We start from the raw sequence: 143,856 nt of genomic DNA on the forward strand, positions 1-143,856 counted from the left end.
GTTAATGGTATGAATGTAATCGTATTTATATTTTTAATATTTGTTCTCTCCGCCATCAGACTTAATGAAGACAGGGACATATTTGCTTCTTTCATTGCCAAATCCCCAGGCTGGCACATATTAATAGGTATCAACAGTTAGTTGCCACTTTTTTGAAGATTAAAAAAAAACCTCCTGTTTTTCTTTTTTCTATTTCATCAGATACCTCAAATATATTTATGTGCAATACAGAATATTAAACCAGGAAGGGACTATCAGAGATTATCTAGTCTAATTCTCTACTCTTTCCTTTCAGTTTAAATATGAGAGAACTAAGGTCCAGATAGGTGGAGTGAATTATACATGATTACATGGAACACAAGTGACAGCTAGGACCATGAGCCTAGTTCTCCTTACCCTATATTAAAATAATCTTTCTTCCTTACTTTTCTTTTTGTCAATCCAAATATCTAATAAGTAAGGAAGAAATCAGTCCAAGACGAAGAGAATATTGCTCTTCTATTTAGTTCAGTACAATTTATCTTAAGTCTTCATAGTCTTATTTGGGGATAATTTAAAAAAATATATTTTAAATTAATTAATTATAAAATTATATTTGAAGTATAGGAAACAGTTAAGGAATAAAAATGTTCATAATTCAGTTTTAGTCAGCCAGGTACACAGAAAGACATCAACCTTGAAGGTGCATCTTTCCTTAGAGTCACACTGTTATCATGGAAAGGAGGGAAAGAAACACAAGGACAATGCCTGGGATGCTAGAATAATCTGATATAAAAGTCATAATCGCACAGATCTCCAAGGTTGATCTCGCCAACAGGAAAGTAGTCTTTTTCCTTAACAACACAAGAGCCTTCCTAAGACAATACAACTTTGTCAGATAGAGAAAAGTGCTTGACCCAGAGGAAGAACTAGGGATTTGAAAAAGCTATCCTGAGCAGGAAGAATTATGAGAAGTAGTGGTATCATAAGTATTCCAGAGAGGTTATTAGCCTAGTGGCCAAGGGCACTACTATTAAATAGTTCTTATTCTTATATGAAAATGAGGAGTTACATAACAGTACTTATATGAGATTGTAATGTCTTTATAGTACATCATTTGTAAGAACCAGGGGGGAATCATTTTATTTAGCCCTAGTTTTTGCTTTACTAGACTGCTACATTGTATTTTCTTTTTTTTAAAATGAGGTTTAGAAATGATAAAACAGTAAGTAGAGAAGAGCAATGCAATAATGAAATACAGTATTAAAATATTTGATTATTCAGATGGAAAAGTTAAAGGCTAAAGAGTGAATCAAGAAACATTTAAACAGAACTTTGATCAGTTGTTCTCTCTATATACACATAATACAAATTAGATAATAAACTTGTTAAATAAACGGAGAGCTAATTATATGGTATATAAATATATTTTCTTGATATGTTTTTAAAGACACTGTGACTAATTACTTGAATTCAATGTTTAAGGGACTGAATTTTTTGAAAGGGAAAGGTTGATTATATGACCAACAGGCAACCCTTGAAGCTTGGGAGATTTTTATTTTTTGTTTTGTTCGTAACCGTAACTGAAATATGTTTTGAGGGAGAACAAAGTAGGACACAACTCTAAGAAAAAAAATAAAAAATCTGTTTATTATTTTAGCTGATAGAGAGCTTCTGAGAATTTCAGGAAATAGAATTAATCATTTATTTAATAAAAGTAGTGAACAAAAAATCTCTTCTTCTCCAAGCAATCTAAGAACACCCCAAAAGTTATTTTAGTTTTCTACATTTCTTGCAAAATAATAGTGCTAGGTTGGACTGAATCAATCAAGGAAGATTTGATTTATTTTCCTTCTTCCTTGATTATTCTGTGCAATCATTCTTTAGAGCCTATCTCACCAAATCTTATAAAGATGTTTAAGAAGCAGAGTGGAAAATTATATGGATCTATATTTTAGGACAAAATCCAACACTATTTAAAGAAATAACAACAAAATGCAATAATCGGAAATGTAAGAGTCACAATGACTAGCATCCAAGCAAAAATTCTCAAGCATGCAAAATGGCAGAAAAATATGACTCTCAGAAGATAAATAAATCAATAGAAACAGATTTAGAAATGACAGAAATGGTGGAACTATCAGAAAAGAATATGAAAACCTCACCAAGTCACATAATTAAATTGCTGAATACCAGTAATGAAGAGAAAAATGTAAAGGAAGCCAGATAAAAAGAATTTATTGCATATATAATGAAAGCAAATGACTTCTCATCAGAAACTAGACAATCCAGAAGACAATGTAGAAAGATTGTTAAAGTTTCAAACAACTAAGCAAGCAAGCAAGCAAAAAACCAAACTGGCAACCCACAATCTACTATCATCTAGAACTCTTTATTAAGTGAAAATGTATGTCATAATTGAAGGTGAAATAAATACTTTTTTTAGAAAAACAAAAACTTAGAGATTTTCTCTAATGCAGACCTACACTACAGGCATATTAAAGTACTTTAGGCAAAATGAAAATGGTATGAGATAGAAATTTGGATGTACATAAAGGAATAAAGAGCCATAGGTATCATAAACATGTATGTGAAAATATGACTTACATCCAAATTTTGAATCTTTTAAAAAGACTGTTTAAAGAGAAAATAAATGTGTTATGGAGGTAATAACAAAAGTAGAATAAATTATATGACAATAGCAGAAGGAACAGGATAGAGGAAATGCAAGTTTCTTATACTATATGTGAAATAGTATAAAATTATTTGAAGGTATACTGTAAATAGATAAAAATGTATATTGTAAAAACTTATGGTTACGACTAAAACAAAAACAAAAATATTGGTTCTGCTTCTCTGGTTGAATCCTGACTAATATATTAGTACATACCCAGCATGCCAATATAAGAGAAAAGTGGATTTCTAATGTGTTTCTAAGGCATAGTGGAGTGTGAATTGTTTTGTTATTAAACAATATAACAAAGCATTGTGCTTATTAGGCAAGGACAATAGCTGTACTGAGGAGATACAATATATTGCATCATTATTATCAGGCTAAGCACTCATAAAAAACAGTAGTCAGAAAAATTAGAACCTTTAAAATGGAATATCTCACTACAGCAGAATTTTTCTTCCTAATAATAAAAAAGAAAATAAGGCTACAACCGAAGTAACTTTCAAGTGGTTTGTTTGTTAACCAAGCAAGGAAATCCATTTACCAATGTTGAGTTAAGACATGTTTGATTATAGCAGCCAAAGAATTGTGTCCAGATTAAATAAACTCATTTAAGACTATTAGCCTTTTAGTGAGAACAGTTGCTTACAAGGTTGGGGACATTTGAGCAACATCAATAGTCAATTAAAAAACAAGGCAAATTATTTTAGTGGCTTCCATTGGCTGTTGATAATCTGACAAATGTTACTGATACTTCTCAGTTGTCATTTATTTTAGGAGTCAATGCCAAGTTTGAAGTGGCTAAAAAAATTAGACTTTATGAATACTTTGTGTAGAATGACTACAGGTGAGAATGTTTTCAAAGAAATTGAGAAAACAAATTCAGTACAAGCAGAAGTAGAATCTGTTAAGATTCTGTGTTACATCTGATGGTGATAAATATATGTAAGCAGTAAAGGCCTTCATTGGACAAATTTATAAAGTTTGTGAAAATGTGAGATGTTTAAAATCTATGGTTATTTATTGTATATTCATGAAAAGGTACTTTGTAGAAAACATTTGAATCTATCATGTCTTTATTGAACCAGTAGTATCAAAGGTAAACTATTCACTCTTGTGAACTTAACCATTATTGATTCATGAATTTTTGTCAAATAAAGCCGAATAGCCTAATATTATCTATCACATGTCAATTTGATAGCCTAGGAGGAGTAAAGTTTCACTGCAATTCTTTTTTATTGAAATTATTGGAGTGACATTTGTTAATAAAATCAAATAAGTTTCAAGTGTACAATTCAACAATATGTCATGTATATACATTGCATTGTGTGTTCACTACCCAAAGTTAAATTTCCTTCCATCACCAAATACTTGACCCCCTTTATCCACTTCCCCCAACCCGCTTTCCCCCGATAACCACTAATCCACTGTCTGTGTCCATAAGTCTCTCTGTTTGTCATATTTGTTTGTTGCTTTCAATTTTATATCTTACATATGAGTGAAATCATGGTTTTCAACTTTTTCTGTCTGACTTTTCTCTTAGCATGATCTTCTCAAGTTTCATCCATGTTGTTACAAATGGCAGTATTTCATCTCTTCTTATGGCTGAATAATAATATTCCATTGTATATATGTACCACAGCTTCTTTAACCAATCATCTATCACAGGACACTTCGGTTGCTTCTATGTCCTGGCCACTGGGAATAATGCTACTGTGAACATTGGTATGCAAATGTCTTTTTGGATATGAGTTTTCAAGTCTTTGGGGTAAATACCCAGTAGAGGGATTGCTAGATCACATGGTAGATCAATTCTTCATTTTTTGAGGAACCTTCATACTGTTTTCCATAGTGGCTGCACCAATTTGCAGTCCCACCAGCAGTGTATGAGGGTTCCTTTTTCTCCGCATCCTCTCCAACAGTTATGACTTCTCCTGTTGATTATAGCTATTCTAAGAGGTGTGAGATGGTATCTCATTGTGGTTTTGATTTGCATTTCCCTAATAGCTATGATGTTGAGCATCTTTTCAAATATTTGTTGGCCATTTGTATGTCCTCTAGGGAGAAGTGTCTGTTCAGGTCCTCTGTCCATTTTTTGATTGGGTTGTTCGATTTTCCATTGTTATTGAATTGTATGAGTTCTTTGTATATTTTGGATATTAGGCCCTTATTAGTGGCGTTGCTTGCAAATATATTTTCCCATTTGGATGGTTGTCTCTTTACCTTGTTGATGGTTTCTTTTGCTGAGCAGAAGCTTTTTAGTTTGATGTAGTCCCATTCATTTGTTTTTGCTTTTACTTACCTTGCCTTTGAGGTCAAATTCATAAAATCCTCCTTAAGTCCAAGATCCGTAAGTTTAGTACTTATGTTTTCTTCTATGCACTTTATTGTTTCAGGTTTTATATTCAAGTCCTTAACCCATTCTGAGTTAATTTTGGTGTGTGGTGATAGACAACAGTCTAGTTTCATTCTTTTGCAGGTGGCTTTCCAGTTTTCCAGCACCCCAAATAGCCAAAGCAATCCTGAGAAAAAAGAACAAGGCCAGAGGTATCGCTCTGCCTGACTTTAAATTATACTACAGAGCGATAATAATCACTGTAATTTTTTGAACTCAGGGTCAAGATTGAATTATTTTTGAGCCAATATGGATTAATCAGTTCTATATAGGAGAGGAAAAGATGCAATATATCTAGATTTTAGTAAAGTGTCTCAGGCTATCATAATAAAAAATTTAAAACAGTGAATTCTGTGGAAACACAATTAGATGAATTTGAAACTTCAAGGACACATTATTCATACATACCAACTTCAGGAGTATTGCATGGAGTGAAGAATACACTTACGTTCCTATTGTTTTCCAATAGTTTTTTTCAATGGTTTAGATTTAGACAGAAAAGGTAAAAGTGAGTTATTTATTTAGAGTCAAATAAATAATGAAAAAGAAATATATTGTGTATAAATGTTTTCAAATAAATATGAACTGAATAACTTTTGGGCGGGGGGAGGAAGGCAATTCTAAGGTCATTTCTATTAAGATCATAAATAAGAACATTGTTATCATCATTGTTATTTGACATTGTCCTGGATGTGATTAACAAGAAAATAAAATAATGCAAACTCATTTTAAGTCAAGGATATTGGAGTTTCCCACTCCCAAACCTCAAAGCTAACTAAAATTTAGGATTTTCTAATAACAACAAAAGGTGGTCATATCTTCTCTCATGAACCCAAAGTGCCCGCAGTTATTTCCAAGAATCTTCAGCTCTTCACAAACCCCAGCCTTCCGTGCAGAAACTGTTAACAAGTTTCTGAATGTACTATGCTACTTCAGATTTTTATGTTGCTCCTCCCCTCTTTTGCTGGTCAAAGCCAAGCTGTCACTCAGTTATCACCCTTTTGTTGAAGCCCTTTCATACTTTTCAGTCATATTTTATTCCTTATCTTCTGTGTGGACCTTTTAATACTAAATTTATCACTCTATTTAAAATAATTGTTTCTTTCTCTCAACACTACAAAGGCCACAAATGAAACAGAAAATATACCCCAACTCATAAAACTCTTAAATATTTATTTGGCAGAGCAATAGGCTTTTAGAGGTAAGAATATTGATGAAAATACTTACAGATCAAAAGGTAAATACAGGAAAGCTTCACTAACAAAGAGGCCTTTATATTTTGAGTGGCTCTTTTTCTTGGATTGTCATATTTGCTAAACCACAGAATATACTTGTTTTTATTTTTTCAACCTGCTCGAATGCATGTATCTAGGAAATAAATATCCAGTTGTTGGGTGTTTGTGTCAGTCTTATATGTATGTATATAGAACCACAACAAAATGAAATTAAAGAAATTTTATGACTCTTAAGTCTTCATCTATGTCTTCAAGCCCTGAGGTAGGAAAATAACCATATAATATTTATTCATGAGGGATCTCTTCCCATAGGTGACTCATTAATTGCCTCCTCCTATGTTGCTCTGAGAAAGCCAGTCTTATTCTATGAGATTATTCCTGGCATAGATCGAAGTCATATTGGTATTCCCTGTTCTATTCGGTACCATTTATTACTACCTCTGTATTGCTAATTAGTTATTTCTTTTCTATGCTGGGGGTATTTCAAATAGCTCCATATGTCAATGTGATTTTTCTGAAGATGCTGCAATATCAGATCTGCTAGAGAACAGGTGAGTTAGAAGGATGGGCAGAACAGATTCAATAATATTGTTGTGTTTTTTGACTAGGATATTTTCTGGCAACTAAATCACAGCTTGAAATCACCACTAGATGTCAAAGAAGAGGGCACCCAGAGTAGAAAGAGTTGAGAACAGCGGTTGAGTCAAATGGTTGGAAGAATCAATATAGTTAAAATTATCATATTACCTAAAGCATTATACAGATTTAATGCCATCCCCATCAAAATCCCATTGGCATTTTTTAAAGAAATATAACAAAAAATCTTCAGATGTGTATGGAAGCACAAAAGACTCTGAAGTGCCAAAGTCATTCTGAGAAAAAAGAACGAGGCTGGAGGATCACTCTGCCTGACTTCACATTATACTACAAAGTGACAGTAATCAAAACGCTATGGTATTGGCAGCAAAACAGACATGTAGATCAGTGGAACAGAATTGAGAGTCCAGAAATAAACCCATATTTATATGGGCAAATAATTTTCGACAGAAAAGCCAAAAACATACAATGGAGAAAAGAAATCCTCTTCAATAAATGGTGCTGGGAAAACTGGAAAGCCACCTGCAAAAGAATGAAACTAGACTGTTGTCTATCACCACACAGCAAAATTAACTCAAAATGGATTAAGGACCTGAATATAAGACCGAATCAATAAAGTGCATAGAAGAAGACATAGGTTCTAAACTCAAAGACCTTGGACTTAAAGAGGATTTTATGAATTTGACTTCAAAGGCAAGGGAAGTAAAAGCAAAAATAAATGAATGAGATTACAACAACCTAAAAAGCTTCTGCTCAGCTGACTGATATTTTGTTCAGTATTGTTCGCTTAAAGAAGTGTTTCGCTCTCCCACAATTTCCACAAATATACAGGTATTGTCTATTCCTATAGTTCTGCTATTTTTTCTTTGTTTTTAGGCTATGCTATTAGGTGCATACAAATTAATACTACTTATGTCTTTTCGTGGAATTGAGTATTTTTACAGTTTGAGGTGATCATTATATTAAGAAATGCTTTTTGCCTTAAAGTTGATTTAAATGACATATGACTAACATCAGCTTTCTTTGGTTAGTATTTGCTTGATATACCTTTCCAACACTTTTATTCCCAACCTTTTCATCTTTCTCTTTTCTTGTGCAAATATGTCTCTTGTAAATAGCATATTGTTGAATTAAAAAAGAAACCAATCTGACAATTCCTCTTTTTTTTTTTTTTTTTTTTACTAGAGAATTTAATCCACTTACATTTACGGTAAATTCTGATATATTTGGAATTATTTTTATTGTCTTATTTTGTTCTATTTGTTCTATTAATTCTATGTTTCCTTCTCATATATTGATTTTTTTGGGGGGGACTTAATATTCATTCTCATTTTAGTTTTATCCTCTACTAGTTTGTAAATTATACACACTATTTTTATTCTTTAGTGATTACATTAGAAAATTAGTGTTCATATTTAACTTATTAAAATCTAATACAGACCTTTCATAGAAAACAATGTAAATAGTGTTTCCTGGAGTGCAACATAGTGACTCTGAGGATCTTACATATTTTAACTCCTTTTGCCATCCTCCAAATTTAATTCTATTGCTGCCATGTGCTTCTTTTTCTTTTTTTAAAGCAACAACAATAACAAATGAAATTTATGGTTAAGACTTTGGGGGTGATACCATGTTTCATGAATGACTGGATCCATGTACCGCCATGTGCTTTAATTCTGTCTCTGTCTCTTCTCTCAAAATCTCACAGCATAGTATTAACTTTTTTCATACAATCTTTATTTATATTTGGCCACATATTTGCTCATCATTTCTTCTTGCACTTTAGAACTTGCATCTGATATTACTTTCTTTCTGCCTGTTGTATTTTCTTTAAAATTTTCTTTGGTTAAGTTCTCTAAAGTTTTTTGTTTGAAAACATTTTTCTTTTGTTCTTATTTTTGAAAGACAGCTTTGTTGAAAGTAAAATTTTAGGATGACTTAATTTTTTTCTCAGTACATTGAAAATTTTCACTGTTCTCTAGATTTCATTGTTGATAATGAAATGTTACTTGGTGTAATTGTTGCTTCTTTGAAAATATTCTGTCCATTGTGACTGCTTTTAAAAGTTTCTCCTTTACTATAAGGTTCTATTAGGTAGGATGACCAGATAAAATACAGGCTGTCCAGTTACATTTGAATTTCAGATAAACAATGAATAATTTTTTAAATATAAGTATGTCCCATAGAATTTAGATGTACTAAAAATTATTCATAATTTATTTGAACTTTATTATTCAAATTTAACTGAGATCTTACATTTTATTTGCTAAATTTAGTAACCTTAGTAATGCAATATGATTTGTCTAGATATGTTTTCTTTTTGTTAATCTTATTAGGTATTGTTGGAAATTTCAAATTTGTGGAATTTGAATTTTGGAAGGTTCTCAGTCATTGTTTCTTAAAATATTACTTTACCCCATTTTTCCTCTTTTCTTTTAGAGCTTCAGTTAGATTTATGGTAGTTTTTTTTTTTTACTCTGTTTTCCATATCTCTTAATCTATCTTTTATATTTTCCAGTTCTGCTCTCTGTTACATCTTTAAATGTAATTTCCCACTTGCAAATTCTATCTTTGACTGTATCATCTATGTTGTTAGTTCTCTTGAATTCTAAACTTTAATTATCTTATTTTCAATTTGTGGAAGTTTTATTTGGTTCCTTTTTAAATCCGTTTCTTCAATCCTTATATTTTCCTGTTCTCTGTTCATCTTTTCACCTCTGTTTATTAAACACATTAAACATAATTATTTTATTCTGCATCTGATCCCTCTAAATTTTGATACTTTGTAGGTTTGTTTCTGTTCTCTCTCTCTCTTTCTCTCTCTCTTTCTCTCTATGGTTCCTAGATTTTTTTTTTGTATGTATGTGTTTATATTTAGTAATGTGTTTATGAGTTGTTGTTTTTTTCCCTTGGAATTTTAATTGTGGAAATTGTTTGAGGCTTTGGATGAAGATCAAGATTCAAAATACATACAATCTTCTTGGCAAACTCTCTGAGGCATAAAGTTTATTCCCAGTTCTCCTTTCAAAGAAGTAAACATTTTGGAGTTCCAAATTTATTGGAGAAATTCCTGTGTTAGATTTCTACATTAATTTGACCTTGGGCTTTTGTCCTTGATCCCTGCATCCTTCTAGGCCTTGAAAATATAAGCATAGAAACACTCGATTTGGTCTAAGGCCTTAGGAGCAAAAGTCAGCTTCAGAGCTCTGCTTAATTCTCTAAGCTCCCACCTTTACTGAATTTTTAGCTTGAGTGTTTTTTTATTTTCTTGTCATTTATTAATTTGTTTAATAAAATGGTAACTTTTGTCCAGCATTTTTATTTTTCAGTGGAAGATTAGTTTAGAGAGTTGTGCTATATTGTCAAAAATGAAAGTCTCCCTCTTCTCCTGAATAAACATTTGTTTAAGGCTCAAATCCTATTGCCTAAAATTATGTTAAGGCCCCCAAATTGCTGTTAGAATGAAAAATGAAGGGGACCAATATGATATTTTTGCATTCTAAGAATCACTCCAATATACTAGATTTTTGAACATATCTGTTGTGAACAAACAGTGGCAAATATGAACATGTTTTGTTCATGTTTATGCTAATATCTATATTTCTAACCCTTCGCATGTGTCAAACTTGTATTTCTTGTGTCTGTGACCATTAGTTTTATGATTGTACTCCAAAGCTAATGTAAAGTTACTATTAAAACTATCATGTGTCTATAATTATTAAAATGAGAAATGGGTCTATAATATTCTACTTTGTTTTACTAATTTAAAAACTTACTCTTCCAAAGGAAGGTGTCCAGGATTATAAGTGAATTGTATGCAATATCATTTGATGCATTTAAAAATGTTTTGAATATAGTTGTTGATGTTTGTTCTTAAATATATTGCAATAAAAATAGAAATATTTTGCTCATAAAAGATTGACTTTGGATAGATATGAAGGCTGTCTTTAAATATTTGAAAATTTGGCATGTAGAGATGAATTCAATTAATTCTGCATGACTTCAAAGGATTGGACTGGAACCAGTTAGAAGTTATAGAAAGCAGATTTCTTCTCATTAAATAGAAGAGCTTCATAGTAGTTACTGATGTCCAACAATAGAATAAATTGCTTCAGGAGCTAGATTATTTTCTGTCAATGAAATTGTTCATAGAGAGTGTGGATGATGACTAATAGAATTTTATAGAGGGAGTTTCTACTCCCTAAGAATCAATAATTCAGTGCAATTCTTGCTTCTACACGTTTCTGAACCACAAATTTTACCCTTAATATGTTCCATTTGTATCATTGTCTATTTTGACTTATTTCCTCAGATTTTAAGGACCTTGTAATTAGGAATCTTACTTTATGTTTTTCTGTTTCTTCACCAACCACAACACCCTACCTAGAGCAGATACTGTTTTGAATATAGTTGTTGATGTTTATTCTTAAATCTATTGCAATTATGTTTTAGTTGAAATTATGTAACTCTAAAACTTTTTTAGAAGGTGTATTAGACATGCTCAAGTAAATGATTACCACACAAGAAATATAAAATTTCAAAGAATGAGAGTAGGTTCCTTTAGAAAGAGAAATGAAATTGGGGAGTCAATTTGATGAAAGAAAATGATGTTGGGTTAACTTTGAAATCTCAATTGGCCAAATAAAATTTATTTATTCATTCATCCATTTATGTATTCATCAAACAATTTGACCATCCAACTATCCACCAAATAATACTTACTGAGTTTCTTCTACCACGGCGCACCTTGGTAAACACAAATATATTCTGTTATTAAAATATTTTTTGTGGGGTCCCTGGAAACTTCTGGATGTCCAATGGCTAACAAACAAGCTACATTTTTCTTTTATTTTTTAAAAAATTCAGTAATTATATAAATTTCTGAGTACTCTAGCCTGTTAATTTAAAACTTAGATCAGCTTTCACAAATTTTAGAATTAGTTTTGGATTAAGAATTAAAAATCAGATTAGCTTTGTGATTTGTTTCATATGTGGAAGTCTATTTGGAATATTTATAAGGTGGCCTAAAATGAATTTCACTTCTGATATTGTGTTTTAAATCATCATAGAGATGCCCAAATTGTCTATAGACTAGTTCTTGATCACAGAGAGATCTCAAAATACCTGGTACAGGGAGAAAGGTCAGCCTTCAAACTCTCTAATATTTTGAAGTCCCTGTGGGCTAATAGAATCAACAATTTGTTGCCATATAATACTCGGTGCCATATATATAGCACCTTTGTTTTCTTTTCATCCCTAAACTGTGTTGCAATTCTTACATTTCTTATTTGAGGTGGCTTCCTGATGTCAGAGGAGAACCCATGGTGAAATTTTTAAAGAGAGTCAGTAATAACAAAGGAAGTTCATGGGAGATAGAGCGAGAATAGGACCAGTTAGTTTAGAGCCTTTGTCAAATCGAGTTAAGCGCCACTGTGATCATGTGTGATCAAATGAAAAGAGGTAATAGTTAAATTTCAAAATTTGTACATTCTTTTAATTAGCCAGTGTGGTGGCTTTGTATTGTATCACCTTCACTATATTGATCTGCATCCCCCAGAATTCCTTTTTCTATATGCTTCAGCTAGGATGTGTTATACGAGAGATTCTTTTGCAATATTTCAAGGGCAGAAGTAAAGCAGCATCCATATTTGTAGCTTATACACACTGCCATTTCTCTGCTGGCTTATCTCTTTGGTGTGAGGCAGTGGCTGAGACTGCAACTGCCACAGCTTTTTCTGGGATCCTTCTTTAGCTTCTCTGACTTGAGGGACAGGTGTGTGTTTAGGTCTGTGGTGAAAGGCCCTGGTTTCTGCAGTACATCCATACCATCAAGGTCAGAGGCAGTGAGCACTGACACTGGTTTTAGTCTGTCGTTGCAGCTTTAGCTCTTGCTTGTGAGTTCCAGTTCATTTTTACTTGCCCCCATTTTACACTGATCTTTCCTTCTTGACTGCTTGTCTTATGGTCTTCAAACTACAGCATCAGATGTAAAGGCAACAGCCTTACAGAGACTACTGAATCAGCTTCCATGATTATGTAAGGTTAAGTCACTGTCACAAATCCCTTAGTATATTATCTCCTACTGGTTCTGCTTCTCTAATACAACATTGTCTGATATGGCCAGTAATTACAATTTCTTATTTTTCCTATTCTTTCAGGCAAATTTGGAGCCCAAACTGACTGAGACGATGGGGGTAGGAAATCAGTCGGTGATGTCTGAGATTGTGTTGGTGGGACTCACCAGTTCTTTGGAGATGCAATTAGTCCTCTTTCTAGTTTTCTCTGTGTTCTATGTAATAGGTATTTTAGGAAACCTCCTCATTGTGATCACAGTGATCTCTGATGCCCATTTACATTCCCCCATGTGCTTTCTGCTGCCCAACTTCTCCTTTATTGACATGTAGATTTCCTCCATTGCAGCTCCGAAGATGATTTCTGATCTTTTCAAGGAGAGGAAAGTAATTTCTTTCCAAGGCTGCATTGCTCAGATATGATTCATTCACGTTATTGGAGGAACTGAGATGGTTCTGCTCATTGCCATGGCCTTTAATCATTATGTTGCTATATGTAGATCTCTGCACTATCTGATTATAGTGAACTTCAGAACTTGTATTTTACTCTTGGTGGCTGCCTGGATCATTGGAATCATCCACTCATTGATTCAATTTGTATTCATTGTAAACTTACCATTGTGTGGCCCCAATAAAGTGGGCAGCTTTTATTGTGACCTTCCTTAATTTATTAGGCTTCCCTGCACAGACATTTACAGATTGGAGCTCATGGTCACTTCCAATAGTGGTTTCATCTCCCTGTGAATTTTTTTCATTTCGATTATCTACTATATCTTCATTTTGTTCACTGTTTGGCATCATTCTTCAGGTGGCTTGTCTAAGGCCCTCTCTACACTGTCAGCTCACATTACAATGGTGATCTTATTTTTTGGTTCATGTATTTTTGTGTACTCATGGCCATTTCCCACAGTGCCAGTGGATAAATTCCTTGCTATTTTTTATGTACTTATCATTCCATTTCTGAACTCTGTCATTTACATTTTTAGGAATAAAGAGATGAAGGTGGCAATGAGAATATTCAATCAGGTGCTGAGTTTCAGAAAGTTATTTTAAGTGATTTAGATATCAAGAAAGACAAACATCTCTAACATTTCCTGACCATGCTACAGACATGAATCCAAGGAAACAGCCCCATGAATGCTTTAGTTGCTAGTTTAATTACTAATGTCCAGGATTTTATTAATATGTTTTCTGCCATAACCACGGAGGATATGGTATTCTTTTTTCTTATGCAATGTGATAGTATAGAAAATATTAATATAGGATCATTTCTATCTTTTTACTCCTCCTTGATAAAGAGGATTCTGGACTGGCCTTTTATATTTCTTTTCCTACTCTGTTCTGAGGAGGATCCTCCATTGTCCGATTGATTTTGGGGGTTTGTGACTCAGAATCTGAAGAAAAGTGCTTTGGAAACATGATAAAATTTGCGATTATTAGGGATAGTTTTTCTTTCAGGTGTGTAGTGAGTATGTGAAGAAAACAGGTAAGAGATAAAAGGGGATTTTAAAGAGATGTAGTTGTCTGTCTCTTATCCTTCGATATAAATTGTCCTTCAGTAAATGAAAGCAAGGAGCTAAAGTTCTTCTGAATTATTTTTGAGTTTAAAAAAAATCACATCATCATCCTGAAATTAGATCACTAGGTTGTGGCTTCTTAAGTCTCTCAGCTGTGCATGTGGTAACTATGAATTAAGCCTCCAGTTATTTCAAAAGCCGTGTTGCTGTACTATCAGGGAATTTGAACAATTCGGGGCCAGGTAATGAGCAAAGACCATGACCTATTTAATAATTCTTTCCCAGATCGTGCCAATCCTTGCCTTAATTATATGGAAACCAGCAATCATTCCTCAGTTAGGTAAACTCTTTTTTTTTTTTCAGTGACATGGTTATAAGTACAGACTCTTGAGCCAGACTGCCTGACTTCACATTGTACCTTTGCTTTTTACTAACACACAAATTGCTTAACCTCTTTGTGCCTAAATTCTGCCATCTGTAAGATGGAGATAAGTTGAATCATCTGAAATTTGTGATATCTGACTGTTTTTGACTTACAAAAATGGCAGTTCCTTATGGCTAAATGTATCTTCCTCATAAGGTGTAAGGATTGACTGAATTGATATTTATAAAGTGCTTTAAACAATTCTTGGTCTATAGTGCTATATAAGTACCTGTTCAATAAAATTAAATAAAACCTTAAAACTACTTCTTGGTTTGGTGGTCTTCTTCTACACTGTCTACAAATGGTCATTTTCCTTTCTAACTCTATTAATCAGAATTTGATCAATAACTTGCTCTTTTTTCTAACAGGACTAAAATATTTTAAGTGGTAAAATTCCTCAGATATAGAGACTTTGAAATGCTACAATTCAATTGATTTTTCTACGTGTTCTTTCTCTTCTCTTATATTCAAATCATTTTTTTGAATGCTATGCAATAGTTCTATGAGGCTTGTTTTTGTTATCTTTGGTGCTTTTTAATGTGCTGGAAGAAGTTACCAAGCTGACTAGTTATAACACTTTATATAAATAGAAATTTAATTAATTTAAAAAGATATTGAATACTCATTATGTTCTCAAGCCTATGCCAGGAACTGTAGAAAATTGTGTTAGAATTATACAACTCAATTGTAAGAAAGGACAGTGAGTTGCTGAGGCAAAAAATTTCTGCAAGTAAGTAAAAAGTGTGTAGTAGGGTGGGCAGACTCAACAAAAGGGTTTGAATAGAGGAGATTCATGAATTTGTGAATGCTGTGGAATGGAGCTAATGCCCACACTGACCTGTCTTCTGAGGTAAGTACATGCCCTGGAGAGGAGAGGAGCTCATGGAAAGCTCTGAAAGCTAAAGGCAGGTTGATGCCACATCATGAGAGGGGATGGATGCCTATCCTACCTCATTGCATAACCAGGGTCCCTAAAGCCTGAAAAGATTTGGTTCTGCCAGCTTCATTGATCACTTTTCACTATTAGACATTTTGGACTTTCTGTTACTTGACTACATCAAGCTCTTGGCCTGAGACCTGTACACTGGCCCTTTTCTTCACCTGCAGAGTGATTTGTCTGGGTAAATGCAGGGCTGTCTCCTTCTCATCATTCAGGTTTCACCTTTAGGTTTTTCGACTTCAGGAAAAAAACTTTCTACTTAAAGAAGCTCCCTCTTGCTTTTCTACTCCAGTCATTCTTTGTCATATGCTTTGCTTAATGTCTGCATAACTTTATCTCTATTTGAAAGATTGTTTTGGTAATTATTTTTTGTTTCCCTCACCAAGAAGAGAAAGGTCTATAGAGCAGAAAACATGATTTTTTGTTCTTTGTACCTAGAGGGGTGGCTGACCTATAGTGGGAAGTCAATATTAGTTTTTGTCCAAAGAGCAATATAAATAAAAGCTGAGAGAAAGAAATGACTCTTCTTTCAAATCAAAAAGAATGGAAAGGAATGGGAAAATCTAGTATATTTAATACAAATGTTAAAATAGACTTATTCAGAATAACAAAATAGTGGAGTCTAAAGTACATTTGTAGGTTAAATATATTAACCACAATGAAAAAAAGAAAAAAATCACTGAAAATAATTTCTCTCAAATATAACTGTCAAGATTTTGTTATTTCTTTTAGGATTTTCCTTTATGTATTTAAAAAAATTATACAAAATAGGATCACAATATTCTACAATTCATTTAATAATGAAATGTAAATTATTTATTTACCATATTGTTCGTTTAACCATATGATACATAAGTTTTTTCATGCTGATAAATCTACCGCTAGCATGTAGTTCTTGGTGGCTATCTGGTAATTTATTGTATGGATATAGCCATATAACTTTAGTCAGTACTTCATTGCTGACATTTAAATTATTTTCATTTTTCAATTAAGTTAGTTATCAATAGCTCTGCTATGAAAGATCTTGACATACCTCCTTCTATGTACATGGCTTTGATTACTTTTTCATGACAACTTAATATAAATGAAATTGCCAAAATGTATTGATAAGGCTTAATTACTGTTGCAAAAGTGCCCTCTACAATGGTTGGGTCTATTTAAAATTCCATCACTGGCAGTGAATTAGAGCTCCACCTTTGCAAACAATGGATATATAATTAATTTGAAAAAGATAAAAAGGAAAAGAAAAAAAGATAAAAAATTTATCTACTGATGTGGAGAGCAGTTTGTAAGTTGACAAGGTCTTAGCAGACTAGGAAGGCAACCAAGGGTTACTTAGCTTCCACAAATTCCTGCTGAGAACAAGATAGTACAAATATAGCCACTGGCAGATAGATAGGCTGAAGGCCATAAGAAAATGTAGTCTTGGAGAAAGTAGAAGAAACAATGTTGCTATGAAACTGCATAAGCCAGCAATCGTATGTTCCTGTATAAAAGCAGCTTGCAAAAAACTGGACGGTTGTCCATCATCAATGGGCAGTGGACTTTCTGATCCCTGCTTTCTGTCTTCTTTCTTTTCTTATCTCTCACCATTCACACTCAGGTTTATTTTCTAAGGCCACGCTGGATGTGGCAGGATTTACCACTTGCTGAACGCAGCATACTGATATATTTTAAAATTTTCTACTTTTTTATATAAAATATTACATATTTATAAAATGTGTAACACATATTTGAGTTAAAAAGTATAATAAGATAAATACCTATGAGCCCATTTATCATTACATTTACTTTCCCATCCCCTATCCCTTTATCCTGCCTTTCATCCAGAAGTAATCACTATTCTCGATTTTTTTGTTTATGCTTATTTTGCTTTTTTGAAAAATAATTTTATTAAAGAAGTATATATCCATAAATAATATGTTGTTTAATTTTGATCATTTATAAAGTTTATATATATACTTCTTTAATACGTATATATAATTAATCAGAACTCATTAAAAATGAATATATATTTTTAAAGAATTTGTCCATTTCATCATTTCCGTTTTAAAATTTATTGGCACAATGATTTTTTATAGTTGTTATTATTTTAAAAATGATATATCTATGTCATGTAGATATATTCCCTTCTTGGTTCTCTCTGTCTCTGTCCTTTTCTCTCTCTGTATATTTCATGGAGCTCTGTCTATCATTTATCTATATCTATATCTATCTATCTATCTATCTATCTATCTATCTATCTATCTATCATCTATCTATCATCTACCTACATATCATCTATCATTTATTATCTATCTAAACAGTTTTATTGAAGTATAATTGATATACAAAGAACTGAGCATATTTAATTTGTACAATTTTATGTGTTTGGATACGTGCAAATACCCATGATACCGTTACCACAATCAAAGTAATAGGCATATGCAACACCTCTCAAAGTTTTCTTGTGTCCCTTAGTTTTACTATTTTTTCTAATGGTAAGAACACTTAACATGAGATCTATCCTTTTAACAAAACTTGAAGCGTACAAACCATATAGTTAACTATGTTGTACAATAGAGCTCTAGAACTTATTAATCTAGCATGACTAAAATTTTATATCCATTGGAGAACAACTCCCTATTTCCCAGCCCCTGGAAACCATTATTGTATTCTCTGCTTTAATAAGTTCAACCATTTCAATTTATTATTTTGTATTTATTTATTTACTTATAAATTTATTTTCAATTACAGTTGACATTAATTAAATATTATTTTATATTAGTTTTAGGTGTACATCATAATGGTTAAACATTTATGTAATTTACAAAGAGATCCCCTCTGATTAGTCTAGTACTCACCTGGCATTATACATAGTTATTTCGATATTATCAACTATATCCCCTATGCTGTACTTTACATTCCCTTGATGATTTTGTAACTACCAATTTGTACTTAATCCCTTTGCCTTTTCTACCCATTTCCCCAACTCCCCTCTCATCTGGCAATTATCAGTTTGTTCTCTGTGTTTATGAGTCTGTTTGTTGGTTTTGTTTGTTTTTATTTTGTTCTTTAGATTCCACACATAAGTGAGATCATATGGTATTTGTCTTTCTCTGTTTGAAATATTTCATTTAGCATAATATCTTCCAGGTTCATTCATGTTGCTGCAAATGGTAAGATTTCATTCTTTTTTATGGCAAAGTAATATTCTACTGTATATATACACCACTTCTTTTTTAGCCAATCATCTATTGATAGACACTTAGGTTGCTTCCATATCTTGCTATTGTAAATAGCCCTGCAGTGAACATAGAGGTGCATATATCTTTTCAAATTAGTATTTTAAATTTCTTCAGATACATACCCAGAGGTAGAATTACTGGGTCATAAGGTAATTCTATTTTTAATTTTTTAAGGAACCTCCATACTGTTTTCCATAGTAGCTGTACCAATATATGGTCTCACCTATAGTGTACAAGGGCTCCAATTTCTCCATATCCTCACCAACATTTTTCATCTTAAAAAAAAAAAGCCATCCTAACAGGTGTGAGATTGTATCTCATTATAGTTTTGATTTGCATTTCCCTGATAATTGAACATATTTTCATATACCTCTTGGCCATTTGTGTGATCTTGAGAAAGAAGGAAGAACAAAGTTGGAGGAATCACGCTTCTAGATTTCAAATTACATTACGAAACTACAGTAATTAAAACGATATGGTATTGGCATGCAGACAGACATATAGACCGATGGTACAGAATTGAGAGCCCAGAAATAAACCCATGCATATATGGTCAACTGATCTTTCACAAAGATGTCAAGAATATACAATGAGGAAAGGATAGTCTCTTTAACAAGTGGTGTTGGGAAAACTAAATACCAACATGCTATCAATACCGATAAAAATTGAAGTTGGATCCCTAACTCACACCATACACAAACAAATTTAAAATGGATAAAGATTTAAATATAAATCTGAAATTGTTAAACTCCTAAGAGAAAACATAGGGGAAAATCTTAACATTGGTCTTGGTAATGATTTCTTGGATATAATACCAAAAGCACAGATAACAAAAGCAAAAATAAATGAGTGGGACTACATCAGACTAAAAAGTTTTGCACAGCAAAGGAAACAATCAACGGAGTGAAAAGGCAACTTATGGAATGAAAGAAAATAGTTACAAACCACATACATATCTGACAAGAGGTTCATTTCCAAAATATATAAGGAACTCAAATAATTCAATAGCACAAAACCAAATAACCCAATTAAAAAAAAAATGGACAAAGGACTTGAACAGACTTGTTTTCTAAGAAGACATACCAATATATGCTTTTGTTTTGCTTGATCAAGTTAGCAAGAAGATTGTTTTGTTATTAGTCTTTTTAGAGAACCAGCTTCTGGCTTTGTAGTTCTTATTTACTTTATGTTTATTTTCAGAATCTTTGATTTTTGCTCTTCTTCATTCTACTATCTCTTATTCATTTTTAACTTCTTATGTTGGAAAGTTAAATATTTAATTTTTTCACTTTCTTCTTTTCTCATATATGCATTTCCACTGAAATACATGTTGGCTTTCATACCCCACAAATTCCATTCTAAGTATTTTTAAATTTCCACAAATTTTCACTGAAACAAATATTATTTAGAAGCTTTAAAATTTAAAAGTGTATAAGACTTAGAGAAAAATCTTTTATAAACTTAAAACTTGTTAGTATTATGGTCAGAGTCAGGTCTACCTGATATTGATTCTCTTACTTGGTCAGTTTTTGTAATTGCTCCATGTGTGTTTGAAAAAAAAATGTGTATTCTTTAATTGTTGGGGGTGGAGTTCCATATATTTCAATTAGATCATGATTGTTTCTTTAATTGTTAATATTGTTCATAATTGTTCCAATCAATAGTATTGCTATTTTATTGTCTACTTGACCTATAGATGGTATAAGAAATGTACTGGTTTTCCATTATGTTGGAAAATGCTGTATTTAATCCATTTTTGCTTTATATAGTTTAAAACTATTATATTAATTCATACAAGTTTTAAATGTTTCTGGTGAACTGAATTTTATTTTTAAATGCAGTCATACTCTTCTCCTAGTAAAGCCTTAATATATATTTTATGATATAAATATAGCCATGTTAGTATGATTTTTGGTATATAAATTTCTTATTATTTTACTTTCACCTTTTCTGTATCCTTATGTTTTTAGGTATGTGTCTTGTAAGTACCACAAAGATGAATTTTAAAGTTTATTTTGACATTCTCTAAAAATATGCAGAGCCCAGACAATAGCTTTACTTCATTGAATTCTTATAACAGCTGTTGAGGCTGTGTCTGTGAGGGATGAACCATTTGGATACACTGATTGATTGTAAAAATTATTCTAAATGATATCGGAAATAATTATTCAAACATTTAAAAACAAATATTTATTAAATATTGACTACATGTTCTGCATTGTGCACCATTGTTTGCTTGCCTTTATAGATTAGGTTATGGCAAGGTGTGGTGGTGGTGTTGGAGCTGATCCATTGTAATTCTTTTAAAGAGTTAATACAAGGTAATAATACTTGAAGAATAATAGTAATAATAGAAGCAGAGAAAAAGATCATAGGATTATGGAAGAAAAGTATAAGAACTTCTTTTATTACATGTGGTCAAGGAAGTCTTTTTCTGAAAAATGTATATTTGTTTTAAAACTTTCTGACATAACAATTCCTCTTATACTCTAGTAATTAATACCTTATAACTTGACAATACTCTAATAAAAAATTTCTCTTGTCTAGTCCTGTGTTTTGGGTCTTGTGAGACTGTGAAGCATCTAGAAAGCCAAAATTGCTGAAGTAAGAGATAGCTTTATGTTTTGTGGTTTCTCATTTTCTGTTACCTCCTTATTTTCTTTGAAGAGAGTGTTTTTTGCCATGAAATCTCTAGTTAGTACTAGGGTAGAGCAATACTTTTTCTCTTTCCAGCTGCATCTCAAGCATTCTAAAGTATAGATTTTCAGGTACTTCTATTAACTCATTTTAAAGCAAAAATATTTCTGTGCATCCATCTAAGGCACTATTAAATCTGGTACCCAGAGATACTTTTCTTTCTTCTGTTCTTTTGTCCTTTTTATTCCCTGGGTGAAAATCAGTATGGACTCTGTGGTATAATTCTCAGGAAAATCCAATCAAGGGAAGGCTGGCTGTTCCCAAGACTCAGCCCCATCATTTGGTCACTAATATTCAAGTTGCTAATTAGAATCATTTTTACTTTAGAAAAACAATATTAAGCTCTTTGTTTTGGAAAAGTTTACAATCTCAGTCAAAATATGAAGCTGTCTTCCCCTGAACATAGAAAAATGTTTCTACTTCAAGTACTACCATGTAAAACATGTAAAACAAATGTTTTACTATTTAGCAGACTGAAGATTAATCCACCCTGTTCATCAGTTTCTCTCCTATGATTGCTCAGTAATTATTTCTATTTTTAACCTAATCTACAGTTTAATTGTTATTCAACATAATTGTTACATATGTATTCTGAACAAGGCATGAAGAGGAGTAAGCTCTGGCTTTTGTTCAGGGTATTGGGGAAGACATTTTTTGGAGGAGACAACACTAAGCTGGATTGTGAATGAAGTGTGGGATTTGGCCCAAAATAGGGGTGCTCCAGGAGGAGGAAACAGCATGATACTTTCATCTTTTCTATTTCGTATTCCCTTATATTCCCTTATTCCGTATTTCCTTTTAGTTTTTCATGGTAGATAAATTCCTAAGTAATGTTTTCAGTTTCTGTGTTTTATAATTCCCAATATCTGTCATTTGGTTCTCAGCATCCATCAAACTAATTCTTATTTTTCTCTTTTGGAAATTATATCTCTCATATGATGGCAGCTTTCTATCTTCTCACAGAATTTGGAGGGAATTGATCTACTGTCTGAGGAGAGTAGATTCATTTTGGTCTAACTCAGGTAAGAAAGAGTTCTGGTTCCTACTGCCTTTCTTTGCAAATAGTATTGATGACACTTTCATCTTTGAGTGTGTGCCATTTCCAGGTCTCAGAGAAGATTCATCTGTGTTGTTTTTTGACCCAACACAGATGAAGCAGACAGTGGGATATAGTAAGCTATAATTCTCATGTGAAAACTTCACCATAGGGAACTAAGATCAGGTATAGGCAACATTTCAGAGGTTGAGTGCCAATTTTTTGATGTTTCTTCCTGGTGTGCAAGGAAGGCAGGTTGAGGGTGAGGGAGTTGTAGTGGTCTGGAATAGTCCAGAAACATGGAATAGTTAGGGACATCTATAACTAAAATAAAAATATGAGAGTTTAATTGATATAAACTCAGGTAACTGCATTGATTTCTTCCTAACATCTCATGTAGAAGTGGCTCAACATGAAATGATTTAATTGAAAAGGATCTGGAAAGGCTAATTCTGGAGGCTAGGAATTTAGAAGAGACTACATCTGGGGAAAGATGACATAGTGGTCATCTTTGGATAACCCCAGAACAGTATGAGGGTTACTTTGGTAGTAAAAGCTAATTCATCATGGCCTTGAAGTTATTTTTGACTTTAAGTTGTCAGTGACTTACAGAGTAGTGTAGTGAAGAAAGCCTGTACTCTGAGGTCAACTTGTATTTTAATCTAATATGTAAATTAATATTTTTCTTTAAAGTGAAATACATGTGTAAAATAAAAAGTTTATAAAAGTATAAAGAAGAGAAAAAAAATCACCCATAGCCTCTTCATAGAAAGATAGCAACTGTTAAAATTTCAACATTTTCTTCAGGTACTTTTTACATTTGCTTGCATGTCTACAATTACCGCAAGAATTGGGTATGAACTGACACATAGCTGCGCAAAATTAGGCAGTTCATTTAGTTTCTTTGAGTCCTTATTTTCTAATCTGTAAACTATAAATATCTTTCCTGTACTCTTCCCTGGCTATTGTGCAACAAAAGATATGAAAGTATTTTAGAGGCTGTCAATGTTAAGAAAAAAGCAAATTAATGTTTTAAATTTTGGTATTTATATTTTGTGAGAAATGATTACTAAAACAAGATAGAAAACATAGCAGCATTATGGCAAGACAGAAATTAAAGTAATTGTCTTAGTTGCAATTATGTGAGAGAAAAGGAATATTCTCAATTCAGATGAGTTTGTAACTCATATGGCTAATCATAAAGACTAATGATATTCTAACATACAGTATCTTTATTTCCAAGGAATATACTACAGCAATAATATATAAAATTAATATTGTTATGATATTAATATAATATTGTTTTCTAAAGCCAACATGAGAAGAGAATTTACAGATGCAAGACTTATAAGATTCAAGAAATAATTGCATATTTATAATTTGATAGACTTCTTAAGTTTTATAACTAAAATTCATTAACACATTAAGGAACTAGAAATAATGTGTAGATAGTGAAGAGGATCAGAGAACTACTAATATGTTAAAAAGAGTTGAGAAAACAGATGCCATTAATAATAAAAAGTGTTTGTTTACTCTGGATATCGTAAGATTAAGGAGAGGTATAATAGAAAAAATTATATGGGTGAGTCACTGATCAGTGGATTTAGTTTATGGCTCCTTTTCACTTGTGTATAAAAGATCAATGTCTGGTGAGTAGTAATTTCCATCTATACTGAGGATTTAGCAGAGGTAAATGATCCTAAATAATCATCCTAAGTAAATTAAGCCTGAGGATTTTGAAAGAAGTGAAGAAAACCACTTATGAAATCCTCAACAGGATGCCCAAAGGAGGTTTTAGAATTCACACTTATTTAATTAACATTAAATACACATTGCGTGTATTTAATGTTAATTTTGCCCTGTGTATTTAGTCATGAACTGATCACCCCGATAAGTCTAGTACCCATCTGACACCATATATAGTTTTTACAATATTATTGACTCTTTTCTCTATTCTGTACTTTACACCCTCATGACTGTTTTCATATTTAGCAATTTGTACATCTTAATTGGGTTTTTATTTTTAAATTCTAGTTCTTGTTTTGTAGAGAAAATTTTACTTGTCTTCAAGATCAGCCTTTACTGTGATAGGAAGTATTTGGGATGAAATTAATTCTAAGCTTGGAGCCTTAAAAAAAAAATCAAACTTTTAAGTCAATTTTTCTTTAATCACTTAATCATAAAGCAATAAAAAATATATTGTTATTGCGAGTTATAGTTTACTTCAAACCCCAATGGCATGATATTTATTTGACAGATTTTTTAGGCACTTTTCTATGGTCAGGTTATTATTCCAACAACATTTAACAAGGAGTTTAACTCTATGTACTAGGTGGTATTTACAGCCCTGGAGAGATTTGAGAATGAAAAATATCATACTAGACTGGATCTATTGAATGAATCTTGGAATGAGATGGTTGATATAAATGTCTCTGAAGTTTCATCTCAAATATAATTTATGTGTGTAAAGCATATATTAGGTAAACATGATATTAGGTGGATGTTGGCTATAGGACTGCTGAAAGAAGTAGATGTTAATTTCAATAAAAAATAGGCTGTAAAGGAATTCATGAGTAATATAAACAAGATCCTTTGGAGCTGAACAATTCATATGAGCTTAAACAGAGGATGATTATTCTTCAAATCCAAATTTGAGGCTGGAAGGTTAGGTACAATGGATATCTTAAAGCACATAAGGTAAAAATAATGAGATGGAAATTATGAAGAAAAACAAAAAAAGGAAGATAAATTCAGGAGGCATAATATGACAAGTAGAAGTTTGTGAAAGATAAAAAGAAACTGATTTAATTTAAATGGAGAGAAGAGGTGAGAAAGAGAGAAAAGTATTTTGAAGATCTTATCTTACTTGGTGTAGGGGAAAGCAGGAAGGAAATAAAACATATTGGTAGGGGAAAAAAGTTGGCATCTTATTTTAAAATAAGAGAAGAAAAATGTGTCACTGGAAAAGGGATGATAAACATGAAAAATATAGAAAAGTATAGCAGCACTTCCATGTTAATAAGGGGAGTGGTGATGAAATGAATATTAACTTAATCAAACCAGCAAAAATTAAATATGAAAAAAGTTATCACTTTTTGTTGATAACATCATTGCAAACCTAGAAAATCCAAGACATTTCAATAAAAAAACTATTATATCCAAATAACAGAATGTAGTAAGGTGACTTTATATAACAGACAAAAAGAAATAACTTTTTTAGCAAGAATAATCTAGAAATGGAGATGAGAAAAGGTATTCCATTAATAATGCCTCCCCAAAAAACTATAAAACACATAGGAATAATTTAAACAAAGAGAATAGAATATATACGAAAAAAAGGGCAAAATCTTATTGAAGGACATGAAACAAGGTTTGAACAAATGGATGGATGTACTATGTCCTTGAATGGGAAGACACCATCATAACAATGCTACTTCATTCAAAGGTAATATATAAATTTAATGCAATTCAAATCAGAAATCCAGTGGAATTTTTTAGGGGGATTGGATAAAATTATCTTAAAGTTTATATGGAATGATATATGCTCTAGAATAGCCAAGAAAGTATGAAAAAGAACAGTGAAAGAGGGACTTGCTTTATCAAATATAGTGACATAGTATAAAGCTACTGTTGTGAAATACTCTGATATTTCTACAGAAACAGATAAATATATCAGTGGAAACAAAATGAATAATTCATAAATAGTTCCCAAAATATTTGAGAATTTATCATAATGCAAAAATGGTAGTTAAATTCAGTGGGGGGAAAGAACAGGCCATTTAACACATGGTTCCATTACAATTCTACTCTCCTGGAAGAAATTAAAGTGGACTTATATTTTAAAACATATACAAAAATAATACAGCACAGTTCAAAATAGAAAGCACAAAATAATAAAATATTGAAAGAAAATCTAAGGTGTGCATGTATGATTCAGGAGCAAGGGCGATCCTAACTAAGACTAAACTCAGCAGCTATAAAATAAGTAATAGCTGTATTTAATCATATAACAATTAAAAACTTGGGTATAGCAAAAGAAATCACAAACAAAAGTAATAGATAATTGACTTAGAGGAAATGTATAACAAATTACAAAAGCTGAATATCTAGAATATAAAAAGAACTCATAAATTGACAAGGAAAAGCACAGTAGAAGATAAGAAAAGACATGAATAGACAATTCACAGAAGAGCAAATCCAAATTGCAAAAAAATACATGTTCAAATTTATTGGTTGTCAGGGAGATGAAAATTAGAGCAACAATGAACTATCACTTTATACCTAAAATACTGGCAATGATTTTAAAAAGCATTAACATTTATTCTTGTGGAAATGCGTGTTGTTACAGCCTCTTTGGAAATCAATTAGACAGAACTAGTAAAATTAAAAATATATGTACTTTGACCTAGTGATCCTACTCCTGGGAATCCATGACATAGAAAGAAGGGCATTAATATATAAGGATGTATGTATAATGATATTTATTTGCAGCATTGTCTGGAAGGCCCCAAAAACTTGAAACAAGGTAAATGCTTATTAATAGGGAAATTAGTAAATAAATAATGGTCTACTGACACTGTGAATATTAGGCAGTCATGATAAAGAGTAAAATAAAGCACCTCTCCAGACAGTTCTCTGTGCTTTTTTGCACATATTTCCATTCCTTGGCATATCTGAGTATAGAAATTAGGAAGTAGAAGTCTATTTTCTGATGTACCTTTCCTTAAATTCTTAGGCGACTTTGCCTATATTTTCTCTTCTTCATTATTCACTAAAGTCCAAACTAAATTTGAGGCACATGATTAAATGATATCAAAGATTTAGGCATGAAAAAATTTCTAGTGCTGGTTCTCAAGTTACTACAGAAACTTGAAGTAACTGTGTGCAACGACAAAGTGATCTTTAGTTTATGACATTTGTGTAACTCTATAGCCAGGACTTTCAACTTAAAAATTGTGTTTCCTCTCTCTTCCTCTTTTCAGGTAACTTCAGGGTCAGCTTAGCACATGAAGTTGATGGATGGAAGAAATCATTCAGTAGTGTCTGAATTTTTGTTGTTGGGATTCACCAGTTCCTGGGAGATTCAGATTCTTCTTTTTCTGTTTTTCACAATATTTTATATAGCAACTATACTAGGAAATCTTCTCATTGTGCTCACAATCATCTCAGACCATCACTTACATTCCCCCATGTACTTTTTACTGGCAAATCTCTCTCTCATTGACGCAGGTGTTTCCAGCATTGCAACCCCAAAGATGGTTTATGACCTTTTCAGAAAACATAAAGTCATCTCCTTGAAAGGGTGCATAACTCAGATGTTCTTTATTCACACTGTTGGGGGTACAGAAATGGTATTGCTTATAGTCATGGCCTATGACCGATACATTGCTATCTGTAAGCCCCTCCACTACCTGACCATCATGAACCTAAGAATGTGCATTTCTCTTTTGGCTGTTGCTTGGACCATTGGATTCATACACTCTGTGGCTCAACTGGCTTTCGTTGTAAACTTACCCTTTTGTGGTCCAAACAAAATGGATAGCTTTTATTGTGATTTTCCTCGGTTCATCAAACTTGCATGTACAGACACTTATAGATTGGAGTTTCTGGTCACTGCCAACAGTGGTTTCATCTCCATGGGTACTTTCTTTATCTTGATTGTATCTTACATCTTCATCCTGGTCACAGTTCGCAAATACTCTTCAGGTGGTTCATCCAAAGCCCTTTCCACTCTCTCAGCTCACATCACTGTGGTAGTATTTTTCTTCGGTCCTTGTATTATTGTATATGTGTGGCCATTCCCTACCTTACCCATAGATAAGTTTTTAGCCATCTTCGATGCCCTTATCACACCGCTTATGAATCCTATTATCTATACATTTAGAAATAATGAGATGAAGGTGGCAATGAAGAGACTGTACAGTAAGGCTTCAAGTTTTAGGAAGCGTTCTTTTATGAATGATCCAAGAAATTCAGATTCATCTTGACTTTTTTTGGGTATTAGTCACTTTAATTAAAATTTTCACAAATCTTTCAGATTAGTAACTGATTTCAATATGCATTGTGAAATCTCTCATCAAGGATTCTGTTCTGATCTGGTTACTTTTTCCTAGTAATCCTTGCTCTAACGATCCTGAAAATATCGAGGAGGAGTAAATTCAGCCTTGGAATGTAATGTCCTTCTTATTTATTATTGAAGACTTCAGTGAAAGCTTCAATACTGAAGCTTTCACACATACTGAGCACATTTTCCATTAAAGCAAAATGTTGTATATTCTTCTCTTTGGTAGTGATTTTCAAAGACATATCTCCTCTAATATAACTTCTAATCTACATATATATCGATATTCATGCCTTCTAAGTTTCTCAGTGTCTATATACCTAGAAAAATAAACAAAACGAAGACAATTGCCTAGGTAGTTTTGAGAATTTGAGGCTTCTAACAACTGGATTTGCCCATTCACACTCAGATTTAGTTAGCGCTAAGATTTTTAGATTTAGAGAATTGAAAGGTGAAATTTAGGATAAATGATTGAATGACAACTCAGGAAACTAATATTATTAGTTAATCAAATGTTCTGAGACCAGAAGATGTAAATTCTTACACTACTCAGTGTGTATAGTAATTGTGTTTTACTCCCATTATTTCCTAAACAATAGTCATTATTTTTTTATATGTCAAAGAAAACTATGTGACTGTTAAAAATATTATAAATGGATTTAATATTTTGAAGCTGAAAAGAGGTGACATTTGTTTATATAAATGAATAAAAATGAAAAGATTTCTATATTATGTGAACCTGGTTTATAAGTAAATAAAAAGCAAATAAAAAGTGTAGACATTACAAAAGAAATTTTATTACAAAATTGTCTATAAATGAAGATATATAAAGCTATAATGAAGAAATGTGTTAAATTTTCCATGTGATAAAATATATTACACATACTTATTTTTAAAAATATGTTGTTCAGGAATAGTATAAATAACTATTCAAAGAGTATCTGTTCTTTCCGGGTTACCAAATGAACAGGGGTAAGGGTTGAGTAAACGCATTATAAGTCACATGTAGGTTAGGTAACTTGTTATGAAACTGGCCAGCCATCCGTGAGCATCCAAATGATCATCAACAACAATAGTTAGTAAAAGATGAGAAGAATAATGTTCAAGGCTGACAATGTTTTTGATAAATCTTTACCCTCTCCCCTGCACAGATTTGCCAGGAAACCTCAGGTAAAAAATCAGATCCTCTCAAGCTGGAGGAAAAATGTGTTGTCACTTCTCTATTGTAGTTCTTGCCTTCACGTATTAAAATTTTTCATCTTATTTTTTAAATTGAGATATAATTGACATATAATGATTAGCTTCAGGTATACAACATACTGATTCAATATTTGTATATATTGTGAAATTATGATTATAGTAGTCTAGTTAATATCCATCACCACACATAGTTATACATTTTTTTTCTTATGAGAACTTTTAAGATCTATTCTCTCTTTTTTTTAGAGTAGGTGGAGGGGCTGCTTTTAAAATAAAATTTATTAGGGTGACATTGCTTAATAAAATTGTATGGATTTCAAGTGTACAATTCAACAATACACCATATGTACATTGCATTGTGTGTTCACCACCCAAAGTCAAATCTCCTTCTGTCACTATATATTTGACTCCCTTTTAATAATGGATTAACCTCTTTATTAGTTTCCTATGGCTAATGTAACAAATTTGTATAAACTTAGTAGCTTGAAAAATAGGAATTTATTTTCTCAGAGTTCTAGGGGCCTGAAGTCCAAAATCAGTTTTATTGGGCTGAAATAAGGGTGTCAGCAGGGCCATGTTCCCTCCAGAAGTTGTAGAGGAGAATCCCTTTTTTTCCACTTATAGCTTGTGGTGGCTATAAGTATTCCTTAGCTTGTGATAGCATCATTCCAATCTCTGCTTCTGTGGCCACAATTGCCTCCTCCTCTTCTATCTCAAATTTCCTGTTGCTCGTCTCTTATAAAGACACTTCTGACTACATTTATAACACACTTGAATAATCCAGAGTAATCTCCCCATCTCGAGGTCCTTAATTTAATCACATCTGTAAAGATTGTTCCCCCCCCCCATTTTTTTTGACTGCATAAGGTAACATTTACAGGTTCCAGGGATTAAGATGTAGTTATCTTTTGGAGGGGGGCATTTTTAGCCTACTACACTACCTTCCCCATTCATAGGCAAATATCTTGAGAGAGTATTATACCCTTGCTATGACTTTGCTATTCTTGCTTGCTACTCTTTGTTGATGATTTTCTTGATACTAGCCCGGTGTTTTTCTTTCTTGATTTTTTTTGAATGAAATTAAACATTGTTGAGAACTTTGGCTTCTTAAAAATGCTCTTTCCGCAAGAAGTTGAAAATCTATTTGAAGAAATAATGATGGAAAACTTCCCTAACCTGGTGAAGGAAATAACTGTCGGGAACTCAGAGAGTCCCCCAAAAGATTAACCCAAAGAAACCATCACAAAGACACATTATATTAGAATGACAAAGAGAGAATCTTAAAAGTAGCAAGAGAAAAACAATTAGCTGCCTACAAGGGAGCTTCCATAAGACTGGTAGCTGATTTCTCAAAAGAAACTATGCAGGACAGAAAGGATTGGCACACAATATTCAAAGTAATGAAAACCCAGTATCTACAACCAAGACTAATTTATCCAGCAAAGCCATCATTTAGAGTTGAAGGACAGATAAAGAGCTTCCCAGACAATTAAAAGCTAAATGAGTTCATCACCACCAAGCCAGTATTACAGGAAATGTTGGAGGAACTTCTTTAAGAAGAAGAAAACAATGTATCAAAAATATGAATAAAGAATGGCAATAACTACATATCTATCAACAGGTACTTCAAATAAAAAAGAATTAGTGCTCTAATCAATAGACAGGGAAGCTGAATGGATAAGAAAACATATGCTGCCTAGAAAAGACTCACTTCACATTAAAAGACATACACAGACTAAAAGGAATGGGTTGGAAAAAGATTTCGTATGATGAACCTAGAGAGTATTGTGCTGAATAGAGTAAGTCAGATAGAGAAAGACAAATGCCATATGATTTCACATATGTGTGGAATCTAAAGAACAAAATAAACAACAAAAATGAAAACAAACTCATAGACACAGAATATTCTGAGGGTTACTAGATGGGAGAGAGCTGGCGGCGGGGAGTTGGTGAAAAAGGGCAAAGGGATTAAGAAGTACAAATGGGTAGTTACAAAATAGTCATGGAGATATAAAGTATAGCATAAGGAATATAGTGAATAATATTGTAATAAATATGTAAGGGGGCAGAAGGGTACTAGATTTATTGGGGTGAGCACTATGTGAATTATATAGATCTCTAATCACTATGCAGTACAACTGAAACTAATATATTGTTGTATACCAACTATAATTAAAAAAATTGAATTGTACACTGTAAATATGAGCAACTAATTGTCTATTACACTTCGATAAAGCTGTAAAAAAATGCTCTTTCCCTTGTCACTCTCATGGTTTTACTTATTCTGTCTCTGGCTCCTTCTCAATACTTTTTACCATTTCTTCTCAGTATTCTTTGTTGGTTTTTATTTCTCTGACTATCCCTTAAATCCTGACACTCCATAGGACTCTGCCTCAGGTCTGTTTTCATTTTAAACAATGTCCTTTGGTGATTTTATCTTCTTCGACATAAAATGTACCCATGTACTTATGATAGTAGAATATAAATATTGAGCCCAGATAACTCTGCTGAGCTACAGCCATATATTATATATCTAGCTGCCTTCTGGAATTGTTACTTGGATGTTGCCTAATAACTGAAATCCAACCTGTCACAAGTTGAATTTATCACTTTGCTTTTCAAAACCAGCTTCTAAACCACTGTCTTATTTTGTGGATGGTAACACAATTCATTAGGCAAAAAATTCTCTTTATTATCTCTTCTTCCAATCAGTTACTAAGGCCTAGACATTCTACCTCCAAAATTAATATCTTTTTAAAAATTAACTAATTATTTATTTATTTTTATGGTGACATGGTAAACAAATCCAATAAGTTTCAGCTGTATACTTTAACAGTAAGGCATATATATATTTACAATGTTTGTTTACCTCCCATAGTTAGATTTCTTTCTGTCACCATATATTTGACCCCCTTTACCTTATTTACCTCCCCCTCCCCAGCCCCACCCTACTCTGGTATCTACTAGTCCATTGTCCATGTCCATGAGTCTCTGTTTGTCCTGTTCATTTGTTGCTTTTAGGTTTATATCTCACATATAAGTGATACCATGTGATTTTCAACTTTTTATGTCTGGCTTATTTCGCTTAGTATAATTATCTCGAGGTCCATCCATGTTGTTGCAGATGGCAGTATTTCATCTCTTATGGCTGGGTAATATTCCACTGTATATATGTATCATAGCTTCTTTAGCCAATCATCTATCATAGGGCACTTTGGTTGCTTCTATGTCCTGCCCACTGGGAACAATGCTGCTATGAATATCGGTGTGCAAATATCTTTTTGGCTATGGATTTTCAAGTCTTTGGGGGTAAATATCCAGTAGAGGGATTGCTGGAACATATGGTAGATCAATTCTTAGTATTTTTAGGAACCTCAATACTGTTTTCCATAGTGGCTGTATCAATTTGCAATCCCACTAAGAGCGTATGAGGGTTCCTTTTTCTCCACATGCTCTCCAACATTGTCCTGTTGATTATAACCAACTTGTCCTGTTGATTATAGCTATTCTAACAGATGTGAGGCAGTATCTCAATGTGGTTTTGATTTGCATTTTTCTAATAGCTAGCGATGTTGAGCATCTTTTAATATATTTGTTGGCTATTTGTATGTCCTCTAGGGAAAAGTGTCTGTTCAGGTCCTCTGCCCATTTTTTGATTGGATCGTTTGATTTTTTTTTTTTGGTATTGAGTTGTATGAGTTCTTTGTATATTTTGGATATTAGGCCCTTATTGGAAGTGTTGCTTGCAAATATACTTTTCTATTCAGATGGTTCTCTTATTACCTTTTTGATGATTTCTTTTGCTGAGCAGAAGCTTTTTAGTTTGATGTAGTCACATTCATTTATTTTATCTTTAACTTCCCTTGCTTTTGAGGTCAAACTCATAAAATAAAATCCTATTTAAGTCCAAGTTCCTTCAGTTTCGTTCTTATGTTTTTTTTTCTATGCATTTTATTGTTTCAGGTCTTATATTCAGGTTTTTAATCCATTTTGAGTAAATTTTGGTGTGTTGATAGACAACAGTCTAGTTTCATTCTTTTGCAGGCGGCTTTCCAGTTTTCCCAGCACCATTTATTGAAGAGGATTTCTTTTATCCACTGTATGTTTTTGGCTTTTTTGTCGAAATTTATTTGACCATATAAATATGGGTTTAATTCTAGACTTTCGATTCTGTTCCACTGGTCTATGTGTCTGTTTTGCTGCCAATACTATGCCGTTTTGATTACTGTAACTTTGTAGTATAATTTGAAGTCGGGCAGAGTGATAACTACAGCCTCATTCTTTTGTCTCAGGATGGCTTTGGCAATTCTAGGTCTTTTGTGCTTTCATACAAATCTGATGATTTTTTGTTCTATTTCTTTAAAAAATGCTGATGGGATTTTGATGGGGATTGCATTAAATCTGTATAATGCTTTAGGTAATATGGTCATTTTAACTATGTTAATTCTTCCAATCCAAGAACACAGAATATCTTTCCATTTCTTTGTATCTTCTTCAATTTATTTTAATAGGGTATTGTAGTTTTCATTACATAGTTCCTTCACATGTTTTGTTAAATTTATTCCTAGGTATTTTATTCTTTTTGTTGCAATTGCAAAAGGAATTATTTTTTTCCACTTCTTTTTCTGACACTTCATTATTAGAGTATAGAAACACTATGAATTTTTGAATGTTGATTTTTGTATCCAGAGACTTTACTGTATTTGCTTATTGTTTCTAGTAGTGTTCTTTGGAGTCTTTAGGGTTTTCTATATAATGAATCATTATCCTCAAGTAGTGACTGTTTGACTTCTTCATTTCCTATTTGGATGACTTTTATATCTTTTTATTGTCTGATTCCACTTGCTAGGACCTCCAATGTTATATTGAATAACAGTGGCAATAGTGGACATCCTTGCCTTGTTCCTGATTTTAGAGGGAAGATTTTCACCATTAAGTATAATATTGGCTGAGGGTTTGTCATAGATGGCCTTTATTATGTTAAGTTACTTTCATCTATACTGATTTTGTTAAGTTATTTGATCATAAATGAATGCTATATCTTGTCTAAAGCTTTTTCTGCATCTATTGACATGATTTTATAATTCTTATTTTTTAATTTGTTTATGAGGTGTATCACATTAATCAATTTACATATGTTGAACCATCCCTGTGCCTCTGGGATGAAACACACTTGATCATGGTGTATAATCTTTTTAATATGTTGCTGTATTTGGTTCAGTAGTATCTATTTAGGATTTTTGCATCTGTGTTCATGAGAGATATCAGTCTGTGGTTTTCTTTTTTTATGTTATCCTTACCAGGTTTTGGTATCAGGGTAATATTGGTCTCATAAAGAGTCGAGAAGTGTTGCCTCCTCTTTGATTATTTGGAAGAGTTTGAGGAGAATAGGTAGTAAATCTTTGAATGTTTGGTAGATTCACTAGTGAAGCCATCTGGGCTTGGACTTTTACTTTTTGGTAGGTTTTTGATGATTGTTTCAATTTCCACACTGCTGAATGGTCTATTTAGATTTTCCAGTTCTTGATTCAGTCTAGGAAGATTGCGTTTTTCTAAGTACTGGTCCATTTCTTCTAAATTTGTTATTATATATTTTTTCATAGTGTTCTGTGTGATCCTTTGTATTTCTGCAATGTCAGTTATAATTTCCCTTCTTTCATCACTGATTATTTTTATTTGTGTCCTTTCTCTTTTTTTCTTTAGTGAGTCTAGCCAGGCATTTGTCAATTTTATTCACCTTCTCAAAGAACCGGCTCTTTGTTGCATTTATGTTTTCTATTGTTTTTTTTTCTTGTTTTCAATTTCATTTATTTCTGCTCTAATTTTGATTATTTCTTTCCTTCTGCTGACTTTAGGCCTCATTTGTTCTTCCTTTTCTATTTTTTTAAGATGAAACATTAGGTTGTTTATTTGGGCTCCTTCATGTTTTTAGAGATAGGCCTATAATGATATGAACTTTCCTCTTATGACTGCTTTTGCCATGTCTCAAAAGTTTTGATTGTTGTAGTATCATTATCATTCATTTCTATGTATCTCTTGATCTCTCTTTTTATTTGTTCCCTGACCTAGTTATTTTTCAGTAGCATGTTATTTAATCTCCCTGTATTTATGGTTCTCCTTATTTCTTTTTTGTAGTTGATCTCTAGTTTCAAAGCATTATGACCCTCGTATATTTGTTGAGGCTATCCCTGTGTCCCAGTATGTGGTCGATTCTTGAGAATGTTCCACGTGAACTAGAGAAGAATGTATAAGCAGCTGTTTTGGGATTGAAGCCTCTATAAATGTCAATTATGTTCAGTTGATCTTGTATCATTTGAGGATGTTATTTCCTTATTGATTTTCTGTTTGGATATCTATCCATATCTGACAGTGGGATATTTAGGTCCTCTACGACGATAATGTTTTGGTCTATTTCTCCCTTTAGTTTTGTTAGTAATTGCTTTACATATTTTGGGGCTCCCTGATTGGGAACAGAAATATTAATAAGTGTTATGTCTTCTTGGTGCATGATTCCTTTATCATTATGAAGTGTCCTTCAGTATCTTTCTTTACCATTTTTATTTTGAAGTCTATTTTGTCTGATATTAGTACCTCTACTCTCATTTTTCTCTGAATACCATTTGCTTGAAATATCTTTTTCGACCCTTTCATTTGGAGACTATATTTGTCTTTGGAGCTGAGATGAATCTCCTGGAGGCAGCATATGGTTGGATTTTGTTTTTTGATCCATTCTGCAACTCTGTGCCTTTTTATTGGTGAGTTCAGTCCATTTACATTTGGGTAATTATTGAAATATGAGGTTTTCTTATAGCCATTTTATCTTTTGCTTTCTGGCAGTTTGGTGTTTCCATTGCTTCCTTGTCCTTGTGTTTCTGTTTTCTTTATTTTGGTTGGCTTCTGTGGGTTTTGCCTCTAGTTCTTCTTGTTTTATGTTGTATACTTCATCTCTGCATATTTGGTGTATGGTTACCATTATGAATATGAAAAAGATAGTTATATGTATACTTTGTCCATTTTCTTCTGAACTTGCCTTATCTCCATTCCCCTTTTCAAATCTGGATCTTTGAATTCTCCCCTCTTCAGTCATTGTTGTCTCAGTTTATCCCTTTGTATCCTGAACATTCATTACTATCTTGCTATAGCAATTCTCTTATACTTTAAGCTTATAACGCCCTGTTCTTAATAAGGGATGCACTCTTCTGTTTCTATTTGCCTGATAGTCATCTTACTCTTAATTATGGTTTTTTTTGTCATTTTGTTTTAGGTGAACTGACTCTTTTCAGTATTTCCTGTAGTGCAAGCCTCATAGTGGAGAATTTTTGTATGTCTAGAAAGGTCTTAATTTCTCCTTCATATCTAAAGGAGAGCTTAGCTGGATACATTATTCTAGGCTGATAGTTCCTTTCACTTAATATTTTGAATATTTGATTCCACTCTTTTCTGGCTTGTAAGGTTTGTGCTGAGAAGTCCAATGATAATCCAATGGGTTTTCCTTTATAAGTAGATTACCATCTTTTCCCTGGTTGACCTGAGAATTTTGTCTTTGTCATTAATTTTTGATAATTTTAATACAATATGTCTTGGTGAAGGCCTTTTTGTGTTGAGATAATTGGGTGTTCTGTTGGCTTCTTGAATTCCAAGCTCCACCTTATTCCTTAATTTGGGATATTCTCTTCAACTATTTGTCTAAAAAGGCTTTTTAGTCCCTGCTCCTTTTCCTCACCTTTGATAATGCCTTTTATTCTTATGTTTCTTCCCCTGATGGTATCAACTAGATTTTGAATTTTCCTTTCATTATTTTTTATTCTTCGATTTCTCTCTTCTTCCTTCTGATTTCTTTCTGGATTTCTGTCTTCGATACCACTGATCATTTCCTCCATTTGGTTGACTCTATTTCCTAAGCTTGCTATTTCATTTTCAACTCTTGCAGTGTGTTCTTCATCTCCAGAAGTTCTATTTGGTTCTTTTTGAAGGTTTCAATTTCCTGGCTCTGCTCATCTAGGTGTTTTTTCAATATATAAAATGACTCATTTTGGAACTCCTTGATTTTTTTCAGAAGTACTATCCTGAATTCTCTGTCACTTAAGTCAGATATTTTTATGTCTGTATGCTTATTTTCTGGAGTTTTTTCTCTCTTTTTTTTTTGAGATGACTTGTCATTTTGGTTTGTTCATGGTGTTTAATGGACTTTTTCTCCTACTGGGCTTTAATGGAAGTGTATTCTGCGTTTTTTTTCCCCAGAAAGAAGATTTGTTATATAGAGGTCTCTCTTTATACTGTTTGCAAAGAGGGTACTTTCCTTTTGGTTTCCAGTAGGTGGTGTGTAAGCCTCTTGGATCCTTGCTTTATATAAATCCTTAGTAATGCCTTTTTATTTTCTTATAAATATTTAATCACGCTTGCTACCCTTAGTCTCAGTCCCTGTCAGTGTTAGCTACAGTTTTGGTAGAGTTCGCTCAGATTCACCTGGGCTCTGTAGTGATGGTTCTCGGAGGGTATGTGGGGAAGAGTCCTCTGTGTTGGGAGTTGGGGTCTGTGGCTCATGCTTGGTTTTGCAACTGCGGCTGGTAAAAATCAACTGTTGTTTCTCTGTTGTCCTGCTTCTCTGCTTTCTGTCCTGATGACTGGGCACTTCTGCCAGCTGCGTGGACCTCACAGCACTCTTAGGCATGGCTGTTCATGGAAATTGCTGCACCTTCTCCCCTCCTCCTACAGGGAGCTCTGGAAGCTGTGAGCAGCATCTTTTTATTTCTCCCAGTCCACCACCTGATACCCAGGGTTCTGACCTGTGGTAACTTTTATGCGCAGATTCCATGCTCAGAAGTGCTGGTGTGCAATTTAGGTGTTTTTTTTGTTGAGTTTTAGATGTTCATCTTATTGTTGTTTCAAGTGTAGAGATCTGGGGATATCTCTCACTTTGCCATGTTTTTCCAAACTCTCCTCCTAAATATTTTTTGAGCCTATTCAATTTTTTCATTATTGAGTGTCACTCTCCACTTTAGGCACTATTATCAAACTATTGTAATAATCTCCTAATGAACTTCTCTATACTTAATTTCTTCTATTCATTCTCCACCTAGGCAGCCACCATGTATCCTTTTAAAAGTGAAGATTTTATCACAACATGACCTGCTTAAAACTTCAATGCCTCCCTAGTGTTCTCAGGAAAAACATCATTAATATGGGTATGAGGCCTTTTATCATTTGGCCTTTGTTTTGTCTTCAGCCTTCTCTTTTTCTATTCCCCCCTTTCATTTTTATATTTTTTCTTACTGGAAATCAGTGGAGGGTTTTAAGCGGAGGAATGATAATATATTTAATTTCAACTAGAAATATCACTCTGACTTCTTCCTGGGGAACAGATTTAAGAGGGTAAGAGTAGAGAAAGGAAAATGAGTTAGGAGGCTCAGGTGCAGATCAACAGTGCCTTTGCCTATGATTAGAGCAATGCACATACTTAATGTTGTTGTATTCAGAATGCATTTTGGAGACAGAGACAAACTTACTGTGAATTTGCTTTGATTATAATAGAATGTTAACTTATTTCTTATGGCCACAATTAATAATCACAGCTGCTACATATAACAATAATTGTACATCTCGGTTATCTATATAAGGCCCTACTAGGTAAATTATATGGAATAAAATGGACAGGTATTAGTAGGCTTTCTTCACAGACATTTATATAATAGAAGATCACAAATGTTTTCAGCTGTAAATGAAGTTTTATTAAAAAACCTTCCCTACATATGTTGATTCATACATTTTGTAAACCTAGGCTTTGAATATCTTTTAGTTGGTGAAGAGTTAGAATAATATTTTGGGTAAGCAAAATATTTATCTAGCCATTCAACATTTAATAAATTTCATTACACACTAGTAAATAAGTAGGCATAGAATCAAGTTAAAAAATTAAAAGTATGACCGTTGAAACACCATGCTGCAGTACCTGTTGAGTATAAATGTGTCATATCTGCCACAGCATTCCAAATCTCATTTCTCTGGCCCTTCTGAGAAGTAGAAATGCAATCTTTTCCTGGCATTCCACTGCCTAAGAATTCTCTCTAGAGTACTCAAATGGGAAGGTTCTCATAAAATGAGTGCAGACTCTGTTCTGATGGCCATGCCATAGCCATTCTTCTGATTCAAGGATAGAAGTTATTCTGTGGCAAATGTATATCTCCTTGAGTCATTGTCCATTTCTACCAAATTGCTAATTTCCAAGTCACCTGCTTGCCACTGACGACACTCTGGGCAGTCATTCCTTTATCTGCTTTAAGCTTCTCCTCACAGCCTTTTTGGTAGAGGGGATTCCTACACAAGAGATTTGGGCTATAATTTCATAGGTCTTTTCTTTGTATGACAGCCCTTTCATTTCTAGAGGGTACAAGGACATGCGGGAATCTGGAGGTGGTATGGGAAGGAGTAAAAGAAGCTGCAGTGGAGGGTGGTCATGCACATCCTTGCTCTGTACATGGAATTACTGCCCCCTCTAAAACCAGGCCTACTCTGCCAGATGTCTTTTGCTTCCATAATGACTTTCTCTCAGATGCACCAGACTGCCCTCTTTTGGATACCTCACCAGACAGTTCTGTATATGTCCAATCTTATTTGTTGATGGTGAGAAGTTTCTTTCCCACAGGACCTCTAGTCTTCTCTCAAATCCAGTAATGTGTCTGTGTCTCTGCCTCAGTGTTCCTGAATATTCTTTGACAATTAGGAGGCTGATCGACTCTGGGCCACAGAAGACTCTGGAAGATAGTGTGGCTTAACTGAGTATCAGGATACAAACTTGTTTAAAAAATTAAAATTAAAATTACTATTACAAATCTGTTGAATCTAAGACAAAAGCAGAATGGAAGAGAGCTGATGCACCTTTGAGTTAGTAAAAATTGAAGCACTAGCACCTTAGGACACATATCAGGCCCCTATATTAAAGTTATTTCTAACTGACACTTAGTCAATCAACACAACTCAGAATGGGGAGTTATGCAGTCTCAAGTTGATTGAGAAACATACCTTCAATATTGCACACTTTCTCCTGCCCAGAGGTGGAGTCTATTTTCCCAGTCTTAAATATGGCCTGGGTTTGTCCATTGCTTTGACCAGTGGCATGAGGCAAGGATAATGTTGCATGAATTCTGAATTTAGGTATAGATTGATTTACAGCTTCTGCCTTTGCCTTGTTATGGTCTTCCCACTGTCCTGTAAGGAAGCTTTAGCAAAACTGCTGAATGATATAAGAGTCCTTGGAGAGAGAGGCTCAGCCAACAGCCAGTATTAAGGCCCCAGACATGTGAATGAGGCCATCTCATTCTCCAACTTGTCATGCTCCTAGAGAACTAATGCCTCATGGGAAAGCCCAGGTGAGCTTAGCCCTATTTGCTGAGTCATGAGCAAATAAAATGTTATTGATTTAATCTATTTTGTGATACAGCAATAGATAACTGATATAGAGTACTATATAATTCATTAATGGCCCTTTCACTGACTCTGTATTCTTTGATATAAAGATAAAACCAGAAGAAGTTTTCCATTCTGTTGTTTCTTTTTAAGAAGCTGACCTATGAGAGATTAACCATTAGTGATTTGCCTCAACCCAGCTCCACTAACATTTTGAGTTCATCCCCTTGTGCTGCTATTATAACACCCTCTTCAGCTCTCACATCACAAACATAATAAAGAACTAACTGTTGATGGACCATCTGTATGTATTATTATCTTTAATTTAGTTATCCTTTCTAATGGAACATGGATCACATTCTAGATGCCACATTGGAGGCCTCTTTTTCTCCTTTTCTCTCCCTCCCTTCCTTCCTATGAAGATGATAAACATTATTTTCATTTTTTAAAAAAGATATGTTTTCATTCTTATGGTGTTCCTTCCTTCACAAATATGAAAAACAAAACGGTAAAAAATTAAAAACAATCTGTAATTCACACACAAAAAATCCCTAGTTTCCTTTCCTTCTTTCCCTCAAGTGACCCATTACTAGCTTTTCCCTTTGGTTGCTGTGGCCAAACTTCTGTGGTCCTTGGAAACAACTCCCTTGGCTTACTGTACTCAGGATGGCAATCTCAAGTCTCTACAGCAACATTTAAGTAACTCTTCAGTGCTGCTAATTGGTTGCTTTTCCTGCTATGCAAGTATTACATATGGCTTTTTATGCCAGATGATGATAAAATTTCAAAGGCAAGAGCTTTGCATTCTGTGGTCCTCTACTGCTATGATAATTTCAACGTTGGTCCAGGTAGGTTAGATGGATGGAAACTATCTTTCACGGAGATCGGAAATTAAGTGGAAACACACAGAACAGTAAGAGGGGGAATCTTATCAACCAGAAGAAATAAAATCAGCTCTGTTATTCAACATGGTGATTTCAGCAGATAAACTCACAACCAAAATATAGAAGACAGCAGGATGTGTAGAGTCAAATCATGACTTTGTGTTATGTATTGGAAACGTTATTTTAGTGACATGTGAACAGATGTCGTGAGTGTTGTTCTCCAGGCAAAGAATAAAGTAGGAGTGGAAGATTTGAGTCCAATGGGAATAAAATTTGAAGAATTTTGGACAATGCTGAAGAAACTAACTTTGATATATTATGATTTCCTGGGGGTACAGACTGGATACAAAAGTTGAACCATCGTAGCAAAAGAAGCAGAGTATAGTGGAAGTAGCCTGAATTGACTGGAAGCCAAGGGTCAAACATATTAATTCTGGATTTGCCACCAACTTCTTTCTTAGCTTCAACAAAGCCATTTATCCTCTTTGTACTTTGGTTTTCTTAAATTAAAAAAAGAGGATTTTACAGTCGCTAGCAAAGTTTTACTCAAGTCTTAGCAACAACAGCCTTCTACAAGTCTTGCTGCATAGATAGCAGTAAAAACAAACATTTTGGGAGGATATGCTCTAGTGCCCATTCTTGTACATATTTCTACTCTTTTGATTGATAGCTTGAGCTCTTTCTACTCATCTTGAGAAGAACAAACTAGAGGAGAGACTTTGGAGAATGATCAGATTGAGTTATTTCCCTCAAATTATTTTCCAGTAATTCCAATTTAAGCCCAACCTTGTTAGTAATCTGAGACTAAGGTTAGGAAATACAGGATTATGAATCTTCTATCTGAGTGATCCTAAACATTGATCTACTTTAAAAATACTTTAGAATTGTCAGCCTTGCTTAAATTTGTGGTAAGTTTATATTATTTATAATTTCTTTCCTATTTGTGTTGGTCAACACAAGGATGAGCAGAGAAGTCAGTCAACTGTATACTAGATAATCTCTGAGGTATCTCTCATTTCTTAAATCCTATACTTAGTAGTGGGAGGGTTGGCAGAAGTCAGTGCTTATATGTTAAGTGAAATTGTGGGATTCAGAACATGACAAAGGCATACTGGAACTTAGTAGATGATGCCCATTGAAAACCTGTTTTCCTTTCATAGTAGTGAGTTAAGTTTTACTCTATCTTCATTGAAAAGATAAGATTTAAGCTACTAGTCTGCCTTTGTTTAAAAAGGAAGCTGTCTAGTGAAGACTGGTACAAAGTGTGACACCTCAAGTTCTCAGATAGATAGAACATGAAAGCCTGGCTAGGAAGCAGTGCCACCAACAATAAGTGTACAATCCTGTTTTCTAACTTTTTACCAACACTAGGAATTACCTAATTTTTCAATCTTTGCTAATCTGATACATTAAAAAAATCATCTTTTTTTGGAAGATAAAATAAGGTTTTGTATAAAAATTAAAAGGGATTTGAGATTGAGTGGGAATTGAAAACATGGTGGAATAACTTTCAGCTTCCAGGAGAGTAATTTAGAGTAAAACCATTTGCATCAGTAAGGAGTTTGCTATTGATAATCACTGTGAAGAGAACCTAATTGACTCCAAGCTGAGTTACTTTTTATTAATGTGATTATTATTTATATCATTGTCAAGAAAAGTCTAAAAAACCATTATAGAGACATATTTAAAAGACTGTATAGTGACAGAATTCAATAGTTGTCTTTTTAGACTATTAATTGAATTATTATTATTATTATTAATAATGTTTTGGTTTGGTTACCATAATATATGAAAAATTTATCTTTAGTGCATGTGAAAGTAAGAATATCAAAGAGGACTTCATGGAAGAAAGAGTTTTGCACGGTGGGCTATCGAATGGGAAAAATTAGAGAGAGCTAATAAAGGCAAGGGCAATGCAGGCTGAGTGAAGAATGTGGAGGAAAACCATAAGCCATAATATTTCGGTGTATGTATAAGGGAAAGGTAAGTACCATTTGAGTGCATGTTCAGGAAAGAGGAAGTAGTTTAGCTTAGAGTGAGAGATATAGGGAGGAGTAGGGCAACAAAATTCAGTGAATATTTTAGGGATAGCTCTGATTTTTGTTTTAATTTGGGAGATACATAATGATTATATCTTTGGAAGTTTTGATTCTCTAAGGATACAAATTGTGTAATTTTTAAGATCCACATACATTGTTCATTTTGTAAAAGTGAAATTGATATATGTTCACTGCAAAAATTCAAGATAGGTCAGAGCATAAAGTGAAAAGTAAAAGATCCCTTTTCCTGCATAATTTTCTCAACCCCACTTCTTAGTAATAATTATAGTTAATAGATTTTTTTGATGTATCATTCTTGGCATTTTCTATCAATCTATTCTTTTTATTTATGCAATTTTATGGATGTAATTTATTTCTATAATTAAAAAAAGCCAGATGGGATAAGTTGATTACATGATACTGTCCCCTTTCCTGCTATCTTGTCTGTGTACATCTAGGTCTACATTACTATTATACATGGCTGCATAGTATTCCAAGGAAGGATCTAATAGAAATTATTTAAATAGTCTCTACACATTTAAGTTATTTTCAGGCTTTTGCTTTTGTAAGCAACAATATTTCAGCAAACATCTATGTGTCTTTTCTTTGTCCACTTTGTTCATGTGCACATATATTCAGAGATTTTCCCCTAGAAGTAGAATATGAGTCAATATATGAACATATAAAGTTTAGAAAGTACTGTCCAATTGGTAAATGCTTTATCAGTTTACTTTCCCATTGTAGATTATTTTTTTTAAAATTAAATTTATTGAGGGTGACTGGAAATAGATTTTAAATGTACAATTCAATAATATATCATATGTATATTGCGTTGTATGTTTACCACTCAAAATCAAATCTCCTTCCCATCAGAGATTATGAGATTACCTGTTTCCTCATTTCTCTTTGAACCCTGAATTATATCAAATGTTTAAATCTCTGCCAAACTTATAATAGCTAGTGTTTTGCTATATTAGTATACATTTATTTAATTCAGAAGGAGGTTAAGTATTTTAAATATAAGTAAGAAGAGTCATGTGTAAAGCTCTGATATTTTCACTCTTTCTCTTCTACTTGGGATTTGTGACTCATCTTTGTCATTCTGGTCTCACATACTTTCCTTTCTCCACCTCTAGTCAGTATCTTTTTTACAGAACCCATAATTGTGTCACTTTCTCTAGCACTTATCCTCCTACTATGAGATGGTGGATGCCATGTTATGGCATCCTCTACTTCTATCTTTCCTTCATTCCTCTACATAACTCATCTTCTCTTCTTAATTTATAGATATGAGAAATTTACATCTCAGGTCTTAAAAAAAAGTTTATAAAGATTTTGAAAGAACTTGCCAATGTGATCATAGATATGGTATCAATACACTGAGAGATGTTCAAATTATGAAATCCACTGCCACTTAATTATTTCTTATAGTTAAATAATTTATAAAAAGCCTTTTAATTTATAGTCACATGTAGCTATGACTATGAAATAATGACACTTAAAAATACAACAGAAAAACCCATCCAAATAAGTAGAAGACTCTTTATTCTGTGCAATCTACTTTGGCAATGAAATATACAACAGAGGGATTAGAAATTGCTTTGTAACTAAAATGGTCTCCAAAGGCATACATCAGCCTTTGTCTAGTTTTCTATTAACTACTGAATTTCTAAAGATTAAGATCAGTGACATTTCTCCTAAATCAATTCTTACTCTCCTCTTCTAGGTAGTATGAGAGTTGTCACTGCTGACAGAGAGAGGCAATGGGTGAAACCAACCACTCTGTGGTGTCTGAGTTTGTGTTCCTGGGACTCTCCAGTTCATGGGAGATCCAGCTCCTCTTGTTCCTCTTTTCTTCTGTGTTCTATGTGGCAAGCCTGATGGGAAACCTCTTCATTGTGTTAACTGTGACATCCGACCCTCATTTACAGTCCCCCATGTACTTCCTGTTGGCCAACCTTTCCATCATCGACTTGATGTTTTGCTCTTCCACAGCTCCCAAGATGATTTATGATCTTTTAAGAAAGCGAAAAACAATCTCTTTTGGAGGATGTGTAGTTCAGATCTTCTTTATCCATGCAGTTGGGGGCACTGAGATGGTGCTACTTATCGCCATGGCTTTTGACAGATACGTTGCCATATGTAAGCCTCTTCATTACCTGACCATCATGAGCCCAAGAAGGTGCATTTTATTTCTAGTCACTTCCTGGATTATTGGCCTTATTCATTCAGTGACTCAGCTGGCTTTTGTTATAGACTTGCCTTTCTGTGGCCCTAATGAATTAGACAGCTTTTTTTGTGACCTTCCTCGATTTATCAAACTTGCTTGCATAGAGACTTACACGTTGGAATTCATGGTTACTGCTAATAGTGGCTTTATTTCTGTGGCTTCCTTTTTAGTTCTGATCATCTCTTACATCTTTATTTTGGTAACTGTTCAAAAAAAATCTTCAGGTAGTATATCCAAGGCCCTCTCCACTCTGTCAGCTCATGTCACTGTGGTTGTTTTGTTCTTTGGGCCATTAATCTTCTTCTACGTGTGGCCATTTCCCATATCACACCTGGATAAATTCCTTGCCATCTGTGATGCAGTTATCACTCCTTTTCTGAATCCAGTCATCTATACTTTTAGAAATAAAGAGATGAAGGTAGCAATGAGGAGACTATGCACTCAGTTTGTGAATTATAGTAAAATTTCTTAAATATACTGAGAATGTATAAAAAGGCAAAGTATACTACTAGAATTTCAGATGGATATGAACTAAATAAGTTATGTTAAATTTAACGAGAATGTCACTACCTACTTGTATGTGATGTGTCCTATCTTTTTTTTCCCCCTTCCCAAATTGAATTGTGATGTCAACCTTTGGGCTCTGCTTATGTAAGAGACCTAAAGAATATAGGTCAAGGCTCTCTTATCTCACCATTTTTCTTACCTTTATTTACTGCCACTAGAATAAATAGAAATTTTAACAATCCCTTTGAAAGTCAATATGTAGCTTATTGTCCATTTTCTATTTTTCCCATGTTAAGTAGAATATCTTGCTCTCAAGATAAATATTAATTTTTTACTTCATCTGATTTGTCTTACTACACAGATGATTTGTTTTCCATCTTTTCAGCTCACTACCTGTTAGCCTCTCTCATTGTTCTATTGCTAATCTGGCTTTTTCAGGGTCCAGTAAGGAGACAGACGAGTTTTTTTGAACAGAAAAAGTTTGATATAAAGAATTGTTAACTGGGGGAGGGGGGAGGGGGGAGGTAAATAGGGTAAAAGGGATCAAATATGTGGTGACAGAAAGAAATCTAACTATGGGAGGCGAGCACACAGTGTAAATATATATATACCTTACTGTTAAAATGTACAGCTGAAACTTATTGGATTTCATTAACCAATGTCATCATAAAATAAATTAATTAATTAAAAAAAGAATTGTTAACTAAGTATAAAGTTGTTAACTTGTTATTTGAAAAAGAATGAACTCTAGGATATTACAGATATAGCATTTGTAGGAAGCATCTTTCACCCCTAAGGAAGAGGTTAAAGTATTAAAACTTAAAAACTATTAAAAGCTTAGAGGAAGGATTTATGGTGTTAAAACTGAAATATCTGAGGTGGGGATGCTGCTTGGCTGGTGCTAACATCTCTGAGCTTAGAGGAGGGCCTATAGAGAAGGGACACAAGACCTGAGGAAGGGGTGCCACTGGCTAATCCAGATGTTCCTGAGGAGGGTGTGATGAAAAAAATTCCTCTAATGTTGGAAAATAGCTGCTGTCTTGGAAAGGAACTAAGTTTGCTGAGGTGAAACCTGTGGTTGGATGATGTTCAAAGGCACAGTGAACAGAGAGGAAGCCCAGAGGCAGAAAAGAGGAAAAAACAATGAGTCCTTTTCCCTCCTCTAAACTTGCACTCTCCCTCTAATGCCCTCTAATGGCAGAGCTGGCAAAAAATAAATTAGTTTGCAGAGTCCCAGTTCCTGCATCATACAGAGTGTAGATAGATACCTTAGAGCTGAAAGATGATAGCTTATATAGCACATGCAATTACTTAGACAATTATTAAAATACAATTAGAATCATACAGTTTTTGAATTTTAAAGTAAATTATAAATCATCTCATGGAATTTTCTTATTTTAGAAAGTGTTAGGTACTGGAAAAATTAACTAATTAGCTCAAGATCATAAAAGAAATATATGGAAGATCCAAATCTACCATATAGGTTGACAGACCTATATAGGTCCTTTGTTGTCTTCTGCCATTTTAGATCTTGTTTCCTCTGCTCTTAAGTCTCATGTCTCTATTGGACTGTTAATTTTTTACTGACATGCATCATTATATTATTCATCTTGTATCTTGAATGTCTATTTGTCAAATTGCATTTCGACAAATGTTCATGAATGATTTTCATTAATAAATTTGTTCAACACTATTTTACATTTCTTTTTCTGATCTTTTTATTTTTAAATAAAGCTTTTATTATAGAATAATTGTAGATTTACAGAGAAGTTGCAAAGATAGTCTAGAGAGTTACTATATAGCCCTCACCTAGTTTTGGTTTCCTCTAATGTTATTATCTTACATTTTCATGGTGCATTTGTCAAAACTGAGAAATCGACACTGGTACATTACTATTAACTAAACACTAGACTTTATTCAGATTTCACCAGTTCTCCATTAAAGTCTTTCTTCTGTTCCGGTATACAATCCAGGATATCATATTACATTTAGTTGTCATGTCTTATTAGTTTCCTCCTGGTTTCTGAGTCTCAGTTTTACCTTGTTTATCATGACCGTGACAGCTTTGAGGAGTATTGGCCAGGTATATTGTGGAATGTCCCTCAATTTGGGTTTGTCCGAAGTTTTCCTCATAATTCGATGGGGGTTCTGGGTTTTTGTAAAGAAGACTACAGAGTTAAAATGGCTTTCTTATTATATCATATCAGAGGGTACATAAAATTCACGTTATCATTAGCGATGTTAAACTTGCTCATGTAGTTTATTATCTGATCCTAATAAATGAGAAGTGACTTCTTAGATGTTACTTCTGCCATCTGTGTTCTTTCTTCCTACTTTAGGCAATCCCTTACCCCAAGTTATCTATGGACTTTATGATGGTTGATTATGATTTTTGCACAAGTAACATATACTTCTGGGGGTATAACCAAGAATTTATTTCAACTCTATCCTATCTTTGTTGGGCTATAAAAGCAGCTGTGTACATGATTGTTCATGATCCTTTTCTCTTGCTCCTTTTTTGATTCAGTTACCTTTTGCTTCTTCAATGTGGAACTCTCGGACCCTCTCTTTTTGAGTTTTCTGATCTTATGCCTTTAGAACTGATGTTTGTATCTTGAACTTCTACCAACTCTTATTTTCCTTCAGCAGTTCTCGTTGGAGTATCCTGGTAGTGTCATCACCTTAGCCAGGTTGTAGCCCAGGAGGGATTTTACCCAGGCTCTCTAGCTTAATTCTGCTTGAGTGGGAATTTGAATATTTTGTCATGAATCTTTGACATGCAGCTGTTGCCATAGCGACACGGATGAATTAATGATTACTTTCTGGGCCCTCAGTCTGGGGTTCAGGACCGTGGAGAGAAAAATTGTCTCCTCTCTCTCCCCCTGATATTATTTCTAGTGCTAGGATTTACTCACTCATTTAAATTAGCCATTTGCTTTAATTGTGCTATTTACTCTATGTCATAAAAGAGTGATTAATAAAATAATTATTACTAATTCAAAGTTAATGCTTCTTAGTGCATTGAAAGACATGATCATGGTCATTGCTTATTTTCAGGAAGTGTATTAGGATGTTCATTGCAATGTTACTCTTAGTTCAGGAAAGGATTCAAAATATGAAATAACTGCATAGTATAGGCACTCATCAGAATAGATGATTGCCACAGAGTTGGAGCAGGGTCATGGAGAACGCAGCTTTTCCAGGCATTGATTTTTGGTAGCTGATTCATAAGGAATTCTGGGGAAAGAATTTCAATGGCAGGTGGAACCTCAAGGGATTTGTGACAGTGTCTATATTTTAACCATCCCTCAAATATTTTAGAATTTTAACAACCATTTAAATTACACAGCTGTGTCTAGCTAAATATTAAGATTATTTGGGATGTGAAGATTTGAGGAGTTGGAAGCAGGGTCATCCAGTACTTTTATAATCATATGCAGTGGCCTTGAAAAGGCCACTGGAGATCGGACAGGCAAAAAGAGTGCATACCCACCATAGATTACGATGCATTACTATGTATTTGGAAATAATAGACTATATGTATACATAGCAATGTGCGCTAATTGAAAAAAAACAGAATATGTATAACACAACATATATACATATATTTCATATGTATATGCATACAAAATAATACACATGTTTTATGATAAAACATACAATACCAGGATACCTTTTATAAACACTAGAGTGGTTGCCTCTGAAGGAGAGGGATTGGAAATGGAGAATGAAGTTTAAAGGTAATAAACAAGTAAAACAAGAGAGGGGTCCTTCTAAGCCAATGCTGATAATATACTGTGGAAGAATGTTATCTCAGTCTTCTGCACCTGAGGTTAAAAAAGACAAAAAAGACAAGTCTTGTTACTCTTGATATTTTGAAGTGAATCTCTTTATTCACATTATTCCTGTCTCCAAATGACAGATATGGTAAAGGACAATGGAATTATTTCAATGACTAGATTCTTTTGTTAAGTTCAACAAATATGGATTAGGCCCCTTTGATTATAAATTGCTTTGGAAGAAACAAATGAGAATTAGATAAAGCCCATATCTTCAAAGTGACAACATGGTAATTTATTATTTATAAAAGTCACATAATTAGTAATTTTTAATAAAATTCTTTTAGTTTAGTCTTTCACTTCCTTAGTTTATATTTAAAAAAAATTGATATTTATAAAGCTGTTCCATAAAATTTTTATAAATTTCTTAGAAAGTGAATATTCTCAAATTACCCAAGCATGCTCCATTCATCATGAAAGGACTTAAAGTAGCAAAGCAAATGACAGAGATTGAGCTTCTTAAAGATTCCAGTATCATTTCTCCCTCCTGTTACTCATTATTAACATTTTTCTCCTTTGTGCTTCAATCACAATAAATATAATTTTAGGAGACAATTTCTTTGACTAATTGACTTTAGTTTTGTAATCCCAGGTCACTATAGCATTATTTGGTCAGTATCCTCCAATGCTGTTAATTAGCTAGTTTTTCCATTTATAGAAACATTTTATATACTGCTGTGTGCTTGAGGTAATAGTCTGTGAATAGCTGCAAGCAAAGGATGGGGTGAAGTTGACAACAGGAAGAAGATATTAAACTAGATAAATTTCAATGATGAGAACAACTCAGGTAATATTTTGCTTTCTGTATATATTAGTTAAGCTTTGGCCTGGAAACAAGAAGAAACAGGTAGTTTTGGGGAGATGAGGAGAACAAATATAAATGATTGTGGATATAAAGAGTAAGAATTAACCTTAATTTTTAATTAGGACTTGGAAATAACTTGGAGATCCAAAGGTGCAATAGTAGATACATTACTGAGTCTGGAGTTCACATGGTGGTCAGGACTAGGATGCAAGTTGATTTGTTAACTGTACCCAGAGAAATCTATTAGCAATGAAAATAAAGACAAATACATGTGTTGTCTTCAGAACAAACTTATTGTCTGCTAAGTGATAAGTGAAGTTTTTGAAAATAAAACCCCACTTTCATTTTTTTCCTAGATCACTACATTGAGATGTTTGGCAATGACATGGAGGTGGTTAGACAGAGTAATAAAGATAAAGAGACTGAAGATGGATTCTGTGAGGAAAGGTTAAAAAATTGAGGTGATTAAAACTAGAGGGTACAGATGAGTAATCTTTATTGGCTTTTACCAAGTTCAAGGAAATTAAACATTTATCTGAGAGTTGATGACAACTTCTTTATATTCATGAAGAAAGTATTAAGTGGACATTGGCTTAATTGAAAGGATGAGAGATTTTCTTTTTATAAGGAAGAACCTATTATGTTAATAAATTATGTTAATGGCAAGCAGGAAACAAAGGAATAAAATGAACTTTCAAACCTTATAAATGAGGAAAACCCAATATGTCTTGGTTAGAGAAATAAAGAAAGAAGGTGGGCTTTTTTTTTGGCTGAAACCACCATCTTTCAGTAATTTGCCAAAATGACCAACACAAAGGGAAAGAAGAGAAGCACCCACTATATGCTCTCTAAGCTTTTAAGAAAACACAGAGTTGTTCCTTTGGCCACATAACATTCAAATCTACAAGAAAGATGATGTTGTAGACATCAAGGGAATGGGCACTGTTTAAAAGGGAATGCCCCACAAATGTTACCATGGCAAGACTGGAAAAGTCTATAATGCTACCCAGTCTGCCATTGGCATTGTTGTAAATACATTAAGGGCAGGATTCTTGCCAAGAGAATTAATGTACGTTTTGAGCATATTAAATACTCTAATAGCCGAGGTAGCTTCTTGAAACACATGAAGGAAAATGATCAAAAAAAGAAGGAAGTCAGAGAGAAAGTTACCTGGATTCAACTGAAATGCCAGCCTGCTTCATCTAGAGAAGCACACTTTGTGAGAACCAATGGGAAGGAGCCTGAGTACTGGAATCTATTCCCCTTTCATAGCACGGTAGGTGTAAGAAAAATAAAAGAGCTTTAACAGAGAAAAAAAAAGAAACGAACCGGGTCAGAACACATTTTTAGATCTCTTGCAGAGAATGATTTTTTTTTTAAATTGGAGATAATAAGCATCTTTTTTTCCCCTAAAATTTTAAATGTAAAATGACCATGAATCAATTCTAAGACGATGCCTAATTCCAATTCCATATTGACCAAGACATTTAAATGATGATTCATTCTATCAAATGCTACAGGATCTGAATTTGTCACATATCATAATTGTTTAAGTAGTCTAAATAAGTGATGGCTATAATTCATGTCATTATAATTCTCAAGAGTAATAGACAAACTAGAATTGGGGAATCAAAGTGGAATATTTTCTAATAGTGATGGCCTTAGGAGAGCAGTACTGTTACCATGGAGGGCCTGGGATGCCTCAAAATGATCAAACACCCAGGACCTATGATCTCCCACTAGAAACCTTTCAGAGACTATAACTCAGAGCCATTGGATGGATAGCTTAGAAATTTGTAGACTTGAAGACAGGAGCTGGATAACTTTCCAGATCTCCGATATTTTCTATTTGTATTTCGTTGTCTTCTTTTCTCATTAAGAGATTGTAAAGTAGGTATATTTTTTCTTCGATTCCATTTTTTTCTTTTCTTAGTTTTGCTCTCATTCCTGGGGTCTGCCCCTCTCCTGCTGAGCTCATCTGCTCATTATGCATCTTCTTGCAGCAATCCATTTAAACTGATCCTTTTTGGGTAATGAATCAGGTTTAAAATGGATCACTTATTTTTTCATTATCAAAACTCTCATTTCCTGCATGCATAAGATCTGAGCTAAGGAAAGCTGTCTTGTAACTTATTTGTTTGTCTCTAATAGCTTAATGAAGCACCCTTCCCTTAGCAATGTAAGTAGAACTAGGGTATCCAGTATGTTAGCCTAAAAGAAAGCAACTCTAATGTTAGGTGCTATTAGGAAATAATTTTGGGTACTGGGGCTTTTAAGATTGCACATTTGAACAAGCTTCCATTCTGCCATTTCTTTCTCTTTATCATAATTTTCCATTTAACTGAACATCTTGGTCTTTGCTGCATTCAATAATCTAATTTTACTTTACTTTTCTTTTTCTCTTTACTTTTCTTTTTCATTTCTGATTTTTAAAATGTATTTAACATTTTTTTTTTAAAGTATCCTTGCCCACTGGTTGGACTCTGTATAAGCTTCACACAGAATCTCATATTTTTTTCTGAATGACAAAATAAATCTTCTTCTAATTTTGTAACTCTATTCCTTATAAATTCATTAACAGTAAAGTTTACCACTATTTCTTTTGCTATTCTCATTTGTTATCTTTTACTATTCAAATTTCAATTTGGAGGAAGCACCACTAATATTTTCACTTCATAGTATATTCTTGTTATTCCTTCTTAATGGAACCCTTAAAAAAACTTCTGGTTAGAAGCATTTTTTTCCTTTAGTAGTCTTTTTGCTTTATTTTTCTGCCTATTTCTAGAGAAATTTTGATAGTTAATGAGATGAAGTTTTGGTTATAAATCATAAAATGGTTTACACAACTTAAAATTGTTCCGATAACCTTACAGTCCCATTTTATACATGTTCAATTTCTTTATTTCTATTTTCCACATAATTTATATCTATTTTTTTCATCTTTATATTATTTCTAAGGCTTAGCAAGTACTAGACACTTCATAGATGCCATGAATGAATTTGTTCAATGAATGAGTGAATAAGCCAAGAAATCTTCCTCCCACCATCATTTTTTTTTGACATCACCACATCGATCAATGCACCACCATCATTTTTGATCTGCTTTTCAGTCAATGCAAAGAATTAAGATAGTGAAATAAGTCAAACAGAGAAAGAAATACTTCATGGTTTTACTTATATGTGGAATTTAAAACAAAACAAAACAAATGAACAAACAAAAGAAAAACAGATTCATAGAAACAGAAACCAAAGGGATGATTGTTGTAGCGGAGTGGGCTGGGGGGATGGGTGAAAAAGGTGAAGGGAATATAGTCAATATTATTCCAATAAGCTTGTATGGTGACAGATGATTACTAGATTTAGTGGAGTGCTCATATTGTAGGGTTATAAAAATGTCACATCACTATATTGTATACCTGAAATGAATATAACTGATATAATATTGTATACTACCTATATTTAAATAAAAAACGTTATGATACATGAAATCCACTCCAACTATCTTATAATATATTTGGGGAGATAAAATCCTTGTATATTTATTAGAAAACTACTGAAAAACTAAATAGTGTGATAAAATTATAGATGTTAAAATTCAGATAAAAAAAATAAGTCAAAATACTGACAGGAGACTTTCTAAAGGTCAAAATTGACCTAGAAGCAAGTAAAATGTTTGAGACTTTTCAGGTACTTGATGAATTACAGGATCCCTTCACGTGTTCTTATTCTTTCTTGAGAAGGAAGTTCTGTATGTAACAGACCAAAATTGCATTTCCAGTCATGAACATGGACTCCACAAAAGCAAGAAATTTTGTCCATGCTATGTCCTCAAAGCTTGGAATGGTACCTGGCATTCTGGGCACTCAAAACATTTATTGAATTAATGAACAAAAATCATTCAGAGAACCATTCAGGAGTAAACTATATTGATGGCAATTACTACCTGTCCAAGACCAAACTGGTTAGCTGATTCTCATAGGATGCTTTCATTGGTGGACATCAGTTGTTCAGGCTTAGTCCTAGATGTAGTTGGAGTCAGAAGTCACTTATGTGTAGTGTCAGGGAAAAAGTCAGGATGCACTATATCTGACCTTCTTCCAATGTCTCTTTCATCTTTATGATGGGCTAACTGAAATTCCCTCTTTCAGATTCATTGCTTTAAGATTTTCCCTTTTCTCCTAAATTATTTGTTTACATGTAAGAAAATTGTGGTATACAAAGTAATGGCCCCCAAAGATGTCCATGTCCTAATCCCTGAACCTGTGAATATGTTACCTTACAAAGAAAAAGGGACATTGTGTATGTGATTAAGAATTTTGAGTTGAGAAAATTATCTTGGACTATCTGGGTCAGAAGTGTCCTTAAAGAGGAAGGCAGGCGGGTCAGATAAGAGATATTGGAGGTTAGAAGTTAGAGTGCTGTGCTTTGAAGAGAGAAGAAATGTTTATGAGCCAAAGAATGCAGGCAGCCTTTGAAAGGGCAAGGAAATAGATTCTCTCCTAGACTCTCCATAGGAAAGTTTTTCTACTAACACCTTGATTTTAGCTTGGAAGACCCATTTTGGTTTTTTGGTTTCCAGAACTATGAAATAATACATTTGCATTTTTTAAAGCCATTGTTTCTGATAATTTGTTATAGTAGAAATAGGAAACTAAAACAAAGGCTATTTAGTAAAAATGACTTTCAATGAGAGTCAGGGTTTCTTGAGTCTAGTATAAACTCTCCACCAATTTACCTTTGTGATAATGAGTAGTTTACTTCCTGTATCTTTCTATATAAATTGTTTCACTGATAAAACGTGAATGTTGTACTAAATTAGAAACTCCAGACTGCACAATGGACCTCTGATGAATAATTTCTGACAGTTCTTTATTCCTAAAAAATTGTAATTTTGTCTCGACCTCCCCATATGGGGATCTGGCTATTGTCTTTTTTTTCTCCCTGGACTTTATATCTATAACTCAGTCATTGCCCTCTCTCAATTGCAGACACAAACACTGTGTAGTTCTTTTTACTCAGTTTTTAAGAAATTTCTATCACTCTTTTTATCTATTCCAAATGCATTTTTTAAAAGAAAAGAGATAACTTTTAGGTGGCATAGTCTTATCTTTGGGGATCCTTTGTGTGTGTGTGTGTGTGTGTGTGTCTGTGTGTGTGTGTGTATGTTTACACACACACTAGAGGAGATTTTTCTCAGCTCATCACATATTTTATGTTAGAAATTGAGATTTTTTTGAAAAAATTAAATTTATTGGGATTTTTTGGAAAGCATCATTTATAAAATGTTTTTTTCCCCACTTTGAAACACATCAACGGCCCTTTATTGACTATTTTAAATTAACAATTGAAACTCCATTTTTTTTGAGTGACAATTTTCTTGTGCAAATATTACTTTGTATAGTTGAATAACTATAGGAATGAGGTTTTGGATTCTGTGATAACTCCTGATTGGTAGCACAAAACATACTGTTAATATGAATCTTACTGAATTATGATATTCTCTCTTGACTCCAGGGACATTCTTCAGTCCCATTAATTTCTTCCTTCATTCAACAAATGTGGAGCACTCATAAAATGTCTGGTTATATTAGTCACTCTTGGTGATTATGATAGAGGTGGGGGCTACTCATGTGAACCAGACATATTTCCATACTCAAGAAGCTATATTTTAATTGGAGAGATGAAAATTTATATAATCATGAGAGGCAGAGTAAAATAAGTGTTAACGGTGCAGGGGGAGTATAGAAACTTAGGCAGATTTGGAAAATTCCACAAACGAGGGTGCATTTGAACTTGACATTAAGATCTGAATTCTGTGAGTTGAAGAATAGAATGAGAGAAATTTCAAAAATGGAAAGAAAGAAAACTTTTAAAGTCTGAGCAATATGAATAACAGAACAGAGACTGGAAATTGTATGCTGTGGATGAAAAATTGTTGTATCATTATGGGAATGGCTAAAATCATATTCATTCATAAAGGATCACAGTCAAAAGTATTTGAAGATGACTTTATATGTTATTGAAGTAGAACACACTGAAGCATAGGAAATAACCACATGATGCTAGAAGAAAACAGAAGGAAAGCAGATCCAGAGTTGGGATTAAATTAGTAGTAGTAGTTTTTTTTTTTTCTTTTTGAATTTATTTATTTTAATTAGTTTCAAGTATACTGGTTAGACATATATATATAGTTCTTAAAACGATCCCCCCAATTGCTCCCTCCCTCCCCTGACCCTCCACCTAGCCAGCATATTAATGCTAACTGCATTCTGTATGCCATGCTCCCCATCCCTGTGACCATCCATCAGCTACTAATTTGTACTTCTTTAACCCTTCACCTCATTCTCCCAGACCCCAAACCTCCCTCATCCTCTGTCTGTCACCAAATTGTCCACTATATTTGTTAATCTGTTTTTGATTAGTTTGTTCTTTTTGTTCCTTAGATTCCGCATATAAGTGAAATCATATAGTGTTTATCTTTCTCCGTCTGACTTAAATACCTTCTAGGTCCATCAAAGCAATATCTTTTTCTATCCCCTTCCTTTTCATATGTAGGGGTCTTGTTTTCTTATTCTTTCAGCTACTCTATCTTTCAGAGCACTTAATTCTTTTCCATTTAAGGTATTTGTTGATAGGAATGTAGTTGTTACTATTCTTTATTCCTGTTTTTGGTATATGTTTTTTCTTCTAAAAGAGGTACCTCCAACATTTCCTGTGATACTGGCTTGGTGGTGATAAATTCCTTTAGCTTATTTTTGTCTGGAAAGTTCTTTAACTGTCCTTCAACTAAATGATAGCTTTGCTGGATGAATTATTCTTGCTTGTAGATCCTGGGTCTTCAACTTGTCAAATATTTTTTGCCAAGCCCTTCTGTCCTGCATAGTTTCTTTTGAAAATTAGCTACAAATCTTATGGGTGTTCCCTTATAAGTAACTATCTGTTTTTCTCTTGCTGCTTTTAATATTCTTTCTTTATATTTAAACTTCGGCATTTTAATTATGATGTGTCTTGGTGTGGGCCTCTTTGGATCCCTGGTTTTTGGAATTCTCTGAGCTTCCTGGGGTTTTATGTCCATTTCCTTCACCAGATTAGGGAAATTTTCCATCATTATTTCTTAAAACAGCTGTTCAACATCTTGATTTTCTTCATTTACACCGATTAGATGGATATTTGGACCCTTAATAGTATCCCATATGCTCCTTAAATTATTGTTAGAGTCTTGGCATCTTATCTCTTGCTGTTCTGATTGAATGTCCTTGGCTTTCCTGTCCTCTAGATAAGGCATTTGATCCTCTTCTTTATTCACTTTGTTTATTCCTTTGTTTATTCCATTTAATATACTTCTCATCTCTGATAATGTGTTCTTCATTTCAGACCTGTTCCCTTTTATAATTTCCATTTCCATTTTTATGTTTTTTTTTTTTTTAATCTCTTTGTTGAAGTTCTCTACACTTCCTAAAAGTTCATTTGGCATCTTTATAACCAGTGTTTTGAACTCTGCATCTGTTAGATTACTTGACTCCATTATATCTGGATCTCTGTTCTGTCTCTCATATGGTTTCTGCTTCTTTGTCTTCCCATTTTGGCTGTCTTTCTGTGTCTGTTTCTATGTACTAAGCAAAGCTCCTACATCTCCCAGTCTTATTAGTATAAATTTGTGAAGTAGGTGTCCAGTGTCACAGTTCTGAGAGTGGTTTAGCTGCAGGCCAAATTTAGCCCAAGCCTCTACCCCTCTGGAGCCACTTGTTAAGATTCAGCAAGCAATCCACAGATGCTGTGTTTATAGTTGCCTCAAAAGGCCACACCAGAAACCAAGGCCAGCTGCCTCCAGTGTGAGGCTAGGTGCTGCTCAGCAAAGAGCACCTGACTTGCTGAGCATATACCTGGATGTGACTTGGGTGGGCTGCGAGTTGGGGGAGGTAGGGTTTCAGGGAATCTTCTGGGCAGAGCGACCTCTGTTATCCAGTTTGATAATGTCATGGCTTTGGCGATAATGTGTCCAGTGCACTGGTAAGGGGGAGAGCTCAAAAGGGAATAATAGATACTGCTGGCACTTCTGTAATGAGCAAGTCTCACCTTGGCCCTCACTCTGACAATGTCTCCTTATAAGTTTCTGGTGCCCCCTGTGCACAACCGAATTAGCACTGGTATTCAGAGCGAGCAGGTCCATCACCATGAAAATCTGCTCGCAGATGCGGCTCCTTTAAGAGGTGTCTGCTGCTGCTGCTGCTGCTGCTGCTGCTGCTGCTGCTGCTGCTGCAGCTTCCAGCTCACTTAGCTGCTAGAGACCGGGTAGGCCCATGTCCTCGCCCCATTCTACCTTCTGCTATTGCAGGGTGATTTCTTGAGTTTCTCCCTAGTTGTATGGCTTGTTCATCCTAGGCGATTTTTCCTCGCTGCTGCTCCTTGTTTCCGTCACAACTTTGATTTGATCACCAGAGGGATGAACAGAGCCTCTAATCATCTATGCCATTTTTTCTTCTGTATCAGTAGTAGTAGTTTTGAAAACCATAATGTCATTTGGGAAGCAGCTGATTCCTCTAAGTAGAAGTCTAATGTGTAGGTGATGAAGATTATTTGGCTGTGTGAGATGTTAATATTATGATTGTTTTTTATGGACTGGAGGCTTTCTTTCTTGAACACTAATATTTGCCTAGGCAATAATTTTTCATTTTCTTTTTTCCTTTTAGATAACATGAAAACTGATCCTGGTGTCTTAGGCCATGGATGGAGTGAATCACTCTACTGTATCAGAGTTCGTGTTCCTGGGACTCACCAATTCATGGGAGAATCAACTTCTCCTTTTTCTCTTCTCCTTTTCATTCTACTTGGCAAGCATGATGGGAAACCTAGTCATTGTGTTCACTGTAACCTTGGATATTCATCTGCACTCTCCCATGTATTTTCTCCTGGCTAACCTCTCAGTCATTGACATGTTTTTTTGCTCGATCACGGCCCCTAAAATGATTTGTGATATTTTCAAGAAGCACAAAGCCATATCCTTTTGTGGATGTATTACTCAGATCTTCTTTAGTCATGCTCTTGGGGGCACTGAGATGGTGCTACTCATAGCCATGGCCTTTGACAGATATGTGGCCATATGTAAGCCTCTCCACTACCTGACAATCATGAGTCCAAGAATGTGTTTATACTTTTTAGTCACTTCCTGGATCATTGGCTTTATCCATTCATTGGTTCAATTAATTTTTGTTGTAGATTTGCCTTTTTGTGGCCCTAACATATTGGACAGTTTTTATTGTGATCTTCCCCGGCTCCTCAGACTTGCCTGCACAAACACCCAAGAACTGGAGTTCATGGTTATTGTCAATAGTGGGCTCATTTCAGTGGGTTCCTTTGTCTTGCTGGTCATTTCCTATATCTTCATTCTGTTCACTGTTTGGAAACACTCTCCAGGTGGTTCATTCAAGGCCCTCTCCACTTTGTCAGCTCATATCACTGTGGTGGTTTTGTTCTTTGGGCCATTGATGTTTTTCTACACATGGCCTTCTCCCACGTCACACCTGGATAAATATCTTGCTATTTTTGATGCATTTATTACTCCTTTTCTGAATCCAGTCATCTATACATTCAGGAACAAAGAAATGAAAGTGGCAATGAAGAGACTGTGCAGTCATCTTCTGCATTACAGGAAGATTTCATAAATGAGTTATCTTCAAACACATGGAACTATAGATTCTTTTTCGTGCTGGTTGCAGAGAAAACATTATGCAATTTCAGAGATATGCTCAAGATTTATGCTATGTTATATGCCTAGAAATCTAGTATCTATTAAATTATGTTATCTATTTCATCATTAAATTAGAAAGGATGTTATACTTTGGCATTCTGTATGTCACAGTTTTAAAAACCAAATCATATATCTTTTGATTTGGTTTTTACGTGGTCTAAGAAAGCACCATAACTTACATGGTCTAAGAAAGCACCACGTAATTGAGCAAATAATATTTTATCTTTTTCCTATCTATATTGGACAGATTATTTTATTGATAGATGGGATATGCATTCATATTATTCTTTATCTATTTATTACCTAACTGGATTTTAATTTCTTTGTTCTTACTCTGTTTGCTTCTTATTTCCCCAGTTTCAACATATTTTGCCTCCTTATCAGGCTCCTCTATCTGTCAGTATGGGAAGTTGTTAATCCTATGTTCGAATTTTAAATTTAAAGCTAGAAGGGATGACCAATACTGTTTGTTCTAATCCCCTCAGTTGTATATGCTAAAACCCAGGAATTGAGGGGTGACTGCAATTTGCCCAAAGGCACACAGTCAGAAATCACCAGAGAGAGCCACGCACCAGAAACCATTCCTCTAGTTGCTAGGTCAGTTCCTTTTCACTTTCAGATCAATTTTGTATTTGAATTTCTCCTTGCATTCTACTCTATCAACTTTTTTCTGTAGGTCTATTTGAAGAGAGAGCTTTATTCCTTCTTTCTAGTAAATTATCATTAGCATTTAGCACTTCTTTTCTTAAAATTTTTATTTTTAAAGTTGACATTCAATATTATTTTACATTAGTTTCAGGTGTACAGTATAATGGTTAGACATTTATATAATTTACAAAGTGATCCCCTGATTAGTCTAGTATACACCTGGCACTGCATGTAGTTATTACACTATTATTGACTATGTTCCCTATGCTGTACTTCACATCTCTGATTTAGCACTTCTTTATCATTTCTAAATCTTTTCCTAATTTCTACCACTACCATACATTTCCTTGTTCAGGTTCTACCAAAGATGAATTTTAAACCTTTGTGTTAATTATGAAGAAACTGTTTAAAATTCATTATTACCAGTTTTTTTTTTTTTTTTGTCTACAGAGGTGTTCAGAGAGATATTTGATTAAATTTTATTTTGTAGGCCTGAATTTTCCCCCAAATACTTACAACTAATGTTGTTCCTTTTTTTGTGGGAAACCATGTGATTGATGAATTATGTACTCTGCTTAAGTAAGTCATACTGAAAATATTGTGCTTCTCCCAGAAAAACAAATTTAAAATATTTCAGCAAATAGAAAATAAAATATTTATAAAATATGTATACAGCTTTTCTTTTATCAGAAATTGCGCAGCCTAAGTCTAAGTATTGTTCTAAGTGTTTGACCTTGAATTTTATGAAGAAGATATCCTCATTATCCCCATTTCACAGATGAGGGATCTGAGGCACAAAGATATTAAATGTCTTCAAGACCTATAATTAATAAGCCTGGATTCAAAGTCTTACAGTTTGGAACCAGGATCTGTTATCTTAACTTCTGCACTGTAATGGGTGTCTGTTAAATAATATTAAAAGAACTCATTTACTTGAAAACAATTCTGATTTGTAGGCCTTCCCCACCAATGGGGATCCCATCACCCCCACACGGAGGAGAAAATACAGCCTGGTTTATGAATAGTTTATACATGTTGTGTTGGTATCAGCTGTAAGTAAATGGCCATTGCATTAAACTCTACCTAGAGATTACCTTGAAGGACAATAGTGAAGGAAAATCCTTCTAATGGGAAGAACCTCAGGGAATACCTTTAGTTGTGCACATCCTTTGGAAGGAAAGATGGCTTGTGACACAAATCTTACTCATGTAGCTAGACTTCTCAGAACAGCCCAGAGAATGACAGCATTCATAACCATATAAAAGCCTGTTAGAAGTTATTTACTGTACAGGAACAAAATGGCCTGCCCCTGTGGCTATCAGTCAACTTCTTTCTTCAGCTGTTCTAAAACTGCTTAATTGGTACTAAAGGTGGCTATAGTAGCATAATTGACATCTCTGTGTAAAATCAAGAACATTAATTTCCCCTCACTAAGGTTGTTCTGCCTACCATCACTTCCAAATGCCCAAGCTCAAAATGCAAAAGTAAGTGGACAGCCAACCTGGATAGTGCCATATCTCACACCACTCTGAGAGAACTAGTTGAATAGAGTTAAACCCTTCTTTTATGTAATGAAGAGATGCTTATCTTCATAGGGATATTTATCTCTATATCTATAGCTGTCATCTCTAATCTCACTTCATAGAGATAAACATTATATATATAAATATATCTTACAAATATATATGTTATATATATAAATATATGATAAATATTATAAATACTTATAAATATATTTATATTATAAATATATAATATATTTGTTACATGTAAATATATAAAAATATATTACTATAAATATATATCATATAAACACATGTTTATTATATATGTAAAATATAATATATTTATATAATATAAATTATCTGTCATTTATTTATTTTTATTTATTGAACTGTTTTGTCTTTCCTGCCCACAGTGCTGCTTGCCAACACTACCATTTATTGATTCATAGAATACCTTTATTGTCTTATCAATTGCTATGATGTTGCATACAATATTGCATCTGGCATATTTTTATAGAAGTGAAATGTGACCAGGGACTTATACCCATGGCATTCACTGGACTTACTTGTGTTCCAATAACTATAAACAACTGGCTTGATAGAGTAGTTCAATGACCTAGAGAATGCTCAGTTTTTGTACCAAGCGGGAGGTGAACACTTTGCAAGTTTAGGGTGCTGTCTATTTGATGCAGTATAGTACATGTCTTAAAATAGTCTAAATCTGTCTTAAAGCTGGACTATATGAACCCAAGGTGGAAAAAGTCACTCTAACAATAAGACCAAATAATTTACTGGAGAAATTTATGCTTCCTACTATTCTTGTGAACTTTGCTTTAGTAGGTTCAGAGGGCCTGGTGCCCCAGGGAAGAATGTTTCCAAAAGGAACACAGATGAGTCTGTTCTTTGATCACTTTGGCTCCTTGTGTCACTGAATCAGCTGAGAAAAGGACCTAACTCTCACATTTGTGGATACTGAGATAAGAGTCTGTAAGCAATATATATATACACACAAACATATATGTATATATACACACATATGTACATATACATACATATACATAATGTGTATATATATATCCATATATACATTTACATACATAATATTTTAAAGTTATTAATCAGGTAACTTCTATGTCGATAAATATATTTGATAATTATATATACATATCTATACCAAATCTGGGAAAGCCAGGTTTGTGGACTTGGGAAAGTTCCCAAAGAAATTTGAAAAAAATTCCTGGGTTTTGGGGACCAGAACATATTCTAGAAAGATGAACATAAACTCCATGTGGACATGTCTCCTTGGTTCCTTGAAATCTTTACACCATGGTAAAGAGCATGACTTCTGGGAAGGAATCAATTTAAAGCCAGTAGGATAGGGATCAGGACAGAGGATTCTCTTATTTGGGTCTAAGGACAGTAGTGCTTGTCAGGGACACAGATCTCAATTGCTAGAAAGAACTTTAGTTCCCATTCCACAATGGGGACAAGAAGTATTAAGCCCAGAACTCAGGGGCTTTTTGGGAATGCTTTTTAGTACTTGGTTGCCCAGTAGTTCTCATTAATGGAAAATAGTGACATTCCATTAAACAAAGGATCATCTCAAGACTGAAAACTTATAGGAATAGTTTTGTTCATCCTACTAGGTAGAGTACCCTGTCCAGCCTTAGTACTGATGGAAGATAAGATGAAATGAGGGAAATTCTGTTATCAAAATAGGCCTATGTTCATCTATACAAATGGGGATTATGATAGCTATGTTTTATGTTAATTATCTTTCCTTCTTTTTCTGTTATGTAATATAGATGAAGATCACTGGTGGATGCTAACATTTTGAGTTTAGATCACTATGCAAAGATATAATAGCTAATTATTCTTCTATGATGCTCAATTTCTTCTATATACTATTATCTTTTCTGCCCTGCTTATCCCCTGGATAAAAGACAAGAATGGATGCAGAGAGAAAGTAATAGCTTCCATTTTCCCCTCCAGTCCATTCAACCCTTTTCCAGCTGACTTTGTGCCTTCACTAAGCTCTTTTCCAGTTACCTAATTTGAGTGTGCCATATTTTTGTTCTGTCAGTATCCTGGCTACAAGTATAGGAAATTGAAAGGCAAAATCCTTGTTTTCTCACCTAACAATCCCACTGTCCTGAAGTAGTTATTGAAGAAAGTTTATTGTCTATTTATTCAGATATATGTGTGTGTATACACATTTACATGCACAGTAACATAATATACATGCTATTTTGCTACCAAGAATTTCATTCAACAGTGTGTTATGGTTGTCTTTAACTATAGAGAGTTTGAACCTTCTTTTCAATGGTTTCAGAGAATTTGTATGGATGTATCATAATTTCTTTAATTTATCAATTGATACATGTTTCAGTTGTTTCATTCATTTTAAAGTTGTGTTCACTAGAATAAACTTCTGTATAGCTAAATCTTCCATAATTACTCAAAATATGATGAATCAAAATGAAGTGTTGTGTACATTCTTCTGCTATTTAAACTATACTAAAAAATTAAGCACATTGGCTTCTGGGGAGATGATCAAGATGGTTACAGTGAATTTTTTGAATTAATATTTACCAATTTTCAGAAATTAATTCTAATAGATAACTATTAATATTTATAAAATTTTCAACAAAATAGTTTTTAAACAAAAATAATTCACTCTTTTTTTCCCTCTTTCTCTCTGGTGTGTTGTTATTAGTTTTTAGATCCTTTTGTTGCTCTGGTCAAATCAAATGGTTCTCTAGGGGCAAAGTCCCTTGATCCATAAGCTCTTTCTAAACTGTCAGGCTTTTGCAGTATCACTTGATCATTGTCCTCTCAAATTGTATATTTCTTCTTGCAGAAGGATTTTACATGGCTCTCTGTGTTGGAGAACACAGGAAAACCTCATATTTCTGGAAGATGCTGTTTTCTTTATATGGGTAAAAAGGAAAGAAGGAAATAAATTTAACAATGCAAAGAGTGGCTTTAGTTCAGACATAATTTTGTTTTTGGAATTGCCATATCCTGAAGTGTTTGAACGTTATCCTAAAGCAAAGTAGATATTGTCTAGGATAAAGAATTGAATAGTACAGAACAATAATAGTGAAAAAGTTTATTGACATATTAGAACAACTTAACTGACATTGACTTTTTAGTTAGAATCACATTGTGCCTAGGGTAATGTCGAAGACATTAGAAGAAGTCAAATAACTTTGTAATATTTTGGATTCAGTATACAATGTAATTAATCACTCTGTTTCTGATGTCGATTAAACGAATGATTCTAACCCTCTGCCACTTGATAAACTGGCAAGAAAAATTGATGACACATGAAAATATAAAAAATACGAGTTAATTATATTTTTCTCTCCATTAGTTTTTCAAAAGAAATGAGTATAACTGATTATCTTCTGTGAAAAGGGAAGCAAATTTATTAGGAGAGTGTCAAGTTTACAAGAGGGAAAAGGATTTCATAGACATCTTGATAGAAATAAAAGACATGGAGACCAAAAAATCCAAAGCTGAATAATTTCCAATGTGGTGTCACTTTAAAATATGATATGGACAATTAAAAAACACATGAACTACCAGCAGATTAAACTAGTTTTCCTGGTCTCTTATATGGTTTAGAATTAGAGTGTTTTGTATTAATTTTATCTCTAAACTGAAAGTAGAATGAAGAAAGGTAGACAAATAAGATTTTTTTTTTGTATGAAAAGGAATAAGTGAGAAGAATTTTACAAACAGAAAGCTAAGGGATGACTTAATTTGTTGCATTCATGTATATAAAGGTTTTTTTTTTTTGAAAAGAACACAATGATTTATGTTTCCCACAGTTATAAGCAGTAAAAGCAGAGGTGGTCTTAAGTTAGAAGAGGCAAGATTTTACTTGAATATAAGGAAGGGTTTGTGACAATTTTAAAGATAAAAATGCAAAGAGTTTGAGCTGAATGAGATGTTCAAGTGACAATATTTTTAAATTGAGGACATTTATATGAATAATGATTTAGATTCGTACCTTGTTCAAACTGAACAGCTTTCTATATATCCCTTTTAACTTGATGACTCTATTACTTGTGACCTGTTACCAATATCTTCTTCATTTATAAAGGATTAAATAGCTGGGAATCTGTCTGGAGAATTAATCAGTCCTATATGGATCAAGAAAAAAGATGAATCATAACAGAGGTAAAGAATTAGCCCTTGTTTTTTGCATCGTTGACTTTTAATTAGTTAAAAAATTATGAGTATAGTTAAATGTTTAAGAAAAGTTATTTCAAAGTATAGTCAATCTATAAGAGAAGATGATTTCAGAACACAATTATTCAGAAGTTTTTTCCTATGGATATTTGATGATTTTTAGGTGAATGAAATCATATCCTTGTGTCTCCACCTAGAAACCTCTCTAGACTTTTGCTCTGGATTGAGATTTGGATCCCTAGTCTGTCTCAAGTGACACTATAACTGCGATGAGCTAAACTTTTAGTTTCTGCATTCCCTGATATTTGAATAGATATATTCTCATGCTTTTAGTACATCAAGTTTCCATGTTTATATCTCATTCTGATTTAAATTCACTTTTCCAAAAATTCCCAGTTTTTACCTGGTTGGTAAGGTTTAGTGAAATGAAAGGCAAATCAATTCACAGCTATATGTTTATGCCTGATAAAGGTTTATTGAGATATTCTCAAGAGTCTTGACACTTAAAAGACACCTGGAGATATACTGTAATTTATTTATAATTGTAGAATTTTGGAAGAGTGTAATGGAAATCATACTTCACAAACTACTTTTTACTTAATTTAAAGTAAGCTTTATTCTTTCTTAGTCATTATACACATACTTTCTAATATCTTCATCTTTTTTAGATTTTCTTTTAATCTCATTTATTTTCTCATTTTCTCTAATTCTGTTTCACTTTTATAATGCCTTATTTTCTATTTTTCTCTGTTGCTTAGAAACTATGTGATTTTTTAACCTATCCTAATTATATAATGAGGTATAGTTTCATGTATTTTTTAATTATCCAAATCGATCCTCTTCTTTTACCAGTTATTTATTTCCTGAAATATTTACATGTCCTTATTAGGTAGTGTGAGTCAAAGTTTTAGGATACATTAGATAACAAGATAAATGTATTCCTTAACTTTATGGGTGTTGCAGTCACATCAGAAGGGAGAACAAACAAAAAAATTAATAAATGACATTTTCAGTAATTACTACAAAAAATACAGTCTTTTCTGAGCACAAATATATTTAATCTGCACAGGATGGTTTTAATTTTGATCACTAAAAGAGTATGAATGTTATAATATATTATTAATTAGGAGAAAATTATATTATTGAAATACCCTTTAGATATGGAATTTTGATGCTGTCTGCTGACCAGTACAATTTTATTTTCTTATTCATTTATTTAAGTGTTGAGCACTATTATGAACAAGTGAAAGGGAAGTAAACTGAACATTTACTCCATATTTTCATATTAAAACCTCCAAACTAGATACACTTTAATTTTTTCACCCCTAGAACTTTCTCTGTGAAATTAGTTTTATTAATTGCAGTTTCATAGATAAACTAAGGTTCAAGAATTCAAGTAACTTGCTCAATATCATCTTGTAAGTGGCTGAATTATAGTATAGATTTTAGTTTTCTGAATCCAAAGACCATATTCTTTCCATTGTACAATGTTGCTTCTTGAAATAAAACTAAAATTATATTAATGAGGTAAGTCCTGCCATAGAGATTTGAACAAAATGCGTTTTACTACAACTTGATGCCCTGCATAGTTTTAAGCTTCTCAGATCATGTGTTAAGAGCTCTATGGCTGTGCTTCTCAAACTTAGTGAAAAACCAGTTGTTTTCTCTCAATCATTCATGGATCGAAACTTTAGTAAATACAAAATTATATACTTGGATTTTGCTGTGATGTAAATTACTAGACAAGTTTATAAACACTCTAAATTTCTGCACCTAACGATGCAAACTGGTAACAGACAATTCATGGCCTTGTACTTCTGTGTGAGCCACTTTTTCATTGCTGCAGGGAATCCAGATAGGAATAAGTCATAATCTCTTGCTGCAAGATGCTTACAATCTAGTAGATGAGTTAGAACTGTATTCAGTTAACTAAAATACAAGAGATAGTAAAATACATGCTGATAATATAAAGCAAAGATTTAGTGAACCTTGAAGATAAATATGTTCCAGAGGTAGGGAGTCAGGAAGAAGCATCTGTTTGCCAGAATAAGGCTTGTGGTCTTGGAAGTGGATGGAATAGTTGAGAAGTGGTTAAAAGTTTTGTGAGACTAGAGCTGGGCTTTATTAGTCTTGAACCAAAAATTAAAAAAAAAATGAGAGTAGAATTTCTACTACCCATTTGACTAATCTTGTATCTCATGAACAACATGCAATTATCACAATTTACATTTTCAGGTAGCAATGCTGATAAAGCCAATAGATGGAGTGAATCACTCTGCAGTGTCAGAGTTTGTCTTCCTGGGATTCACCGATTCCTGGGAGATCCAACTTCTCCTTTTCGTGTTCTCCTCTACACTTTATGTGGCAAGCATGATGGGAAACTCCCTCATTATGCTCACTGTGACTTCTGACCCTCACTTACACTCCCCCATGTACTTTCTGTTGGCCAACCTCTCTTTCATTGACCTGGGAATTTCTTCTGCCACTTCTCCCAAGATGATTTATGACCTTTTCAAAAAGCATAAAGTCATCTCCTTTAGTGGCTGTATCACACAAATCTTCTTCATCCATGTCACTGGTGGTGTGGAGATGGTGCTACTCATAGCCATGGCCTTTGACAGATATGTTGCTATATGTAAGCCTCTTCACTACCTGAGCATCATGAGCCCAAGGATGTGCATCTTCTTTTTAGTAGCTGCCTGGATGACTGGCCTCATTCACTCCATGGTTCAGCTGGCTTTTGTGGTAAACTTGCCCTTCTGTGGTCCTAATGTGTTAGATAGCTTTTACTGTGACCTTCCCCGGTTTATCAAACTTGCCTGCACAGACACCTACCAACTAGAGTTCATGGTCACAGCCAACAGTGGTTTCATGTCTGTTGGCATCTTCTTTATACTGATCATTTCCTATATCATCATCATTCTCACTGTTCAGAAACACTCTTCAGTGGGTTCATCCAAGGCTCTGTCCACACTGTCAGCCCACATCACTGTGGTCGTCCTGTTCTTTGGTCCTTTGATATTTTTCTATACGTGGTCATCTCCCTCCACACACTTGGATAAGTTTCTGGCCATTTTTGATGCAGTTCTCACTCCTTTCTTAAATCCTATCATTTACACATTCAGGAACAAAGAAATGAAGGTGGCAATGAGGAGAGTATGCAGACAGCTAGTGAAAGATCTCTTAAGAGAATCTGTATTTTGAAGTGCCTCATTGACTACTGATGTTCTTTACTGATGATAAAACTTGGAGAAAAGCTTTTGATGTCTTATCTTGATTTGATTATACACACTGATATTGAATCCATTTTGTCTCTCAATCAAGAGGAAGAGACATTTACTTTTGGAAAGAGTTACATATAAAAATATAAAGTATTTTTGAACCAAAGAGCATAATTTTAAGCCTAAATTCCTAAGGAATAATATTTATATAATTATTTTTTAAAAATACATAGATGGCAGTCTTCTTTATGATCAACAGAACAGAAATAAGTGTCTGCAATGCACCTAATCCAGTAAGAGTCCATCTTAAGTGCCTACATTTGCAAACTCCCTATTTCCAAATATGATCCCATTCATAGGTATTGGGTGTTAGGAATTTAATATATTTATTTGGTGGGCACCAATCAACCCATAACAGTAGTGTAGAGAACCAGGATGGTTGTGGTGTATCTACCTATTAAACATAGTGAAAATACATTGAAATAAACAGTAGAAGGAACTTTACTCTTTCATAGACAATTAACTGTATTTTTAAAATAATAAAGACTATAAAGTCAACATAAGAGTCAAACACTTATTTTTGTAAGGTAAAATTCTGCTAACTCAGAAGATTACACATAAGGTAAAGAATAACACTTAACTGCCTTTATTCAAGAGTAGAATACATACACCAAGATACATTTGTCATGTAATTCTAACAGAGAAATACCCAATTTTAGTCCTCATTATATATAGGGTATGGTGGTTAAAGCATTTCTAAGTTAAAAAAAAATTGAAAAAGAGCTATGGAAAGTTTGCCAAAATATGAATAAAGAGCATTATTTCTTTTCAGACTCACATATATACACAAAATCAAGGCAAACAAGTATTTCTTGAACCTTCTACAGCTTTCTATCTTCATTGGGTTTTCTTTTTTACTGCTCTCTTTCAGATGCTGCATAACTAGACATTTTATCTTAGAAAAATTCTGTCTTTTTCTCCCTCTTGATAAACAAAACCAGATCCTATTATCTTTCATAGTCAATCATAATTTTTGACTATAATTATTCTAAACACTCTTGATCACCCAGTGTAACTAACTTTTCTTTCACAGATAGTACTCTCTAAAAAGAAAAACCAACACAGAGTTTGACAGTCATTTAAGTTATAAAACTGATTTTAATTAGGAACTATTGAAATAGAGGAAAAGAGAACTCAGCATAGAAATGGTTCAATTCCCAATGCACTAAAAGAAGTGAAAAATACAGGCAAAGAGCAGGTATGGGGGCGGGGGTCAGTGGATGGAAAATTATTAACAGGAGACATTGATGGTAGGGAGAATGCTTGCTAAGCTGACATAACAGGGCAGTCCAAGGTGATCAAATATCAAGAATAGGGGTTTGGAAATTTTGTTGGATAGCTAAAGTGGGTGATTTTCTCTGAACTGACTTAGTAGCATTCTTGCTAAAACTGAGCTACACAGTCCAGCATGGATGAGCCGCAGTCTGAGGCCTAGTGAAGAAGAGCACTGAGAGGAGCCTGACTAAAATTTGGTCAAGGAGACAGTCTTTGTCAACCTGAAGGTGGGTAATTGAGATTTGTCTGTCATATATAATTATTTTATAGACTAACAAAGCTCAAGAATCCTCAAAGTATAACCCCTACTGCTACATCTTATTCACACATTCTTAAAGTAGCAAAAATGAACACATTTACTAACATGATCCAAAGACACAGACACTCTAAAAAGGTGTAAGTGGCGCGCGCACACACACACACACACACACACACACACACACGCCTATGACCAATGTTGCAATACTCAATCTTATTTAAAATTATCTAATAGATATCCATAGAATATTAACATTAAACCAAAATGTTTAAACAACTAAGGAATCAGAAGTTGTATTTCAATGGGTTCAGGAAAATTTTCAGAATTATAATTCTGATTGATTTGAAGCGTAATTTTACATCTTTTGTAACTTTAAATACTTACCTTATGCTTCACATTTCGATAAGATCAGGGAGAACAAGGACATTTTATAGAAAATTTTATTCACCAATGTTGTCCAAGAATTAATTTTGATTAATTGAATTTGAATCCTCACATAAAAATGCTCTGAGCCATAATTTCTATGACGATTTTTTTCTGAGAAAGATGGCATATATAAAACAGTAGAAATTTAGTTATCTTTATTTTTTTGGGAATTTGGTGAACATTAGATTCAAGTTAGACACATTAATCCCCATAATTCAATACTAACAGAAGTCCTGATAGAGGATTCATATTTAATTTAGAAATATATTCTTGAAGTAGAAAAATATTTCAACTCATACAATGAGAGGAAAGGTTCTTCTATTACAGAAACACGGTCACATAAAAAGATTGGGGCCAGTTCTAGAACTTCAGCTACAGATCAAGACTCAGATTTACCAAACATTAAAAGTATAGATGGATACAAACAACAACACACTAGCTCTCTATGGGACCTCTAATTTCAATGAAAATAAGACAAACTGATTGAACACATGGAAGAGACAAACAGATTAAAAACTCAAGAGCCGATGAACAAACTAAATTCTCGATCATCTCTTATCTGATAGAAAACAGGTCCCACCATCTGAAGGAGATTACCAATGTTTTGATCATAAATTCAAATTCATAATCTCTGTGGCTATCAGTGAGGAATAACCTGTCAGCCCTGTGCAAAACAGGATTGGAACCAAATTTTACTAAGAACCAGAAAGAAACAAACAAAAAGTGAGTCCACCTGGGTATCTTGATGAAATCTTCAGAAGTCAATGTACAATTAAAAAAAATTAAAAATAAAGCTCATATAAAGTGATTGAGTGTCAATTATTTATTTGATTCACTAATGAGGGATCCCACAAAGTGGTTCCATTCAAGTTTTGATGGAATCAGTGTCTAAGACACACTAAATCTCCCTGTAAGTGTTCCTCAAGGGCTTTTGATTTTATCAATTTTGTGCTTCTGACTTGGGCTAGGCTTTTATAAATGGGCTGAGGCACAGTGACCACTTTAGATCTTATAAGAGACAAATCTGAAGAAAAAGACTAGAGTTGGATTACCTTTTATTTACAAAACTGCTTTACACAATTGTAAATTTAGTTTCTCATTCACTTTATTTTATGTGCCATTTTCTCCCCATGGGATCATACCTGATACAAATATTTGGTATATAAGACATAGAGGCAATCTATGTGTTTAGACATTTAAGAAGTTTAAAATAATGAAGCATCAATATGAATAATGCTAAACTTCATTATTAATCTGAGAAACTGCAGTTGAATTCTCTAGGCTGAAAGCTCATATGCCGTGTGGGACGATAAGTAGTTTACAATACCTAAGGCTGGAAAGTTTCTTGGATTTGTGGCATAGTTAAAAATTCCAGTCTTGGAATCTGGAAATAGATTCAAGAGATTTGTCAGTTAAAGTGTCAGTTTATTGGCTAAAATGTTGATAAGGTGTTCCTGGGTTTGTAAGGTTACAAGCCATACAATAATGATACTCATTGCTCCTCTAACCTGGTAGTACCACTCTTTACTGGTCATAAGTTCACCAAGCCAGCAGAAAGGAAGGCATTGATAAACTTTGGCCATATGGTAATGTAATTCATACTTTGCCCTAACTTGTATCTCATATGGTCAAATATTTGAATACCTTCTTTCTGTTGACCAATTAAATAATTGTGATTGGAGGATGCCATGTACTCATGGGACTACTGAACAGTACATATTCACAATGAACCTGTGCATACAATATTTCCTAAGAACTCCACTTGTTATTATACACTCTTTGGAAGAACTTGCACACGTGTATAAGAAGACCTATACTAATATTTGTTACTACCTCGTCAAAGCAAACATTTGGAATGAGAGAATGTTAAAGTGTACTGCTGGCTATTCTAATTACCTTTTTCCATCATTTTTTACTGTACCAACTCTGCTTTGTGTCTTGTAACACCGAACTTTACGGACCGAATCAACCAGTGGCTCTTGCCCTCTGGCTTCTGCATGGTGTGCTAATGGAGGTGATCATTAGGACTTGGAGGACAGGAGGTGAGTGAAATCAGGATATTTATCCTTAGCTTCCTCCCTTTTGAACTCTATGTTGGCATTTCTGCATTCCCTCACCACAGTCCCCAGATCTTGTTGGTGGCCTTCTTCTACAGCTATGGCTCTTTCTCTGGTTTATAGTAGCATTCCTCCCCATGGCCCCTCAGCTGTAGGCATAGTAGTGGCTCCCCATTGTTGCCAGTCCTCGTTTCTTTACCAGTCCTTGTAGGTTTCCTTTACTGCTGCCTCAACCCTTGATGTAATACAATTTCTTCTTTAACCCCCTTTGAATGTGATATTCCTCCCTCGCTCAACATAAGAAATGGTACAAAGAGAAGACCCAGGAAATAGCCCCTCAATAAGATTCTAGGATTGGTTGGCTCACATATTTGAGAAGTATCTGTATATCTTCCTTGGCTAGAGGATATTGGACTTTGATCATATGTAGTACACAGTTACACTATGATTACTCAGATCATCACTTGTGTTTGTATAGAATAAAGTTCAAGTGAAAGGCAGGCATTATAATCCACATACAACTAAATGTCACAGCCACTAAATGTCCCAACACTTTACCTTTATTTTGCTGGTGGAACAGCAACTTTATTCAAAATTGAATGAACTAGCCTTTCCTTACATAAAAACATATTTTTGGCTTTACCTGGATTAGTTGTCTCAAATACCATTATGAAAGTTTTAAACATAATCTGGACAGAGAAGCATAAACACTACTCTGATAAAATATAGTTTTACACTAAAAGAATTATAGAATTTTTCCAATATTGACCAAAGTATGGGGAAGAGGCATGAGAGTGAATTTTAAGTATATAAGTTGAAGAAGAAAATTATGAGACTAAATCAGGCAGAATTTTTCAACCTGTATGTATTCCCTTGAGATTCAGGTATTAATGTAGTGATGCGAGTACCTGGAAAGGTGTCAATAGTCTGCTAGATTGGATAGTTAAATCCTGTACTTGCTGAAGATATTTTCACATAAATGGCCATCAAAAGGCATTTGTTTTAGATAAGGCTCTTAATTATCAGGTGGATCAAGTGGATTTCCGTCAGCCTCTGCCTGTAATCACTCTAGTGCTTGCTCAGTGAGCTCACGTGTAATGTAGCCATGGTCACCCAGATGGAAGCTGTGCATGGATTTAATATCTTGGACTTCCCCTCAACAAAGCTGAACTGTGTACTACCATTGCTGAGTCCCAACATGCCAATGGCTGAAATCAATTTGGCATCATTCCTTGGGGTGATTAGCTAGCTACTTGGTGGCACATTGATTACAATAAACCTCTTTTTATCATGCAAAAGGCAATGATATATCCTAGCAGGGATGGATACTTATTTCACAGTGGATATGCCTTCCTTGTCTGCTGTCATGGCTTCATGCTGTGTAAACTTAGCTAAACCAGAACTATGTTTCCAGAATTCCTTTCCATGCATGTTTCTATGTAGGGTTCACCATAGAAATTTTTTTGTGAGATTTGGACGATGGAAGTGAAGTAGTAGTCATTTTTGGTCTGAAGGCCAGTCTAGGGCAATTAGCATCACAGCTCATTCACGTTACTGCTCCCTTTGCTGATTGGGAGAACAGCTTGGGCCTGGAGCTCTTCCAGCTCCTATTGGATCTCTACCTCAGTTCCTGTAAGTCCCAGGCCAGGTGCAAATGCATCTGTGTGATGAAGGGCATCAGCTTATTCAGCAGGTCACCTGCAGCATTAAAATTGGAAGCAGAGAGAAACACAGCTCTAGTTTTTCCTTTGTTTCCTTTACTTCCTGACCATATTTCTTCCATACCACTAGTTCTGCTGGCATCAGGCCCAGAGTGAAATTCAGTGGCAACAGACTTACAGATTGCTTCACATTTTCCACCATTGCGTCAGGTATAATCCCCATAAAAAATTTCTTATTCTCAATCACCCATAGTGGTTCTATTTCTCTGAACAAACTCTGAGTGATACACCCTGAACATGTCCATTTGACCAGTCATTTGTAGATATATAGTATACCTTATCAATTATCACGCTAACTACACACCATTGCATCTGACCAGTGGACACATTTTATAATAAATGAAGTATATAATGAGTTTACGCACATATGGAACTCTTTTGTTTACATACACGATCTACTACTTACAAGTGATTTACTTGATAGATTAGTGGAATGGTCTGCTGAGATCAGGTATAGTTCTAGTTTGGGCATCACATCTTGAGATGATGATTTGCTGCTGTACTATAGGTACAGTACAAGCCTGTGATTTGCTACAGAATTGGGTTGTGTTATTTTCTTATTTCTGTTGGGTCACGTTCTTCTGAAGCTACAGCTTTTACTTGTGGCCCTAGAAACCACTCTTTCCCTATCTCCTTGTCACTCCAGGTATAATAAGAGCTCATTACTCTTGCCAGTTCTGGGTTCCTTTATAATCTTTGGCTGGGTCTCATACTGCTGCCCAGACTTTTGTATATAAATATTTTCATCAACTCTCTTCCATCAACCATTTGTATGTGACATTTCTGTCTGTGTGGACTTTGATTAATATCCTGAAATATCTATAAAACAATGGAAAGAAATAAACTAGAGCCATATCACTTACATAGGTAAATATGTATAAATCAAGAATTTAAAAAGGTCTGGAAAAATACACACAATAGGATGTTAACATCTAGAAAGGGGCCGAGGTTCAAGAATCAGGATCAAAGGGTCTTTGGCTTTATTTGTGATATTTTAATTTTTAAAATGAGTGTAAATTCATATGTTCTCTGTGCAATTAAAATTATTTTAAAGATTAAAAATATGAGTTTATTTTTGCTGCTATGTAATTCTGTCAGATTTTGAGTTTTTAAGTATCACTTGCTTATAATTAAAATCAAGATTTTATTAATTAATACATTATACACTTTTATCCAGCTAAAAGAAAACAGGAGGAGGTGGGGTTCAAAATGGCAGGCTTGGTAAAAGCAGATTTCACCTCCTCCCATGGCTGCATTAAAATTATAACCAAATTATAAAACAATCAACTTGGAGAACCATCTAAAATCTAGCTAATCATAATACATACATCTGAGGATAATAAGAAAAAGCCGTATTGAGAGTGACTGAATGGGTGCAGACACAAAATGGTCCGGTCCTGCATGTTGGTTGAAAACTGGGACAGAGAGCATGGCTTCAGAGGCCTTCCTGAAGAAATGAAGGGTCTTAGCTCCACACATGAGCTCCTCATCCCAGAGTTTCAATTCCAAGAAGAAGAGGTCACACAAATCTGACAGTAAAAATTGAGTGGGGATTCTGATCATCTGGATGATATGGAAAGAATCTGAAAATCTAGAAGTCCCTCTTAAAAGCCCCGTGCACAGACCCACTTGCAGAGACTCACCATGGGCTCTAGTGGAGGGTCAGCAGCTTGGGAGATGCAAGAGACATACAGGAAAAGATTGCATTTATGGCACACAGAGGGGGCTGTGGGGAAAGCCACCATTGCTTTTGTGTCAGGTGATCAAGGGCAGTCTACAGATGGGTGCTATCTCGCTTGTATTGAACCCTCCCTCTATATGGACAATTCTGAAGCTGCACTGGCCAGTGAGATCAGTCTGCTCCACCTGGGATCCCATCCCACTGCCACCTAACCCACAAATTGCTGGGCCTGTTGCTAGGCAGCCTTCCCTACACCTTCTTCTGGATGTGCATTTGTTGCAGGCAATAGCCCTGGGCTTACGCCGACGCACATTTCTGGGGAGATTTTGGAGTCAGGTCACTGGTGCCAACCTGAGCTGTAGTGTCTCGGGTAGATCGTGGTAGGCAACCTCAGGCCTTGGGTGCCCTGGACCTTTTCCTAACCTTCCCTAGGCCTGGTATTGGCAACCGGCCTTGGTTGGAAGAGTATCTCTCCCACTCGCCTCTTAGTTCAAACCAGGGAGTGACCACCCTCAGATAACTTTGTAGCTCCTACCAGGTCGCCCTGAGCAATCAAAGGCAGCAGTTGGCCTGGCCTACATGAGAGCCCCTCCCAAAAGGCCACAGAAGCAACACAACTGGAGGCTGGTGTCAGACCACAACAGTGCACAACCTGATTAGCCCCATAGGTGGCACACCCGAAGGGTGGTCTCAATAGGTATATAAGCCTGCTGGGGCTAATCTCACTCCACAGAGTCAGCCCCACACAGCAACTCATACCCTGTAGGTGTGGCCAATCCCAACAGCCAGTCAGCTTGAGAGTCAGTCTCATCTACTGACATGCTAAAAGCAATCAAGGCTTAGCTCTGACAGGAGAACACACACAACCCACACAAGGAAAATACCCAGAGCCTTTGGTGCAGGTGATTAGAAGACTGTTCCATTGGGCCACAAAGAATGCCTACTACATAAGGTCACCGGCCCAAGGCTGGGAGACATAACAAATCTTCCTAATATATAGAAATGAACACAGAGAGGCAAATAAAGTAGGAAAACAAAGAAACATGCTGCAAATGAAACAACAGAAGAAAAAGCCACAAAAATAAATGAAATGGAGGCAAGCAACCTACCATAGACAGAGTACAAAACACTGGTTATAAGGATTCCTAATGAACTTAGAGGGAGAATAGCTGATTTCAGTGAGGACTTCAACAGAGAGAGTAAGCGTAAAAAAGGACATATAAATCATAAAAAAGAACCAGACAGAAATGAAGAATACAATAACTGAAAAGAAGCATAAACTAGAAAGAATCAATAGTAGGTTAGATGAAGCAGAGCATTGAATCAACAAGTGAGAAGACAAAGTAGCAGAAAACATTCAATTGGAAGAGCGGAAAGAAAAATGAATAAAAAAAAGAGGAAAATTTAAGAGACCTCTGGGACAATATCAAGCATACCAACATATGCATCATAAGGGTACTAAAAGCAGAAGAGAGAGAGCAAGGGATTGAGACTTACTTGAAGAAATAATGACAGAAAACTTCCCTAACCGGACAAAGGGATTAGACATACAAGTCCAGGAAGCACAGAGTCCCAAAAAAGATGAACACAAAGAGTCCCACACCAAGACACATTTAATTAGATGATTAATTAAAATGCGAAATGTTAAGGACAAAGAGAGAATCTTAAAAACGGCAAGAGAAAGGCAGCTATTTACAAGATTATCCCATAAGAATGTTTGCTGATTTTTTTTTATCAGAAAATTTGCAAGCCTGAAGGGACCTGCACGAAATATGCAAAGTGGTGAAAAACAAGAACCTGCAGCCAAGACTACTCTCCCCAGCAAAGCTGTCAATTAAAATGGAAGGTGAGATAAAGAGCTTCCCAGACAGGAAAAAGCTAAAGGAATTCATTACCACATGCGAGCATTATAAAAATGTTGAGGGACTTCTCTAAAAAGAAGAAGTGTGAATCCTCCCCTAAAAATATGAATAATAAAATGGCAATGACAATGTACTATCCATAATCACTTTATTTTTATTTTATTTTTTAAAGAAATTTTTAAATTAAGTATATTAGGGTAACATAGGTTAATACAATTATATAATTTTCAGGTGTACATTATAATTTGACATCCGTATATTTTATTATGTGTTTACCACCCAAAGTCCAGGTTCCTTCAGCAACCATATATTTGATCCCCTTTACTCACTTCACTCTCCCCCCTAAACCCTATATTTGACCCCCTTTACCCCGTCTACCTCCCCGCTCTTCCTCCACCCCACTACTAACCACTAGTCTAAAGTCCTCTGGTAACCACAGCCTATAGTCCATGTCCATGAGTCTCTGTTTGTTTGTCCTGTTTATTTGTGGCTTTAGGTTTATATCCCACATTTAAGTGATATCATGTGATTTTCAACTTTTTATGTCTGGCTTATTTCAAGCATGATTATTTTGAGGTCCATCCATGTTGTTGCAAATGGCAGCACTCATCTCTTCTTATGGCTGAATAATATTCCATTGTATATATGTACCAAAGCTTCTTTAGCCAATCATCTATCATAAGACACTTTGGTTGCTTCCATGTCCTGGCCACTGTGAATACGCTGCTATGAACATCAGTGTGCAAGTATCTTTTTGGATACAGGTTTTCAAGTCTTTGGGATAAATACCCAGCAGAGGGATTGCTGGATCATATGGCAGATCAATTCTTAGTTTTTGCAGAACCTCCATACTGTTTTCCATAGTATCTGTACCAATCTGCAGTCCCACCAGCAGTATATAAGGGTTCCTTTTTCTCTGCCTCTTCTCCAACTCAATAATCACTTTAAATGTAAATGAGTTAAATGCTCTAATCAAAAGACATAGGGTAGCTGAATGAATTAGAAAAAGACCTATACATTCATGGTCAACGAAATATCCACTTCAGATCAAATGACACACACAATCTGAAAATAAAAGGATGGAAAAAGATATGTCATGCAAATAGAAAGAAAAAAAAAGCTGAAGTAGCAATACTTATATCAGACAAAATAGACTTTAAACCAAAGATTATAAGAGACAAAGAAGGGCATTACATAATGATAAAGGGATCAATACAACATGAGGACATAACTCTCTTAAACATACACACACTCAGAAGAAGTGCACCTACAAGTAGGAAGAAATTATTAACTGTCATAAAGGGAGAGATTGACAGTAATATGCTCATAGTAGGAGACTTCAACACCCCATTGACGCTAATGGACTGATCTATCTTCCAGACAGAAAATCAACAAGGAAACAGCAGCCTTAGACGACATGCTAGTCCAGGTGGATTTAACTGATATTTTCAGAGTATTTCACTCCAAAGCAGTAGAACACACATTCTTCTCAAATGCATGTGTGTACATGAAACATTTTCCAAGATAGACAACATGTTAGACTACAAAGCAAATATCAATCAATTTAAGAAAACTGAAATCATATGAAGCATCTTCTCCAAACACAATTGTGTGAAACTAGAAGTCAATTATAAGAAAAAGCTGGAAAATACACAAACACGTGAAGGCTAAATAATATGCCACTAAACAAAGAATGAGTTAACAATGAGATCAAGGGAGAAATCAAAAGCTACCTAGAGACAAATGAAAATGAAAACCCAATGACTGAAAAGCTTTAGGACATGGCAAAAGCAGTCCTAAGAGGGAAATTCATCCTATACAAGCCTACCTCAAGAAACAAGAAAAATCTCAAACAAACTATCTAACCTTACACTAGAAAAAGAATAGCAAACAAAACCCAAAGTGAGTAGAAGAAAGGAAATAATAAAGATCAGAGCAGAAATAAACAAAATAGAATCTAGGAAAACAATACAAGAGATCAATGAAACAAGCAGGTGGTTCTTCAAAAAGATCAACAAAATTGATAAACTTTTAACCAGACTCATCAAGTAAAAAAGAGAGACAACCCAAATGAATAAAATGAGTAATGAAAGAGAAGTAACTATGGACTCAACAGAAATACAAAGGAGCATAAGAGACTATTATGAGCAATTACATGCCAACGCATTGGACAGTCTGGAAGAAATGAATCTATTCCTGGAAATATGCAATCTTCCAAGTCTGAGTCTAGAAGAAACAGGAAAGCAAAATTGACCGTTTCCCACCAATGCAATAGAATCAGTCATCAAAAAATATCCCCCAAACAAAAGTCCTGGATGGGATGGTTTCATAGGTGAATTTTACCAAATATTCAAAGAAGAATTAACACCTATTCTTCTCAAGCGATTCCCAAAATTCAAGTGGAAGGAAGGCTCCATAACCCTTTTTACAAAGCCACCATTACCCTGATTCCAAAACCAGCCAGAGACATTACAAAAAAGAAAAGTATAGATTGATATCCTTGATTAACATTGATGAAAAAAATCCTCAATAAAATATTAGCAAACCGAATTCAGCAATACCTTAAAAATATTATACATCATGATCAAGTTGGATTTATTCCTTGGAAAAAGGTTGGTTTAATATTCACGTAGCAATTAATGTGATAGACCACATTAACAAACTGAAAGGTAAAACTCATATGATCATATCAATAGATGCAGAAATAGCTTTTGACAAAATCCAGCATCCATTTATGATAAAACCTCTCAGCAAAGTAGGAGTTGAAGAAACATATGTCAACACAATAAAGGCCATATATGGGAAATCTACAGATAACATCATAATCAATGTGGGGAAACTAAACTCATTTTCCTTAAGATCAGTAACAAGACAATGATACCCACTTTTACCACTTCTATTCAACATAGTATTGGAAGTCCTACCTACAGTAATTGGATAAGAAAGAGGAATAAAAGGCATCCTACTGGAAAGGGAGGAGTAAAACTGTCATTACTTCCAGTTGAAATGATACTATACATAGAGAACCCTAAAGATTCCACCAAAAAACTGTTATATCTGATTAATAAAAGCAGCAGAATGTCAAATTAATATTATGATTTCAGTTTGCATTTTTATACACTGAATGATGCACTACCAGAAAGAGAAATTAAGAAAATGATCCCATTTACATTGCATTAAAAACAATAAAATACCTAGGAATCAAGTTAACCAAGGAGGTAAAAGCCCTTTCGTTCAGAAAATTTGAGTCGTTGAAAAAAGAAATTGAAGAAGATACAAATAAATGGAAACATATACTGTGCTCTTGGGTAAGAAGAATCAACATCGTGAAAACGGCCATACTACCCAAAGAAATCTATGGAGTCAATGCAACCCCCATCAAAATACCACTGGCAGTTTTCACAGAACTAGATCAAATAATCCAAAAATTTATATGGAACCATAAAAGATCTCAAATAGCCACCACAATCTTGAGAAAGAAGAACAAGTTTGGAGGAATCATGCTACCTGATATCAAAGTATAATATAAGGCTATAATAAACTATTTATGCAAAGAAAATCTAAACACTAATTCCTAAAGATCTATGTACCCCTATGTTCACTGCAGTGGTATTCACTACAGCCAATATATGAGTGCAACCTAAGTGTCCATCAATAGATGATTGGAAAAGGAATTATAGTACCATTATACATTGGAATATTACTCAGTCATAAAAAATGAAATCTTACCATTTGCAATGACATGATGGATCTAGAGGATATTATGCTGAGTGAAATAAGTCAGACATAGAAAGAAAAATACCATATGATTTTACTTAAATATAGAATTTAAGCAACAAAAGAAACAAACAAAATGAAAACAGACTCAGAGAAAGAGAACAAATTGGTGATTGCCAGAGGTGGGGGGTTGAGGGCAGGGTGAAAAAGATGAAGGGATGCAGAAGTATAAATGTGTAGTTATAAACAGTTATAGGGCCATGGAATACAGCATAGGGAATATAGTCGATATTATTGTAAGGGTTTTGTGTAGAGACAGATGAGTGCTAGAGTAATTGGGGAGATCACTTCATTTTATATAAGTATATAACCATTCTACTGTATATCAGAAACTCACAAAATAATAAAAAAAATGAAACAGATGATCGCATTGTTTGAAATTGCTCTGTTTCAGACTACTCTGGGGCTAAGAATAATGTACTTCTGAGCTAACAATAAGCCTTTTTACCAAGCATGTGCTCTCCGAGTCCACATGCAATTGAAAGGAAGATTGTGGGTCATGGATATGAATGACCTTTGGAGAGACACTGAGGGAGGTTCCTGTTTGGCTTTGGCCTAATATTTCAGTGTGGTACAGTTCTACAAATAGTCATAGAGTATCTATAATGTTCCAGAAAATGTATAAGGCACTGGATATAGAGAAAAATAAGCGATCATCCCTGCCAGTGAGGAACTTCTCTTTTGTAGGACATGGAGAGAGAAGCAGTTTCAATGTCATGAGGTGAGTGTGGTATAAAGGTATGTGGAAGGTGCTACGGGAGTGCACAGAGGAGCATAGAACAGAGCAGATGTTTTCAATAGTCTACTCATCTGGACATAGTTTCATGTGTAATGGAGGAGTCCCATTTGAAAGGGAATATTCTTTTATAAATGAAAAAGTAAATTTTCCCTTGATTTTATTTTTATGCACTTTTTCTGATAGGGGTCCTGAAAGTGCCAAAAAGATGTGGAATAATCCATATGCACAGATATCGATCCTGGGAGGCCTCTGGATAAGGAGAGCTCAGAGCAGGTTTTGAAGGATGAAAAAGGCACGACTCTATCTGGACACCAGTCCTCATCTGCAGTTCCTTCCCTTGGAAATGTTCTCAGGGCCTTTGTGTCTTCCGTGCCGGCTTGTCCTCACCCTTCAGATCTAAGTACTGTGACCAACCAACACGAACAACCATCTACCCCGTTATTCTCTCTGGTAACATTTACGTTAACGTGAAAGCAGTTCAAACAGTTTCTCCTGCCTCTTCAACCTTATGGGTGCTTACGCCCGTAGAAATTTACAGTAAAAGCCACATAGTTTTGATTAAATGTCTTTACACTCCCCAGGAATTCTGCCTCATTTGAAACTACCAATGAGTGAGTCAGAATTGACAGGTAAAATTGCCAAAGGTGATGTTCTTAAGACAGCCAGTCTCAGTTCTGTTTCCTCTCCAGTGACTCGTTATAAGGTTTTCCTTTCAGTTGTTCTTACCAAATCAACTGGGTTTCCAGAGAGAATTCCCCTGACCATAAGAGCTGAGTTAGCAAGTCCAGGTCTCTGCAGCCGTACCTGGCCACAATCCTCCAGTGCTATTAATTAATTACCTTTTAAAATTCTTTCAGCTTTTTACATACTAGCAATGGCACAAACAGAAGCTCAGTAACCAATGCATTCTAGTTCCTTGAGGATGTTGTGGTCTGGGGACAGGTAGGTGGAAAGATGGAAAATCAAGATAGCATAAGAAAGAAGAAATTAGATTTGATAAAATTCAATTCAGGTTCAGAAAAATAATCTTAGTTGCAGAATCTCCATTTGCAGATAATGGAGATCAAATAAAAATTGATTGTGGTTAAGTAGGTTACACTACAGGGGGAAAAAACCCAGATTACATGAGGGAGTGTATAAGGGGCTATAGCTTGTTGAGGAAGGCAAACAACTGACTTTGACTTTTTCCTGGTGCTGGCAATGTGTGTTAGGTTTCCAGAGTAAAGTCAAAGCCGTGGAGGAGAGTCAGGGTCAGCACATGTAATGTCTGCAGCACAGGCAAGAGATTTTGGAGTTTAAATGACAATTTAGAAAAGAATTTATTTCCTTTTTATCTCATTAACCTTTTGACTAGAACAAAGGGTAGTTAATAACCCACAGAAGTTAGAAGTCAAGACTGCTTACTCTGTTTTATGTGTTTACTGAGAAGTTAAAAAAAAAAAAGGAAGCAATCCACTTGAGGCTAGTTCTCCACAGTATTTCTTGGAACTAAAACCCAATAAAGCACACAGAATTTGGAGAAGAGTTGACTGGGAAACTGTCTTCCTGATAATGCAGCTCACCCCACCTGCATGTTTGATTACGCAGCTACTATCATTTTTGACTGTGATGTAGAAAAACTTTTAATATGTTATTTAAGGGGAATTAATCTTCGTGTTGATCTATATTTGTTGGGCACTTAAATTTTTTTTTTAAATAAAACTTCTTTAATTTTGTCCACCACAATATCAAATAGATGTAGGTAAAGTTCAGAGAAAACACCAAATTTAGGAATATAGTTATGAAAATAGATGGCAAGAGGAAAGGTGTAAGGAAGACACATCTAATTTGTTTACTTAAGTACAATAAGGATTTATTTAAAGGGGTTCTTGATACCATCTACATTTTACTTTTGCAGAGCAACAGGCAAGTAGATATAGACTTAATATAAAAAATAGAAATCTCAGGACATTCTCAATTTACTCAGAACAAAAAATGGCTCCTATCTCTGTTTCAGGGGCAGCTGGAAGCCTTTGTCAGGTTTTGTGTATTTAACTAGTAGTAATATTTGTTTTTGAAACTCTGAAGACAGAAGCATATACATGTTAATGTCTTCTAGTATTCACTTCTTTGCTTTCTTTTCCTTTTGAGATTATCTGACCCATTTCCAACTCCCTATTTTTCCTGTTTTCTTGTCCAGAATTTTCTTCTGATGTATGTCCTGTAGGTTTATTATAGTGGAACAGTACCACATGTTCCAAATTTATTTGGTTTTTCATACTGTCAAACCTCCTGGTTGCTTAAATATCTATATTCGTGTTAGCTGCTGCTCCCCAAAAGTGATCAGAACAAATAATTTACACAGAAATATAAAAGCTTTTTCATTTTTTATTGTCTGACCTTTGGGGACATTAGTATACTATTTCCCGAATATATTGTTGTGGTGCCTAGGAATATTCTAATATTACCTATCAAATTAGGAAATAAGTTGATAGGTAATATTAGAATACATGGTCAACTTGTTTGTGTAAAGATAATGAATTCTTCCATGAAATTTACATTTTTATGGAGTGTGGTCATTATTGGCTCCTAGTGCTTTTAAAAATGACTAGTTAGCAATTGTTTAGAACTCTTTCTCCTTGGATCTTTCTCATACATTTTTTAGCATCTTAATTTATTTTATTATTAATTTCACTTATACAATACATTGCTTAGATATTTATATATTTTATGAAATGATCCCCTTAATTTCTCTATCTTCCCTTTGGCTCTACACATAGCCATTACATTACTGCTGGCAAACTAATCAAAAACAGACTCACAAATATGGAGGACAATCTAGATATGGCAAGAGAGGATAGGATTGGGTGGGGGGCTGGGAGAGGCAGTAAAGGGTTAAAAAAGTATAAATTAGCAGCTGACACATGGTCTCATACATCTTTTGTCTTATTCATCATCCTTCCCTGTCTCCATCCACTTATGTAACTATGCTTCTAACCATCCATCCATCCATCCTTCATCCATCCATCCATCCAACAACCTCATTCATCCCTTTAATAAACACTAATTACAGGCACAGTGTGTGATGGGAATGGTGCTGGGGAACCGAGAGGAATAGAATAACGTAAAAAACTCTGACTTTTTTCTGGAACAACTTATAGGTTAATGCAGCACCTCTCAGTTTTGGCACTCTTTGAGTTTGGGTAATTCTTCATTTGGGGTGGCTATACTGTTATTCTGGGCATTGTGGAATATTTTGCAGCACCCCTGGCTTCTACTCACTGAATACCAGTAACAATTCTGCTTCTCCCCACCACCCACCACCCCAGTTGTGACAACCAAAAATGTTCCCAGACATTGCCAAATATCCCCTATAGGTGAGTAAAGCTTCCTTGATGAAACACACTGTTTTAATGAGAGAAAATTATAAAGGCATATTTTCCCACATTTGATAAGTTTTACAATAAGGGTGCACATATTGGGGATGTATTTTGGATATACTTAGTTTGCTCCCACCTCTGATCGTTGCTAATATATTTCTGCAAGAGATCATATATTTCAGGGAATTATTCATCATGACTAATACTTGACTTTTGCAGTGTAGTGACTTTTGCTATTCCGTGTAATAGATCCTCATTCAGTTAAATTTTTCAACCAAATAGCTAATTAGACTTTGTTGTTTGTTTTTACCATGTAGTTTCTGTTGAAATGACTTGCAGACATAGTTAATATAAATGCTCTTTAAAAATAAGCAGCTATCAAATATTTAACTAGTGAAAATGAGCCAGTGTATGAATCAGGATGGAAAGAATTGGAGTTTGTAATCAACAGCATTTTTTGAGGGGGGGGAGGGTGTGGCTGTGTTTGTTTTTCTAATTAAAAATTTTTGATCACTTTTAACTGAGGATATTATTACTTCTGTGTCAGTAGTTTTTCAAGCACAGACCTTTAGTAGTTTATGCCACACAAAAAGGTTGGCAATATTTCAAATAAACAATATCTCATTAAATCTTACTGGGTATGAGATATTTTTACTGATATGCTCATACAACAGATAATAGAAGGTCTTTATTGTTCTATATCTTTTGCTTACATCATTTCATTTACTGATGCTCCAGTGCCATTTTCTCTTAAATTCTAGATTGAAGCATATATATCTTCCCATGGGTTTTGGAGAGTAGTGATGCAATATCATGATTCTCTATGTATTTTTAATTCTGGAATTTGAGGAATCATTTGAATATTTCTTCAAATGCTTTTGCTCATTTGGTTCTGTAAAACTTCTATTATAGAAATTCTTTACTTATAGGCCATGGGTGGACATGGGAGGAACTTGCAATTTCCTCTTTGCTAAGTGTTCTGGTAATTAGTAGGTTTCAATGATTTTGGAGTTTTACTATAGTATTGACAATGATTATCTCTTTATTTTCAGAGGTAAACATTTCTCACTTTAAATTTACCTTGTAAATACCTTTAAAGAGGAGCTAAAAGGATTAACTTTGTCTCTGCCTAACTTTTTAGAGATAAGCCTCTTCAATTAAGGTAAGACTGACACTTGGCTGTAATCGTCCAGTGTTCATCTTTGGGTATGTTCAGATGAGTACACACAGACTTCTATCACAGTTTTGGATGTCTTGGCAATATAAATGCACATTACACAGAAAGAGAATGACTTCCCTATATCATTTGCTATTCAACGTAGTATAAGTGGCTAATAATATTTTTTAGGAGCTATATCTGAATCTGTTCATATGCGATTAGTTCTGCCATTGGTAAATCAGTCTTGTTGCCAAACTACAGAGGAGATTCATTTTGTCTTTTGGGTACATGCAGGCCTGACAGTAACTGAGTTGAGATTTTTCTGGCTAGAGGTAGAAACTATGTTTCTGTAGCTCTAGCTCTAGTATTTTGCTCTTTATTTGCATTTTTGGTTGTGTTTTGGGTTGAAAACTGGTCACGTTGTATAAAGAGGTCAGTGACATACATTAAAAAAATTAAATAGAGACTATTTTGACTTTTGCTCTGGACTGAGATTTGGATCCTGAATCTGTCTCACGTGACTTTAAAAGTGCGATGACCCAAACTTTTCAAGTTTCTATATTCCCTGATATTTGAATGGATATATTCTCAGATGTATTTAGTCTATGCAGGATGGTTTTGATTTTGATCACTAAAGAGTATGAATGTTATAACCTATTATTAAGTAGGAGGAAATTGTATTATTGAAATATCTTTTAGATATGGAATTTTGATACTCTCTGACGGTCAATACCATTTTATTTTCTTATTTATTTATTTCATGTGTTGAGTATTATTATGGACAAGTGAAGTAAAGAGAAGTAAAATGAACATTTATTGAATACTTATAAATTAAAACCTTCAGGCTAAATACATGACTTTAATTTTTTTATCCCTATAACTTACTCTGAGAAATTAGTATTATTAACTGCAATTAAACTGAGGTTGGAGAATTCAAGTATCTTGCCCAGTATCATCTAGTGAGTGGCTGAATCATGGTATAGATCTTGGTTTTCTGAATCAAAAGACCGTATTCTTTCCACTGAGCTATGTTGCTTCTTTAAATAAAACTAAAATTACAAGTTAATATGATAAGTCCTGCAGTAGAGGTATGAACAAAATGCTTTTCACTACACCTTGATGCCCTGCATAGTTTTAAGGTTCTCAGATCATGTGTTAAGTGCCCTATTGCTGTGCTTCTCAAATTATCTTTAGTGAAAAATCTGTTGTTTCCCCCATTCTTCTAGGGTGAAACTTTAGTAAATAGAAAATTATATACATGAATTTTGTTGTGATGTAAATTTCTAGAGAAGTTTATAAACACTCTCAATTTCTGCACCTAACATGATGCAGACTGGTAACAGACAATTCATAGACTTGTGCCTATGTGTGGGCCAGTTTTTCATTGCTTCAGGGAATCCGGATAGAAATAAGTCATAATCCTTGCTGTCAAGAAGGTTATTGTCTAGTTGGTGGGTTAGAACTGTACTCAGTTAACTAAAGTACGAGAGATTGTAAAATAAATGCTTGTAATATAAAGCAAAACCTCACAGATAGGCTTAAGATTTAAACAGCCTTGAATATAAATATGTATCAGAGGTAACAAGTCAGGAAGAAGCATCTGTTTGCCAGAATAAGGTTTGTGGTGTTGGTAGTTGTTGGAATAGTTGAGAAATGGTTGAGGAAACTAAAGACAGGTTATATTAGTCATGAATCAATCCAAAAAATTTGGGTTAGTTTCCTTTTACCCATGTTGACCAATCTTATATCTCATAAACAACATGTAATTATCACAATTTACATTTTCAGGTAGCAATGCTGACAAAGCCAATGGATGGAGCAAATCACTCTGCAGTGTCAGAGTTTGTCTTCCTGGGACTCACCAATTCCTGGGAGATCCAACTTCTCCTTTTCGTGTTCTCCTCTACACTTTATGTGGCAAGCATGATGGGAAACTCCCTCATTATGCTCACTGTGACTTCTGACCCTCACTTACACTCCCCCATGTACTTTCTGTTGGCCAACCTCTCCTTCATTGACCTGGGAATTTCTTCTGTTACTTCTCCCAAGATGATTTATGACCTTTTCAAAAAGCATAAAGTCATCTCTTTTAGTGGCTGTATCACACAAATCTTCTTCATTCATGTCATTGGTGGTGTGGAGATGGTGCTACTCATAGCCATGGCCTTTGACAGATACATTGCCATATGTAAGCCTCTTTACTACCTGAGCATCATGAGCCCAAGGATGTGCATCTTCTTTTTAGTAGCTGCCTGGATGACTGGCCTCATTCACTCCATGGTTCAGCTGGTTTTTGTGGTAAACTTGCCCTTCTGTGGTTCTAATGTGTTGGATAGCTTTTACTGTGACCTTCCTCGATTAATCAAACTTGCCTGCAGAAACACCTACCAACTAGAGTTCATGGTCACAGCCAATAGTGGTTTTATGTCTGTTGGCGTCTTCTTTATACTGATCATTTCCTATATCATCATCATTCTCACTGTTCAGAAACATTCTTCAGTGGGTTCATCCAAGGCTCTGTCCACACTGTCAGCCCACATCACTGTGGTCGTCCTGTTCTTTGGTCCTTTGATATTTTTCTATATGTGGCCATCTCCCTCCATACACTTGGATAAGTTTCTGGCTATCTTTGATGCAGTTCTCACTCCTTTCCTGAATTCTATCATTTACACATTCAGGAATCAAGAAATGAAGGTGGCAATGAGGAGAGTATGCAGACAGCTAGTGAATTACAGGAAGATTTCTTAAGTGAACTTGTATTATGAAGAGCTCTCAATGACTATTGATAATCTTTACTGATGGACAAACTTAGAGAAGTTCTTAATGTTCTACCTTGATCTGATTATACACGCTGCTATTAAATCCATTTTGTCTCTCACTCAGGAGGGAGAGACATTTACTTTTGCAAAGTTACATATAAAGTATTTGTGAATCAAAGAGCATAATTTTGAGCCCAGATTCCTAGAAATAATATTTATATAAAGTAATTTTTAGAAACATATAGATGGCAGTCTTCTTTATGGTCAACAGAATACAAATAAGTTCTGCGATCCATCTAATCCAGTATGACTTCATCTTAAGTTGTACATTTGCAAACTCCTATTTCCAAATATGGTCCCATTCACAGATTAGGTATTGAATATATTTATTTGGTGGGTACAGATCAACCCATAACAGTAGTGTAGAGAACCAGAATGGTTGTAGCATATCTACCTATTAATCAGAGTGAAAATATATTTAAAATTAATGGTAGAAGAAACTTTACTCTTTTACATACAATTAACTGTATTTTTAAAATAATAAAGAATATAAAGTCAACATAAGAGACAAACAATTATTTTTATAAGGTAAAATCTGCTAACTCAGAAGATTAGACAGAAGGTAAAGAATAAAATTTACTGCCTTTATTCAAGAGTAGAATTAATTAATACACCAAGATACATTTGTCATGTCATTCTAACAGAGAAATACCCAATTTTAGTCCTGCTTAAATATAGGGTTTGGTGGTTAAAAAATTTCTAAGTTAAAAAAAAAAAACATTGAATCAGAACTGTGCCAATTTTGCCAAATATTGAAATCCATCATTATTTTTTTCAGACTCACATATATATACAAAACCAAGGCAAACTATTTACTTCCTGAACCTTCTATAGCTTTCTGTCTTCACTGGGTTTTCCTTTTTGCTACTCTCTTTCAGATGTTGAAGAACCAGGCATTTTATCTTAAAATAATTCTATCCTTTTTTACCTCTTGAAAAACAAAATCACATTCTATTACCTCGTATAGTCGATCACAGTTTTTGACTATATCTCTTCTATACACACTTGATTACTCATTGTATGGCCCTTAACTAAAGTAACTAACTTTTCCTTCACAGATAGTACTGTCTTAAAAAAAACAACAACATAGAATCTGACAGTCATATAAGTGGTAAAAACTGATTTTAATTAGGAACTTTTACAATAGAGGAAAGAGACTTCAGTACAGAAATTGTTCAATTCCAAATGCAGTTAGAAGAAGTAGAAGTTTACAGCCAAAGAGCAAATGTAAGGAGGTCAGTGGGTGGAAAATTACTAAGAGGAGACATTAAGGGCAGGAAGAATGTTTGCTAAGCTGACATAATAGGATTCTTGCTGAGGGCAAGCCAAGGTGATCAGATATCAAGAGTAGGGCGTTGGAAATTTTGTTGGATAGCTAAAGTGAGGGATTTTCTCTGACTGACTTAGTAGCATTCTTGCTAAAACTGGGCTACAGAGCCCAGCATGGATGGGCCACAGTGAGGCCTAGTGAAGAAGAGCATTGAGAGGAGCCTGACGAAAATTTGGCGAAGGGGAGAGTCTTTGTCAACCTAATGGTGAGTAATATGATTTGTCTGTCATACGTAATTATTTCAGTAGACTAAAAAATCTCAGGAATACTCAAAGTATAACCCCTCTATTACCACATCTTATTCCTACATTCTTAAAGTAGCAAAAATGAACACATTTACTACCATGATCCAAAATAGAGAGGTAAGTAAGGTGATACACACACACACACACACACACACACACACACACACCCTATGACCAATGTTTCAATACTCAGTCCTATTTAAAAATTATCCAATGAATATCCATTGTATATCTATGGGCTCACTAGAAAGCTGTCAGATTTATAATTCCAATTGATTCAATATATTATTTTACATCTTTTGCAACTTTATTTTATTTATTTATTTATTTACTATTTATTATTATTATTTATGCCTACAGCACCTGGTCTTCCTAGGTGGTCTCCCATCCAAGTACTAACCAAGCCCGACACTGCTTAGCTTCCGAGATCAGAATTTAGGCTTGTTCAGGGTGATGTGGCCATGGACCATGGTCCATGGCTCCACTGGAGCATGAACCCAGGACCTTCTGCATGTAAAGCAGATGTGCTAACTGCTACACTATGGAATCACGTCCCATCTTTTGTAATGCTTACTTTAATCTCCACATTTTGATAATTTAGTAATGTATTTTTGAAGTAGGAAAATATATCAACTCATACAATGAGAGGAAAAGGCTCCTCTATTACAGAAACATAGTCACACATAAAAATATAAGGCCAGTTCTAGAAAATCAGCTACAGATCAAGACTTAGATTTACAAAACATTAAAAGTATAGATGGATACACACAATCACACATTGGCTTTTTAACTGGACCTGTAATTTCAATGAAAATAAGACAAACTGATTGAACAAATGGAAAAGACAAACAGATTACAAAAATACAAGAGCTGACAAAAATAACCAAATTCTCTATCATCTCTCATCTGACAGAAAACAGGTCCCACCATCAGAAGGAGATTACCAACATTTTGATCATAAATCCAAATTCACAATCTCTGTTGCTATTAGTGAGGAATAACCTGTCAGCCCTGTGCAATCCAGGATTGGAACCAAAGTTTACCAAGAACCAGAAAGAAAGAAAGAAACAAAAAAACACAAAAGCCACCAAAGCAGAAAAACAAAACAGAGATTAGAGAGAGTGTCAATGAAGATTAAGGTTTTAGTGCTGTTTGGGATTTATTATGGGAACCAAGAAGAGTTATGCCTGGACTTACATTTTCCATCAGGTGCAGTGTTTGGGAAATAGTTTATGGCTCCACAAAGTGAGTCCCCTTGGGTATCTTGATGAAATCATCAGAAGTCAAATATAATAAAAAAAAATTAAAAACAAAGCTCATATAAAGTGATCATGTGTCAACTATTTATTTGACTCACTAATGAGAGACTCCACGAGGTGGTTCCAATAAAGATTTGATGGAATCAGTGTTTAAGACACACTGAATCCCTCGGTAAGTGTTCCTCAAGGGCTATTGATTTCATCAATTTTGTGCTTCTGACTTGGGATAGGTTTTTATAAACGGGCTGAGGCACAGTGACCACTTCAGATCTTATAAGAGACAAACCTGAGGAAAAAAACTAGAGTCGGATTACCTTTGATTTACAAAAGTGCTTTACACAATTGTAAATTCAGTGTTTCTCATTTACTGCATTTTAATGTGTCATTTTCTGCTGGTGGGACCCTAATGATACAAGTATTTGATATATAAGACATTGAAGCAATCTATATGTGAAGACATTTAAGTTTTAAATACAGAAGCAGTCACTATGAATATTGCTAAATTTTATTATTAATCTGAGAAACTGCAGTTAAATGAATTCTATAGGCCAAAAGCCCATATGTTTTGTGGTACTATATTTACAGTTTATAAAACCTGAGGCTGGAAAGTTTCTTGGATTTGTGGCATAGTTGAAAATTCCAATCTTGGAATCTGGAAATAGGTTCAAGTGATGTGGCAGTCAGAGTATAAGTCTGTTGGTTAAAATGTTGATGAGGTGTTCCTGGGTTTGTAAGGGTTACAAGCTCCAGAATGATGATACTCAATCATCCTTTTACATGGTAGTATCACTCCTTAGTGCTCGTTTGTCCACCAGGCCAACAAAAAGGAAGCATTTGGTAATGTAATTTATCCTTTACTATAACTGGTAAGTATCCCAATCAGCTAAATATTGAACATATTCTTTTTGTTTACCAATAAAACAATTGTGGTCAGAGGGCTTTCATGCACTCATGGGACTATTGAACATTACATATTCACAATGAAACTATGCATACAATATTTCCTGGATCTCCAGTTCTTATTGTACATCCTTTAGAAGAACTTATACATATGTATAAGAAGATCTATAAGAATATTTGTTATTACCTCATCAAAGCAAATATTTGGAAAAACCCAAATGTCCCTGAATGGGAGAATGTTAAAGTGTTTTGTTGGATATTCTCTAACTGCCTTTATCCATCAATTTTTACTGTGCCAACTTTGCTCTGTGCCTTTTAACACTGAACTTTATAGATCGAATCAACCAGTGGCTCTTGCCCTGGTCATTTGAGTCTGAAGGAAGTAGACTTTCCTTGAATGAAAACATGTTTTGGCTTGAGAGTAGTTGTCTCAAGCATCATTATGAGAGTTAGGTCTCAACATAATCTGGACAGAGAGGTATAAGGACAGCTCCGATAAAATACAGCTTTACACTAAAAGAATTGTAGGATTTTGTCTATATTGACTGAAGTTTGGGGAACAAACATGTGAGTGCATTTTAAGATTATGAGGATGAAATAAAAAATATGAGACTAAATCAGGCAATATTTATTGGCATGCATGTACTCCTCTGAGATTTAAGTACTAATGTATTGATGTGAGTACCTGGAATGGTGTCAATAGCTTGCTAGATTGGCTAATTAAATCTTGAACTCACTGAAGATATTTTCAGATAAATGTCCATCAGAAGGCATTCATTTTAGATAAGGCTCTTAATAATCAGGTGGATTAGTTACCTGTCCAGTGGATTTCAGTCGGCCACTGCTTCTAACCACTCCAGTAGTTGCTCTGTGAGCTCATGTGCACTGTGACCATGGTAACCCGGATGGAGTTACCATGGGCTCTATACCATGGACTTCCCCTCAACAAAGCTGATCTGTGTACTACCATTGCTGAGTTCCAACGTGCCAATGGCTGAAATCAATTTGGCATCATTCCTTGGAAGGATTAGCTAGCTACTTGTGGCACATTGATTACATTGGACCTCTTTATCATGCAAGAGGCAATGATTTATCTTGGCAGGAACGGATATTTATTTACCAGAGGATTTGCTTTCCTTGTTTGTTTTCATGGCTTCATACCATGTCCACTTAGCTAAACCAGAACCTTTTTTCCAGAATTTCCTTCCATGTATGTTTCCATGTTAGGAAACAACATAGAAAAATTTGTGTGAGATTTGCAAGATAGTAATGAAGCAATAGTCATTTTTGGTCTGAAGGCCAGGATAGGACAATTACCATCACAGCTCATTCATGTTACTGTTCACCTTGCTGGTTGGGACAACAGCTTGGGCCTGGAGCTCTTCTAGCTCCTACTGGATCTCTACCTCAGTTCTTATAAGTCCCAGGCCAGGTGCAAATGCATCTATGTGATGAAGGGCATCAGGTTATTCAGCAAGTTTCTCGCAGCATTAAAATTGGAAGCAATGAGAGACAGACACAGTTCTAGTTTGTCTTTTGTCTCCTCTATTTCCTGACCATATTTTCTTTCAGGCTGCTGTTTCTGCTGGTTTCAGGCCCAGCGTGAAGTTCAGTGGCAACAGACTTACAGATTGCTTCACATTTTCCACCATTGCATCAGGTCTAATCCCCATAAGAAATCTCTTATTCTCAATCACCTATAGTGGTTCTATTTCTCTGATCAAACTCTGAGTGATACACCATGGGCATGTCTATTGTATAGTCATTTGCAGGTTTATAGAATGCCTTATTAATTATCATGCTAACTACACAACATGGCATCTTACTAGCAGACACATTCTACAGCAAATGAAGTACAATAATGATCTCACACACCTATGGAACTCATCTGTCTGCATATATGAACTATCACTACAAGTGACTGACTTGATAGATTAGAGGAATGATCTGCTGAAATGCAGTTACACTCCCAGTTTGGGCTTCACACCTTGGGATGATGACATGTTGTACTAGGATGCGTTATAAACCTGTATTTAGCTATAGAAGTGGGTTGTGTTATTTTTCTGTTTCTGTAGAGTCACTCTCTTCTGAAGATGCAGCTTTCACTTTTGGCCCTAGAAACCACTCTTTCCTCCTCTCCTTGTCACTCCAGGAATAATCAGAGCTCATTATTCTTGCCAGGCTTGGGTTCCTTTACAGTTTTTGGTTGGTTCTTGTACTCCTGCCCAAACTTTTATGCAATTCCTTCGATCAACTCTCTGCAATTACCCATTTGAATGTGGCATCTCTTCTTATCTGGACTTAAATTAATACCCTGAAATGTCTGTAAAACAAAGAAAGGAAATAAACGAGCCATATGCATTTACATGGGTAACTATATATAAATCAAGAGTTTAAATGGTCTGGAAGAATATGTACCTTTTGATGTTTATCTGTAGAAAAGAGGGCAGCGGTCCTGCATTAGGAACCATGGTCAATGAACAAGTCTTTAGCTTTTTTTTTTTGATGTTTTCATTTTTGAAATGAGAATAAATTCATGTACTTTCTTTCTAATTAAAATTATTTTAAAAAGTAGAAATATTTGTTGATTTATTTTCACCTTGAACATATTTTATTTGCTCAAAGCATATAATTTTTCATATACTATTGGATTCCTTCTGCTAATATTTTGTTGAAGATTTTGATATACATGTCTATGAGAGATATGAATCTGCATTCTTTTTTCCTTGCAATGAGTGTGTGTGATTATGGTATTAGGTAATTCTGGCCTCATTTAATGAGTTAGAAAATGTTTTTTCTGTTTCTGTATTCTGGTAGATATTGTAGAAAATTGTCAGATTCTGGGAAAACATGGCAGAGTGAGATCTCTCTGCTTGAAACAACAATAAGCTGAATATCTAAAACTGAACATAAAACATCCAAACTGCGCACCAGCATGTCTGAGCATGGGATCTGAACATAAGAGCTACCACAGGTCAGAACCCTGGGTGTCGGGAGGTAGACTGGGACAAGTAAAGAAGCTGCCTTTCGCAGCTGCTGGAGCTCCTTGCAGGAGGAGGGAGAGGGGTGAAGGTGTGGCAACTTCCCTAATCAGCCCTGCCTGGAAGTGCCCGGACTTTTTCATGCAGCTGGCAGCAGGGCTCAGTCATCAGGGCAGAAAGCAGAGAAGTGGGATGGGACAGCACAGAAACAACAGTTGATTTTTACCGGCCCTGGTTGCAAAACCAAGGCTGAGCTGCAGCTCCCAAACCCCAAATCACACCCTTCGAGACTGATCACTGCAGAGCCCCAGGGGAATCTGAGCAAAAGGTGCCGAGACTGAAGTTACATCTCTCAGCCTCTGGAACTCCCTGCAGGAGGAAGGGAGGGGAGAAGGGGAAGCCACTTCCCTAAACAGTCCTTTCTGGAAGTGCCTGGACGTTTCCATGCAGCCAGCAGCAGGGTTCAGACATCAGGGCAGAAAGCAGAGAAGTGGGATGGGACTGCAGAGAAACAACAGTTGATTTTTACCAGTCCTGTTGCAAAACCGAAGCTCAGCCGCAGCCTCCAAACTCCAACCCAGAGGGCCCCTCCCCCATACCCTCTGAGACCGATCACCACGGAGCCCCAGGGGAATCTGAGCAAACACTCCCCAAACTGTTGCTAACATTGACAGGGACTGAAAGTGAGAGTAGCGAGTGTGATTAAAATCTACAAGAAAATAATAGATGTTAGGCTTTATACAAAGCAGGGATCGAAGAGGCTTAGACACCATCAACTGGAAACCAAAAGAAAAGTGCCTTCTTTGCAGCAGGCTAAAGACATACCTTTCCATAATAAAACTTCTTTCTGGAAAAACAACAGAATACACTTCCATTAATGCCCAGGTGAAGAAATAGTCCATTAAACAACACACACAACCAGTGTGACAAGGCATCGCAGAAAGAAAGAGGAAAATCTCCAGAAAAATGAGCTTACAGACATAGAAATATGTGACTTAAATGACAGAGAATTCAGGATGGTACTTCGGAAAGAATACAGTGAGCTCCAAAACGAGTCATATCAACAATTTCAGAAATTGCAAAAACAGCTAGATGAGCAGAGCAAGGAGATTGAAACCCTTAAAAGAAACCAAATAGAATTTGTGGAGATAAAAAACACACTGCAAGAGTTGAAAAATGAAATAGCAAGCAAGAGTTCACCAAATGGAGGAAAGGATCAGTGATATTGAAGACAGAAATCTAGAAATAAATCAGAAGGAAGAAGAGAGAAACCAAAGAATGAAAAATAATGAAATATAAATACAAGAACTAGTTGATACCATCAGCAGAGGAAACATAAGAATAATGTACATTACTGAAGGCGAGGAAAAGGAGCAGAGACTAGAAAGCATTTTCAGACAAATTGTGGACGAGAATTTCCCAAATCTAAGGAATGAGCTGGAGCTGGGAATTCAAGAACTCAACAGAACACTCAATTATCTCAACACAAAAAGTCCTTTAACAAGACACATTATATTAAAGTTATCAAAAGTCAACGACAAAGAATTCTCAGGGCAGCCAGCGAGAAGAAAATGGTACTGTATAAAGGAAAACCCAATAGATTATCATCAGTCTTCTCAGCTCAGACCTTACAAGCCAGAAAGGAAAGGAATCAAATATTTAAACTATTAGTTGAAAGAAACAACCAGCCTAGAATAATGTATCTAGCTAAGCTCTCCTTTAGATATGAAGGAGAAATTAAGACCTTTTCAGATATACGAAAATTGAGGGAATTCTCCACTACAAGGCCTGCACTACAGGAAATTCTGAAAGGAGTCAGTTCACCTAAAACAGAATAACAACAACAACAAAAACACATAATTAGAACTAAAGTGAGTATCAGGCAAATAAAAGCAGAGGAGTGAAACCCTTACTAAGAACAGGGCATTATAAGCTTAAATAATAAGAATAGAATTGTTATAGCAAGATAGTAATGAACATTCAGCATACATAAGGATAAATTGAGATAACATTGACTGAAAAGGGGAGGATTCAAAGATCTAAATTCTCAAAGGGGAAAGGAGATAAGGCACACACAGAAGAAAATAGATGACTGTATATAAATAACTATCTTTTTCATATTTGGAATGGTAACCACACACCATACTCAGAACTGAAGTATATAACATAAATCAAGAAGAATCAGAGGCAAAACACACAAAAGCCAACCAAAATAAAGAAAACAGAAACACAAGGACAAAGAATCAAAGAAAACACCGAGCTATTGGAAAGCAAAAGATAAAATGGCTATAAGTAGACCTCATATTTCAATAATTACCTTAAATGTAAATGGACTGAATTCACCAATAAAAAGGCACAGAGTTGCAGAATGGATCAAAAAACAAAACCCAACCATATGCTGTCCACAGGAGACAATCTCAACTCCAAAGACAAATATAGACTCAAAGTGAAAGGGTAGAAAATGATATTTCAAGCAAATGGCATTCAGAAATAAGCGGGTGTAGTGGTACTAATATTGGATGAAATAAACTTCAAAATAAAAATGTAAAGAAAGATACTGAGGGACACTTCATAATGATAAAGGAAATCATGCAACAAGAAGACATAACACTTATTAATATCTATACTCCCAATCAGGGAACCATGAAAAATGTAAAGCAATTACTAACAGAACTAAAGGGAGAGACAGACCAAAACACTATTATAGGGGACCTAAATACCCCACTGTCGGATATGGACAGATTATCCAAACAGAAAATCAATAAGGAAATAACGTCCTTAAATGACACATTGGACAAACTGGACATAATTGACATTTACAGAGCCTTCCATCCCCAAACAGTTGCTTATATATTTTTCTCTAATGCACATGGAACATTCTCAAGAATTGACCACACACTGGGACATAGAAATAGCCTCAACAAATATAAGAGGTTGAAATCATACCAACCATATTCTCTGATCATAATGCTTTGGAACTAGAGATCAACTACTGAAAGAAATCAGGAAGAACCACAAATACATAGAGATTAAACAACATGCTACTGAAGAATATCTGGATCAGAGAAGAAATAAAACGAGAGATTAAGAGATACACAGAAATGAATGATAATGATAGTACAATATAGGAAAACTTTTGGGACATGGCAAAAGCGGTCATAAGAGGAAAGTTCATATTATGACATGCCTATCTCCAAAAACAAGAACGAACCCAAATAAACAACTTAATGCTTCATCTTAAAACTAGAAAAGGAAGAACAAATGAAGACTAAAATCAGCAGAAGGAAAGAAATAATCAAAATTAGAGCAGAAATACGTGAAATTGAAAACAAAACAAAAAAATAAATAAATACAACAAAGAGCTGGTTCTTTGAGAACTTTAATAAAATTGACAAACCCCTATCTAGACTCACTAAAGAAAAAAGAGAAAAGATACAAATAAATAAAATCAGGGATGAAAGAGGTAAAATTACGACATTGTAGAAATACCAGGAATCATGCAAGAATACTATGAAAAGGTATATAACATGAATTTAATAACCTAGAAGAAAATGACCAGTACTTAGAAAAATATGATCATCCTAGACTGAATCAAGAATATCTGGAAAATCTAAATAGACCGATCAGTAGTGTGGAAATTGAAACAATCATCAAAAACCTACCAAAAAGTAAAAGTCTAGGACCAGTTGGCTTCGCCAGTGAATTCTACCAAACATTCAAAGAAGATTTAATACCTTTTCTCCTCAAATCTTCCAAAAAATTGAAGAGGAAGCCATACTTCCAAACTCATTTTATGAGGCCAATATTACTCTGATACCAAAACCTGGTAAAAATAACACACAAAAAGAAAACTACAGACCAATATCTCTCATGAACAGAGATGCAAAATCGTAAATAAGATATTAGCAAACCAAATAAAGTAACAAATTAAAAAGATTTTACACGTCGATCAAGTGGGCTTCATCCCAGGGGCACAGGGATGGTTCAACATACGCAAATTGATCAACGTGATACACCACATAAACAAATTAAAAAATAAGAATCATGATTATATCAATGATCAAATATCAGAAAAAGCCTTCGACAAGATACAGCATCCACTTAGGATCAAAACATTTAACAAAATCGGTATAGGAGGAAAGTGCTTCAACATAATAAAGACCATCTATGACAAACCCTCAGCCAACATTATATTAATGGTGGAAAACTAAAAACCATCCCTCTAAGATCAGGAACAAGGCAAGGCTGTGTCCACTATCACCACTGTTATTCAATATAACATTGGAGGTCCTAGAGAGTGCAATCAAACAAGAGAAAGATATAAAAAGCATCCAAATAGGAAACAAAGAACTCAAACTGTCACTATTTATGGATGACATGATTCTCTATGTAGAAAACTCTAAAGATTCCACAAGTACACTACTAGAAACAATAAGCAAATACAGTAAAGTCTCTGAATACAAAATCAATGTTCAAAAAACCATAGCATATCTATACTCTAATAATGAAATGTTAGAAAAAGAAGTGGAAAAAATAATTTCTTTTGCAATTGGAACAAAAAGAATAAAATACCTAGGAATAAATCTGATGAAACATGTGAAGGACCTGTATAATGAAAATTACCAGACCCTATTAAAAGAAATTAAAGAAGATACAAAGAAATGGAAAGATATTCCATGTTCTTGGATTGGAAGAATCGACTTAGTTAAAATGACCATATTACCTAAAGCATTACATAGATTTAATGCAATCCCCATCAAAATCCCATCAGCAATTTTTAAAGAAAAAGAACAAAAAATCATCAGATTTGTATGGAAGCACAAAAGACCCCAAAGTGCCAAAGCCATCTCGGGAAAAAAGAAGGAGGTAGGAGCCATCATGCCGTCTGAATTCGAATTATACTACAGAGTGACAGTAATCAAAACGGCACGGTATTGGCAGCAAAACAGACGCATGGACCAGTGGAATAGAATTTAGAATCTAGAAGTAAACCCATATTCATACAGGCAATTAATTTTTGACGAAAAAGCCAAAAACATACAGTGGAAAAAGAAAAGCCTCTTCAATAAATGATGCTGGGATAATTGGAAGGCCACCTGCAAAAGAATGAAATTAGACTGTTGTCTATCACCACACAACAAAATTAACTCAAAATGGATTAAGGACCTGAATATAAGATCTGAAACAGTAAAGTGCATGAAAGAAAACATAGGAACGAATCTCAAGAATGTTGGACTTAAAGAGGATTTTATGAATTTGAACTCAAATGCAAGGGAAGTAAAAGATAAAATAAATGAATGAGACTATATAAAACTAAAAAGCTTCTGCTCAGCGAAAGAAATTGTCACCAAGGTAAAGAGTCATCCAAATGGGATAATATATTTGCAAGCAATGCCTCCGATAAGGGCCTAATATCCAAAATATACAAAGAACTCATACAACTCAATAACAACAAAGAGATTGACTGTAGTATGCTCATAGTAAGAGACTTCAACACCCCATTGACACTAATGGATTGATCTATCTTCCAGACAGAAAATCAACAAGGAAACAGCAGCCTTAGACGACATGCTAGTCCAGTTGGATTTAATTGATATTTTCAGAGTATTTCACCCCAAAGCAGTAGAACACACATTCTTCTCAAGTGCGTGTGTGCACATGAAACATTTTCCAAGATAGACAACATGTTAGACTACAAAGCAAATATCAATCAATTTAAGAAAACTGAAATCATATGAAGCATCTTCTCCAAACACAATCGTATGAAACTAGAAGTCAATTATAAGAAAAAGCTGGAAAATACACAAACACGTGAAGGCTAAATAATATGCCACTAAACAAAGAATGGGTTAACAATGAGATCAAGGGAGAAATCAAAAGCTACCTAGAGACAAATGAAAATGAAAACCCAATGACTGAAAAGCTTTGGGACATGGCAAAAGCAGTCCTAAGAGGGAAATTCATCCTATACAGGCCTACCTCAAGAAACAAGAAAAATCTCGAACAAAGTATCTAACCTTACACTAGAAAAAGAATAGCAAACAAAACCCAAAGTGAGTAGAAGAAAGGAAATAATAAAGATCAGAGCAGAAATAAACAAAATAGAATCTAGGAAAGCAATACAAGAGATCAATGAAACAAGCAGGTGGTTCTTCAAAAAGATCAACAAAATTGATAAACTTTTAACCAGACTCATCAAGTGAAAAAGAGAGACAACCCAAATGAATAAAATGAGTAATGAAAGAGAAGTAACTATGGACTCAACAGAAATACAAAGGAGCATAAGAGAATATTATGAGCAATTACATGCCAATGCATTGGACAGTCTGGAAGAAATGGATCTATTCCTGGAAATATGCAATCTCCCAAGTCTGAGTCTAGAAGAAGCAAGAAAGCAAAATTGACTGTTTCCCACCAACGCAATAGAATCAGTCATCAAAAATTCCCCCCAAAACAAAAGTCCTGGATGGGATGGTTTCATAGGTGAATTTTACCAAATATTCAAAGAAGAATTAACACCTATTCTTCTCAAGCGATTCCCAAAATTCAAGTGGAAGGAAGGCTCCATAACCCTTTTTACAAGGTCACCAATACCCTGATTCCAAAACCAGCCAGAGATATTACAAAAAGGAAAAGTATAGATCGATATTCTTGATAAACATTGATGAAAAAAATCCTCAATAAAATATTAGCAAACCGAATTCAGCAATACCTTAAAAATATTATACATCATGATCAAGTTGGATTTATTCCTTGGAAAAAGGTTGGTTTAATATTCACGTAGCAATTAATGTGATAGACCACATTAACAAACTGAAAGGTAAAACTCATATGATCATATCAATAGATGCAGAAATAGCTTTTGACAAAATCCAGCATCCATTTATGATAAAACCTCTCAGCAAAGTAGGAGTTGAAGAAACATATGTCAACACAATAAAGGCCATATATGGGAAATCTACAGATAACATCATAATCAATGTGGGGAAACTAAACTCATTTTCCTTAAGATCAGTAACAAGACAATGATACCCACTTTTACCACTTCTATTCAACATAGTATTGGAAGTCCTACCTACAGTAATTGGATAAGAAAGAGAAGTAAAAGGCATCCTACTGGAAAGGGAGGAGTAAAACTGTCATTATTTGCAGATGAAATGATACTATACATAGAGAACCCTAAAGATTCCACCAAAAAACTGTTATAACTGATTAACAAATTGAGTGAAGCAGCAGAATGTCAAATTAATATTATGATTTCAGTTTGCATTTTTATACACTGAATGATGCACTACCAGAAAGAGAAATTAAGAAAATGATCCCATTTACATTGCATTAAAAACAATAAAATACCTAGGAATCAAGTTAACCAAGGAGGTAAAAGACCTTTTGTCAGAAAATTTGAGTTGTTGAAAAAAGAAATTGAAGAAGATACAAATAAATGGAAACATATACTCTGCTCTTGGGTAGGAAGAATCAACATCGTGAAAACGGCCATACTACCCAAAGAAATCTATGGAGTCAATGCAACCCCCATCAAAATACCACTGGCAGTTTTCACAGAACTAGATCAAATAATCCAAAAATTTATATGGAACCATAAAAGATCTCAAATAGCCACCACAATCTTGAGAAAGAAGAACAAGTTTGGAGGAATCGCGCTACCTGATATCGAAGTATACTACAAGGCTATAGTAAACTATTTATGCAAAGAAAACCTAAACACTAATTCCTAAAGATCTATGCACCCTTAAGTATACTGCAGCGGTATTCACAATAGCTAAGATATGGGTGCAACCTAAGTGCCTATTGATAGACGATTGGAAAAGGAGTTGTAGTACCTTTATACACTGGAATATTACTCAACCATAAAAAAATGAAATCTTACCATTTGCAATGACATGGATGGATCTAGATGGTATATACTGAGTGAAATAATTCAGACAGAGAAAGATAAATACCATATGATTTCACTTAAATATGGAATCTAAAGAGCAAAAGAAAGAAAGAAATGAAAACAGACTCAGAGAAAGAGAGAACAAATTGGTGATTGCCAGAGATGGGGGGTTGAGGGCAGAGTGAAAAGATGAAGGGATGCAGAAGTACAAATGTGTAGTTATAAACAGCTATAGGGCCGTGGAATACAGCATAGGGAATATAGTCGATATTATTATAAGGGCTTTGTGTAGAGACAGATGGGTGCTAGAATAATTAGGGAGATCACTTCATTTTATATAAGTATATAATCATTGTACTGTATATCAGAAACTCACAAAATAATAAAAAAATGAAACAGATGATCGCATTGTTTGAAATTGCTCTGTTTCAGACTACTCTGGGGCTAAGAATAATGTACTTCTGAGCTAACAATAAGCCTTTTTACCAAGCATGTGCTCTCCGAGTCCACAGGCAATTGAAAGGAAGTTTGTGGGTCATGGATATGAATGGCCTTTGGCGAGACACTGAGAGAGGTTCCTATTTGGCTCTGGCCTAATTTTAACCTTCATATTTCAGTGTGGCACAGTTCAGCAAATACTCATAGAGTGTCTATAATGTTCCAGAAAATTGGTATGGCATTGGAGAAACAGAGAAAAAGAAGAGCATCCCTGCCAGTGAGGAACTTCTCTTTTGTAGGATATGGAGAGAGAAACAGTTTCAGTGTCATGAGGTAAGCGTGTTATAAAGTTATGTGGAAGGTGCTACGGGAGTGCACAGAGGAGCACAGAACAGAACAGACATTTTCAGCAGTCTACTCTATCTATCTGCATATAGTTTCATGTGGAATCGAGGAGTCCTATTTGAAAAGAGAATATTCTTTTATAATTGAAAAAGTAAATTTTTCCTTGATTTTATTTTTATGCACTTTTTCCTGATGGGGGTCCTGAAAGTGCCAAAAAGATGTAGAATAATCCATATGCACAGATGTCAATCCTGGGAGGCTTCTGGAAAAGGAGAGCTCTGAGCAGGTTTTGAAGGGCGAAAAAGACACAACTCTGTCAGTCCTCGTCTGCAGTTCCTTCTGCTGGAATTGCTCTCAGGGCCTTTGTGTCTCCGGTGCTGGCTCTTCCTCACCCTTCAGATCTCAGTTACTATGACCAACCAACACAAATAACGATCTACCCTCTTATTCTCTCTGGTCACATTTACTTTAACGTGAAAGCGGTTCAAACAATTTCGCCTGTCTCTTCAACATTATGTGTGCTTACGTCTGTTGAAATTTACAGTAAAATTTACATGGTTTTGATTAAATGTCTTTACACTCCCCAGGCATTCTGCCTCATTTGAAACCACTGATGAGTGAGTCAGAATTGACAGGTAAAATTGCCAAAGGTGATGTTCTTAAAACAGCGAGTCTCAGTTCTGTTTTCTCTCCAGTGACTCGTTATAAGGTTTTCCTTTCATTCCTTCTTACCAAAACATCTGGGTTCCAGGGACTATTTCCCTGACCACATGAGCTAAGTTAGCAAGTCCAGGTCTCTGCAGCAGTACCTGGCCATGATCCTCCAGTGCTATTAATTAATTACCTTTTAAAATTCTTTCAGCTTTTTATATAATAGCAGGGGCACAAGCAGAAGTTCAGTTACCAATGTATTCTAGTTCCTTGAAGATGCTGTGGACAGATAGGTGGAAAGATAGAAAATCAAGATAGCAACAGAAAAAGGAAATTGGACTTGATAAAATTCAATTCAGGTTCAGAAAAAAAATCTTAGTTGCAGAATCTCCATTTGCAGATAATGGAGATCAAATAAAAATTGATTGTGGTTAAGTAGGGTATACTGTAGGAGAGAAAAACCCAGATTACATGAGGGAGTGTATAAGGGGCTACAGCTTGTAGAGGAAGGCAAACAACTGACTTTGACTTTTACCTGGTGCTGGCACTGTGTCAGATTTCCAGGGAAAGCCAAAGCTGTGGAGGAGAGTCAAGGCCAGCACATGTAACGTCTGTAGCACAGGGAAGGGATTTGGGGGTTCAAATGATGACTTAGAAAAGGATTTATGTCCTTTTTATCTCATTAATCTTTTGGACTAGAGTAACAGAAATTAGAAGTTAGAAGTCAAGACTGCTTACTCTGTTTTATTTCTGTGTTTACAGAGAAGTAAAAAAAAAGGAAGAAATCTACTTGAGGCTAGTTCTCCGTGATATTTCTTGGAACTAAGACCCTATGAAGCACACAGAATTTGGAGAAGAGTTGACGGGGAACTGTCTTCCTGAGAATGCAGTTCATCTCATCTGCATGTTTAATTACACAGCTGTCATCATTTTTGACTATGATGTAGAAAATCTTCTAATATGGTATTAAAGGGGAATTAATTCTCATGCTAATCTATATTTGTTGGGCACTTAAATTTTTTTTAATGAAACTTCTCTAATTTTGGCCACCACAATATCCAATAGATGTAGATAAGGCTCAGAGAAAATACCAAATTTAGGAATAGTTATGAAAATAGACGGTAAGAGGAAAGATGTCAGTCAGGAAGGCACAACTAATTTATTTACTTAAGTACAATAAGGATTTATTTAAAGGGGTTCTTGATATCATTTACATTTTACTTTCACAGAGCAATAGGCAAATAGATATAGGCTTAAAACAAAGAATAGAAATCTTAGTTGTTTGCAAGATATAAGTTTTGAACTGTCAAACTAATAAAAGCTAAACAGAGATACTGAACTCTCAAATACTATATCTTAGTGATGATTTAAATATGCCACTGATGTGTTATATGTGCTGTACTAGAAATTCACTTACTGACTGGTTTATTTCTATGGGTTTATTAGTAGGACACCAGTTCTCTCTATTGTCTACAACTATAAACTTTAAAGTGAACGAAAATCTCTTTTGGGAGTCTGACCAAATGCATTTTGTAAATCTACAAAAGATATTATGATGTTTAGAACAGAAATAGTCACTTTAATTTTAATGGCCTTTAATTAAGAAAAGTATGGTGATAGATAAAAGTCCTGTAAACAACACATTAAAATGTTCTTTTAGGACATTCTCAGTTTACTTAGAGCAAAAAATGGCTCCTCTCACTGTTTCAGGGGCAGTTGAATGCCTTTATCTGGTTTTGTGTATTTATCAGGAAGTAATGTTTGTTTTTGAAACTCCGAAGACAGAAACATATACATGTTAATGTCTTCTAGTATTCACTGCTTTGCTTTCTTTTCCTTTTGAGTTTATCTGACCCATTTCCAACTCTCTATTTTTCCTGTTTTCTTGTCCAGAATTTTTTTCTGATGTATCTCCTGTAGGTTTATTATAGTGGAACAGTAGTATCACATGTTCCAAATTTATTTGGCTTTCATGCTATCAAATCTCCCGGTTGCTTAAATACCTTAAATACCTACTGCTCCCCAAAAGTGATTAGAACAAATAATTTACATAGAAATATAAAAGCCTTTTCATTTTTTATTGTCCAAACTTTGGGGACATTAGAATACTATTTCCCAAATATATTGTTCTGGTGCCTAGGAAAATTCTAATATTACCTAATAAATTAGGGAATAAGTTGGATACAGGGTCAACTTGTTTGTGTAGAGATAATGAATTCTTCCACGAAATTTACATTTTTATGGAGTGTGGTCAGTATTAGAACTCTTTCTCCTTTGGTTTTTTCTCATACGTTTTTATTTTATTGTTAGTTTCACTTATACAATACATTGGTTAGACATTTATATATTTTATGAAACGATCCCCTTAATTTCTCTATCTTCCCTTTGGCTCTACACATAGCCATTACATTACTGCTGGCAAACTAATCAAAAACAGACTCAGAAATATGGAGGACAATCTGGTGACGGTAAGAGGGGATGGGATTGGGTGGGGGCCTGGGAGAGGCGGTAAAGGATTAAAAAAGTACAAATTAGTAGTTGACACATGGTCTCATACATCCTCTGTCTGTTTATTTATTCATCATCTTTCCCTGTCTCCATCCACTTATGTATCTATGCTTCTAACCATCCATTCATCCTTCCAACAACTTCATTCTTCCCTCCAACAAACACCAATTACAGGCAGTGTGTGATGGGAATGGTGCTGGGGAACCTAGGGAAATAGAATAATGTAAAAAACTCTGACTTTTTTCTGGAACAACTTATAGATTAATGCAGCACCTCTCAGCTTTGGCCCTCTTTGGGTTTGGGTAATTGTTTGGGGTGGCTATACCGTTATCCTGAGCATTGTGGAATATTTAGCAGTGCCCCTGGCTTCTACTCGCTGGATACCAGTAACAACCCTGCTTCTTCCCCTCCCATACGCCAGTTATGGCAACCAAAAATGTTCCCAGACATTGCCAAATATCCCCTATGGATGAGTAAAGAATCCTTGATGAAACACACTGTTTTAATGAGAGAAAATTATAAAGGCATATTTCTCCATATTCGATAAGTCTTACAATAAGGGTGCACATATTGGGGATGTATTTTGGATATACTTAGTTTGCTCCCACCTCTGATCATTGCTAATATGTTTCTGCAGGAGATCATATATTTCAGGGAATTATTCATCATGATTCACGGTTGACTTTTGCAGTGCGGTGAGTTTTGATATTCCATGTAATAGAATCTCATCCAGTTATATTATTCAGCCAAATAGCTAATTAGACTTTGTTGTTTTTTCTACCATGCAGTTTGTGTTGAAATGACTTGCAGACATAGTTAATATAAATGCTCTTTTAAAAAAAATAGTTAGCAAATATTTAACTAGTGAAAATGAGCCAGTGTATGAATCAGGATGGAAAGAATTAGAGTTCGCAATCAACTCAGGACTTTTTTTGGGGAGCGGGTGCCTATGTTTGTTTTTCTAATTAAAAAGTTTTGATCGCTTTTACCTGAGGATACTATTACTTCTGTGTTAGTAGGTTTTCGAGCACAGACCTTTAGTAGTTTATGCTACACAAAAAGGTTGGCAATATTTCAGATAAACAATATCTCATTAAATCTTACTGAGTATGAGACATTTGTACCGATTTGCTCATATGACAGATAATAGAAACCCCTTATTGTTCTATATCTTTTGCTTACATCATTTCATTTACTGATGCTCCAGTGCCATTTTCTCTTAAATTTTAGATTGAAGCATATCTTCCTTTGGGTTTTGGAGAGTGGTGATGCAATATCATGGTTCTCTATGTATTTTTAATTCTGGAATTCGAGGAATCATTTGAATATTGCTTCAAATGCTTTTTCTTCCTCATTTGGTTGTGTAAAATTTTCTTATAGAAATTCCTTACTTATTGGCCATGAGTGGACATGGAAAGAAATTGCAATTTCCTTTTTGCTGAGTGTTCTGGTAATTAGTAGGTTTCAATGACATCAGAGCTTTACTATAATGTTGATAATGATTATCTCTTTATTTTCAGAGATAAATATTTCTCATTTTTAATTTACCCTGTAAATATTTATAAAGAGAGGCTAAAAAGGATTAACTTTGTCTCTGCCTAACTTTTTAGAGATGCACAATAAGCCTCTTCAATTAAGGTAAAACACTTGGTTGTAATTGTCCAGTGTTCATCTTTGGATGTGTTCACATGAGTACACGCAGACTTCTATCACAGTTCTAGATGTCTTGGCAGTATAAATGCACATTACACAGTAAGAGAGTGACTTCCCTATATCATTTGCTATTCAACGTAGTATAAGTGGCTAATAATATTTTTTAGGAGCTATATCTGAATCTGTTCATATGTGATTAGTTCTGCCATTGGTAAATCAGTCTTGTTGCCAAACTACAGAGGAGATTCATTTTGTTTTTTGGGTACATGCAGGCCTGACAGTAACTGAGTTGAGATTTTTCTGGCTAGAGGTAGAAACTATGTTTCTGTAGCTCTAGCTCTAGTATTTTGCTCTTTATTTGCATTTTTGGTTGTGTTTTGGGTTGAAAACTGGTCGCATTGTAAAAAGAGGTCAATGACTTACATTAAAAAAATTAAATAGAGACTATTTTGACTTTTGCTGTGGACTGAGATTTGAATCCTGAATCTGTCTCACGTGACTTTAAAAGTGCGATGACCCAAACTTTTCAAGTTTCTATATTCCCTAATATTTGAATGGATATATTCTCAGGCTTTTAGTACATCTAGATTCATGTTTGTATTTCATTCTGATTTAAATTCATTTCCCCTAAAATTCCCAGTTCTTACCTAGTTGGTAGGGATTTGAGAGCCAAAAGGCAAATAACTTCGTAGCTTTGTGTACATGCCTGATAAAGGCTTATTGAGATCCTCTCCCTAGAGCCCTGGCACTGAAGACACTTGGAAATATAATACTATAGTTTGTTTATAATTATAGAATTTCCGAATAGTATAATGAAAATCATTTTTCATGAACTACTTTTTAATTAATTTAAAGTACAATTTATTTTTCCTTTCTGTGACATTATACACATACTTTCCTAATTTTGTCATCTTTTTTAGATTTTCCTTTTAATCTCATTTATTTCCTGATTTCCCCTAATTCTGCTTTCCTTTTATAATCCCTTATTTTCTATTTTTTCTTTTGCTTAAAAACTATTCAATCTTTTTACCCATCTTTCTTAATTATATAGTGAGGTATATTTCCATGTATTTTTTAATTATTTAAATACAACCTCTTTTATCTTTCAGCAGAGAGTGATTTCCTGAAATATACATATTTCCTTATTATGTACCTGGTGTGTTTCTAAGTTTAAGGATACATTGGATAGCAAGATAGATGTATTCTTTAACTTTACGGTTATTGCAGTGACATCAACATGGAGAAGAAAAAAAAAAAAACCAATGGATTTTGTTGTAATAAGTATGACAAAGAAATCAGTGTTTATGAGACTAAATACATTTAGTCTTTTTTCAGTCCACGCAGAATGGTTTTGATTTTGAACACTAAAGCAGTATGAATGTTATAACCTATTATTAAGAAGAAGGTGATAATAATAACATATTATTGAAATAGCTTTTAATTTTTAGGACCCCATAGGGTCATTTTTCTTTTCCTTTGTTTTCATCTATATTTCTCTTTTTAAAAAATTAATTAATTAATTTTTATGCTGACATTGGTTAACGAAATAAGTAAGTTTCAGCTATATACTTTAACAATAAGACATATATATATTTACACTGTGTGTTCAACTTCCATAGTTAGATTACTTTCTGTCACCACATATTCGACCTTCTTTACCTCATCTGCCTATTTTTTAATTTGATTGATCGTTTTCTTGTTGTTATTGAGTTGTATGAGTTTTTTGTTTTTTTTTGGATATTCAGCATCTTTTCATATGTTTGTAGGCCATTTGTTCCTTTGGGAGAAGTGTCTCCCTAGGTCCTCTGCCCATTTTTTGATTGGATTATTTGTTTTTTTTTTTTGTTATTGAGTCATGAGCTCTTTGTATATTTTGGATATTAGGCCCTTATCGGAGGTGTTGCTTGCAAATATATTTTCCCATTCAGATGTTTGTCTCTTTACCTTGTTGACGATTTCTTTTGCTGAGCGGAAACTTTTTAGTTTGATGTAGTCCCATTCATTTATTTTATCTTTTACTTCCCTTGTGTTGGAGGTCAAATTCATAAAATCCACTTTACGTCCAAGGTTCTTGAGTTTAGTTCCTATGTTTTCTTCTATGCATTTTATTGTTTTAGGTCTTATATTCAGGTCCTTAATCCATTTTGAGTTAATTTTGGTGTGTGGTGATAGACAACAGTCTAGTTTCATTCTTTTGCAGGTAGCCTTCCAGTTTTCCCAGCACCATTTATTGAAGAGGCTTTCCTTTCTCCACTGTATGTTTTTGGCTCTTTTGTTAAAAATTATTTGTCCATGTAAACATGGCTTTACTTCTGGACTCTCGATTCTATTCCACTGGTCCATGTGTCTGTTTTGCGGCCAAAACCATGCTGTTTTGATCACTGTCTCTTTGTAGTATAATTTGAATTCAGGCAGAGAGATGGCCCCCACCTCCTTCTTTTCCCCCAGGATGGCTTTGGCACTTTGGGGTCTTTTGTGCTTCCATACGAATCTGATGATATTTTGTTCTATTTCTTTAAAAAATACTGATGAGATTTTGATGGAGATTGCATTATATATGTTTAATGCTTTAGGTAATCAGGTCGTTTTATCTATGTTGATTCTTCCTTTCGAAGAACACAGAATATCTTTTGATTTCTTTGTATCTTCTTCGATTTTTTAAATAAGGTCTTATAGTTTTCATTATATTTTGTTAAATTTTTCCTAGGTATATTGTTCTTTCTGTTGCAATTGCAAAAGGAATTATTTTTTCCATTTCTTTTTCTGATGTTTCATTATTAGAGTATAGGAACACTATGGATTTTTGAAAATTGATTTTATATCCAGAGACTTTACTGTATTTGCTTATTGTTTCTAGTAGTGTTCTTGTGAAGTCTTTAGGGTTTTCTATATAGAGAAACATGTCATCTGCACATAATGACAGTCTGACCTTTTTGTTTCCTATTTGGATGCCTTTTTTATCTTTCTCTTGCCTGATTGCACTCACTAGGACCTCCAATGTTATATTGAATAACAGTGGTGATAGTGGACACCCTTGCCTTATTCTTGATCTCAGAGGAAAGCTTTTTAGTTTTTCACCATTAAGTATAATGTTGGCTGAGTGTTTGTCATATACAGCCTTTATATATGAAGGTACTTTCCTTCTATACCAATTTTGTTAAGTTACTTGATCATAAACGGATGCTGTATTTTGTTGAAAGTTTTTTCTGCATCTACTGACATGATCTTATAATTCTTATTTTTTAATTTGTTTTTGAGGTGTATCACATTAATTGATTTGCATATGTTGAACCATCCTTGTGCCTCTGGGATGAAGCCCACTTGATCATGTTGTATAACTTTTAATATGTTGCTGTATTCAGTTCGCTAGTATCTATTTAGGATTTTTGCATCTGTGTTCATGAGAGATATCAGTCTGTAGTTTTCTTTTTCTGTGTTCTCCTTACCAGGTTTTGGTATCAGAGTAATATTGGCCTCATAAAATGAGTTGGGAAGTATTGCCTCCTCTTCAATTATTTGGAAGAGTTTGAGGAGAATAGTTATTAAATCTTCTTTGAATGTTTAGTAGAATTCACTGGTGAAGCCATCTGGTCCTGAACTTTTACTTTTTGGTAGGTTTTTGATGATTGTTTCAATTTCCATACTGCTGATCGGTTCATTTAGATTTTCCAGTTCTTCTTGATTCAGTCTAGGAAAGTTGTATTTTTCTAAGTAGTGAGCCGTTTCTCTAGATTATTAAATTTGGTGTTATATACTTTTTCATAGTATTCTTGTATGATCGTATGTATTTCTGTGTTGTCTGTCGTAATTTCCCCTCTTTCATCCCTGATTTTGTTTATTTGTGTCCTTTCTCTTTTTTCTTTAGTGAGTCTAGCCAGGGGTTTGTCAATTTTATTAATCTACTCAAAGAACCAGTTCTTGTTGCATTTATTTTTTCTATTGTGTTTTTTTTAATTGTTTTCAATTTAATTTATTTCTGCTCTAATTTTGATTATTTCTTTCCCTCTGCTTCATTAGTTCTCCTTTTCTAGTGTTTTAAGATGAAGCATTAGGTTGTTTATTTGGGCTCGTTCTTGTTTTTGGAGATAAGCCTGTAATGATATGAACTTTTCTCTTATGACCGCTTTTGCCATGTCCCAAAAGTTTTGATATATTGTACTATCATTATCATTCGTTCTATCTATCTCTTGATCTCTTTTTTTATTTCTTCTCTGACCCAGTCATTCTTCAGTAGCATGTTGTTTGATCTCCTTGTATCTGTGGTTCTTCCTGCTTTCTTTTTACAGTTGATCTCTAGCTTCAAAGCATTATGATCAGAGAATATGGTTGGTATGATTTCAACTCTCTTACATTTGTTGAGGGTATCTCTGTGTCCCAGTTTGTGGACAATCCTAGTGAATGTTCCATGTGCACTAGAGAAGAATTTATAAGCAGCTGCTTTGGGATGAAAGGCTCTGTAAATGTCAATTATATCCAGTTGGTCTAATGTGTCATTTAAGGTCATTATTTCCTTATTGATTTTTGTTTGGATGATCTGTCTATTTCTGACAGTTGAGTATTTAGGTCCCCTACTATGACAGTGTTTTGGTCTGTTTCTCCCTTTAGTTCTGTTAGTAATTGCTTTATATTTTCGTGGTTCCCTGATTGGGAGTATAGATATTAATAAGTGTTATGTCTTCTTGGTGTATGATTCCCTTTATCAATATGAAGTGTCCTTCTTTATCTTTCTTTACCTTTTTTATTTTGAAGTCTATTTCATCTGATATTAGCACCGCTACTCCCACTTTTCTCTGAACGCCATTGGCTGGAAATATAATTTTCCAATCTTTCACTTTGAGTCTAAATTTGTCTTTGGAAATGGATGTTTCTCCTGGAAGCAGTATATGGTTGAGTTTTGTTTTTTGATCCGTTCTGCAACTCTGTGCCTTTTTATTGGTGAATTCAGTCCATTTACATTTAGAGCGATTATTGAAATATGAAGTCTTTTTGTAGTCATTTTATCTTTTGCTTTCTGGTAGCTCAGTGTTTCCATTGCTTTCTTGTCCATGTGTGTCTGTTTTCTTTTCTTTTTAAAAAAATTTGGTTGAGTTCTGTGGGTTTTCCTGCTGGTACTTTTTGTTTTATGTTACATACTTTAGCTCTGAATCTTTGGCATGTGGCTACCATTAAGAATATGTAAAGAATCGTTATATATATATAGTCATCCATTTTCTTCTGCACATGTCTTATTTCTATTCCCCTTTGTTCATTCGGACCTTTGAATTTTCCCCTTTCCAGTCACTGTTGTCTCAATTTATCCCTATGTATGCTGATCATTCATTACTATCTTACTATTGTAATTCTGTTCTTATTGTTTAAGCTTATAATGCCCTGTTCTTGGTAAGGGTTGCACTTCTCTGCTTCTATCTGCCTGCTAGTCGCCTTACTCCTAATTATATATTTATTTGTTGTTTTGTTTTAGGTGAATTGACCCCTTTCTCTAGTTCCTGTAATGCAGCCTTGTAGTGGAGAATTCCCTCAATTTTTGTATGTCCTTTTTGAATTGCCTTTATTTCTCCTTCATATCTAAAGGAGAGCTTTGCTGGATACATTATTCTTGGCTAATAGTTTTTTTCATTTAATAGTTTAAATATTTGATTCCATTCCTTTCTGGCTTGCAAGATTTTTGCTAAGAACCCTGACAATAACCTAGTGGGTTTTCCCATTAAGAAAGTAAAATGAACATTTATTGAATACTTACATATTAAAACCTCCTGGCTATGTACGTGATTACGAAACTTTATTTATTTATTTTTATTCCTAGAACTTACTCTGAGAAGTTAGTGTTATTAATTTCAGTTTTATAGATAAACTGAGGTTCAGGAATTTAAGTAACTTGCCCAGTATCATCTAATGAGTGGCTGAATCATGGTATAAATCTTGGTTCTCTGAATCCAAAGACTGTATTCTTTCTGCTGTGCTATGTTGCTTCTCTAAATAAAACTAAAATTACAAATTATTCTGGTAAGTCCTGTATAGGGGTCTGAACAATATACTTTTCACTACACCTTGATGCCCTGCATAGTTTTAAGGTTCTCAGATCATGTGTTAAGTGCTCTATGGAAGTGCTCCTCAAATTATCTTTAGTGGAAAACCAGTTGTTTTTCTCCAATCCTTCTAGGGTGAAACTTTAGTAAATAGAAAATTATATACATGAATTTTGTTGTGATGTAAATTTCTAGAGAAGTTTATAAACACTCTCAATTCTTGCACCTAACATGATGCAAACTGGCAACAGACAATTCATGGCTTTGTGTGGGCCACTTTTTCATTGCTTCAGGGAATCTAGATAGGAATAAGTCATAATCCTTTTCTTCGAGACGTTTACAGTCTAGTTGGTGACTTTGAACTGTATTCAGTTAACTGAAACACAAGAGATAGTAAAATAAATCCTGGTCATAAAGCAAAATCTCACTTAACAAGGTTAAAATTTAAACAATCTTGAAGATAAATATATTCCAGAAGTAGGGAGTCAGGAAGAAGTATCTGTTTGACAGAATAAGGTGTGTGGTCTTGGAAATGGATGGGATAGTGGAGCAGGGGTAAAAGGTTTGTGAGACTGGTTCCAGACTATATTAGACTTGAACCATAAATCAAAAGAATTGGGGTTAAATTCTTATTACGCATGTTGACCAATCTTGTGTCTCAAGCGTTATATCGTAGTGTCTACCCTGGGAGGAAGTACAAGGCTATTAAATTCAGAAAATACCTGGTAGTTATACTATTAATAATAAATACTAGTAATAATAAGGCCAGACTTCATAGATGTGGTAAACACTTAAGTAATATTGGATATGAATATGTTCTCAAAGTCGGGGAATGGGAAGGAAGAAGATAAGAGCCTGTCTGTCAGATGAAGTTTTATAGGCTTGCAAGAGATTATAATAGTGTTAGTTCTGAGTAAAACAAGATATTAATTTTGAAGCAAAAATCAAAAGATTTGAGGTTGAATTTCCGTTACACATATCGACCATCTTGTATCTCACGAGTACTATCATGGGATCAACTCTGGGAGAAACAAAGGGTATTAAATGCAGAGATAACTTTGTGGTAGAGAACAACTCCATATGAAAGTCACCAATTTCTCTGTGATCCTATTTCAGAGAACCTGAGCAGATCAGTTCTGTTCTTTATTTTTTTAATTTTAATTTATTTTATTATTAGTTTCACATATACAGTACATTGGTTGGACATTTACATAAAATAATCCTCTTGATTAGTTTATCTTCCCTCTGGCTATACATATGGTCATCAGGTCTATTTTAATGCTAAGGTAAAGAAAAGTTTTCCTTTGATGTCCTTCCTAATTTATTATGTAATTATCATAATTTACATTATCAGGTAGAAATGTTGACAAAGCCAGTGGATGGAATGAATCACTCTGCGGTGTCAGAGTTTGTGTTCCTGGGACTCACTGATTCCTGGGAGATCCAACTTCTTCTCTTTGTGTTCTCCTCCACGCTTTATGTGGCAAGCATGATGGGAAACTCCCTCATTATGCTCACTGTGACTTCTGACCCTCACTTACACTCCCCCATGTACTTTCTGTTGGCCAGCCTCTCCTTCGTTGACCTGGGAGTTTCTTCTGTCACTTCTCCCAAGATGATTTATGACCTTTTGAGAAAGCATAAAGTCATCTCCTTTAGTGGCTGCATCACTCAAATCTTCTTCATCCACGTCATTGGTGGTGTAGAGATGGTGCTACTCATAGCCATGGCCTTTGACAGATACGTTGCCATATGCAAGCCTCTCCATTACCTGAGCATCATGAGCCCAAGGATGTGCATCTTCATTTTAGTGGCTGCCTGGATGACTGGCCTCATTCACTCCATGGTTCAGCTGGCTTTTGTGGTAAACTTGCCCTTCTGTGGTCCTAATGTGTTGGATAGCTTTTACTGTGACCTTCCTCAATTAATCAAACTTGCCTGCATAAACACCTACCAACTAGAGTTCATGGTCACAGCCAACAGTGGTTTCATCTCTGTTGGCTCATTCATCATACTGATCATTTCCTATATCATCATCATTCTCACTGTTCAGAAACACTCTTCAACGGGTTCATCCAAGGCTCTGTCCACACTGTCAGCCCACATCACTGTGGTCATCCTGTTCTTTGGTCCTTTGATATTTTTTTATGCGTGGCCATCTCCCTCCACACACGTGGATAAGTTTCTGGCCATTTTTGATGCAGTTCTCACTCCTTTCCTAAATCCTATCATTTATACATTCAGGAATCAAGAAATGAAGGTGGCAATGAGGAGAGTCTGCATACAGCTAGGGAATTACAGGAAGATCTCTTAGATGATGTCTGAATTATGAAAATCCCTTGTTGATTATTGATGTCCATTAGTGATTGTCAAACTCAGAGAAAAGCTCTTGTTTGTTCTACCTTGATTTGATTATATACACTGATATTGAATTCATTTTGTCTCTCACTCAGGAGGGAGAGACATTTACTTTTGCAACGAGAATATTACATAGAAATATTTTGAATGAAAGAAAGATTATAATTTTGAACCTAGATTCCTAAAGAATATTTATACAAAATAATTTTTATAAATGCATAGATGGTAGTCTTCTTTACAGCCATCAGAACAGAAATAATTGTCTGTAATCCATCCTAATCCAGTATGTCTTCATCTTAAGTGGTTACATTTGCCAACTCTTTATCGTCAAATATGGTCACATTCACAGATATTGGGTGTTAAGGTTTGAACATATGTATTTGGTGGGCACAAATCAATCCACAGCAGTAGTGTAGAGAACCAGGACGGTTATGGCATATCTACCTATTAATCACATTGAAAATATATTGAAATAAACAGTAGAACGAACTTTACTGTTTTATAGGCAATTAACTATATTTTTAAAAATAAAGAATATAAATCAAGATAATGCATAAACAGTTATTTTTGTAAGGTAAAATACCTGCTAACTCAGAGGATTACATGGAAGGTAAAGAATAACACTTACTGTCTTTAGTCAAGAGAATAAATACACCAAGATGAATTTGTCATATCATTCTACACAACGAAACCCAATTTTAGTCTTGTTTAAATATAGCATTAGGTGGTTAAAACATTTCTAAATTTTAATAAAAAGCCTTCTGAAACGGGGCTGTGCAACTATGCCAAAATATTAATATAGATCATAATTTTTTTCAGACTCACCTATAGATATACAATACCAAGATAAAAAATTTACTTCGTGAGCCTTCTACAGCTTTCTACCTCCACTGGATTTTGTCTTTTGCTATTCTCTTTTAAATGCTGGATAACCAGACATTTTATCTTATAAAAATTCTATCATTTTTTTTATGTCCTGAAAACAAAGCCAGATTTTAATACCTTACATAGTCAATCATAATTTTTAACTATTATTATTTTATAAGCTCTTGATCACCCACTGCATGACTTTAACCAAAGTAACTAATTTTTCCTTCACCAGTAGTATTCTCTTAAAACAAACAAACAAACGAACAAACAAATAAACAAACAACAGAGACTTTTGCAAATATTTAAGTGGTAAAAATGACTTTAATTAGGAACTACTGCGGTAGGGGAAAGGAGACCTCAGTATAGAAATGGCTCAGTTCCTAACGCAACTAGAAGAAATGGAGATTTATAGCTAAAGAGCAGATGTGAGGGGTAGGTGATGGAAAATTACTAAGAGGAGACATTCGGCGTAGGGAGAATCCTTGCTAAGCTGACATAACAGGATTCTTGCGGAGGGCAGGCCAAGGTGATCAGATATCAAGAGTAGGGCGTTGGAAATTTTATTGAATAGCTAAAGTGAGGGATTTTCTCTGAACTGACTTAGTAGCATTCTTGCTAAAACGGGGCTACGCAGTCCAGCATGGATGGGTCGCAGTCTGTGGGCTAGTGAAGAAGAGGGCTGAGAGGAGCCTGACTAAAATTCGGTCAAGGAGACAGTCTTTGCCTATGTAAGGTGGGGAATTGAGAATTGTTTGTCATATATAATTATTTTAAGAGACTAACAAAGCTAAGGAATACTCAAAGTATAACCCTCACTGCCACATCCTATTCACACAGTTTTAAAGATAGTAAACATTATTTTTGATGTGGTAAAAAGGAACACATTAACTAACATGATCCAAAGATAGAGACATTCTATAAAATATAAGTAAAGTGGTACACACACACACACACACACACACCCCTATGTCCAATGTTTCAATACTCAAACTTATTTAAAAATTATCCAATGAAACCGTTTATTAACATGAAACCAAAATGTTAAAACAACTAAGGATCTCAGAAGTTGTATTTCAATGGGTTCACTAAAAACTGTCAGATTTAAAATTCCAACTGATTTATCACATAATTTTATATCTTTTGTAATTATAGAGGCTTAGTCTATGCTCCATTCTGATAAGATCAGGGAGAAGACATTTTATCCAACCAATCTGTTGTCAAAAATTAATTATGATCATTTCAATTTGAATTCTCATAAAAATACTCTGAGCCATAATTTCTATAACAATTTTTTTTTCTGAGAAAGAGGGCATATAAAGAACAGTAGAAATTTCATTGTCCTTATTTTTTTTTGAATTTGGGGGGTATTAGATTCAAGGCAGAAGTAATTAATCTCCATAATTCAATACTAACAGAAGTCCTGATAGAGGATTCACATTTAATTTACTAATATATTCTTGAAGTAGAAAAACTTTTCAAATCATACAATGAGAGGAAAAGTCTCCACTATTACAGAAACACAGCACATAAAAATATTAGGGCCAGTTCTAAAACTTCAGTTACAGATAAGGACTGAGACTTACCAAAATTCGAAGTATAGATGAATACACACCATCACACACTGGCTCTCAAATGGAACCTCTAATTCCAATGGAAATAACACAAATAGATTGAACACATGGAAACAGACAAAAAGATTGAAAACAGCAAGAGCTGATGAACAAACCAAATTCTCTATCATCTCTCATCTGACAGAAAACAGGTCCCACCGTCTGAAGGAGATTACCAACATTTTGATCATAAATCCAAATTCACAATCTCTGTTGCTATCAGTGAGGAATAACCTGTCAGCCCTGTGCAATCCAGGATTGGAACCAAAGTTTACCAAGAACCAGAAACAAAGAAACAAACAAATAAAAATAACATAAAGCCACTAAAGCAGAAAAGCAAAACAGAGATCAGAGTGTCAATGAAGATAAGGTTTTGGTGCTCTTTGGGATTTATTATGGGAACCAAGAAGAGTCATGCCTGGACTCAAACGTTTCATCAGGTGCACTAATGAGTGACCCCACAAGGTGGCTCCATTCAAGTTTTGATGGAATCTGTGTCTAAGACACACTGAATCCCCCTGTAAGTGTTCCTCAAGGGCTTTTGATTTCATCAATTTTGTGCTTCTGACTTGGGCTAGGCTTTTATAAATGAGCTGAGGCACAGCGACCAGTTCAGATCTTATAAGAGACGTACCTGAAGAAAAAAAATCCAGAGTGGATTACCTTTTACTTACAAAAATGCTTTACACAATTGTAAATTTAGTGTTTCTCATTCACTTTATTTTAGTGCCATTTTCTCCCAATGGAACCCTACCTGATACGAATATTTGATATATATAAGACATAGAAACAATCTATATATTTAGATATTTAAGAAGTTTAAAATAAAGAGGAGGTCACTATGAATAATGCTAATCTTCATTATTAATCTGGGAAACTGCAGTTAAATTCTCTAGGCTGAAAGCCCATATGTCACGTGGCATATGATAAGTAGTTTACAATATGCAAGGCTGGAAAATTTCTTGGATTTATGGAATGTTATAAATTCCAGTTTGTGAATCTGGAAATAGGTCCAAGAGATGTGGCAGTTATAGTGTAAGATTGTTGGGTTAAATGTTGATGAGGTGTTTCTGGTTTCATAAGGGTTACAAGCCCTAGAATGATGATACTCAATCAGTGCTCCTCTGACATGGTAGTACCACTCCTTATTGGTCATTAGTCCATCAAGCCAGCAGAAAGGAAGGCATAAATAAGCTGTGACCATTTGGTAATGTAATTTATCCTTTGCTGTAATTGGTAAGTGTTTCAATTGGCTAAATATAGAATGTATAGTATTTGTTGACCAATTAAAGAATTGTGGTCAAGGACTCCATGTGCTCATAGGACTATTGAACATTAATATTCACAATAAAACTGGGCATACAATATTTCCTAGGAAATCCACTTCTTATTACACATCCTTTTGAAAGAACTTGTACGTACATATAAGAAGACCTATAACAATATTCGTTATTACCTCGTCCAAGCAAACATTTGGAAAAACCCAAATGTCCCTGAATGAGAGAATATTAAAGTGTTCTGAGGGGTATTCTTTAATTGCCTTTTTCCACCAACTTTTACTTTGCCAACTCTGTTCTGTGTCTTGTAACACCGAACTTTATGGACTGAATCAACCAATATCTCTTGCCCTCTGGCTTCTGCATGGGCGTAGCTAATGGAGCTTATCACTGGGACTTGGAGGACAGGAGGTGAGTGAAATCAGTGTATTTATTCCTTAGCTTCCTCTCTTCTGAACTCTGTGTTGGCATTTCTGCATTCCTCCACCACAGTCCCCAGATCTTGTTGGTGGCCTTCTTTTACAGCTAGAGATCTTTCTTTCGTTTATGATAGTGTTCCCTCCCATTGCCCCTCAGCCATAGATATGATAATGGCTAGGACTGTAGCCAGTCCTCAATTCTTTACCAGTCCTTGTTGGTTACCTATACTACTGCCTCAACACTTGTATAATAGTTTTTCTGCATTAACTCTGAATGTGACATTTCCCCCCCCCCTAACGTAAGTAGTTGTACAAAGAGAAGTCCCAGGAAATAGTACCTCAAAAAGGGATTTGGGAATGATTGGCTCACATATTTGAGAAGTACCTATGTATCTTCCTTGTCCAGAGGATATTGGACTTTCATCATAAGTGGCATGCAGTTACACTATGATTACTCAGATATCATTTGTGTTTGTTTAAAATGATGTTCAAGTGAAAGGCAAGGCATTATAATCCACATACAACTAAATGTCATGATTTCCCAATACTTTATCTTTTTTTTTTTTTTTTTTTTTTTTGCTGGTGGAAGAGAGAACCTTCTTTTGACTCTAAATGAACTAGGCTTTTCTCGAATAAAAACATGTTTTGGCTTGAGAGTAGTTGTCTCAAGCACCATTTTGGACAGAGAAATATAAGGACAGCTCCAATAAAATACAGCTTTACACTAAAAGAATTGTAGGATTTCTTCTATATTGACTGAAGTCTGGGGAACAAGCATGTGATTATGGGAATGAAATAAAAAATATGAGACTAGATCAGGCAATATGTATTGACACACATGTACTCCCATGAGATTCAGGTATTAATGTATTGATGTGAGTAGCTGGAATGGTGTCAATAGCCTGCTGGATTGGTTAAATAAATTCTGAACTCACTGAAGATATTTTCACATAAATGTCCATCAGAAGGCATTCATTTTAGATAAGGCTCTTAATAATCAGGTGGATTTGATACCCTACTAGTGGATTTCAGTCAGTCTCTGCCCCTAACCGCTCCGGTGCTTGCTCAGTGAGCCCATGTGCAACATGTCCATGGTAACCCAGATGGAGTTACTATGAACTCTATACCATGGACTTCCCCTCAACAAAGCTGATCTGTGTACTATTATTGCTGAGTTCCAACGTACCAATGGCTGAAATCAATTTGGCATCATTCCTTGTGGGGATTAGCTAGCTACTTGGTGGCACATTGATTACAATGGACCTCTTTTTATCATGCAAGAGGCAATGATTTATCCTAGCAGGAATGAATAATACTTATTTACCAGCAGATTTGCTTTCCTTGTTTGTTTTCATGGCTTCATACTGTGTCAACTTAGCTAAACCAGAACCATTTTTCCAGAATTTTTTTCCATGCATGTTTCTATGTTAGGGGTCAACATAGAAAATTTTGTGTGAGATTTGAAAAACGGTAATGAAGCAGTAGTCACTTTTGGTCTGAAGGCCAGTATAGAACAATTATCATCACAGTTCATTCACGTTACTGTTCACCTTGCTGGTTGGGACAACAGCTTGGGCCTGGATGTCTTTTAGCTCCTACTGGATCTCTACCTCAGTTCCTATAAGTCACAGGCCAGGTGCAAATGCATCTGTATGATGAAGGGCATCAGCTTATTCAGCAAGTCTCCTGCAGTATTAAAATTGGAAGCAGTGAGAGACAGACACAGTTCTACTTTGTCCTTTGTCTCCTCTACTTCCTGTCCATATTTTCTTCTAGATTGTTGGTTCTGCTGGCTTCAGGCCCAGCGTGAAGTTCAGTGGCAACAGACTTACAGATTGCTTCACATTTTCCACCACTGCATCAGGTCTAATCTCCATAAGAAATCTCTTATTCTCAATCACCCATAGTGGTACTATTTCTTTGAACAAACTGAGTGATACACCATAGACATGTCTATCGTATAGTCATTTGCAGGTTTATAGAATGCCTTATTAATTATCATGCTAACTACACAATAGTGCATCTGACTAGCAGACACAGCAAATGAAGTACAATAATAATCTCACACACCTATGGAACTCATCTGTCTACATACATGATCTAGTGCTACAAGTGACTGACTTGATAGATTAGTAGAATGATCTGCTGAAATGCAGTTACACTCCCAGTTTGGGCTTCACACCTTGGGATGACGACATGCTCTACTAGGATGCATTATAAACCTGTATTTAGCTATAGAAGTGGGTTGTGTTATTTTTCTGTTCCTGTTGAGTCACCCTCTTCTGAAGTTACAGCTTACACTTTCGGCCCTAGAAACCACTCTTTCCTCCTCTCCTTATTACTCCAGGGATAATTAGAGCTCATCACTCTTGCCAGGCTTGTGTTCCTTTACAGTCCTTGGTTGGTTCCTGTTACCCTGCCCAAACTTTTATACAGTTCCTTTGATCAACGCTCTGCAATCACCTATTTGAATATTGCATCTCTTTTTATCTGGACTTAAATTAATACCCTGAAATATCTGTAAAACAAAGAAAAGAAATAAACTAGAGCGATATGCATTTACATGGGTAAATATATATGAACTGAATTTAAAAAGGTCTGAAGAATATGCACCTTTTGATGTTTATGCCTAGAAAAGAGGGCAGAGGTCCTTTATTAGGAGCCATGGTTATGGGTCTTTGGCTTATTTTGTGATGTTCTAATTTTTAAAATGAGAATAAATTCGTGTGCTTTCTTTCTAGTTAAAATTATTTAAAAAATTAAAAAATTTATTGATTTGTTTTCACCTTGAATATATTTTATTTGCTCAAGGTGTATAATTTTTTCATATACTATTGAAAATCATTCGCTAATATTTTGTTGAGGATTTTGATATAACTGTCTATGAGAGACATGAGTTTGCATTCTTTTTTTCTTACAATGACTGTGTGTGACTATGGGTTTAGGGTAATACTGGCCTCATAGAATGAGTTAGGAAATGTTCCTTCTGTTTGTAGTTTTTAGTAGATATTGTAGAAAATTGTCATAATTTCTTTCTTAAAAGGTATGTAGAATTCACCAGTGAAGCCATCTGTGTCCAGTGTTTTCTGTTTTGGAAGGTTATTAATTATTCAGTTTTTAAAATTATTATAGGCCTTTTCAGATTATTTCTCCTTGATTGAGTTTTGGTATTTTGTGCTTTTTAAAGAATTGGTCTATTTTACCTAGGTCATCAAGTTTATGTGCATAGAGTTGTTCATAATATTTCTTTATTTGCCTTTTAATGTCACATGATTTGTAGTGATGTCCCTTTTTCACTTCTGATAGTAGTAATTTGTACTTTCTCTCTTTTGTAGGTTGGCCTGGCTAGGAGTTTATCAAATATATTGCTATTTTCAAAGAACCAGCTTTTGATTTTGATTTTGTAAATTTTTCTCTATCAATATCATAATGAAAATTCAGATTTTAACTAATATATTATACATTTTTTTTCCAGCTAAAACGTAAGAGATGATCATACTGTTTGAACCTGCTCTGTTTCAGACTACATGGGGCTAAGAATAATGTACTTCTGAGCTAACTGACTATAGTCATGTTTCCTAAAGCATATGCTCTCTGTGTCTACAGGCACTTGAAAGGAAGTTTATGGATCATGGATATGAATGACCTTTGAAGAGACACTGAGAGTGGTTCCTATTAGCTTTGGCTCAATTTTATCCTTCGTATTTCAGTCTGGCAGAGTTTTACAAGTATTTATAGAGTGTCTATAATGTTCCAGAAAATGTATAAGATACTGGAAATACAGAGAAAAATAAGAGAGCATCCCTGCCAGTGAGGAACTTCTCTCCTGTAGAAGATGCATAGAGAAACAGTTTCAATATCTTGAGATAAGTGTGGTATACAGGTATGCAGAAAGTGACATGGGAGTGCACAGAGGAGCATAGAGCAGAACAGAGGTTTTCAATAGTCTACTCTGTGCTGGATATTGTTTCATGTGTCCTGGAGGAGTCCCATTTGAAAAGGGAATATTCTTTTATAAAAGAAAAAGTAAATTTTTCTTGATTTTATTTTTATGCACTTTTTTCCTGCTGGGTTTGTTGATGGAGGTCCTGAAAGTGCCAAAAAGATGTGGAATAATCCAAATGCACAAATATCAATCCTGGGAGGCCTCTGGAAAAGGAGAGCTCTGAGCAGGTTTTGAAGGATGAAAAGACACAGCTCTGTCCAGATGCCAGTCCTGGTCTGCACTTCCTTCTGCTGAAGTGTTTTCAGGGCTCTTGTGTCTCCCTTGCTGGCTCTTTCTCACCCTTCAGATCTCAGTTACTGTGACCACCCAACATGAACAAAGATCTACTCCGTTATTCTCTCCTGTGACATTTTTTAAAAAATTAATTAATTATATTTTTTATGGTGACATTGGTTAACGAAGTCCAATAAGTTTTAGCTGTACACTTTAACAGTAAGGCATATATATGTTTACACTGCGTGTTCACCTCCCATAGTTAGATTTCTTTCTGTCACCACATATTTGACCCCCTTTACCTCGTTACCTCCCTGTTCCCCCAACCCCCTGCCCTCTGGTAATCATGGTCTATAGTCCATGTTCATGAGTCTCTGTTTGTCATGTTCATTTGTTGCTTTTAGGTTTATATTCCATGTATAAGTGATATCATGCAGTTTTCAACTTTTTCTGTCTGATTTATTTCACTTAGCATGATTATTCAAGATCCATCCATGTTGTTGCAAATGGCAGTATTTCATCTCTTCTTCTGGCTGAGTAATATTCTATTGTATATATGTACTACAGCTTCTTTAGCCAATCATCTTTGGTTGCTTCCATGTCTTGGCCACTGTGAATTATGCTGCTATGAACATTGGTGTGCAAATATCTTTTTGGATATGGATTTTCAAGTCTTTGGGGATAAATACCCAGTGGAGAAATTGCTTGATCATATGGTAGATGAATTCTTAGTTTTTTGAGAAACCTCCATACTGTTTTCCATAGTGGTTCTACCAATTTGCAGTCCCACCAGCAGTGTATGAGGGTTATTTTTTCTCCATATCCTCTCCAACATTTGTTATTACCTGTCCTGTTGATGATAGCTATTCTAACAGGTGTGAGATGGTATCTCATTGTGGTTTTGATTTGCATTTCTTTAATAGCTAGCAATGTTGAGCATCTTTTCATATATCTGCTGGCCTTTTGTATATCCTCTAGGGAGAAGTATCTGTTCAGGTCTTCTGCTCATTTTTTGACTGGATCGTTTGTTTTTTGTTATTGACTCGATTAAGTTCTTTGTATATTTTGGATGTTAGGCCCTATTGGAGGCATTGCTTGCAAATATATTTTCCCATTCAGATGTTTGTCTCTTTAACTTGTTGACGGTTTCTGGGTTCTTTTGCTGAGCAAAAGCTTTTTAGTTTGATGCAGTCCCGTTCATTTATTTTAGCTTTTACTTCCCTTGCGTTGGAGGTCTAATTCATAAAATCCTCTTTAAGTCCAAGGTCCTTGAGTTTAGTTCCTATGTTTTCTTCTATGCATTTTTTTGTTTCAGATCTTATATTCAGATCCTTAATTCATTTTGAGGTAATTTTGATGTGTGGTGGTAGACAACAGTCTAGTTTCATTCTTTTGCAGGTAGCCTTCCAGTTTCCCCAGCACCATTTATTAAAGAGGCTTTCCTTTCTCCACTGTATGTTTTTGGCTCTTTTGTTAAAAATTATTTGTCCATATAAACATGGCTTTACTTCTGAACACCCGATTCTGTTTCACTGGTCCATGTGTCTGCTTTTCTGCCAATACCATGCTGTTTTGATTACTGTCACTTTGTAGTATAATTTGAAGTTGGACACAGTGATGCCTCCCATCTCGTCCTTTTTTCTCAGGATGGCTTTGGCAATTCGGGGTCCTTTTTGCTTCCATAGAAATCTGATAATTTTTAATTTTATTTCTTTAAAAAGTGCCAATGGGATTTTGATGGGGATTGCATTAAATCTGTATAATGCTTTAGATATTATCGTCATTTTAACACTGTTGATTCTTCCAATCCAAGAACACAGAATATCTTTTTATTTCTTTTATCTCCTTTGATTTCTTTTAATAAAGTCTTATAGTTTTCATTATACAGGTCCTTCACAAGTTTCCTTAGATTTATTCCTAGGTATTTTATTCTTTTTAAAATCCACATGGTTTTGATTATATATCTTTACACTCCTCAGGCATCTGCTTCACTTGAAACTATCAATGAGTGTCAGAATTGATAGGTAAAATTTCCAAAGGTGATGTTCTTAAAATATCAGTCTCAATTTTGTTTCCTCTCCAGTGACTCATTACAGGGTTTTCTTTTCAATCATTCTTACCAAATCAACTGGGTTCCAGGGAGAATTCCCCTGACCACTTGAGCTAAGTTAGCAAGTCTAGGTCTCTGCAGCAGTATCTGGCCACAATTCTCCAGAGCTATTAATTAATTATCTTTGAAAGTCTTTCAACTTTTTATATAATAGAAGTGGCACAAGCAGAAGCTCAGTTGCCAATGCATTCTAGTTCCTTGAGGATGCTGTGTCTGTGGACAGGTAGGTGGAAAGATGGAAAATAAAGATAACAGAAAAAAGAAATTGGACTTGATAAAATTCAATTCAGGTTCAGAAAAATAGTCTTAGTGGCAGAATCTCCATTTGCAGATATCAAATTAAAATTGGTTGTGTTTACACTGTAGCGAAAAAGGTGTAGATCACATGAGGGGGTGTGTAAGGGGCTATAGATTGTGGAGGAAGGCAAACAACTGACCAACTGACTGTGACTTTTACCTGGTTTCCAGGGTAAAGCCAAAGCTGTGGAGAAGAGTCAAGATCAGCACATGTAACATCTGCAGCACAGACAAGAGATTTGGGAGTTTAAATGATGACTTAGAAAAGAATTTATTTCCTTTTTATCTCATTAACCTTTCTGACTGGAGCAAAGGGCAGTTAATAACCCACAGAAGATAGAAGTTGAGACCGCTTACTCTGTTTTATTTCTGTGTTTATAGAGATGTTAAAAAAAAAAGGAAGAAATCCACTTGAGACTAGTTCTCCATGGTATTTCTTGGAACTAAAACCCAATGAAGCACACAGAATTGGAAAAGGGTTGACTGGGAAACTGTCTTCCTGAGAATGCAGCTCACCCCACCTGCATGTTCAATTACACAGCTACCATCATTTTTGACTGTGATGTAGAGAAACTGCTATAATGGTATTAAAGGGGAATTATCCTCATGCCAATCTATATTTGTTGGGCATCTATTTTTTTTATTTATAAAGCTTCTCTAATTTTGGTCACTACAATATTGAGTAGATGTAGATAAGTTTCAGAGAAAACATTAATTTAGGAATCCAGTTATGTTAAATTGATAGTAAGAGGAAAGCTGAAGGAAAGGATCAATTTAATTTAATTCAAGTACAATAAGAATTTATTTAAAGGGGTCCTGATACCATTTACATTTTACTTTCACAAAGCAACTGACAGGTAGATATAGATTTAAAATAAAGTAGTAGAAACCTCTGCTGGAAGCAAGAAAAAAGTTCGATTCGTCAAACTGATAAAGCATAGAAATGGCCAAACAAGAGAGATATTGAATTCTCAAATAGTATATCTTAGTTATGACTTAGATATGCCACTGGGATATTTTATTTGCTTGACCAGAAATTCACTTACATATTGACTGGTTAATTTTTATGGGTAGGATGACGATTCTCAACTATAAATTCTAAAATGAATGAGAATCTCTTTTGGGAGTTGAACAAATCCATTTTTAAATCTACATAAGAAATTATGATGTTTAAAGCAAGTGTTAAAGAGCCACTTTAACTTTAATGGCCTTTAAGAAAAGTATGGTGGTAGATGAACATCCTGGAGAACAAAAGATTTAAAGTGTTCTTTTAGTATATTTTCCTTTTGAGGTTATCTGACCCATTTCCAGACTCCCTATTTTTCCTGTTTATTGTCCAATACTTTTTTCTGATGTATCTCCTATAGGCTTATTATACAAGAACCATCCTAGGTTTAAAATTTATTTAGTTTTTATACTATCAAAATTCCCACTTAATTAAATACTTATATTTTTGTTAGCTATTATTCTCTAAAAGTGGCCAGAACGAATAGTTTATGTACAAATATAAAAGACTTTTCATTTCTTATTGTCTATCCTACGGGGACTTTAGTATATTATTTCCCAAATATATTTTTTGGGTTTCTAGGAAAAGTCTAATTTTACCTATCAAATTAGAGAATAAATTAAATAAATAGGCAACTTGTTTGTGTAGAGATAATAAATTCTTCCATGAAGTTTACATTTGTATGGAGTGTGGTCCTTATTGGCTCATAGTGTTTCCAAAAATGATGAGTTAGCAATTGTTTAGATATCTTTCCTTTTTTGCTCCTTTCCCATACATCTTTTATCTGTTCACTATTCATCATCCTTCCTTTCCTCAATCTGCTTATATATCTATCCATCTATTCATCTATCTATCTATTTTTCCATCCATCTATCTAATAAACTCATTCATCCCTCCAACGAACAGTAATTAGAGGGACAGCATGTGATGAGAATGGTGCTGGGGAACATGAGGGAATAGAATAATGTAAAAAAAAAATCTGATATTTCCCTGGACAATCTTAATTCAGGGCTTCTCAGGTTTGGAACTATTTGCAGTTGGGTAAATCTTTGTTTAGGGTGGCTATACTGTCATCCTGGGCATTGTAGAATGTTTAGCAGCACCCTTCCCTTCTACCCATTTGATGCCAGTAATGATCTTTCTCCTCCCATCTCCAGCCCCAGTGCTGACAATCAAAAATGTTTCTAGAGATTGCCCAATATCTCATGTAGGGGAGTAAAGCATCCTTGATGAGAACCCTGTTTTAATGAGAGAGACTTATAAGGGTATATTTCTCTGCATTTGATAAGTGTTATAATAAAAGCGCACATATTAGGGATGTAATTCGGATATGTTCTGTCTTTGTTCCCACCTCTGATCATTGCTAATATACTTCTGCATAGTAGTTCTTAGTGAATCCTAGAAAAAGATTATATATTTCAGAAAATTATTTATCATAACTCATGGTTGACTTCTTCTGCATTATAGTGACTTTTGGTATTCCATGTAATAGCACCTCATCCAAGTAAAGTATTCAGTTGAATAACTAATTAGACTTTGTTGTTTGTTTTTCTACCATGCAGTTTTTGTTGAAATTACATGCAAACATATTTACTATAAATGCTCTTTTTAATTATTAAATATTAAACTAGTGAAAATGATCCAGTGTATGGATCAGGTTGGGAAGAACTGGAAATGTAATCAATGCAGTAAATTTTTTTGGGGTGGCTATGTTCATTTTTTAAATAAAAATTTTTGATCACTTTTAACTGAGGTTAGTTATTATTACTTCCTTATCAGTAGTTTTTAAAGCACAAACTTTTAGTAGTTTGTGTTACAAAAAAAGTTTGGCAATAGTTAAACAATATTCCATTATATCTTACTGGGTATGAGACATTTGTATGGATTAATTCATGTACCAGATAATATAGGCCTCTTATTGTTCCAATTCTTTGCTTACATCATTTATTTTACTGTTGCTCCAGTGCTGTTTTCTCTTAAATTCTAGATTGAAGCATATCTTCCCTTGGGTTTTGGATAGTGTTGATGCAATGTATTGGTTCTCTATGTATTTTTAATTCTGGAATTCAAGGAATTATTTGAATATTGCTTCAAATGCTTTCATCTTTCTCACTCAATCTTGTAAAATTTGATTATAAGAATTCTTTATTTATTGACCATAGGTAGAAGTGGGAGGAACTTGCAATTTCCTTTTTGCTGAGTGTTCTGATAATTAGTAAGTTTCATTGACATCAGAGGTTTACTATAGTGTTGATAATTGTTAGCTCTTTATTTTCAGAGATAAATATTTGTCACTTTAAATTTACCTTGTAAATGTCTCTAAAGAGATGTTAAGAAGGATTAACTTTGCTACTGCCTAACTGTTTTGAGATTCAGGGTAAGCTTCTTATAGAGGTAAAACTGACTCTTGCCTGTAGTAGTTGAGTGTTCATCACTGGAGGTGTTCAGATGAGTACATGTTCTATCATGGTTCTAAATGTCTTGGCAGAATAAATGCACATAACACAGGAAGAGAATGACTTCCCTGTATCATCTGCCATTCAATGTAGTATAAGTGGCTAATAAATTCTTCGGGAGTTATATCTGAATCATTGTTCAAATGTAACCTGTTCTACCTTTGGTAAATTGGTCCATGTAGTTAACCGTAGCAGAGATTCGTTTTGTCTTTTGGATACATCCAGGCCTATAGTAACTGATTTGAGATTTTTCTGGCTAGTGGTAGAAACAAATTTTTCTGTACGTCTTGTATTTTGCTCTTTATTTGCATTTTTGGATGTGTTTTGGGTTGAAAATTTGGAATCATGTATAAAGAGGTCAATGACTTATCTTTAAAAAAATTAGAGAATATTTTGACTTTTGCTTTGGATTGAGATATGGATCCTGAGTCTGTCTCATGTGACTTAAAAACTTTTTTAAAGTTTGATGATCCAAATGTTTCAATTTTCTATATTCCCTGATATTTGAATGAATGTATTTTCATGCCGTTAGTACATCTAGGTTCCATGTTTATATCTCATTTTGATTTAAATTCACTTTACTTAAAATTCTCAGGTTTTACCTATTTGATGGGGGTTTGAGAGCTAAAAGGCAAATAACTTCACAGCTACATGTGCATGCTTTATAAAGGCTTATTGTCAAACTCTCTCAAGATCCTTATTACTTAAAAGACACTTGGAGATATAATACCATAATTTTATTATTATTATAGAATTTCTGAATAGTGTAATGGAAATCATACTTCATGAACTACCTTTTAAAGTAAGATTTATTCTTTCTTTCTTTTTCATTGTACACATATTTTCCTAATACTTTGTCTTTTTTTAGATTTTCCTTTTACTCTCTTTTATTTCCTCATTTTCCTTAATTCTGCTTTACTTTTTTAATCCCTTATTTTCTATATTTCTCTCTTGCTTAGAAACTATGTAATCTTCTTACCTATCTTGCTTAATTATATAAGCGGGTATATTTTTATGTATTTTAAAATTATTCAAATACATCGTCTTCTGTCTTTTAGCAAATATTTATTTCCTGAAATATTTATATATCCTTATTATGTATCTGGTATAATTCTAAGTATTGGGATAATTGGATAACAAGATAGATGTATTTTTTAATTTTATGGTGTTGTAGTCACACTAGGAGAACAAACAAAAAATCAATGGATTAAATTTATAGTTAGTACTCCAAAAGAATACAGTGGTTTTCGAGCAAAGGTATTTAATATAAACAGGACGATCCCTGCTGCCCCCCACAGCTTTAGTGAAATATAATAGAAAATTAGTTGCTCGTATTTACATTGTACAATCCAATGAGTTTTTTTTCAATTATAGTTGACATACAATAATATATTAGTTTCAGTTGTACAGCCTAGTGATTAAAAATCTATGCAATTCACAAAGTGTTCACCCCACTAAATCTAGTAACCCTCTTCTCCCTTACATATTTATTACATTATTAACCATCTTCCCCATGCTACACTTTACATCTCCATGTCTATTCTGCAACTATCCATTTTACCTCTTCAGTCCTTTGCATTTTTTATCCCCCCAAAACCTCTCCCATCTGGTATTCCTCTAAATATTCTCTGTATTTATGAGTTTTTCTGCTTTTGATTTTGATTTTGTTCTTTAGATTGCATATATATGTGAAATCATGAGATATTTTGTCTTTCTCTATCTGACCCATTTCATTCAGTGCAATACCATCTTGGTCCATCAAGGCAAGATCTTTTTCTATCCCCCTCCTTTTAGTCTGCATGTGTCTTTTAATCTGAAGTGAGTCTCCTGTAGGCAGCATATGTAGGGATCTTGTTTCTTATTCATTCAGCCGCTCTATCTTTTGGTTGGATCTCTCAATTTTTTTTTCCATTTGAGGTACTTGTTGATAGGAATGTAGTTATTATCATTCTTTATTCATGTTTTTTGATACATGTTTTTTCTTCTTAAAGAAGTTCCTTCAATATTCCCTGAAAAACTGGCTAGGTTGTTGATAAATTCTTTTAGCTTATTTTTGTCTGGGAAGCTCTTTATCTGTCCTTCGACTCTAAATGATAGCCTTGCTGGATGAAGTATTCTTGGTTGTAGATCCTGGGTTTTCATCATGTTGAATATTTTGTGCCACGCTCTTCTGTCCTGCACAGTTTCTTTTGAGAAATCAGCTGCTGGTCTTATGGGTGTTCTCTTATAGGTAACTATCTGCTTTTCTCTTGCTGCTTTTAAGATTCTCTCTTTGTATTTCATCTTTGGCATTTTAATTATAATGTGTCTTGTTGTAAGCCTCTTTGAGTTCCCGAATTTTGAGACTTTCTGAGTATTCCTGGGGTTGTATCTCTATTTCCTTCACCAGGTTGTGGAAGTTTCCCATCATTATTTCTTCAAATATATATTCTATTTCTTGTTTTCCCTTCTTTAGGTACCCCTAAGATGTGAATGTTCTTACTCTTAATTTTGTTGCATAGGCTCCTTAAATTATTACTATAGTCTTGGTTACTTTTTTCTTGCCATTCTGATTGGGTGTTTTGGCTTCTCCATCCTCTATACTGATCCTCTTCTTCCTCCATTCTGTTGATTCTTTCTAAGATACTCTTCATCTCAGATAATGTATTCTTCATTTCTGTCTGGTTCCCTTTTATAATTTCCATTTCCATGTTTTTTTTTTACTCTTTGTAAAAGTTCTCACTGAGTTCATCTATACTTCCTCTAAGTTTATTGATCATCTTTATAACCAGTGTTTTGAACTCTGCATCTGTTAGATTACTTGAGTCCATTATTCCTGGATCTCTGTTCATTCTCTCATATGGTTTCTGCTTCTTTGTCTTCCCATTTTGGCTGCCTTTCTGTGTCTGTTTCTATGTACTAAGTAAGGCTCCTAAGTCTCCTGGTCTTATTAGTATGGCTTTGTGTAGTAGGCGTCCAGTGGAACAATCCTGAGAGGGGTTCAGTTGCAGTCCCAGACTGTGCTACTCTGGAGCCACCTGTTAAGATTGAGCAAGCAATCCACAGATGCTATACTTATAGCTGCCTCAAGAGGCCACACCAAGAAACCAAGGCCAGCTGCCACCAGTGTGGGTCTTGGAGCTGGCTCAGTGAGGAACACTGAACTCACTAAGGATATAAGTGGATGTGGTTTGGGTGGGGCCATAAGTTGGGGGAGGAGGAGTTTCAGGGAATCCTCTGAGAAGAGCGACCTCAGCTATGGCAGTGCTGCCTCTGCACACTGGGAGAGGGAGAGCTCAACAGAAGAGCAATGGATACCACAGGCACTTATGTCTAGTAGAAAGCCTTGCCTCTGGCCCTTGCTCCAACGACTCACTGTTCCCTCGTAAGTCCCTGATGCCCCACAAGCAGCTGACCCAGGACTAGTGCTCAGAGAGAACAAGTACATCACTGGGAAAGAGCAGTTGAAGATAGCTCCTTTAAGAGACATCTGCAGCTGCCATAGCCTCTGTTCCACTTAGTCACTGGGGACCTGACATCCTCATGTCTTTGCTCCCTCCTACCTTATACTATTGCAGGTTGATTTTTTATTTCTCCTCCTAGTTGTAATATTTCTGTTCCTCTTGATCCCTGGTGACTCTGCTTGCTGTTTGCTTGTGTTTCCGTCATAACTTTGATGTGGCCTCTATCATCTATGCCATTTTTCAGGATGGTTTTAATTTGGATAACTAAAGCAGTATGAATGTTATAACCTATTATTAAGTAGAAGGATATAATCATAACATATTGAAATATCTTTTAGGTATGAAATTTTTATGTTGTCTGCTAATACTATTTTATTTTCTTATTCATTTATTTCATGTATTGAGCACTATTATGGACAAGTGAAAGAAAGGGCAGTAAAATGAACATTTACTGAATATTTACATATTAAAACCTCCACACTACATACACGATTACAAAAACTTCAATTTTTTTATACCTAGCTCTCACTCTGAGAATTTAGTATTATTAACTGAAGTTCCAAAGTTAACATAACTTGCCTGGCATAGTTTTGTTAGTGGCTGAATCCTGGTATAGATCTTGGTTTTCTGAATCCAAAGACCATATTTGTTCCACTGTGCTATGTTGCTTCTATAAATAAAATGAAAATTCCAAGTTAATGTGGTAAGTCCTGTAGTAGAGGTCTGAACAAAATGCTTTTCATTACACCTGGATGTTCTGCATTGTTTTATGCTTCTCAGATCATGTGTTAGGTATCTATGGCCATGCTTCTCAAATTAACTTAGTGAAAAACCAATTGTTTTCCCTCAATCCGTCATGAATTGGAACAATAGTAAATACAAAATGACATACTTGGATTTTTCTGTGAAGTAAATTGCTAGAGAAGATTATAAACACCCTCAATTTCTGCACCTAGCATGATGCAAACTGGTAACAGACAATTTATGGACTTGTCTTCTGCATGGGCCACTTTTTCATTGCTTCAGGGAATCCAGATAGGAATAAATCATAATCCTTGCTTTCAAGAAGGTTACAGTCTAGTTAGTAAGTTAAAACTATACTCAGTTTAATAAAATCCCAGAGATAGTAAAATAAATGCTGGTAATATAAAGCGAGACCTCACAGAAAATGTTAAGATTTAATGAACCTTGAAGGTAAAGATATTCCAGAAGTAGGAAGTCAGGAAAAAGCATCTGTTTGCCAGAATAAGGCTTGTGGTCATGGTAGTGGATGAAATCATTGAAGAGTGGTGAAGAGTCTGTGAGACTGGAGTCAGGCTATTTTAGCCTTGAACCAAAAATCAAAAGAATTTGGGATTGAATTTCTATTATCCATGTTGACCAATCTTGTGTCTCATGAACAATATCATAGTGTCCACCCTCGGAGGAAGTATAGGGGTATTAAATTCAGAGAAAACCTGGATGTTACACTAGTAATAATAAATATTAGTAATAATAAGTTCAGACTCCATAGCTGAGGAAAACACTTAAGTAATATTTGAAATAAATATGTTTTCAGAGGTGGGGAATGAGAAGAAAAAAGAAGGATCTGTCAGATTTATAGGCTTGCGAGAGATTGCAATAGTGTTAGTTCTATGTGACTGAAATAGGATATTAGTTCTGAAGCAAAAATCAAAAGATTGGAGGTTGAATTCCTGTTACTCATGTTGACCATCTTGTATCTCACGAGTACTATCATGGGATCAGCTCCGGGAGAAACAGAAGGTATTAAATAAAGAGACAACGTTGTGGTAGAGAACAACTCCATATGAAAGCTGCCAATTTTTTTGTGATCACATTTCAGAGGACCTCAGCGAATCAGGTCAGTTTTATTGCTAAATTAAAGAAAAGATTTCAAAACTTTGATATCTCTCTAATTTATTACCTAACTATCATAATTTACATTTTCAGGTAGCAATGTTGACCAAGCCAATGGATGGAGCAAATCACTCCGCAGTGTCACAGTTTGTGTTTCTGGGACTCACCGATACTTGGGAGATCCAACTCCTCCTCTTTGTGTTCTCCTCCACACTTTATGTGGCAAGCATGATGGGAAACTCCCTCATTATGCTCACTGTGACTTCTGACCCTCACTTACACTCCCCCATGTACTTTCTGTTGGCTAATCTTTCCATCACTGACCTGGGAATTTCTTCTGCCATGTCTCCCAAGATGATTTATGACCTTTTGAGAAAGCATAAAGTCATCTCCTTTAGTGGCTGCATCACTCAAATCTTCTTCACCCATGTCATTGGTGGTGTGGAGATGGTGCTACTCATAGCCATGGCCTTTGACAGATACGTTGCCATATGTAAGCCTCTTCACTACCTGACCATCATGAGCCCAAGGATGTGCATCTTCTTTTTAGTGGCTGCCTGGATGACTGGCCTCATTCACTCCACAGTTCAATTGGCTTTTGTGGTAAACTTGCCCTTCTGTGGTCCTAATGTGTTAGATAGCTTTTACTGTGACCTTCCTGGCTTCATCAAACTTGCCTGCACAGACACCTACCGACTAGAGTTCATGGTAATAGTGAACAGTGGATTCATGTCTATTGGCGTCTTCTTCATACTGATCGTTTCCTATATTATCATCATTCTCACTGTTCAGAAACACTCTTCAACGGGTTCATCCAAAGCTCTGTCCACACTGTCAGCCCACATCACCGTGGTCGTCCTGTTCTTTGGTCCTTTTATATTTTTCTATATGTGGCCATCTCCCTCCACACACTTGGATAAGTTTCTGGCCTTCTTTGATGCAGTTCTCACTCCTTTCCTAAATCCTATCATTTACACATTCAGAAACAAAGAAATGAAGGTGGCAATGAGGAGAGTATGCAGACAGCTACTGCATTACAGGAAGATCTCTTGAGTGATGTCTGTATTGGGAAGAGCCCTCGTTGATTACTGATGGTTAAACTCTGAGGAAAGCTTTTGTTTGTTCTACTTTGATTTGATTATACACACTGATATTGAGTCCAATTTGTCTTTCACTCAAGAGGGAGGGACATTTACTTTTAGAAAGAGAGAGTTACATATAAAGTATTTGTTAAGCAAAGATTGTAATTTCCAGTCTAAACTCCTAAGGAATAATATTTATATATAATAATTTTTACAACCATATAGACAGTAGTCCCCTTTAAGGTCATAGAACATGAATAAGTATCTGTAATCCATCCTAATCCAGTATGACTTCATCTGAAGTGGTTACATTTGCAAACTCCCTATTTCCAAATATGGTCACATTCAGAGGTATTGGGCGTTGGATTTGAATATATTTATTTGGTGGGCACAAATCAACCCATAACAATAGTGTAGAGAACCAGGACAGTTGTGGTATAGCTACCTATTAATCAGAGTGAAAATATATTGAATTAAACAGTAGGAGGACCTTTACTCTTTCATAGGCAATTAACTATATTTTCATAATCTTAAAGAATGTAAACTCAACATAAGACTATTATTTTTGTAAGCTAAAATTCTGCTAACTCAAAAGATTACACAGAAGGTAAAGAATAATGTTTACAGCCTTTGTCAGGAGGAGAATAAATATACCAAGATGAATTTGTCATATCATTTTAACAGAGAGAAAACCCAATTTTCGTATTGCTTAAATATAGTGTTTGGTTGTTAAAACATTTCTAAGTTATTTTTTGTCTTTATTGATAATAGACAACAAGTAGCCTAAATTTACATTGTACAATTCAATGAGTTTTTTTCAATTAAAGTTACACAACATACCAGCCTCAGCTGTACAGCACATTGAACAGTCATCCCTACAACTCACGAAGTGCTCACCCCACCAAATCTAGCATCCCTCTTTCTCCTACATATTCATTCCAACATTATTAATCATCTTTCCCATGCTATACTCTACATCCCCATGACTACTCTGTAACCATCCACCTCTCAATTCCTTTGCTCTCTTTTCCTTCAGAACCTCCCCTTCTATCTAGTATCCCTCAAGATATTCTCTATCTACGAGTTTATTTCCTCTTTTGTTGTTGTTGTTGATTTTGCTCTTACGTGAAATCATGCAATATTTGTCTTTCTCTGTCTGACCCATTTCATTCAGTGCAATATCATCTAGGTCCATCAAGGTAAGATCTTTTTCCATCCCCTTTCTTTCAGTCTGTTTGTGTCTTTTAATCTGAAGTGAGTCTCTTTGTAGGCAGCATATGTAGGGATCTTGTTTTCTTATCCATTCAGCCACTCTATCTTTTAGTTGGAGCATGTAATTCTTTTCCATTTGAGGTACTTGTTGATAGGAATGTAGTTGTTACCATGCTTTATTCCTGTTTTTGATACATGCTTTTTCTTTTTAAAGAAGTCCCTCCAACATTTCCTATAATACGGACTTGGTGATAATAAATTCTTTTAGCTTATTTTTGTCTGGGAAGCTCTTTATCTGTCCTTTGACTCTAATGGCTTTGCTGGATAAAGTATTCTTGGTTGTAGATCTTGGGTTTTCATAGAATCAAATATTTTGTGCCAAGCCCTTTTGTCCTGCACAGTTTCTTTTGAGAAATCAGCTGCTAGTCTTATAGGTGCTTCCTTGTAGGTAACTATCTGCTTTTCTCTTGCCGCTTTTAAGATTCTCTCCTTGTATTTAACCTTTGGCATTTTAATTATGATGTGTCTTGGTGTGGGACTCTTTAGGTTCCTGATTTTTGGGACTATCTGAGCTTCCTGGGGTCTTATGTCTATTTTCTTCAACAAGTTAGGGAAGTTTTCCATCATTATTCTTCAAACAGCTGTTCAACATCTTGTTTTCCCTCAGGTACCCCTATGACAGGGATATTTTTACCTTTAATAGTGTCCCATAGGCTCCTTAAATTTTTATTATAGTCTTGGCTTCTTTTTTCTTGCCATTCTAATTGAGTGTCCTTGGCTTTCCCATCTTCTATATAGGTCATTCGATCCTCTTCTTTATTCACTTTGTTTATTCTTTTGTTTATTCCATTTAGTATACTTCTCATTTCAGATAATGTGTTTTTCATTTCTGACTGGTTCTCTTTTATAATATCTATTTCCATTTTTATGTTTTTTATTTCTTTGTTGAAGTTCTTACTGAATTCTACTACACTTCCCCTAAGTTCATTGGGCATCTTTATAACCGGTGTTTTGCTCTCAGCATCTCTTGACTCCCTTATTTCTGGATCTCTGTTCTCTTCCCTCATATTGTTTCTGCTTCCTCGTCTTTCCATTTTGGCTTCCTTTCTGTGTTTCTATGTACTAGGCAAA

At 34.7% G+C, this 143,856-nt stretch overlaps 7 protein-coding genes and 1 pseudogene across 7 annotated transcripts; all 8 read left to right on the forward strand.

Annotated features, from left to right (window-relative positions):
• The first annotated feature begins 13,068 nt into the window (after positions 1-13,068).
• On the forward strand, positions 13,069-14,004 carry LOC120587245 (olfactory receptor 4F15-like; annotated as a pseudogene).
• An 8,671-nt stretch (positions 14,005-22,675) lies between these two features.
• LOC120587242 (olfactory receptor 4F3/4F16/4F29-like) lies at positions 22,676-28,896 on the forward strand. The gene is made up of 2 exons (XM_039844003.1): positions 22,676-22,778; positions 27,775-28,896. Exon 2 carries the CDS (start codon positions 27,799-27,801, stop codon positions 28,777-28,779), a length of 981 nt encoding a protein of 326 aa, XP_039699937.1. The 5' UTR covers positions 22,676-22,778; positions 27,775-27,798; the 3' UTR covers positions 28,780-28,896.
• LOC120587243 (olfactory receptor 4F15) lies at positions 22,713-61,431 on the forward strand. Its single transcript, XM_039844005.1, has 2 exons — positions 22,713-22,778; positions 60,451-61,431. Exon 2 carries the CDS (start codon positions 60,484-60,486, stop codon positions 61,420-61,422), a length of 939 nt encoding a protein of 312 aa, XP_039699939.1. The 5' UTR covers positions 22,713-22,778; positions 60,451-60,483; the 3' UTR covers positions 61,423-61,431.
• On the forward strand, positions 46,124-47,103 carry LOC120587244 (olfactory receptor 4F6). Its single transcript, XM_039844006.1, has one exon. The coding sequence runs from the start codon at positions 46,143-46,145 to the stop codon at positions 47,079-47,081; it is 939 nt and encodes a 312-aa protein (XP_039699940.1). The 5' UTR covers positions 46,124-46,142; the 3' UTR covers positions 47,082-47,103.
• Positions 61,432-69,926: 8,495 nt separating the features above from the next.
• On the forward strand, positions 69,927-71,065 carry LOC120587147 (olfactory receptor 4F3/4F16/4F29-like). The gene has a single exon (XM_039843824.1). It carries the CDS (start codon positions 70,103-70,105, stop codon positions 71,063-71,065), a length of 963 nt encoding a protein of 320 aa, XP_039699758.1. The 5' UTR covers positions 69,927-70,102.
• Positions 71,066-91,035: 19,970 nt separating this feature from the next.
• On the forward strand, positions 91,036-92,205 carry LOC120587124 (olfactory receptor 4F3/4F16/4F29-like). Its single transcript, XM_039843804.1, has one exon. It carries the CDS (start codon positions 91,252-91,254, stop codon positions 92,203-92,205), a length of 954 nt encoding a protein of 317 aa, XP_039699738.1. The 5' UTR covers positions 91,036-91,251.
• A 27,685-nt stretch (positions 92,206-119,890) lies between these two features.
• Positions 119,891-120,823, forward strand: LOC120587125 (olfactory receptor 4F3/4F16/4F29-like). The gene has a single exon (XM_039843805.1). The coding sequence runs from the start codon at positions 119,894-119,896 to the stop codon at positions 120,821-120,823; it is 930 nt and encodes a 309-aa protein (XP_039699739.1). The 5' UTR covers positions 119,891-119,893.
• Positions 120,824-140,545: 19,722 nt separating this feature from the next.
• On the forward strand, positions 140,546-141,484 carry LOC120587126 (olfactory receptor 4F3/4F16/4F29-like). Its single transcript, XM_039843806.1, has one exon. The coding sequence runs from the start codon at positions 140,546-140,548 to the stop codon at positions 141,482-141,484; it is 939 nt and encodes a 312-aa protein (XP_039699740.1).
• The last annotated feature ends 2,372 nt before the right edge of the window (positions 141,485-143,856 follow it).

Source organism: Pteropus medius, unplaced genomic scaffold (assembly GCF_902729225.1).
Source record: "Pteropus medius unplaced genomic scaffold, Ma_sr-lr_union100, whole genome shotgun sequence".
Taxonomy (NCBI): Eukaryota; Metazoa; Chordata; class Mammalia; order Chiroptera; family Pteropodidae; genus Pteropus; species Pteropus medius.

What these genes read in the sequence shown, in the direction of transcription:
- LOC120587242 (XM_039844003.1), top strand. Translation starts at nt 27,799, where the DNA reads ATGAAGTTGATGGATGGAAGAAATCATTCAGTAGTGTCTGAATTTTTG.
- LOC120587244 (XM_039844006.1), top strand. Translation starts at nt 46,143, where the DNA reads ATGGGTGAAACCAACCACTCTGTGGTGTCTGAGTTTGTGTTCCTGGGA.
- LOC120587243 (XM_039844005.1), top strand. Translation starts at nt 60,484, where the DNA reads ATGGATGGAGTGAATCACTCTACTGTATCAGAGTTCGTGTTCCTGGGA.
- LOC120587147 (XM_039843824.1), top strand. Translation starts at nt 70,103, where the DNA reads ATGCTGATAAAGCCAATAGATGGAGTGAATCACTCTGCAGTGTCAGAG.
- LOC120587124 (XM_039843804.1), top strand. Translation starts at nt 91,252, where the DNA reads ATGCTGACAAAGCCAATGGATGGAGCAAATCACTCTGCAGTGTCAGAG.
- LOC120587125 (XM_039843805.1), top strand. Translation starts at nt 119,894, where the DNA reads ATGAATCACTCTGCGGTGTCAGAGTTTGTGTTCCTGGGACTCACTGAT.
- LOC120587126 (XM_039843806.1), top strand. Translation starts at nt 140,546, where the DNA reads ATGGATGGAGCAAATCACTCCGCAGTGTCACAGTTTGTGTTTCTGGGA.